This window comes from Manis javanica, chromosome 4 (assembly GCF_040802235.1).
Source record: "Manis javanica isolate MJ-LG chromosome 4, MJ_LKY, whole genome shotgun sequence".
Classification (NCBI taxonomy): Eukaryota; Metazoa; Chordata; class Mammalia; order Pholidota; family Manidae; genus Manis; species Manis javanica.
In genome coordinates, this window is record NC_133159.1 from 48,791,663 (window position 1) to 48,935,841 (window position 144,179).

Sequence of the window (144,179 nt, forward strand, 5' to 3'; positions counted from 1 at the left end):
TCCAGTCTTCCTCCCTTTTCTTGCATTGGAATGTGACCTTGGCCTCGTCTCTGAACCAGCCAGCCTCTGAGCAGGTGTAGCTTTATGGTTTAGGTTGAGAACTCCAGATACAAAAGCTTACACAAGTTTTAAGAATGAGCTGCGATAACTGCTAAAACAAGCTCTTGCTGGAGGAGCCACAAAGCCAGGAATAAATCTCCAGGCCATATAATCACAAGGGGCTTAATGCAAACCTCTGAAGGGAGGTTTATACAAATGTACATCCAATTTCTTCTTTAGAAAGGGCTGTTCCTTTCCAATGAATCAGTGTTTAACAGAGCTTGGCAAAGCATGAGCCTGTCGGCTGGAAGAAGATGAGGTTTTAAAACTCGACCTATTCTTTAAAGGAGAAAAACACCCTTAAGCTGCATTAACATGGTCTACTGTGAGCTGCAGGGATGGGAATTCTGTTATCAAGGCATCCTCTAGGCTGGCATTTCTTTTCCAGGCTGCGGCAGCCTCCGCTTGCTCACCCTTGCCTTGCTATCTGCCTCCTGCAGATGAGACTTTGTGTGTGCCTCCTCTGAGAGTGTCTGTGAGCAGGGCTCAGCTTTCTGGGCTTTAATTTTGAATGAGATGGAAAACACACTCAGCCCAGCCTCTGTCTTCTGTGGCTAAGTCAGGGGGCAAAGTTCATTTTCTGTTCCTGTCTCAGAGAAGAGATGGGCTGCAATGAGTGTAGGGGCGGGGGGACGTGGGGGGTGGTGCTGTAAAAGGGATTTTTAAGCACTGAAATCCCAGCTTTTTTTCAGTAGTATGTTACTGTTTCATTAGTATTTTTATAAATCTGAAATATGAGTCATTTGCATCTTGAGATAAAGGTCAAGACCCCCCTTTTTCAGTGTACATAGAAAGACAGATTGTTGGACAGTTTGCCATCCTGGCCATGTCTGTGTGTCCCACATTCCCAGGAAGCCTCAGGTTATGGTATCACAAAGCTTCTATTGCAAGAATAATTCTTCTCTGCTCTCCTGAATTAGTGGAATGTGAACGGAAAGTGGTGCAGGTAATGCCACACTCACTGGGATTGCTATCTGTAGATGCTCACACTAAAGGAAGTGGATGAATCAGAAATGACATATTTGAAGCCAGTACTATAGCTCTCAATGAAAACCTTATGGTGCCTACCCTTCTTTACCCACCAAAATTGTTTGTTTAGGAAAGATCCCCAAAGTTATCAGACAAGAGACGGGATTATTTGAGGGGCATAAGCTAAAAATATTTGAAATTATTTTATCACACAGTCATACTTTTCATAATTCCCTTTTCCTCTCCCCTCTTACACTGTTTTCTCTTTTCTCTTTTCTGTCTTTCCATCCCCACTTCACTCCTTTCCCCTTTTGGTCTTTCCTGTCCCCCACAAGTAAGTAACCTGACTCGGCCATCAGAGGCCAGCTGGCAGGGTTCTTGGAGAACCAGGTGTCTCAGGGAGGAGAGATGGGGGGAGAGGCCACAACCTGAACAAGGTACCCAGTTGCTTGTTATCACTCCAGAGGACTTCTGCATGGAAAGTGCTGCCAGAGCCATTGGGTGCCCCATTACCACTGGCTGCAGGACAAGAACAGTGTATGTGGTTCCTTGGGCAGTGACAACATCTCTGGGAGGATGGAGCTGTGGGGTGGTAGGCAGTCGTGAGGGGCACAGCTGGGGGGACCACAGCACACAGGTCACTGAACAGCAGTTCTGGGCCATCTTGTGTTGGTGTGTGCCTCTCCCAGCTATTCCAGTCAGGGGTAACTCAATGGTTTGTTCTGTGTTCATTAAGTTTTGGAACCATTGAAAAGTTTTACCACTGAAAAGTTTTAATCAGGGAAAGCTGATGTTCTGTAACCCTCTGTATTAGGGATGAGACAGTTGTGATTTCTGAGTCTGATTCCTTGGTGGTAAGGATGCTAAATGAAGGCAATAAAAACCTTGCATGTTATTGTTCATTCTTGGTTTGCTGAAGACTAACCTGTTACCATGAAGGAAGAAAATTATGGTGTCAGTACTTTACTCAGTAGATGCTCAACAAATATTTGATAGTCATTCATGTTCCATGGAAATGTGGTCTATATTTTTAAGTTCATTACAAAAGCCTAGTAATCCTATGATGCAGTATCTAAGGAGTCTTCTAAATGGTTCCACGTTAGAGCTCATTGGATGTTAGAACTGAAGGGACCTCTGACATGGGTGAGTAGTGACCTGCCCAATGACCACCAGTGAGTTTTTGGTGGAGGTAGAAATGGTTGCTTGATGTACTGGTGTCTTGCCTGAGGGTTTCAGCCCCAAGCAAGCTCACTATGGATTCAGTGAGACCAGGAAATTACAGTGGAATTTTTTTGGAATAAAAGGGTTTATACCTGGCTTTATTCTCTGGGTGGTAGGCTGAGTACTAGAATCCCATCTGCATCCAGCAATCTGCAGGTCTGTAATCCACCTCCGTCTCTGCCTCCTCCCAGAGCACTGGGCAGAGCTCTTCTTCTCATGACTCAGTCAATAATAGCTCATTGCCTACAGGTGTGGAAGCAGACGCTTAGCAGTAGGCCAGTTACATCATCAAGTAGTTCAGGGTGAGGTGAGGATCCACAACGGGGCAAATGCTCCCAGATAACATTTGCATAAAGCAGAAGATGGGGATCAATGGTGGGTATTTCAGCAACCCTGAAAGTCAACTCAAGTTGCTCTCTGACCTCATGTGTCTTTTAGTTACTCCCCATTACTGCATCGGGTATATTCTTCCTTGTTTCCATATCCCTTACTGCTGTCACCTCTCTGGCCCCACGGGGCACCGGAGGGAATGCCTCTCCATTTCAGATGCTAGGGCCCAGGTATGACTACATGTCCTTCTCTTTATGTCCTTAGCATAGCTGAAAAAATCCTGAGGGTGGGGGTTTAAATGAGATTTCACTAAAGGGGGCAGGTGGAGGACGGGCTTACCTCTTTCCTGATAGACCGCCATCATTAGAGCGCTCAGGCATACCTACAGGCCCCTGCGGCGTAATCCTCCATCTCACAACAACCTGGAGGCGCATTCAAGCCAGAGACTCAAATTTAAGAGCAGCTGTGGTGGTGGGCTGGGCGGGCTTTTCTTTCGAAACAATCAGCTTCTCCCTCTTTCTCTTCCACCCTGGTCCTGTGATTATTTCCTGCAGAGTTCGCTCCCTTTACACAAGAGGGCGCTGGAGCCCACGGTACTGCGCTCTTGGTTTGGAGACTAAGATCCAGCGAAAGGCAGAAAGGCGAGCTGGGTGGATCCCGCCTACAGGAGCCCTGCCAAGCTGGAGGTCCAGGTATTCTGTGTGTATCCCTAGCTGCAGCGACTCAGAGAGCTGGAAGCAAGGCTACAAAGCCCACCCGGGCAAACAGAGGTGCAGGGGTCTGGGCTCACCTCTGAGAGACACACTGGCCAGGTTGGAGGGTATCCTGCAGAAAGGGACTGCTTGCAAACCAGGCTGTATGAGAACCTGCTGAGGGGCCAGGGACCTTTCAGTCGGGAGAGAAGAGGATTGGGACGGGGTGATGGTGGGGCAGGGGAGTGATGGGAGCTGGCTCTGCATTTCTGAGGGCTTTTATTTGGAAGAGAGACTAGGTTTATTTTATATGGCCCTAGCGTCAGAACTGGGACCTATGAATAATATTTTTCAAGAAAGAGATTTCAGCTCAATAAATGAAAAACTGTACGTGTGGAAGACAACATGGCTAAAACAGAAAGAGTGTGGGCTGTGGAGGAAGCCTGGAGTTTGCTTTCTGGCAGGCCATTGCTAGCTCTGTGACTTGGACAAGTCACTTAACCTCTCTCAGCTTCAGTCCTCTTAGCTGTAAAATGGAGATTGTGGCATCTACCCTGAAGGGTTGTTTTGGAATCTATAACTTGAATAAAGTGCTCAGCACAGTGCCTAGCATTTTTTTAAGAGCTTAATTTAAAAAATGTCATAGGAGCTATCCTGGGATGCTTATTTTGTAAGAGGCAGTGTGCCGTATCTCCAGTCCATGATCTCAAAGCCCTAAACAGCCTAGAAGTAAGCATCCCTACTCTTATTTTATGAAAGAGGCAAGTGGAGTTCAGAGAAGGTAAGAGATTTGCCCAAAGTCTCAAGCCTGTGAAGTTGTGATGCTAAAATTCTAAGCCAGCTCTGTGTGTCTTCAGAGCTGCAGTCCTGCCAGGAGCCCGCGCTGCCTGCCTGTATCAATGTGGGGTCTTCACCCAGAGGGCCCCGGGGCCTGGAGAGCTGTTGGCGGGTTTATCTACCACACACAATGATGCAGGGGCACATATGTTGTTCTGGCACAGGCAAGGCGCCTTTTCCAATGTTGATCGAAGCACTGGATGAATAATAAAGGGAGCAGGATCCACAGAAGGGGCGAGAGAAGGCCAGAACTGCATCCATTCCCCCGCCCCCAACAGGGGCAGCAGAAGGTGCAGCTGGCGGGGCCCCGGAGTGGGGCTGCCAGCCCAGTCATCTTGCCGCTGGTTTTGTACAGCTTTCCTTCTCCATTCTTTCTCATTTTTGACACTTGTGATTATTACCAGTCCTGGTGCCGCTGACGCAGGGGGTGCAATGGTTACCATGGCATGCTTAGCACTGAGAGCAGACGTTTGGCAGGCTAGCCCCATGCATTCTAAATACACAAGGCGAAAGTTGGTGGAGAGCGTAATTGATTTGCTGGCTGCCGGAGCTGGGCCGGGGCACCATAACCATGTACTTTCTCTAACGTGGCACGCAGCCTCATGAGCTGACTCCTTGCAGGCCCCTCTGACCTCACACATTATCGATTCCCACCTGCTCTCTCCTCTTCTGCCGTGCTCAACACCTGCAGCCTCCCCAACCAGCTCTGGCCTGTCTCCCATTTCGGCCTTCACACCAGCTGTGGCCTCCATCTCGAGCCCCATCCTTTGCTGTGTGGGTGACACCTGCATGTCCCTCAGTTCTAGCTTGGACATTGCTCACGGGTGTGGCTTCATGAAGTCCAAGGTGGCAGGATCACACTGTGCCTATCCTATCATAGAACTTATGGTTATGCTGTGACTGATTGTTTATCCTCCCAATGGAAAGCTTCTGGAGTGCAGGAACCATTTTTACAGGAGTAATTTTTCACTATAACATGTAAAAAATCACATGAAATAAAACTTTCATCGTTTACCACTAGTATCACATTTCTTGCAAAACACCTCACAGTTGGTATGTCAGCAAGTGCCCATGTACTCCCTCCAAATGGGATTATTATTTCCTGTATACTAAGTACTTTCCTACCTCTGAGCCTGTTTGCTGCGTTGCCTCCATCAAGAAGCCTGATGTCCTTCTTTGATTCATCTGTTTTTTTCAAACCCTGTCCATCAATCAAGATAGATCTCAGTTGCAGTGTAATCTTCTCGGATACACCCTCCTGCAAGCAAATGTGATTGCTTCTTCACTATAAACCCTTCCCCAAGACCCCCACTTCTACTGCGTACTTAGCGCCACAACATATGTTTGCATCTCTTTTGGTAGCCCTCAATTTCCAAGATGAAGCCAAGTGTAGTGGAGACCCCTGGGCTCTGGCCTTAGACCCAAGTTTATGTTCTAAGTTTGCCATTTGCTCGTGGTATGTAAATTTGGGCATATTAAATGACCTCCCAGTTTCATTTCCACCTTTATTAAAATGGGTATAATCACTGGGTAGATGTGATTACATAAGACACGGTGTTGTTTAAATGAGATACTGAAGGGAAATATGTAGCTGAGGGCATGGAACACAGTAAGAGCTCACTAAATGGTTGCTATCATTAAGTCGCTATTCACATACATACATTTACCAGATGCCACCAAGCAGACTGTGCCCGCCTTGAGGCTGGGTGGCATAATACCTCTATACACCCTACAGCATGGTCCAAGCTCATAGCTCCTGTTATACCAACTGGATGAGCAGGGGAAACTTACCCACCCCTCGAGGTCCCCTCTCCTTACCTGTAAGTTGGCATTAGGAGATAATCGGGAGTGTTAAATATTTGAGTCCCTTTTAAAATGTGAGGCTCAAAAACAATTTGGGTCAACTTAAAAGGAATAATGTGAGAGGAAATGCATGGAGCAAAGGCACCTCCCGTTTCTGCTTCTCTCTGAAATTGCTGGGGCTGAGGCCTGTCTGTGGTTGACTATTGCTCTGGCAGCACAAGTGGTTGCTGTTTACCTTGCCCAGGAGCTCTGAGCCAGGTAAAGGAAGAGGCAGAGGGGGGAGAAGGGTGTGTTTGTGTCTGTGTGGGGGGGGTGGCGCATGTGTATTTGGGGAGGGGAATGGCAGATGGACAGAGGGCTCGCCAGGGACAAAATCACTGAGAATTTGCCTAGAGAAAAAAGAGACACTTTAGTTTTGACATTCTTTTCCAAACATCACAACTAGAAGTAAACAAACTACAAGTTTTATGATTGTGACCAAAATATCAAATCACTTAAGAAGAGCAAGAAGAGTTCTTACCAACTGGTTTGATGTGGGGTATCGACAAAAATGAGAATTTGTGGAGGTCACTGGGCTGAACCCAGCTGGGCGAGAGGGTAGGACTGAGAGGTGCCTTTCATTAGTCATAGCACAGTGCTTGGAGCCTTTTTTTCTGTCTTCATGAAAATTCTGTGATTTCTTTTTTACAACTCTGTTTCAAAAGAAATATAACTGGGGCTCATCTTTCTCAAATTATGAAGTTTAATTTTTATGTCATGTTTTCAGTAATTGCAATTCCACCTCTTTTGAAAGCTACACACAATCCCTCCCCATAACTCCATGTTCCCTTGATTCTATGCTTAGTACATAAACCTCAGATGTTTTCTAGCATGGTGTAGGTAGGAGATAGCTTGCTCCCCCTCTCTCACTTCAGTTCTTCCCATAAAAGGTGTGAATGCAGTCTGTCAGTTAGAGCCTTTCTATAAGGCAAAGCCTTCTTTAGCCCCCAGCATGGGGTAATGCCCCATGTCTGGAGGGCTAGGTTCTAAATCTGGATTTGTCAGTAATTTGTAACACTGGGTTTGTATTTTCTCCATTCTGGGCTTCAAGCTTTTCATCTGGAGAAAACCAGGGTTGGACATGGTCATTTTCATTGTCTATTCAGGTGATTGTGTGATTTTTCTTCTTTAGTCTGTTGATGTGATGAGTGCATCAGCATGATGCAATGGCATGAACTAATTGGTCTTTGGTTTTTGAACCAGCCTTGCATTTCCAGGATAAACCTCACACAGTATTACACTCTTAATATGTTGTTGGATTTGCTAGTGTTTTGTCAAGAAATTTTGAGTCTGTGTTCCTGAGGGCTATTGGTCTGTATATTTCTTTGCTTGTAGTCTTTGGTTTTGGCATCTGGATAATCTCAAACATGAATTGAATGGTGGAATACTCTGGAAGACTTTGTGTAGAATTGATATCATTCCTTCCTTAAAGATTTGGTAGAATGTTCTAGTAGGCTCCATCACTTTTAAAGTTTTTTGCATTCCAGGCAGCCTCAGGATAGCTGAGGGTCCCTCCTAGGGAAGGTTTGGAGGGGTGGCCCACCTCAGGACCTTTAGCATAGGAGGATCTCTTTTCTCCAAACCACGCACGAGGGTCCTTCTCCCTGTTCACTCCTGGTTATCATCCTGCCAACCTGCAGGCCAGTTTTCTGAAAGTGATCTCAACCCTTCCGGAGACTAAGTGGTGTAATAGAAAAAAGCTCGAACCCTTGGCTCTAGCGCTTACCGGTCATGTGACCTGGGGCCCACATTCCTGCGGCTCTCAGAGCCTCAGTTCTTGAATCTGCAAGTGAGCACGGTGAATTTTAGCTCACAAAGTTTTGTGAGACTGGAAGAGATGATACTTCAAAATGTCTGGAATGGCAGGTTTTCAATGAATACTAGCCTCCTTCCTGAGGAAATAGGAACACTCAGCCCCATTTTACTCAACTCATAGGACTTATCTGGGTAAAAGGCTTGTTTGCTTACCTGAGTCTGGGATAGAGCTTTTTTTCTTTTTTGAAAGGACTCAGAAATGCAAAGACAGAGCTTGATTTTTTTTTTTTACTGTCTGTTCAACAAGATGAATGAGTTTACCTTGAAAACAGTCACATTACAAAGTGATTGCTGGATGGGAACAATTTATTATAATGCTCCAATTCCGCTGCTTTTTTCCCAGTGGGAAGAATGCCCTCTTCAGTTACTGAGGCTCCAGAGCATGTTGCTTCCTAATGGAAACGGGAGAACAGACAGCTATTCAAATTCTAACTAGGGCCTAGAAGGATGGTTATTTTTGATTGGAAAAACAAAAGTCATGAGTCAGCTGCTTAGGAAAGGTCTCGCTGATGATATTAGTACATCAAGCAATTCCATCAGTCTGGGAAGCACATTTTCAAGAGGCAAGACTGGCCGGGCAGAAAGGACAGAATATTAATGAATCTGTCAGAGGGGAGGAAGTGCTGTTTCGGTTCTGGGCAGCAGAGGGAGCTGTTGTCTCCTAATCCTGAGATACAAGAACATGACCGGAAGGTGACCCTAGCAAAATTTGGGAGACACTTTGCTTCTTGGTGGCTATTGTAGAGTCCCATGATTTACTTAGGAAAATAGCATTTGGATGGCCCTTAGACTTCATTGGAAAGAACCAGAAGAGCAAAGGGTAGTTACAATACCAGCTAAACTTGCTAATACTTGTTATGAGCCAGGTACAGTTCTAAGTACTTTATGTATATTAACTTATTAAATTCTCACAACAGCAATACGAGGCAGATAACAATATTACTCAGCCCATTTTGAAGATAAGATAACTGAGGCAGAATAAAGTTAAGTGACTTTCCCAAGATCACACAGCTAACAATTAACTACTCTAAACCATTAATAACAACTTACATTTGTACTTTTGATCTTATTTAATCTTATGAACACGTCTATGAGGTAAGAACATTTTACTACTATTATTTTACTAGTGGAGAACCTGAGAGAGAGAAAGAGAAAACAGGAGAGAGAGAAAAAAAGGAGAAAGAGAGAGAGAGAGAATGAATGAATGAGGGAGAATGAACTTTGCAAACTTTTGGTCTGATGTGTTCCAAAGACACTTTCAGTGCTAACCTTCTAGGCTTCATATAATTGGCTGATAACACAAAGAAAGTGTCAGAGACCAGGATTCGGTCCCAAGTCTGACTCCAAGTCCAGAGCCTCTTACTAGTACAGTATTTCCTGCGGGCCTCCCTTCTCTGTACCAGGCTCTGTGGGGATGAGGGGCCAGGGGATGCAGAATGCTGGTCTCAGAGCCACAGGTGCCCTGTGCTGCACTGATCTCTCCTTTATTTGAGCTTCTCAGCCACTGGATCTGGAAAAAGGGGTGCAATTTTAGCTTTCTCACTTGGTGGCATTGACCTTGGGTCTTTCCGATCCATCTGGAGAAGTGTGCTTTCAGGAAATAAGACTGAAGGACAGAAGAAATATCATTTTCATGATTAAATGTGAGAGGGGGAAGGCAAGTCCTTGCCCCTCTTTCAGTGAAACAGGTATTTGGATCACACAATGGTGACTTTACGGGTCAAAGGTCTCTTTTAGGGCTGATGTTCTATGAAATCACAAGTTTAGGTAAAACCTTAACTCTGCTATTAAATCTTCATTTGATGACATGACATAGAAGCCTAAAAGCATAACTCTAATGCAAGTTTCTCAATCTCAGCACTATTGACATTTTGGGTGGAATAACTCCTGGTTGTAGGGGGTTATCCTGTGTATTGTGGGCTGTTGAACAGCATCCCTGGCCCCTGCTCACTAGATGCCTGCTCACTACAACTGCAAGATGTGACAAAAAGCTACACCCCCAATGGTGGGGATGCACACAGTGTGGTAGAGTAGGCTGATGATTTTGCACTAGCTGCTACGCCTTGAGCCCTGTCCTACACAGTCACATGCATTCTCATTTCATCTGCACAACCTATGAGTTTGCTATTGTTGACCCCAATTAATAGAAGAGGAAACTGAGGCAAAGGGAGGTTAAATAACTTGATCAAGGTCACACGGAGCTCATAAGCATATACTTCAATGCTTATACCATCTGCTTTCTTCAGTGTAGTCTAGAGAGCAAGTCTAAATGCATAGGTCACAGACTGGGGCTGGCCCATGGACTATGTGCTTAGGGTATGTGTTGAGATAAATATCAATACATATATTTATAGCCAGACTTTCTCAATGAAGGAAGAAATGCATGAATTTATACCCTGACACAACCTCCTTATCTTGTTGTAGGCAAATATTTTGTGGCAAGCAAAGAAATGAAAATGTCATCTAATTTTTGCACAGAACTTTAGCACAGACAAATTAGACTCCCTTCAGTATTGTTACCTGCTCCTTATAGATGTGCCTTTCCAGGCTTTTTCACTGAGAGGCACTATGAGACGAACTGTCACTTTCCAGTCAAGGATACCAAGGCTTGGATTATTACGTGATTTGTCCTTGTTACTAATATAATAACTTGGAAAACCAAAATGTGAGTCTAAGTTTCCTAAATCGTAGTTCATTGTTTTCTAAGACAACACTGTAGTTTGATCATATCGGTAAATACTGTCCTCCTCTGCCCAGCTCCATGTCACCGTGAGGACCTGAGAGGAGATTACCCTTACTTTGTGGGATACTCTCCAGTCATAACATGACCTGGTTATTGAGAGAAACAATATCACAATTCATTGGTCAATGTGCTTTCCATTCAGAAAGCAAAGTTCTCCTTTGATTCTCTGGTTTGGTGGAAAGAACCTGAGTTTTGGAATCACGCTTAGTTCCCTTATTTACAAATTACATGATTGTAGGCAAATGTTTAAACCCCTCTGACCCTCAGTTCCCTCATCGGTCAGATGGACATAATCTACCTGTTGGGTTAGTCACTGCAGTGGTCAAATTACGTGTGTACAGTGTGTTCACTGCCCAGATGCATGTGAAGTGAATGGCAGGAGCTAAGCCAGTATGATTTTTTCTCCTTCCTTCTATCTAATGTGAACTTTTTGATCCACTTCCAGATCTCTAAAATTGGTTTCTAACATAGTAACTAATGACAGTAGAAACTAATCTTTATCACTAATGCACAATCCATCTGGGAGAAAGCCATTCCTCCTTAAATCAGGACTAATCAATTGGGCCCCAAGACCCAGCCCTGTCCTACCATGAGCTTATAGGAACAGATGGAAAATGGGTGGGCAGATGGAAAAGCTCCATTTTCCAACAGGAATTATTTATTTGTGAAGTTGGAACTACTTAGAATGAATATTTTGAATTAGGAGGATGAAATATTGTAAGATTCACAACAGGGCCATGCAATTAACTACTACACTGCGACTACCACACTGTGAGGCAGAGAGGAGGAATAATAATGGGGCTTTAAAAGCATGGTCCAAACACTTCATCTATTTGTTTATGTGTCAGTGTCAATGACTCCCTTAAAGCTGTTCTGCTGATGGCATTATCCCTCATGCCCTTCCTAAGAAAAAGGCTGTTCTCATTGCAAGGTTCACTGTCTTTGTTTCATGTCATTATAGAACATGAACATTATAAAATACTTAGCTGCCATTTTATGAGACTCTTTAGCATTGGACACTGTATGTGATGTTTTCCATAGTTTATATCCAGCCTTTATGATGATTTGGCAGAATCGGTACTTTAAAGTCTATTTGACAAATAAAGAACCTGAAATTCAATGACATTAAGTGGCTCAACCAAGTCACACAACAGTATGTAAGAGTTTTTGCTGCCTCTGTTCTTGCGTCTTAGATTTTTCTTCCAAATGACCCCGGAACAATCAAAACATTCATTGGACCACATCACAGATCTTTGCCCTCTGTATGGCATCTTATGTGGGCATCAAAGGCCTTCAGGATCTGACCTTACCTTCTCAGGCTTTGCCTCCTACACGTTCAGGTGTATGTAACCTTAGGCCAGAGCAGAGAGGGAGTTCTTTTCTCAAGGGCTTTGCTCATCTTACTTGGCCTGCCCAGAAAACTCAGGCCTGCCTCTCAAGTACCCGAATCCCATCCCCATTTTGGCTAATTGCTTCCCCTCTGCAAGGACTCAGCTCAGCCATGAACATTCTAGGGAGCCTTCCCTCCCAAGAGTGATGTTCCCATCACTGGGCGGAGCCATGTGCCTCTGCCGTAGCTGAGCACTCCAGGTTTTCCTCTCGCATAGCCCTTGTAGTCTGTGTACTCAACAGCTGTAGTGTCTGCCTTCACTAAGAGGCTATGAGTCTTGTCTTATCCCTCTCTCTATGCCTGGAACCCAGCACAGCTCTAAGCACGGTGGGATGTTTGTGTTTGTGTTTGTTAAGCCAGTGAATGAATAAATGAATGGATGGACAGATAAGAAGGACAAATGCTTGCTGCTAAAGCAGCCAGGTTGTATGCCTGTACTACTCAGGATGGCCTTAGGCCAACACATTATTAAATTATCATATAGGAATAAGTTACTAATGCTTCATCAGGATCCTAGAGAGGGCTGAGGGAAACCATGTGTTAGCTGAGTGGTGTTTTAGAATGAGAAGGATTGAGCTAGGAGAGAGGTAGATAGATTTTCTGACCTGCTAAGTGCTGGGGAGAGAAGCTACCAATAAGACCAATTCCAGATAGGGGTCAGTGTTGGCAGCAAGGAAGCCCTAGGTAGTCAGCGGTATTTGGGGCAAAGGCATTATCTGAGAAATCTGGAAATATTTTGAGAAATCTATTGAAACTGTTACTGACCACCATAGGTGCTCAGTAAATAGCTATTAAATAAAAAAAAGCAAGAATTGTAAAGGGCTGAGCTCCTCTAATACCCTCCACTACTAGACTCTATAGGCAGCCCAGGAATGGAGTCATCACAGGCTTTGGAGCTGGAAAGGTCTGGGTTTAAGTCATGACACTACCTACCACTGAGCCTCAGCTCTTCATTCATAAAATGAAAGTAATTCCCACCTCTGAACTCAGGAGTATCAGGTGGGATCATAGTACCTGGCTCACAGCACGCATTCAATACTGAGAGTTCCCTTTTCCTTTCCGTGGGTTCAGCAAACCTTGGCACAAGGCATCAAGAAGCAAATCCCAAGTTGCCTGGGTGTGTGGGAACAGTTTCGTGCACCCTGTCAGTCTGGCTCTTGGAATGGGACAGACCTGCTGTTGGCAGCTGGATAATAAGCCAGGATAGAGCAGGACTGGCAAGGAATGGCCACTAGGAACTGTGCCAAGGGGAGGCAGGTGCTCATCTTTGTATCCAATTCCTCCTGCTCCTTTAGCAAAGGCATGGACTTCTCTGCGTCTCAGCATCCTCATCTGAAAAGATGCTCACAAAGCCTCACTCACCATTCTCCTTGCATTATACTCCATCACTGACCCATTCTTGTATTTTGTCTCAGAGGGTAGAGGGCATACATGGAAATATGTCCGAGACGATGCACAGGCCATCACAGCTGACCTGGCAAGAAATCAGCCCCTCCAGGACGTGGGGGAATAATGAGCCCCAACTGCTCCTTCCAGGGACAGAGTGTAGATTGGATCTCAGACTCTGGAAGCTCCCACTGTGCCCTGGACTTTGTTCTGGGTCTGCCTGAGAAACGGCAGGTATCTAATTAGACTTGTGGGGCTGTCACTTCATTCTTCATCAGTTCTGATTGTTGTCTTGTCTCTTCTCAGGGTGAGCCACACTCCTTCTCCCTGTAACTTTCCCTATTCCTCACCTGACTCTTGGATCCAAAGAGGTCTCCTACCAGCCTTTCTGTCCCTTCACTCTCTCTCCCACATGTTGTATATGAGGAAAGTGGTGCTGCGGTTGAGTAAGAAGTAGGAAGTATTGTTAACCAAGGTGAGTCTTGATAGCATATCTTGAGATTGAAAAGGTTTATTTGGGATGAGCTGTTTATTCAGAGGTACATACATATGAAGTTAAAATGGGAATGTGTGAGTCAGGGTTTAGGATATGAAAAGTTTTATACAGTAAGGGATATATGATTTTGATACTGCAGAATAAGAAAAGAATTCAACAATTAAAATTAAGTAAAAAGGACATTGAAAGAAGAGAAAATGTGTGCATGTGCAGATGCAAAAATTCACAGACAAGTATAATATCTTTAGGAAGCAGTGAGTTGTCCATGTGGCTGAATAAAGATTGAGAAATGGTGGTAAGGTAAGGGAGATGCACAGAGGTTAAGACAAAGGAATGTAGTGAGATGCTTATTTCTAGCAACATATTAGCCAAGCTACAGTTGATCTTGTTTAGTGGGTAATGGGATATTATTTAGTTATAATGCAGTTTTGTGATATGTTTCCTTTAATTCAATGTTTATTTGATATCCTCTATAGTCCAGGCCCTATTCAGGACCCTAACACTTTGGCAGCACAGGGCCTGGGACATACTGTATACTTTCTATATATTTGGTATAAGTGAGTGTGGCAGATGGCTTGTAAGACTTAAGGTATTGGAATGCCACTCAGGTATCTCATAGCAGCTTGTGTAGAACACTAATTCAAAAACCACTACAAAATGTTATTTGAAAATAAAAAGTACTTTGGTCAAATAAGTGGATTAAATAAGTACAAGAGGATTTCATTTTGTTTTGTTTTAATAGCTTTAATTTGGTATTTAGCCTTACCAAGGGGGAAAAGATACAGCCTATGGTGCTTCTCAAACTTTCTTGAACATGGAATACCTGTCTGGAGGAATTCCATTTGGTGTTAGCGTTTCAGAAAACGCATTTGAGAAACACAGAAATATAGGCATCAGAAAGTAAATAAAGAAGCAGAACAGTTGTAATCATTAAGAACATGGTGGAAGGCAGTGGAGAAGGCCCAGCTGCTGCTTAAAAGTTCCAGCCAAGAAGGAAAAGAGTTCTGACTTCAGTCCCGTTCTGCTGGGAAGAACTAGTCATGGAGCCATGACTAGATGCAAGGGGTACTGAGAAATGCAGCCTCTGCTGGACGGATGCTTGCCACCTTCAGCTTGGTGGACAGCTGGCTCTCTCTGCCACAGTGTTTGAAAGAAAGAGTCTGTGACTGAGTTGGAAAGAGAAAACTGTGTAAGTCTGGATATGCAACTTCACATTGCAGAGTTTCAAGGCTATTGCTGGGAATTAGGTATTTTTTTCCTACTTGTCAGGATTTATCTGTAAGCTTAGCCAAGGTTTACCATGCCAACAAACAATCCCAAATTATTAGTAGCTTTATTTTTGTTCATGCTCAAAGGTTTATTTCTATTTCTGTGTACATATATCTTTGTATATGTATATGTCCATGATGTTTTCCACTCTGCTACTTGTTATCTCTACTCCAGGTCCTAGACTACTCTCAGAGAGATTGCTCATTTGTGGTAGGAGAAAAAAAAAAACAAGGAAAAAATCACACACTGTCCTTTAAAGCTGTTGTTAGGAGTGACATGTTTCTTTTACCCAGCTTATTGGCCAAAGTGATTGGGGTCAAAAGGATGGGGTCCTCTCACCGGGAGGGGAGTTTCAGGTTGCAGGCCAAAACTGACATTAGTGAGGTGGGAAAGTATCCCTAGGGAGAGGACACAAATTTTGAAAAATACTTATTTTGAAAAATAATATAATATACCATGAAGGGTACCCAGAAGTCCAACCTTTAGGGTTAGGACACTGGAAGTTCCTGTGGAATTGACTACTGATTTCAGGGGCAGGTGACCCCTTCAGCTGTTGGCAGTTACACATCATTAAACTGGGGATTTAGATTCCAGTCTTGTGAATATCAGAGGTAACATCCTGTTCACCACAGGCTGCTGTCAGAACCCCTGGAATTCTGTGTCCAGTATTCTTTGGAGGACAGCCTCCAGGATACAGAGAGGATGCCAAATCCTGGCTTACGGAGGTGAGGGAGGAGTCTATACAACCTTCAGGGTATGTTGTGTGTGTGTTTGTGCATGTGTGTTGGGGAGGAGAATGGCAAATCTTGAAAAACTGTCAGGTGAAAAAGAAATTAGCCTGCATATGCTCTTCCCTTTCCTGGAAAGATCATTTCCTTTCACTCGCCTGGAAAAATCCAACTCAACCTGCCAGGGTGAGTGCAAGCGCCTTCTCCAGGACACGCTCACTGTTCCACTCAGGTGGACACATGTACTCCCTTTTCTATATCCTCCTTATTCTTGGAGGAAATTTAAGAAAATGCTTGCCACACACATACAACTATTGACTTATCTGCTATTATGGGTTGAATTGTATCCCTGCATAAAGGATACGTTGGAGCTCTAATCCCAGTACCTTGGAATATGACCTTATTTGGAACAAGGGTATTTACAGATGTAATCAAGTTAAAATGAGATCATTATGGTGGGCTTTAATATAATATGACTGGTGTCCTTATTAAAAGAAAGGAATGGGACTCAGAGACAGGCATGTACATGTGAAAACAAAGGCAGGATCTGAGCGACAGATCTGTAAGCCAAGGAACACCAAAGATGGCCAACGAACCCCAGGAAGCTAGGGAACAGGCATAGAACAGATCTTCCCTCACTGCCCAAGGAGCTAACCCTGCAGACACCTTGAGTTTGGACTTCTAGCCTCTAGAAGTATATTTGTGTTTTTTAGGCTACCCAGTTTGTAGTACTTGGTTAGAGCATTCCTAACAGGCTCATACACTTGCTTATATGTCTGTTCCCCCAATTTCCTCCCTTCTCTGGAGCTTCCCCCCTCCCCAACTTGAGTCAGTTCTGGAGGAGAAAAAGTTAACTTTCTTTTTTTGATCCCTGATGCCTAGGGGTTAGTGCAGTCACTGTTACAATGATTGATCAAACTTTACATTCGATTTGGCCTCAAGGGAGGGTAGAAAAGGGATTAAAAGAGAGATCAGGTTTAGAAGAACAAACGGGAGCTGTCTGGAGAGGAAAATATGACAAGTAGTGAGGACCCCATCCCTGAGGGTGTGAACATAGGGATTGCTGAAGGAAACTGTGCTTAGGGCTGGTTCTAGGAGAATGCTGAGAAATACCTTTGTTGCTTGGAATCTCCCACAGATTGGCCTATTCAGTATTTTGGAATTGCAGTGAGACTGAACTTGGATTAGGGTCCCCTCGTGGAACTGTCAGAGGTTGTGTGGGAAAGGGAAATGTGTGATTTGAGCAAGGGCTTGGCAAAACACGCCAACTGTGCTCCACCAGATTAAGTCGTTGTCAGAGCTCAATCTGCCCGTGAATTTGTCTGGAATCCAATCCCAGCAGTGCCATCTATGCTCAATTGTCCTTCCATCTAACCATTTACCCTCTGTCAACCCCCTCCTCTGGACACTCCCACTGCCTGTTAGGGTCCACCCATTGTCCAACTTGGATAAACTGAGCCCGAGGAGAGCTTGGAGAGCAAAGATGGGAGGTGGAGGGAGACCTTCCAACGTGCTGCCATTCAGGGCCAAAATGTGTCTGGAGAGTCCCCACCAAGCCTTCACACAGAAGATGGAGAGGGCCTATGGCTGAGCCAGAGCATATTGTGCCCCAGGCGTCTGATGGCTGCATAAGTAATATTGATGCCTTTTGTTTGGAAACTCTTTATGGAGGCTTCCCACTTCCCAACAGGCCATGCTCAATGCTGGGCCTCCCCCAAGCCACTTTGCCTTTTGCACGGTCCCGCGGCTAACTGTACTGGCAGATGAGGGTCCCTGAATGCTAATGAGGGGAACGGCTGGCATTCCTGAGGCACCCGGGCTACAGGAACCCCGCCTTTGTTGCTAAGGAGCTTTGGAACTGTAGCTGAAAGGCCCTTACAAGAGGGGGAAGCAAAGAGAGGGAGAGAAGAGAGGCGAGCATTTGTTTTCAGAGCTTCACAGTTCTCTGGCCAGCTCCAAAGCTGTCCAATTCTGATTCCAATTAGAATATCAAACCCTGTTATTGTTTCTCTTAATGATCCTGGGAAATTCCTCTAAAGAGTCAGCAAGCACTTAGCAAACTCTTTGGATGGCGTGATCTGTACAGTTGTACTTCTGCTTGTGTGACATACCACATCAAGAGTCCTTTATTCCAGTCCCCAGAGGGCGGTGATGAAGCTGGGACAACTAGGGGAGGGAAGAACGCTGCTGGGTTTCCCAAATGTTCATGTGGGGGGGGGGGTCCATTCAACAGATGTTTTCCAGGTACCCACCTGGTGGTGATCTGGGCTCTGTGCTTGGGATAAATACGAGGAAGACCTGGGCCCTGGCTTGGAGCGACTTCCAGACTTGGTGGGAAAACAGACCACCCATGCTCAAGAGAACCTGGTGGGTCATTTGCTCTGTGACTTGATGTTGTGCTCTGGGTTCTCCTGACTCAGCTGCTTACTAGCTGTTAGTTCTTAGACAAATAGATTTACCACCCTGAACCTCGGTTTCTCATCTGTACAATGGGCACAACAATGCCAGCCTAGTTGGGTTACTATGAGGAATAAGGGCAGGTGAGAGAATGACCAGGAACATGGATGACATGGTCTCTGCCCTCTAGATGATCAGTTATTCAACTGTTGGCTTAGAAGATGTCTGTACCTGGGAAAAGCACTTAACAATTTGGGCCACTAAATGGAGTAAATGGAAATGCTGTACAGAAATAAAAGAGAAAGCCAGTTTTCCTTTTTAGAACATGTCTATGTGCCAGGCATAGTGCTATACAATTTGCATCATTATCTCCTATAATATGAATCACTCTATGAGATAAGTAGTGAATTGCTTCGGGTCACACATTTGGGAAAGAGTCTTCCCAAAGGGTGAGGTCCAGCCTTCTGTCATGTCTTCTGTGTTCTTTCCATCTTTATAGGTTGATGCTTCTGGGCAGCTGGGGCAAACAGAGTTGACACCAAGTCTCTCCAGGGCTTACTAGGTTAACTGACCACCGAAGGCAGACATTCCTTCAGAAAGGTTCGGCTAGAGAAAGCTCAAGGCCACAGATACCAGACCTCCTCTACCCAGTGTTTATTAGAAGTTCACAATGACACAGCCACAGGGAATACATGAAACACTACTGATCTGAGAAAGACAGAAAGGAAACAGCTTTTCTACAAGCAAACCATAGAGAAACCCTAGCACAGAGGTCATAACGGTACTCTGAAGCATAATGGCCTCATGAGTGTTCCTGTTTTTGTCCAGCGATTTGTGCAAATCTTCCAAGTGAACACACACACACACACACACACACACACACACACACACTCACACACACACACACATGTCTTGGAATAAAGCAATGGAGGACTCAGGACAGGAAATGACCCAAGAGCAATGGGCACTGGTCTCTAGAAGGCAGATATATCTCAAAATTTGTTTTTGCTGCAGCAGTAGGCTTACTTCTCTATGCCAGCCGTTTCACATACATCCCTGTTCAAGCTTCCTGATGTTCAGCCGCTAAGGGAAGGGACATAAGAAAGGTCCATTTCTATGTGCAAGGGACTCTCCAAATGGCATGGCTTTCAGTGTTCGTAACACTCCTGCAAAAAATACAATAATTCCCATTTTACAGATGAATGAACTGAAGCTCAGGGAGATTAAACACTTGCCAAGACCACTACCTACCAGATGCCAGAGTTGGATTTGGCTGGTTTTAAATCCTGTTTGTTTTCTACTTCCTGTTGAAGGACAGTGGCAATGGTGGGTGACTGTGGATCCAGATCTGGCTGTGCTGCCCCCTTATAGAAGCATTCACTCATTGGGCTGTGTGCAGCTTGGGGGGGCACCTTTCATGTTGCACTCTGTGTCAATGGGGTCCCTCCAGGTGTGTGAGTTGGAAGCTGAAGCTGTCGATCATGAGCTCTACTAGATGTTGGACACAAAGAATCAGGCAAGAAAATCATTGCCCTCCAAGACCTTATGATTGAGTCTCAACTTCATGTTTAGGGCCTCCCTTTACCTAACACCCTCTCTGGCCCACTTCCACAGACAGATATAGGGTATAACAGGGCAGTCGTAGTAATCATGAGACCAGGGCTTTCGAGAGGTCCTATCCCTCTGGCCAGTTGTTAACAGGCACAACCCAACAGCTTTCTTACTCTTCACCCCTCCGAGCCTCTGTTTGTTCTTCTGAGAAATGGAGCTGTAAAAGCTGCCATGCTGAGCTGTCAGAATTTGGTGAAACAAAATATGTCAAGAGAATTTCCTGGCATATTGTAGCTGTCCAATGCATCTTGAATTGTTTGATCTATATTCTAATTTTCCTCATTTGGTATTTCGGTAGCATGATAAAGCCATGTGTGCCTGCTTACTTCTGTGACATAAAAGGCAGCTCTCAGGTCCGAGGGTTCTAGAATGTTAGAGACGTGGTCTGTCTGTCTCAAGAGACATTTTTTTTTTTCTGGGCAGCTCAAGGATCATAAAAACTAAAACAGGGCAGACTAGGAAGTCCTTAAAGATGATTTATGTTAGTATATTCAAATTCTTTTGTTCTTAAGGTTTTAGCTATAAGATTTCATGACACCCCACTATATAAAATAGATGAGAGGAAATGTTCAGAGACCTTTCTATTTGCTTTTTCCCTTGGCCTAACTCCTTCATCCTACCTCCCACACAGATCTGAAGATCCGGATCCAGGTCCCTCAGCATCAATGATGGTCCTGAGAACACACTGGTCTCTGAAGTCCTGGGCCAGTGTTTCTTCAACTAGCTCAAGCCATCTGTGTGGTGTGAGTGTGACGTGCATGTACGTGTGTGTTGTGTGGGAGGTGCAAAGTTGGTGGGTGGGGGGATGTTAAGGGTTGACAAACTGTGGGAGTTGGTGAAAAGTTTTGTTTGATTTTCCTGGCAGAGGCATCAAAGAAGATGTTACCTACATCCAGAACCCTTTGTTCCAGGAATCCCGCCTCAAAACTTGTATCCGATACTCTGGGAAAACTTCCCTGGAGACAGTGTACCATCATCTAGTTTGTATTAGAGAATATATTGGACTTGTTCAGAAAACCTCACTTGGAATTCTCCTTCTACTACTTAATATTATGGTAGTATGTTGTTAATGCTTTTATTTTTCTTGTAATGTGGAAATTCTTCCTAGAATAATGGCCAGAGGAAAGGCTGACTTATTCACCCCAAAACAATGTATTTAGGCCTATGCTGTGACAGGTATTTGGGGGCATTGACAACATCTAGCATGTTTTTTACTAAATGGAATTGCAAGGTTTACAAACACAGTTTAATCAGCAGTATAGAAAAAAATCATGTCCTATTAATAATAAGCTTTATTAGAATAGAAGGGAATTTTAAGAAATTGGGTTCTTGCCACCTTAGGAAAGAAAACCTGGTTTCCTTGAATGCCTTTGAGGTGCTTATGAGCAAGTGTCATAGCCAGAAACCAGGTCCAAGTCTGAAGCATCTGCAATAGCTCCATCGGCCTCAACTCTGACAGTGTCTCCACCACTACAGTCGGGGCTGGGGAGAAACACATGTCTGGGTAAAAAGGGATAAAAGAAACATCTGTTCTCACAATATGGGCTTGTTAAAGTTCCTTTAAGTACCGAAGCGCTGGCTCCAAGAGCATATTTTCTCCATCGTGGAATCTCCGCAAGGCTTGGTCGATTTTCCGAGGGCTCAGGGACAGGTTGTAAATGAGATTGTAGTTGTAAAGGAGGCGTTTGGCCCGTTCCTTCTCCAGGACTCCTGTGATTGGGTTGAGTGGGTGGGATGTTTTTAAACGAGGATGGAGATGATAAAAAGGAGAAAAATGTATTAGAATGACTTCTGAGTAAAAACAATATGCTAATGTTTTGAAACTTCAAGCTCCTTAAAAACCAAATGACATTCTAAAAATATATTTACAGTCCTGGCTATGCATCACTGATGTCAGGAGGAATTTGAGAGTGAATTTGGGGAGAGAGGATGGGGTCCAATCACATCGAAAGATAGATTCTAAAGCAATTTAAGCTTGTTCTGTGTAGCCATAAAACTTTAAAGGCCAATTTTGAAAAAGGTGAGGTGCCTGCTAAAAACAGTTCCTAAGCATTCTGGTTTACTTTTGTCTTATTGAAGGTTTCAAACATTTCTAAACATGCAGGTTTTAAGCAGCTCACTTTTATGCATTTCTGGAAATGTATTTTCTGTGACTCCCTCCAGCTTTCTGTGTGACGTGAGTAAATCATCTGACTTCTCACGGCTGAGTCTAAATCTGTGTAAAAGCCATGGTAGTGCTTATCACAAGATACACTCTGGAACCTCTCACTGTATTACTAATGCCAGTGTACTTTCCGCGTTAAGGTTAGCTAGATTCTGATGCTTGTGGGGAGAAGTTTAGGTGCAGAACACATCAATAACGTATTCATAAACCTCTAACTGTGAGCTCATATACACTAGATAACGTGTTTGGGAATATAGAAGATTTAGAGAAGTGGTCTGTTGCCTCAGGAAGATCCCAACCAGTTGGTGTGATAAGACAGCTTTCTTAAATATGTTAAATAGATCGTTTTGTGAAGACCTATGCTACAGGTGTCAAGAAAAGTTTGTAAATGTTGCTTCTCTATTCTCCTGTACTTGTGCAGACTGTAATAATGATTGTGAAATTCTTTCTCAAAGAATCCAGAGGCAAAGCCCTGGTCATTTTGTAGAAAGCCACTACCAGTTGATTACCACTGGGGTCTAGTGGATACCTGCCCTGTCTGGACAGGCTTCCAATTATTGCCCATATTTAAATGTGCCAGGACTGCTGAGCATGATGCTCCCCTCTGAACTAGTAATAGGTAGTGGGCTACAGACAGGTAGGTTCCTAATGTGATTCATTCCATTCAGTTCTCTTTGGTCCTGTCCTGTCCTGTCCCACCTCATCCTATCCCATCCCATCCCTGTTTGTTTATTGTCCAATCTATTCAGGCTTGTTTACTGACTATGTCTCCCATTAGAATGTTGGTACTTTCCTCTGCAGAAAAATCCTTGAGTTTGCCAATTGGATCCCTGCGGTTCTCTGACCTGGGTGGCTACTCTTATTATGGTCTAGGATGGATGCCTCAAGATAGTTACTCATACTCTGCTTCTGGAAATATGTCTTGGGCTTTGGAGTAAATGTCTCACTGGGGAAGACACTTTAACTTGCTGAACCTCAGTTTCCTCTCAACTTTCAAACAGGAATAACCAACTTGTATGAAAATCAATAAAGTAATAATTGCTTAGCACAGTGCCCAGAGCTACTAAGCACTCATTAATGCAGATATTATTATAGGGTACTTATGAGAGTTAGATATATAATCATTATAATAGACATGATTAAAATATACAAACTTTACACTTAAATTAAAAGTTAAAAATAATGTTAAAAGAATACATCTATGGTATGTGTGGGGAAATTTTTTTACCTTCTTCAAGCTTTACCATGGGTAGAGGGTTCCTAGTGTCAAACAAAAGTCCATTAACTGAAATTTGTATCTAATTTGCTATCATTAGGGGAGGCCCAGGACAACTGCATAAAATCACCCTTACAATTCATCTTGGTGCTGGAAAGTCTATTCTTGTCCCACCAGAACCAAAATGAAGGAAATAATAACAATCTCTGAACATTCATTTCATTTAATAGTTTATGAAGAACTTCCAAATCTCATTTGATGCTTTCTCAAAATTGGGAGGTAGATTTTTATTATTATCAGTACTATCTGACAGCTGAGGAAACAGGCTTGGAGAATATAAGTGGAGGGCTTCTAGGGCTCAGCAATTGGTGACATCTGAACCTGAATCTAAGTCTTCTGGTAAAAACCAAGAAACAAACCAACAAAGGATAAGCAAAACCTCCCGCTCTTTCTAGTGTTATGGGAGTTTGGTGAAGTGGGAAGTCCAGTAGAACTGGGTTTGAATTATGGCTTAACTTCCCACTGGCTGCTACTTTTTATCACTTTGAGCCAGGTTTCTTCTCTAAAAATAACATTAATCCCTTCAGCATGGGGTTGATGAGAGGCGCTAGTAGTGCACTGTATGTGATGTCCAGACCCCTGCAGGGAATGTCCTTGATGGCTCTCATTGCGTTCTGTCTCCCTGAACTCTGAAATATTCTCTAGCCTGTAGTTCACTGGGAAAATTCCGAATCTACCCAAACATTTATCCCAACCACTCTCTTCTTTCTTTCAAAAACATGACCAGTTATTCATCATCATTCCTTATTCTTTCTCCTCAAGGATATTTTCCTGACAACTTCCATTAGAGAATAAGCCCAGAGTAGGTTCCCAGAAACACTAATTTGATGATGGATGGTCTGCCTTCACCCTGGATGAAGAACGCCCTGGCCTACATATTTCTTCACACATAATAAAGAACAATGATTCATCAGTGGGCAAAAGAGGTATCATCTGCTCAGTGTCTAGAATGGGGCTGTGGTGGTTAGCTAAATACTGTGGCTAATAAACCAACAAAATGATCTCAGTTAATCCTCTTCCCTCATTAAAGATGGTTATAGATGTTCCCAGATCTGGCTGACACATTCCTTGGCTGGTGAGGAACTAATGAACTTCATAGAAACAGAGAAAACAGGCGTAAATAGTGAAGAGGCCATGAGAAAGGCATTTCAAATCTGCTGGAATCTGCCTCCAAAGTCAACAAAACTCCGTTTTTCCTCAGAACAGTTCAGCAGTATGAGAAAGGTCCCAGTCTTTGGAGAATCTCTTAGCAACTAAGTTCATGATCCATCATCCATCATCACAACTCAGCATTTGTTTCTTTAGAAATGTCTTCTCTGTACTGGATTTTTCTGTTTTGTTTAATTTTCATTTGCAATCCCAACATCACCCTCACAGTCTTGGTATGACTACCTGAAATTCATATTTCAGGAATTTTTTTTATCTCCTTTTCTCCAGTATCTTCCCTAAATTATCCACCCCAGCTTTCATTATGTTCTCTAGTTGGACCTTTGGTGGACACTGGGTAGAGAATAAGCCTCATCCTAGCCCTCAGGACTCATAATAGGGTCTCAACTTTACTGTCCAATGCAACATGGATCTGTAGTTCTGTCTTGCTCACTGTCTGCCCCTCCATACTCATTCTCCATTTCTAACCTTTGTAGAAGATAGTTTCAGCTCAGAATGCCCTACCCAGTTATCCAAAGTCTATCTCTCCTTAAGGCTCAGTTTAAGATCTCTCTTCCATGGAGTCCTCTCTCAGTACCCAGCTCACATTAGATGATGAGTTTGCTTTGATCTCTTCTCTTTATCCTTGGGACTCTTTAATTCCCACTTCTGTCTTCAATGATAACATTTTATTATATGCTGCCTTTACAAAAGGTGTTTTACCAGCACTGAACTAGTACCAGTTTCTGTCTTACCTAAAAGCTCCTTGAAGCCAGAGACCATGTCTCATCCTTTCTGGTTTCGCTGTTAGTCCAGCCTCTAGCACAGCGCTAGGCTCATAATGAATGTTTAATACGTGATCTTCTAATTCAGCTAGATGAATTTTTTTCTTAAAATTCTCACTTTTCCCTCTTTGGCATAGTTATTAGAAGTCCTTGGGTATGGTAGTTATACTTTATATGGTCTGGAATTAAGTTGCTTTGGAAGTTCAGAAAAAAAATGAAACAAACACAGACTCAGATGATGAAAAGACAGGCATTGCTACTGTTTTATGATTATTTCTTGAAAGTACCAGTGTGTACACTATTTTTTTATTGAGATATAATTGCCATATAATATTGTGGATGGTTAAGGTGTACAATGTGATGATCTGATAGACCTATACATTACAAAATGTTTACCACAATAAGCTTAGTTAACACATCCTTTACCTCATGCAATTACCATTTTGTTGTGGTGGTGGTGGAAGTGTGAACATTAAAGCTCTATTCTCACAGCAACTTTCAACTGTACAATACTGTCTTGCTAACTGGAATCACCATGCTGTAGGGTCAATCCCCATAACCTATAACTGAAAGTTTGTACCTTCAGACATCCCATTTCTCCTAGCAACTGCCATCCTACCTTCATTTCTGTGAGTTCCATGTTTCAGACCCCACATATAATATGCTAACTCTTCATGAACCACAGTATGTAATTAAGTACAACAGTTTCAGTTCATGTGCTTTTGTATCTGCTGCCTCTTTTCCATTCCCCAGGTCACACCTAGTTTTGGATTTCATCCTCTCCCTTGGACATTACACTAGCCTCTTTTTTCCTTTTCCTGCTTTCAATTTCTTCTTCATTCTGCACACAGCCATATCACAGATCTTTCTGAGCTGGAACTTCATCATACTACCCCCACTGCTTAGGAACTCTCGGCGCTACTCATTACCTTTGTGATAAATTCAGATTCTTTGGTCTGGCATCTAAGATCTTCCTAGATCTGGTCCCATCCTAAATTTCCACTTTTATCATTTAATATTTTCTTAATAACCTTTCTCTTCTCTCCAAACTGAGCTCCTTGTATTGAGCTTCACACGTAACATTTTGCTTGGCTAACTTGTGTCTCTGCCAGCGAGGGCCCTCTGTTGCATTCCTCTGAATACAAACCACACTTTAACTTCAGCAATCAACTTCACATTACCATCACCTTCCCTCATCACCCACTGGGAAGGAATTCTCCTTTCTCTGAATGCCTACATAGCACAGTCTAATGGTATTAGTACCATCCATCTTGGATTTAGTTATTTATTTATGTACATGTACGCATTTATTTGTTTACTGGAAAAAGAATGTTGGACAGAATTGTGCAAGATCCTGGGAATAAAAGAAAGGAATATAGTCTACTAGTGCAGTAAAAAAAATTTTTTTAAATTAAAAAAAAATACAACACATCAAATATGATAATAGAGGCCAGATAAAAGTTGGCCTAGATCCGTCTCGGGTAATCGTGGGAATCTCAGAGGAGTAGAAATTGCGTTCCAATAAAAGGTGTTTAGGCATTAATCTGCCAGATAGACAAATTGGAGAGTTGGCTGAGGTGGGGTAGATAGAGAGGCAAACAGCTCAGATGTAGGATTTAGGGTTTGAAAGGCATGGCTGCAAGAGAAAACAAGGCACATTTATTATGATAGGATTAGATACGCTAAGAGCATAACAATTGAAGGAAAAGAGACTGGTCAGGTGGACAGGGTCCAGCTTTTGCCTTGCTAAGGAGTTTGGATTTCACCCTGTTAGGAGACATGCTGAAGATTTCCATCAGACGAATTAAGAGGTGGGATTGTGGATTAGACTCAGGTAGTAGAATGGAGGAGGAGGCAAGACACAAAGTAAGTGCAGCCACCTGGTAGGAATTGGTATCTGACTCAGCTTGGGATTTCCTGATTGGGGTCTGCATTGTGCCAGGCATACTATTTATATGCAGTCTATGTTTGTTACAGATTGTGAAAGAATTGAAAGAAAGGAAGTGTCCATTTTTAGACTAGAACGCAATGGAAAGTTATATCAGCTATAAGCATCATACTTCACCTGTATTACTCAGATCACACAAGTAGAGGGCATTTTCTAGCTTCCTGAACCTGTCGATCCATGTCTCACATTCTTCAGACTCATTGTTCCTCAATGGACTCACGAAAGGCTGGGAGACTGGCCTGATCTTCAAAGCACCTAGGGGATCTTTGGGGGCTGAAGTCTCAGCAGGAGGGTTTTCTGGCTGCAGTTCCTTTTCTGGAGTTTTCTACCAAAACAACACAAACATCTCACTGGCCACATGTTCACCACCCAGAACTCCTCCAGTCTCTTGGCTGAAGATGAGGCCACACAACTAGAAAGATTTATTGCCAGGTCTGCTTTTGTAAAGCCAGGAGGATGAGTATCAAATTGTCAGTGCTGCATGACAGTATCTGCCAAGTCTTATGGATATAAAGTGCTATGTTGAGTGTTTCATTATTTTCTTTAAAGAGAAGCGTGAAAGCATGACTTTTATTCAGTTTGCATTCTGATTTCCACAAAGCAAAGTTTTTTGTAACTGGCTGAGACTTTTCATGATGTTTTCTGTTTTATTCTAGTGGGATCTGCAGGGAATGGGCTTCAGGCAATGCTTACAATTTCTTGGTAGGAAAACCTCTGGATCATGAGCATGAAGTTCTTGACAAAGAAAGATTGAAACCTAGTGATATTATCTCAGGCTTGTGGGCTCATTATAAAAGACCATAAAGCACTTCTAGCTCTGTCTGTCCTGTTCATTTAACAAACACAGTTGGGGTCCAGAGTGTAAGTGACTTACTAAGATCATATGGTGAATGGTAGATACAAAAGTAGAAAGAGGGTGTAAAGGTCATGTCTCTCTCATCTTGGTATCCCAACCCTATGTCCCATACAAAATAGAGATGTTTTTAGCATGAGACAAATGAGTCCTAGCAGTGTCATGTAAGACATTCTGTCACCCACCATATAGAGACAAGGGGCATCTATTGTTTGATCTGCCCATCCCCCTTTCTAGGAACTGCCCCTCCTGTTGATCCACATGATTGTAGAGAGAACTGCCTTGTACAAGTACATAGTGCAGGACTCGTCATCTAATGCAAAATGAGCTAAAAAACACTTTCCAGTGATTTTGGAGCCATCTTCAAGAGAATAAAGACAGAGATAGAAAAATAGATCATTTTGTGTGAGAGGTAGGAACTGAAGCAAGTTCTCCACTCTGTGTACTCGAAATGAGAAAAAGCTGGTCTGCTGAGAAGAGACAGACATAGGCATATACAGAGAAAGAGAGAGAGAGCAACAGAGAAAGACTGATAGTGGATATGAAGCTGACATCAGAGAGAAGAGAAAATATATAGGAAGTCATAATGTGTTCAAGTCCCTGATTTCAGTTCACTGTTATGTTTCTATTTTAGGTAGCACAATATGCTTCTCTATTCTTCCAATAAATTAAATTGATAAGGTTGGTTCTGTTAATTGCAATCCAAAGAATCTTAACTAATTGATGATAGAATTATATCTCTAATGCTTGTATACCATTTGTGCTTCCCCTAACTTCCAAATTCCTGATTTTCTCAAATTTTGTACCTTTGTCTCAAACTTCTCATAATAAGTTGTGTGAATCCCATAGCTCTAAAGAATAGTACTTGTAAGAAGGAACTAAGTTTTGAGTTTGTTAACAAACATAGATTAAGCTGCTGCTAGGGAATGTGAAGAATTGTTTTGTTTGAAGTAATAGGATGCTATATGAAATTGTACCCATATGGATGACCAGCAGCCAGTAAATTTTAAGAGACTAATATGAGAGAATTCTAATGTGAATTTTGGAAAAAGCTGGAATTTTTCAAAATGTTGTGATTCTTATACTTTACAGAGTTTTGAGCCTTTTTAGAAATCTGATGAAAGGTTTAGGTAATCCACCCACGTCAATGCACACTTGCATACAGCCTGGTGGATAATTTAGAGAGGTCAAAGAGGTCACTGGATCTGAAAAACTAATTTTAAATAATTTTATATTTCTTGAGATAGTTCAACACTCTATTTGACCACTAAACCCAGGGAAAGAGAGAATTTGTATGGACCTGAATTAGGTGCAACTAAGTATATAAATAAGTAAGTAACATACTCTACACTGTTTGGTCCCACTGTGTCAGGATGAATTCCAAGTTCCTTGCTTGGTACATGAGACCATTTTCTTATCTTCTTTTAATCCTATGTGTTCATTTTTCTCCAACCACATAAAACCAAAAAAAAAAAAAAATGAAGCTGTTTTGTGCCTTTATGCTTTATTTATCTGGTTCCCACTGTTGTAAAAGCCTTTCTTGTCACCTGTGCCTTGATTGGCTGGGCTCCTACTAATCCTTCAAGACCCAATTCATATTGCACTTCTTGTGGGAAGCTTTTCCCAGTAGCATAAGGCTGGGTGAGAGGCAACTGTTTGTAGCCCCTTTATCCATCACATCACTTATTATGGAATATGGTAGTTGTCTATTCAAATATGCCTCTCCTTTACCAGAGATCTGGAGATGGGGTTTGTGAGATAGTCATTTATGTATCTCTAACGTCTAGTTAGTGGTTGGCACTTAGTTGGTTCTCAAGACCAACTGAATGTTTACTGAATGAATAAGTGAATGAATGAATGATTTTCTTTGGACAGTAGGAAAGTTGCTTCACCAAACCTTGGCTTCAATTCCTCTTTCTAAAAAGTGGGACAATGAATGCTGCTTATACAGTAATGTGAGAAGAATCAATTATTGCAGAGATGCAGCAAAATCCTCAAACAAGAGGCAAAATAAAAGAGCAAAGTGTATTTTTTATGATCTTATTCACAACAGACTTAACACTCAAGAAGAAAAGCATTTGCTGTTGTTTCTTGCATGGCAAGAGGCTTGCCAAAATGGATACTATTTTCTAAAATATTTCGAAGTGTGAAGTGTATGAAGAGGCCTCCCGTCATTTTAAGATGAATTATGTTCTAATCCGGGCATTTGAAAAACAACAACAACTGAAAAATTCAGGCTGTTTTTCAATTCTGTCTGCATCTTCTCCTGGCTGAGTGCTGGGAATACTAAAAGGGATTTTAACTGCTTGCCAGACTTTTTTATTTTTTAAATCCAAGAGCCCATTACATTTAAAAATGTGATGTCTGGGGAAAAGGTCACCCTCAGTTTCTGGAAGCTGGATTTAAGATGTTAAATAGGTCTCATAACCATCCTTTATTTTGATGGCACTTGGATGGTTGGTCACAGGCTTGGGAAGGACATCTATACACATGCTACGAGTCTGATTTCTTGGGGCAGATGGCAAGTGGTGGTGAGAGGTCTCTGCATGCCCACCACCTAGGCAGGAACCAGCCCACATGTCTGAGGTCCTTCTGTCTCCCTTCTCTGCCAGAGATGAGTCTCAGAGTCAAAGACAGTCTGACACCAAGAAACTGAGGGGAAATAACAAACTCAGAGGGAGGGCCCCAAGCACCATGACAGAACAGACAGCAAAGGATTGGTGCGGCCCTTCCTCAGACGCTCTCCCGACATGCCTACCGTGTGTCCGGTTTTGCCTTGACATGTCTCAAGAACTTCAGGCTGCACTGGAGTCACAGAGGTTTCCTCTCCCTTCTTTCCTGGACAAGAAAGAAAACACGGAAGAGTTTAGTTTGGTCTCTTCATTCATTTTAACACACACACAGATACCCCCAGGCCAAGGAGACGTGAGGCCCTGTTGTGTGGTTGGTGCTGTCCTGGGTGATGGGATATGCTGGTGGAGAAGAAAGATCTGGTTTCTGCCTGAGGGAGCTCATAAGGGGGAGGTAGATGTTAAACAAGTATTCAACAGTTATTTAATCACATACTACCATAAACACCACAGCAACAAAAAAAGTAAAACTATTTAAACTCATTTTGGGGTGGGAGTGGGAGTGGTGCAGGATCAGAGAAAGCTGCTTGGAGGAACTGACACACTTAAAGGGAGGAACTGACACACTGAAGGAGGAATAGGAGTTCCTTGGCACAGGGGATGGAGCAGAGAGTTTCATATAAGCAAACGACAGCCTGTAGAACAGCCCTGAGCCATCAGGAGGGCTTTATACTTTGGGGAGTAGAAAGGAGCCTCTTTCCATGGTCCTGTCTCTTAACAAAGAAGCAGGCACTTCTGCCCCTCTTTCCACACAGGTGTGTCCCTGAAGGATCAGGTTAAACCTTTGTCTTCTCTTTCCTTTGTTGCTTTTAGTGGTCAGAGGCCCTGTATGGGACAGGGTTTAAACAGCATCTCTAACCCACCTGGCGGTGGGGGGAGGGGGGGTTCTACTGTCCAACTACTACTTCCTCAGGTTGTGGCCTTCATGAATAGAAGAAATTTTCTCAGGATGCAGGAAAAAACATGAAAACCTTCAGCTAAAATCCTCTAAGGCTTATTGTAGGTATCTTTCATTCATTCATGACTTCATTAGACTTGGTGTCTTACTTACTTATTTTACAAATCTGTGCAATGACCACACAGCACAGATTTCTGGGAGCTTCAGTTTAAATATTTAGTGCATAACTCAAATATGCTGTTAACAAATACATATTGTTTCAATTTCAATAAATATGAAAGAAAAAGTTGAGGGTGCAGTATAACATAGTGGTGGAGAATAGAGGCTCTGAAACCATATGCCTCGGGTTTGAGTTCTGTTGGGTAAATTACTTGTCCTCTTTGAGTCTCAGTTTCCACTTCTGTGAATTGGGGATAATGCACCTATAGGTTATGGTGAGGATTAAATGGACTATAAAATGTAAAGCAAATACCTGAGCAAGTGCTCAATAAATGTTAACTAGTAGTGTTGTCCATGTAAAGATGCTGATATAACTAAAGCCACATAAGAGATTTAAAGCCTTTTGTTAGACTTTTAACACTGCACCTGAGTCTTCTCCCTCAGTTTCTTGATAGAGAAGACAATATGATTTCATAATCTCTGAAGTTCCAGTATTAGAATAAGCATTTACTGCATGCTTTTTGACTAAATGGATGATCATGTACCTTAATTTAGAGTTTGGAAAATAAAGTCACTGAATATATAGTTCTGTTTCATTTCTTTTCAAGATCAGGGATCTTTCTCTGCATTTTTTTATCCCCCATACCTGACCCTGATCTATATAGTATAAAACCTAATAGATGCTCAATAAGGTTCATGATGGCAGTCTGTTAAGGCAGCCCATTCAAGGTAGATCTGATTTAATCTGCTGAAAATTTGGCATGAGAACCTATCATCATCTACTAGCATTGGCCCCTGCTTATTTCCACAATATGTGAAAGAGAAGCTTTTTATTTACTGCAGATGAAACAAGGTTCAAATTACTCTGAATCACAGAGTTTGAGAGTTAAAGGGATTCTAGAAGTAGTATATAGCATAAGGGCAAGATGTACTTTGGTGTCAGACTAATGCTAATCCTGATTCTTCCCTCTATCAAGTTACAAGTTTTCAGATTCAAATTTTGTCAGTTGTGAAAATGGAATGATATTAGCAGTTTGCATTAATATTGTGGAGATTAAAAAAATTACCTACAGGGAGGCGGAGCCAAGATGGCGGCGTGAGTAGGACAGTGGGAATCTCCTCCCAAAAACATATATATTTTTGAAAATACAACAAATACAACTAATCCTAAAAGAGAGACCAGAAGACACAGGACAACAGCCAGACTTCATCCACACGTGCAAGAGCCCAGTGCCTGGTGAAAGGGGTAAGATACAAGCCCTGGCCCGGCAGGACCCGAGCGCCCCTCACCCCAGCTCCCGGCGGGAGGAGAGTAGTTGGAGCGGGGAGGGAGAGGGAGCCCAGGACTGCTAAACACCCAGCCCTAGACATCCGCACCAGAGCACAGACACAGTGCATGCGTGGACGGCTGGAAACTAGGGAAACAGGGCAGCAAGACTTCTGAGCAGGTCCCAAAGCTGATGCCCCTGTGGCAAAGAAAAGTGAGTGCTTTTTGAAAGTCTTAAAGGGACAGGGATGCAACAGCTGGACGGAAACAACTCAGGTCACAGAACAGCAGCTGGAAATTCCACGGAAGCCAGGGAGCACTAACCCCCTGGGCAACAGCTCTGAAACCCCTCACAGAGGTAAACAGCCAAACAGCCCCCCGTCCATTACCCCTCCGGGACGCGGACATAGCAGAGAAGCAGCCTAAGGCAGGTCATGCCCTCAGCAAGGGACCTTCCTCCATACTGGCCCAATAAGACACAAAGACCCAGTCTGCACGCAATTGCCCAACACAAGCCACTAGAGGTCCCAGTTGTCCCAGTAAAGAAAGGCCAGTAGCAAGTGGAAAGTTTGGCTCTCCCAGCTGATAGTCAATAACACCTATCAACATGAAAAGGCAAAAAAATTTGATCCACACAAGACTAAGCCAGACAGCTTCGGCATCTGCTACATCTTCCCCTGAGAAGTAACCTGGGGAGATAGATGTAACCAGTCTTCCTGAAAAAGAATTCAAAACAAAAGTCATAACCATGCTGATGGACTTGCAGAGAAATATGCAAGAACTAAGGAAGGAGAATACAGAAATAAAACAAGCTCTGGAAGGACTTCAAAACACAATGGACAAGATGCAAGAGACCATTAATGGACTAGAAAACAGAGAACAGGAACACAGAGAAGCTGATGCAGAGACAGATAAAAGGATCTCCAGGAATGAAAGAATTCTAAGAGAGCTAAGTGACCAATCGAAAAGGAACAATATACGCAATATAGGGGTACCAGAAGAAGAAGAGAGAGGAAAAAGGGATAGAAAGTGTCTTTGAAGAAATAATTGTTGAAAACTTCCCCAAACTAGGGGAGGAAATGGCCTCTCAGACCACAGAGGTACACAGAACTCCCATGACAAGGGATACAAGGAGGGCAACACCAAGACACATAATAATTAAAATGGCAAAGATCAAAGACAAGGACAAAGTATTAAAGACAGCCAGAGAGAAAAAAAGGTCACCTACAAAGGAAAACCCATCAGGCTATCATCAGACTTCTCAACAGAAACCCTACAGGACAGAAGAGAATGGCATGATATACTTAATGCAATGAAACAGAAGGGCCTCGAACCAAGACTACTGTATCCAGCATGATTATCATTTAAATATGAAGGAGGGATTAAACAATTCCCAGACAAGCAAAAGTTGAGGGAATTTGCCTCCCACAAACCACCTCTACAGGGCATCTTACAGGGACTGCTCTAGATGGGAGCACTCCTAAAAAGAGCACAGAACAAAACACCCAATATATAAAGAAGGGAGGAGGAGGAATAAGAAGGGAGAGAAATAAAGAATCATCAGACCATTTATAATAGCTCAACAAGCGAGTTAAGTTAGACAGTAAGATAGTAAAGAAGCGAACCCTGAACCTTTGGTAACCACAAACTTAAAGCCTGCAATGGCAATAAGTACATACCTTTCAATAATCACCCTAAATATAAATGGACTGAATACACCAATCAAAAGACACAGAGAAATAGAATGGATAAAAAAGCAAGATCCATCCATATGCTGCTTACAAGAGACTCACCTCAAACCCAAAGACATGCAGAGACTTAAAGTTAAGGGATGGAAAAAGATATTCCATGCAAGCAACAGAGAGAAAAAAAGCAGGTGTTGCAATACTAGTATCAGACAAAACAGACTTCAAAATAAAGAAAGTAACAAAAGATAAAGAAGGACATTACATAATGATAAAGGGCTCAGTCCAACAAGAGGATATAACCATTATAAATATATATGCACCCAATATAGGAACACCAACATAACTGAAACAAATACTAACAGAACTTAAGGAGGAAATAGAATGCAATGCATTCATTCTGGGAGACATCAACACACCATTCACTCCAAAGCACAGATCCACCAGACAGAAAATAAGTAAGGACACAGAGGCACTGAACAACACACTAGAACAGATGGACCTAATAGACATCTACAGAACTCTACATCCAAAAGCAACAGGATACACATTCTTCTCAAGTGCACATGGAACATTCTCCAGAATAGACCACATACTAGACCACAAAAAGAGCCTCAGTAAATTCCAAAACATTGAAATCCTACCAACCAACTTTTCAGACCACAAAGGCATAAAACTAGAAATAAACTGTACAAAGAAAGCAAAAAGGCTCACAGACACATGGAGGCTTAACAACATGCTCCTAAATAATCAATGGATCAATGACCAAATCAAAATGGAGATCCAGCAATATATGGAAACAAATGACAACAACAACACAAAGCCCCAACTACTGTGGGATACAGCAAAAGCAGTCTTAAGAGGAAAGTATATAGCAATCCAGGCATATTTAAAGAAGGAAGAACAATCCCAAATGAATGGTCTAATGTCACAATTATCGAAATTGGAAAAAGAAGAACAAATGAGGCCAAAGGTCAGCAGAAGGAGAGACATAATAAAGATCAGAGAAGAAATAAATAAAATTGAGAAGAATAAAACAATAGCAAAAATCAATGAAACCAAGAGCTGGTTCTTCGAGAAAATAAACAAAATAGATAAGCCTCTAGCCAGACTTATTAAGAGGTAAAGAGAGTCAACACACATCAACGGAATCAGAAACAAGAAAGGAAAAATCATGACGGACCCCACAGAAATACAAAGAATTATTAGAGAGTACTATGAAAACTTATATGCTAACAAGCTGGGAAACCTAGGAGAAATAGACAACTTCCTAGAAAAATACAACCTTCCAAGACTGACCCAGAAAGAAACAGAAAATCTAAACAGACCAATTACCAGCAATGAAATTGAAGCAGTAATCAAAAAACTACCAAAGAACAAAAACCCCAGGCCAGATGGATTTACCTTGGAATTTTATCAGACATACAGGGAAGACATAACACCCATTCTCCTTAAAGTTTTCCAAAAAAATAGAAGAGGAGGGAATACTCCCAAACTCATTGTATGAAGCCAACATCACCCTAATACCAAAACCAGGCAAAGACCCCACCAAAAAAGAAAACTACAGACCAATATCCCTGATTAATGTAGATGCGAAAATACTGAACAAAATATTAGCAAACCGAATTCAAAAATACATCAAAAGGATCGTACACCATGACCAAGTGGGATTCATCCCAGGGATGCAAGGATGGTACAACATTCGAAAATCCATCAACATCATCCACCACATCAACAAAAAGAAAGACAAAAACCACATGATCACCTCCATAGATGCTGAAAAAGCATTTGACAGAATTCAACATCCATTCATGATAAAAACTCTCAGCAAAATGGGAATAGAGGGCAAGTACCTCAACATAATAAAGGCCATATATGATAAACCCACAGCCAACATTATACTGAACAGCGAGAAGCTGAAAGCTTTTCTTCTGTGATCGGGAACAAGACAGGGATGCCCACTCTCCCCACTGTTATTTAACATAGTACTGGAGGTCCTAGCCACAGCAATCAGACAAAACAAAGAAATACAAGGAATACAGATTGGTAAAGAAGAAGTTAAACTGTCACTATTTGCAGATGACATGACATTGTACATAAAAAACCCTAAAGACTCCACTCCAAAAGTGCTAGAACTGATATCGGAATACAGCAAAGTTGCAGGATACAAAATTAACACACAGAAATCTGTAGCTTTCCTATACACTAACAATGAACCAATAGAAAGAGAAATCAGGAAAACAATTCCATTCATAATTGCATCAAAAAGAATGAAATACCTAGGAATAAACCTAACCAAAGAAGTGAAAGACCTATACTCTGAAAACTACAAGTCACTCTTAAGAGAAATTAAAGGGGACACTAACAAATGGAAACTCATCCCATGCTAGTGGCTAGGAAGAATTAATATCGTCAAAATGGCCATCCTGCCCAAAGCAATATACAGATTTGATGCAATCCCTCTCAAATTACCAGCAACATTCTTCAATGAACTGGAACAAATAATTCAAAAATTCATATGGAAACACCAAAGACCCTGTATAGCCAAAGCAATCCTGAGAAAGAAGAATAAAGTAGGGGGGATCTCACTCTCCAACTTCAAGCTCTACTATAAAGCCATAGTAATCAAGACAATTTGGTACTGGCACAAGAACAGAGCCACAGACCAGTGGAACAGACTAGAGACTCCAGACATTAACCCAAACATATATGGCCAATTAATATTTGATAAAGGAGCCATGGACATACAATGGGGAAATTACGGTCTCTTCAACAGATGGTGCTGGCAAAACTGGACAGCTACATGTAGGAGAATGAAACTGGACCATTGTCTAACCCCATATACAAAATTCAAAATGGATCAAAGACCTGAATGTAAGTCATGAAACCATTAAACTCTTGGAAAAAAACATAGGCAAAAACCTCTTAGACATAAATATGAGTGACCTCTTCTTGAACATATCTCCCCGGGCAAGGAAAACAACAGCAAAAATGAACAAGTGGGACTATATTAAGCTGAAAAGCTTCTGTACAGCAAAAGACACCATCAATAGAACAAAAAGGAACCCTATAGCATAGGAGAATGTATTTGTAAATGACAGATCCAATACAGGTTTGACATCCAAAATATATAAAGAGCTCACATGCCTCAACAAACAAAAAACAAATAATCCAGTTAAAAAATGGGCAGAGGAACTGAACAGACAGTTCTCCAAAAAAGAAATACAGATGGCCAACAGACACATGAAAAGATGCTCCACATCACTAATTATCAGAGAAATGCAAATTAAAACTACAATGAGGTATCACCTCACACCAGTAAGGATGGCTGCCATCCAAAAGACAAACAACAACAAATGTTGGTGAGGCTGTGGAGAAAGGGGAACCCTCCTACACTGCTGGTGGGAATGTAAATTAGTTCAACCATTGTGGAAAGCAGTGTTTAGGTTCATCAAAATGCTCAAAACAGACTTACCATTTGACCCAGGAATTCCACCCCTAAGAATTTACCCTAAAAATGCAGCAATCAAGTTTGAAAAAGACAGATGCACCCCTATGTTTACTGCGGCACTATTTACAATAGCCAAGAATTGGAAGCAACCTAAATGTCCATTTGTAGATGAATGGATAAAGAAGATGTGATACATATACACAATGGAATATTAATCAGCCATAAGAAGAGGGCAAATCCTAGCATTTGCAGCAACATGGATGGAGCTGGAGGGTATTATGCTCAGTGAAATAAGCCAAGCGGAGAAAGAGAAATACCAGATGATTTCAGTCATCTGTGGAGTATAAGAAAAAAGGAAAAAATGAATGAACAAAATAGCAGCAGAATCACAGAACCCAAGAATGGACTAACAAGTACCAAAGGGAAAGGGACTTGGGAGGACGGGTGGGTAGGGAGGGATAAGGGGGGGGAAGAAGAAGAGGGGTATTAAGATTAGCATGCATAATGGGGGGGTGGGGGAAAGGGGAGGGCTGTACAACACAGAGAGGACAAGTAGTGATTCTACAACATTTTGCTATGCTGATGGACAGTGACTGTAAAGGAGTTTATAGGGGGGACCTGGTAAAGGGGAGAGCCTAGTAAACATAATATATAATATTCTTCATGTAAATGTAGATTAATGATAACAAAAAAAAAAGCAGTTCCTGTGTGGTGACCTCCAATGAGTTCTACACAATGGTACAAAGGGCATATCAAAGTATGGGCAAAGGGTCTGTTCGTGTTTATACAGAGGATTAAAGCCTAATTTGGCTACCCAAAAAATGAACTAAGGTACGATATGAAGAAGAAGTTCCAACATCAGCACTCTCTGGAACAGTCATACCAGAAGATGATCATTAAAAAACCTTAACAAAGATCCAGGCACTGCTACAGTTGTAGCTGCATTCGTCCCACCGGTTCCTGGACTTGCCATGGGAATGAAGAAGGAGATATCTAAGCTGGCCTGTGCATACAGTAAAACAACAAATTTGACTGGATCTATACTGTTGGAACTCAACCAGGAATTAGGAGAAGTGCAAGTTGTAGCGCTCCAGAATCGTACAACTACAGACTATCTACTGTTAAAAGAACATATAGGATGTGAACAGTTCCCAGGAATAAGTTGTTTTAATTTGTCTGATTTCTCTCAGACTGTTCAAGTTCAGTTGGACAATAACCATCATATAATAGATAAATTTTCACAAATGCCTAGGGTGCCTAACTGGTTTTCTTGGTTTCACTGGAGATGGCTGGTAATTATAGGTCTGCTTTGGTTATGTAACTGTATTCCCATTATGTTAATGTGTGTGCCCAATTTAATTAGTAGTTTAAAACCTATACATGCTTAAGTTACTCTACAAGAAGATATGTCAAAGAAATAATCAATCTTCCCATGTTTTCTTCCATCTGCTACTTCTATAGCTTTTCTTCTTCCTTCCTAATTACAACCCTTAAATAGAATTCATGCCTCATATCGAATTTACCAAGTATCATAGTTCTTCCAAGTGGTAAAGATACCTCAAGACAAATGCTAGGCATAGAAGCCACAGGGTATAAATCTACAAAGAAGTAAAAAGCCAACCTTTTCAAACAATAATGCTTCTCTCTCACTTACCAACTTTACATTTCCCTGTATGGCCCCGGAAGATGACTGGTTAGCCAGAGACGGGTAAGATTCCTCAAGGGAGGAACAACCTAAGACAGGCACAGTCACAGGGGCGCCATCAGGTGAGAAATTGGGGATCAACAGAGGTGAGGCTTAGAACCTCACCCCCCCGGTTTTGAGATAAATCTTCTCCATCCGTGGATGTTTTATTGCCCTTGTCTAGCTTGGATTAACACTTAGTCTAGAGGCACACACCTGATCATCTACATTTGCTCTCTTACAACACTAAACTATGTTTTCTACCTTTATCTTGCATCTACCTACCAGTTCAGCAATTTATTAGAAATAATAATAAGGGAGAAATGTGGGATTCACATATAAATCAAGTATAAATGTCAAACAAATATTCCTTTTTGACCTGATTGTTTATAGTTCATAATGCGTGATCAAAACCGAAAGTTTCTGTGATGACTTCCCTTGTATGGTTCACCATGTAAGAACTTATTCACTGTGTAAGAATTTGTTCACCATGCAAGAACTTGTTCATTATGCTTCAGAAGATTGGAGACTGACGAGAATTAGGCTTGGGGTGGATTAATGATTGTGCATTGAGCATTGAGTCCCCTATACAGAATTTTATTGTTGTTAACAACCATTTGATCAATAAATATGAGAGATGCCCTCTCAAAAAAAAAAAAAACCCATTGGCTTCTCTCTTGAATTGTAAAAAAAAAAAAAAGTTACCTACATAAAATACTTAAAGCAGGGAAAATGTTCAATACAAGATATTATTATTTGTTTGTATTATTATATGATCTTAAGCAAATCTAATTTCCACAGAAAAGAGAACTTAACATTAATGATATCTTCCAGGCATTTTTTTGGGCACAGATAACTTGCATTATCCCTTTTCATAAAAGATCTAGTATCTACATTTTTTCCTACTCCAGTTTCTCTCTACTGTCTGTACTTCTAAAAGTTTCATTAGGAGAAAATATATGCTCTTCTCTCTAGTCTCTTTTAAGCTTCTCTTTCTCCCACCTAATATGTATAAGCATATAAAAAGGTAATGGTTTGCACATGTAAAAATTGTTTGAGAAACCCAAGGCAGAGCAAATTTTTTTCTTTCTAGCACAGCGGGAAGGATAAATAATAACCATCTGTCTAGTCTGCCAGTTGAAGATTTGTATTAGAGGAAATAAGCCAAGCTGGCTTCTAGAGATTTCCAGGTGTTGGAAGGGCTAGGTTTCATAGGGCTTCCAGTGGGTTCTGATAGTTACACAAGTAGTTCTCCCATCCCCCCGACTAATGACTTGAAATAAGTGGTGTTCAATGCTGGCTGCTAATATACTCCCACCTGGGAGCTTTAAAAATTACAAATGCTGAGGTGTCACACCAGACCAATTAAATCAGAATCTCCAGGGGTGACAACCTGGCTCAGGACTTCTAAAGAATTCCCTAGGTAATTCTAAAGTGAAGCCCTGGTAGATAACAACGGATATAAATAAAGGCTTTTGGCCTTATTGGACCGACTGAATGAAGCTTTTGTGAGATGGAGACTAATACATGTTAAATTTCTCTATATGTCAGGCATTTCCCATATATTTTGTTACTTAATCTAAAGAATAACTCTGTGAGGTAGAAGTTACCTCCATTTGATAGGTAAGGACATTGAGGCAATGAAGGTTTCAGCTATGTGCTTAAGACAATAGAGACAGGGCTAGGTCTGGGATTCTAACTCATTTATTCATTCAACAAACATTTGTTCAGTGCTTACTATGATATAACAATGAGCAAGACAGAATCTCCTCATGAAATGTGCATTCCAGTGCCGAGGGCATACATAAAAAAAATGCCAAGTGGTGATCATTGGTGATAACAAAAATAAAGCCGATTATATGGGGTTAGAAAGTAATGGCAGTTGCTACTTTAGATAGGGAATTCACCAAAGGCCTCTCTGAAGTGACATTTAAATAAAGTCCCTGAGGGGAGAAACAAGGGAGAAAGCCATGTGTATGTCTAGGGAAAAGAGCATTCTAGGGAAATCTATCCCAAGGGCAAGAGCATCGAGGGAGGAGGAGTGTTTGATGCATTCAAACAGTAGCTGAGAAGAGAGCCTAACTGGCCCAGGATGAAAAGGGAAGTGAAGTGGGTTAAGTACTCATAGAACTAAAGGACCTCATGGAACATGCCTGTGACTACAGGTGATTTTTTTGGCATTCTCTGCATTTTTTTCTCTGATGATTATCCTTTTCTAGTGATGGCACCTGTAGTTTGCTTTGTGGGGCCACTTCTCCCCTGTCCCAGTGCCAAGGTTTGGTAAGAATCACCCACTGTTTCAACTCCAAGCTTGGACTCTGATTAACTAAAGAGAATCAACCTCTCCCAATCAGTCTTGGTTCAAAGATGGCCATAAAACTCAGTCTGAACCTCTGAGATGAAAGAAGAGATACTCTGCAGCTCCTTAGCTACTAAAGTGCTCTCCTTGGCAGGACCTACCCAAAGGAGAATGCTGTGAGGCTGTGATGACCAGCTACCAGAGCTATTTTGCTGTTGCAGAAGGAGCGCCTGGAGCAGATGTAGAGCCATGTAGAGCCTGATGATGATGCCAACACCAGTCAAAGCAGAGCACAGAGACAGAAAGAAATCAGACCCTTGATTCTGACACATGAATTGGATCAAACCATGACCAGAGTTCTTGCTGCTGGAAGACTTTTCAGTTACAGAAACACAATCTCTGTTCTCTAGACCAAGCTGGCTTCCCTCTCCCTTCAATATAGTTAGTGCTAACTAGGAATCTACTATTGATTTTTCCCCCTTAGTAACAAGGAGGTTAAACTTTCAGCCATTTTTCTGTTATCTTGAGTGATAGGTCTTTGAGATGAATGTTTGAGGAGATCAGTGAACTTCTGAGGTGACCATTATTCCCCCCTGATTTTTCCTTCATCAGCAGCCATGCTGTAGCCCTGCTCCTCCCTCTTGCACAGACTCCACAGTGCTAACATTCAAAACTGGGGCTATACTTCATTTTTGTGAAATATTACTGTAGATCTGAGACCATACCCTGTTTGGAGGGGTCTAAGATCTTTTGTATTTGTCTTTATGGGTGTTCATAGCATTTGTTCGATCTGTCATTTGAGGGTTTTTTAAATCACTTTTGGAAAATTTCTGACATAATTGCTTCAAATATTGCATTAACTCTATTCTTTAACTCCTGTCCTTCTGTACCTTTAATATAAGTGTGCTAGATATTGACACCATTTCCTATATGTTGCATAAACACCTTTTTTGTATATTCCATCCTCTTTTCTCATTCATGCTTCAATCTGGATATTTCCTACTGAACTATATTCCACTTCATCAATTTCTCTTCAGCCACACCCAATCTTCTGTGAAACTCATCTATTGAGATTTTAAAATTTAGTTTTTAGTTTTTGTGGTTTTCAGTTCTAGATATTCCATTTGATTCCAATTATTTGTTGGAAATTCTCCATCGTATCTATTTTCTTAAGCATATTAATTACAGTTATTTGAAAATCCATGTCCTGTTTTGTGTCATTCCTGATCATTTCTAATTAAATGCTGAACATTTTGTATAAATAATTCTAGAGATTTTATATGATGTTAACTTCTTCTACAAAAGGGTCTTCCTTCCCTGGCTGTTTTGGTAGTTCATTTTGAATTCTAAGTGATAGCATTCAAAGAGATACTATTTTGTATTTTATCTAGTCTTCAATCTTGCCGTGAGGTTTGGTCTGCTGTAAACTAGTCCATTCTAGTCCTTAGTCTAAGTCACAGATATTTAGTATTTATGTTATAATCATATATATATTAAAAAACTAGTTCATAAGATTTTTGTTATCCCAAATGAGAAAAGTTTATATAAGGCAGCATACATGAAAAGTGAATCATTTTAATCTGGTTATCATAGAATCTTTGAGTGAAAATGGACCCCAGGGATGAGAAAATTCACATTTCTATACACCCAAAATGAGTATTCATCTTTAATTTCTTATAAAACACTGTATTTCCTTTCATAACATACCCGTGGGGCTAGAGAACAGGCCAATAAAACTGCCTACTTAGTGCCTAAGAGCATTTAATCATTATAGCTGTAGCAATACAGAAATGCAAACATACCAAGACATTAACTTTCTCAGTGAGCAATAGGCTATCACAATAGTGTAACAACAGCACCACCACAATCCTGATGCTCCATAGAGTGCGGTTGTCAGACTCACAACCACCTATAAGATCAGTAGTCAGGTTTTCACTTCTTTCTTTTTTTGTGTGTCCATTTTAGAGAGGAGAAAAATGAATCAGAGAGAAAACACAAGTGTTTCAACATAAGCTGGTTACCTAGTTGCAAAAGTGAGACTTAAACCCATATTTTTAAACATATTTCTAAGCCATATGTTATGGGCTGATGGGTCCCACACAAATTCATAAGTTGAATTTGTACCTTAGAACCTTAGAACATTTAAAGAGGAGAATTTAGTTGAGGCGATTAAATGAGGCTATCAATCTGACTGGTGTCTTTATAAAGAGGAAGGTTGGACATAGAAAGAGCCACCAGGGATGTGTGCACACAGAGAAAAGGCCACGTTGAGGACACAGCGAGAAGGTGGCCATCTGCAAGCCAAGGGGAGAGGCCTCAGGAGAAGCCAAACCTGCTGACACTGTGATTTTGACCTTTCAGCCTCCAGAACTGTGAGAAAATAAATTCCTGTTGTTTATTTAAGCCACCCAGTCTGTGATATTTTGTTATGGCGGCCCTAGCAAACTGGTGTACTACATTACCATTGGAGATTAGAAAAAGATAGTGTTTGGTGTAAACATTCATTATCATTTTGTTATGTGTACTTGTTTTGTCTTTTCAACAAAACTGTGGGTTCTTTAAAGTTACAGACTACATCATGAAAACTCAAACCCTAAATTGATATTACCCTACTGTCTCTTAATGCATCCCTTCTATCTCTTTTCTGTATTGCCTGGGCTGGGAATCTATAATGGCATTTCCCACCACTCACTGGCTTTGCTCACTTGGCTTCAGTGAATTCAGGCTAATTTCCAGGATTGGGAAATACTTGGAGGGAGATTAGAATGTGGGCAGAGAAGAAGTACTCTCTTCTTGTTTTTGGAGTTGGTCAGTACCCATCCAGCATCAGGGAAGACCTCCTGCTGTAATGTTTTTTAACATTCTCAATACTAGTCCTGTGTAAAAACTCAGAAGTCAGATGAAAAGGCGCAAGACATCCCTTCAGTGGTGTCAGCACTGACCACATGCTTGCCTGCCACAGATCTAGGCATCACCATGTTCATAAAGGACTGAGCCTCAAACTGTGTGGAGCTCCAAGAACAAGGTACACAGCACTTCCTCCAATATCCTTTCTCCAGCTACTTGGCATATTCTTGGAGATGCTAGAACCAGCTGTGTATAGCACGAGCTCCTAGACACTGCTGCGGCATGTTTCTTCAGCCCTAAGTATAGTAGCTACTTCCCACAATTAGGACTCTCTGGGGTACCTCACCATCGTGGGTTAAAGTGTGTCCCTCAGCACAGGTGCTGCTGGTATCTGTTAATGTGACCTTACTTGGAAACAAAGTCTTTTTATAAGTTACAAGTTAAGATAATGTCATTCTGGGTTAGGGTGATCCCTAAAGCGAATAAACAGTGATGTGTTTTATATGAAAAAGGAGCAGGGGATTTAGATAAACACGAAAGAGACAGGGTGAAGAAGTCCATGTAAAAATAGAGGCAGAGATTGGAGCTGTGCAACTATAAACCAAGGAAGGCCTGGGGCCACCAGAAGCTGGAAAAAGCAAAGGAGTCTTTCCTAGAGCCTTCAGGAGCAAGACCCTACTGACACCTAGATTTCAGACTGCTAGTCTCCAGAACTGTGAGACAATAAATTTCTGTTATTTTAAGCCACCCAGTTTGTGGCACTTTGTTATAGCAGCTCTAAGATGAATCTTCTCACCTCCCTCCTTTTGCTCTGATACTTACATAACCCATCCCCTAGCCCGTTATAAGCTCTCTTTGTTTGAAATACCTATTAAGGTTTCTGTTTTTCTGCTGGCACGCAAACACCACCCTCCCGGCAAACTCCTAGTACTTTGTATTTCAATCGAAAGGGTAATCAGTAAACGACTGACGGATGTAGTAAATAAATAAATTGCAACAGTACATTAATACCGATGCATATTTCTTAACTTGTCATATTTAAAACTTGCTAATTACTGAATATTTTGTCAATTCATCTTTATAATTTCATTGACAAAATATCTGAGAAATCTTCCTGTGTCAGGCTAGCCATGTTGTTTTACAGCTACGTAATTTTATCAAATGGATGTACTGTAATACAATTAAATGGTCCCTGAAGGATTTTTTCATTGTCCATTTTGAAAAAATTTACAAAATAATTAATTTATTAAACACACACACACACACATATATATATACATTTTAGAGAGGTTTTTTTTTTTTTTTGATAGCAGGATAAGGACCTAGCTATGGAATTCTTAGATCTGGGGAACTGTGCAACTAAATTTTAATTCATAATATCAGTTTCTTCAAAAGTGTGCTGTATTCATCTTGAAGGGCTATCACTAAAGAATGTTTCATGATATAATTATCTTGGAGAATGATTCAACTGGCCTACAAGAATAGTCATTAAGGCAATTCTCACTCTGATTTTTTTCTTCATTGGTGAGTCATTTACATATATGGGAGCAATGAAATTAAACCCAGTAAGCAGACCATCGGAGCAAAGCAGCAGCATCAACAGTAGCTCTGGGAAATGGGAGGTCTTTTGAGGGAGAAAATAGCCAAACTTACCTGGAGGCAAATCAGATGACAAGTCAGAGGAAACTCTGCTCAACATCTTCACAAAATTCTGCCATCTGTGCAAGGAAAGGAAACATAATATTGATGATCAATATAGGAAGCTCTGGAAGAATGTGCAATAAAGCTAAAAGTTTATACTGATAGTGACATTGAAGAAGCTCTTTGATGCCTGTGTCATTCGGGGTACAATGCAGGGAACAAGCTACTTTGGGTGTCTCTAATAGAAAGGACTATCATATAAGAAATTTGGTGCTCACAAAATTATTGTAGGGGCTGGTAGAATGGAGCTTGGTGTTTACTGCTAGACTCAGAGTCAGGCCTCAGCAGAGGTAGTGTGGAGACCAGGGAACTGAAGGAAATCCTGGCTAATGTCTCAGTTGCCCCTGACCATGAGGTTGGCAACAGACAGTACAAAGCACATTTTTACCGCTGGAAAAATATGCCTGCCAGGATATGAAGTTGCTACTACTGCAGGAAAAAAAAGACTTATCACACCCCTGTCTTCATTCCCCACCCTTTCTGTCTTTCAAAGTTCATGCAATTTCATCTCTGTGATGGAACTTCAGTCAATTCCAGAACCTTGGTGTCAAGGGAGTTTTAGATTGGTTCTTTTTACCCTTCCCAAGTATGTTAAGTATTGCAACACAGGAAAGAACATAGAAGGGGATATAAACGGGTGCTAAATAGACAATATTTAGTGAAGTCCCCAAGCAGAAATTACCTTGAGCAATATGTGTGCATGTGACAATCAGGGAGTCATTTAAAGCTTACAAGTGCTTTAGGAATGCTTTGGTAGTAAAAATCACTTTTATTTGCTTTCCCAGCATCCATCCTACAATTATATATAAATATGTTCTTCTCTGAGATAATGGCCTCCAATCAATGTCCTTTACCGATCTCTAGCCAATGTCATGACTCACCTCATCTAGTTAGTCTCAATCTATTTATCACTTTCTGTGTCCACCTCCTTCCTTCCCTCCCTCTCTCCCACTCTCTGTGTCTCTGCATCTCTCATTTATTTGTGGTTCTGGTTCTCCTTGAAGTTCCATTTTCCCTTATTTTGTAACTCCACACAAAATATCCTTTCAAGATATCCTTTTAAAACACTTCTTTTTGTTTATGTAACAAATGGCAGTTCTGTTGCTGGCAAACAAACACAACTGGTGTCTCCTTCCCCACCAGAAGTCAAGCAAATATAAAGAATTGTGAGATATATGTCCTGGATTTTCAAGAAGTGTTCTAATGTCATGTGATTTTGTTCTTTTTAAATAAGTGACTCATTAGATATATATAACTAGTATTTTCTATGTATACTTCATAAAAATCTTCCTGTACATGGTAACAGAATCAGAAAAATGGCCTCCAGATCTTCATGTCACTCTGGGCACAAGAATAGACAAAGCATATGTGTCCAGAACCACAAGCCAGGTAGGCTGGTGACTATATCAGGTGTTGAAGGGCTAGGCAGGGAAAAGAAAGTTGGAGAAGTAGCATTCTCAGTAAATATTAATAATAATACAAAGATCTGATATTAGCACAGAACTGGAAATAAGCTGCAATAGAAGTATCTCCTGCCTTCTACATTTCCTGAAGTTCCCTCCCCTTAGGAAGGCCAGGCTTTTGCTTACAGCATCTTCTGACCCTTTGAAAAACAACAACAATGTGACAACAAAAACTCCAATTCATTGATATTTCCACATTGTAAAATATTTATTTTTTAGAGCTATTAAGAGTTACCAAATATGAGTTAAAGCCTCTGGACAAAATGGCACCAGGATCTCTCTTATCCCTTCTTGAATACTGCTCATAGAAGGGAGAGGAGATTGAGTATCCAGCAAGGACACTGACTGATTTAAATGGTGTATAGGACTTACATGACCAATGAATCCTTAAGATCCTTCTAATAAAGTATTTCCTTTCTTCCATATCCTTTACATTACCTTAGGACCTTCAAAGAGCCATTGACAACTTAAATGTGAGATGTGTTCTGGTCCCCATAACAGGCACCGTAATGTCAGTCACAGAAGCAGGTGCAAACTTCCAAAGCTGAGTCAGAGAGGCCATGACTGGAGGACAAGAGCTGAGAGCTTGATTCTAGATTCAGGCTGATCAAAATTCTAATTCTAACTTCAGCTGACTTTATTAAGTTAAAATGGCTTTTAGTGGGCATTCGGAGTCCTTGTGTACATTGTCTCATTTAACTGAGGCAACCATCCTAGGAGACATGTAAATGATGTGCCCAAGGACATAATGACTGACAGGGCAGCCCTGATTTAAACCCTGGCAGTCTGACTCCAAATCCTATATCCTTAACCTTGTACTACATGGCCTTACAATGAATGTAACATAACTTGATTTCAGTTATATATTTTTCCCTATGGAATTCCATGAATATGGCCCCATGTCTTCTGATATTTATTATTGCAGAAGTTTGAGGTCAGACTGATTTGGATCCATTTATAATTTTTTTGCTTTGTTTTTGTTTTATTTCACTTTTGGCCTGGACCCTTAAATAATTTTATTTGTCTCTGTAACAGAAAAGTTTTGTCAGGATAGTCCTGGATACATTTTTTCTTAATTCAGCTTAGATTACCGTGATCCCTTTCAATTTGTACACAAAGGTTATATTTTTTAATTTTTTCCCATTCTGCAAAGTTTTTCAGTTGTGACTTTAGTTTTTACTTTTGTCCAATTTTTCTAGCTTCTTACTCCTCAATACCAAGGCCTCTTTGGTCCAACCTCTACCCTTATTTTATTGTATCTACTATCCTCTTTCATTTTCTTCTCTGTTCTTTTTCTCTAGATTTTCTGGAAACTTCTCAAGTTTGACATTCTGTATTAGATTTTCTGTAGTGTTAATTTTCCTTTTTTATGGATTTCTGGTTACCTCTTTTTTTGTGAATAATATATTACTGGAACACAGCCAACACTTGTTATATGTTATTTATGGCTGATTTCAGGCTGTAGTGACATAGCTGAGTAGTTGCAACAGGGTGTAGACCTACAAAGGCTAAAACATTTACTATCTGGCCCTTCATAGGAAAGGATTATTGACCTAAAAACTCTACATAAATATCTTAGGATCATCAAGTATCTAGCAATAGCCAAATTTCTTTGATTGTCTCATACTTTTTCATTGAGATGTAATTTATATATAACATTAGTTTCAGATGTACAACATAATGATTCAATATATGTATATATTGCAAAATGATCGCAATAAGTCTAGTTAACACCATCACCACACATAGTTATAATCCTGATTACTTCTTAATTCTGCTGTAGATGTTTTGGTTTCCTTGAAACTGTCCATAGTTCACCAAGTTCTTTCCAATTTCTTCTGTTCACTTTAGTGACTTTTAAATTTCTTTTTAATAGCCTTTTAATCTAATTATGCTTATTACTTTCCAGTTCATTTCAACAGAGGACAGGGTTTCTTATATCCTATAGAGAATGTCAATGGTTTTCAAAATGTTTTCTAGTTTCTATAGTAAGTCATCTTCAGAAACATGTTGTTATTTGGAGTCTGTAGGGTTCTGATTCTCCTTCCATGTTCTGCAGTATTTTTAAAAATTAGGCCTCCGTATTGGGATTTTCTCTTTACCCAGTGTCAGGTGAGAAACTCTTCCCATTCAGCACAACCCAACAGATGAGATGTATAGATTTCCCTTGGCTCATTTAGCCCTGCGGTTGAGGGGTTGAGTGACAACTCCCACCAATGCCTGGTGCCCCTCAAGTGGGACAACCTCAGAGGTGGCATCTTCTCATCACGCCTGTTGGATATCAGACACTAAGTTGGTGTAGTAGTCGTAATCAATACACTCCTCGGCATATACGATTACCAGGGATCTCCTCCTGTCTGCTCCAACCTACACAACTTTATTTTTAGGAATTATGCTGCACCAGATGGAAACACCACCACCAGCGTTTCCCCTTCTTGCCTTCCTCACCCTCCCTTTCTGCTTTGTCATTCCTGGGAGTTGTGCTGTCTGCATAGGTACAGAAAAGCAGTATGTGGGTGAGTGTACATGTGTGTCATGAGTGGGGGAAGGAGCGGGTGGATGGTACTCAGGTGGCTGCAGAAAGAGGCACCTGCATTATCTTCTGGTTGGTTAAGACATGGGACCTCCACCTTAGGGGGAAAGCTGTGGCGAGGGGACAAAATACCTTCTGTGTTCTGCACTACTTACGGGTAGGCAGGGTAACACTTGGGTGTTAACTCATTGATATTCCCAGATTACATTTATTTATAGTTAGTGGACATTCCTTTTAGAATCTGACACTAGAGTGCCTATTAGTTTTTGATAGCATTATGGGTTTTGCCTCTTTATTTGTTCATTTAATTTTAATTTTAATCACAGGCTTTTAAGCAGGTGACATTTTATATAAAAAGTCTCATATATCAAAACAAATCAAAACAAAAGCAAAACAAAAATACACGAAACACACATAATGTGGGCTATCTCATAAAAACACCCTGGTAATCTTGATGAAGTTAATGACAGGGGACATATTTCTCTATAAGCTTCATGCAGGCTTAAATCAAAGGTGTGCTGGGCCTTAATTCCCAAGCCCATTACCTTCTTCCACCTTGTGAAATGCATGCTCCAGCCATAAGGAGCAGTGGACTTGCTATGCTTTTGTTTGCTTTTTTTGTCTTGGAACATACTGGTCCTTTTCTCTCTTAAACACTATTCTCCATCTATCATGTGATTAATTCCTACAGATCCTACCAAACTCATTGGAGACACAGTATGGAATAGTGCTAAAGAGCCAGCTCTGTTCAGACTGCTAGAACCATAGGTTATGTCCCATGGTTTGAGGAGTTTAATCAATGTAGCTTTTCCCTTGAGAATCCTGTAATATTCTACTCCAGCTGAACGGATACAAAATATGCTAGAAGAAGGAGGTAGAAAGGAGAATACGAGGAGACTGTTATCCTTTAGGGGGCTGTATAGTTTGCTCGGGTCTGCTGCTACAAAGTACCACGGATCGGGTGGTTTAATCAACAGTAATTTCTCGCAATTCTGTAGGCTAGCAGTGCAAGATCAAGGTGTTGGTAGATTTGTTTGACTTCTACTGAGGCTTCTGTCCTTGGCTTTTAGACAACTGCCTTCACGATGTGTCCTCACATAGTGTTTTGTCTGTGTAAATCCATCCTTGGTTCCCCTTTGTGTGTCCAAATTTCCTGTTCTTTTGAGGACACCAGGCAGATTGGATTAGAGTATACCCCAATGGCCTCATTTTAGTTTAATACTACTTAAAAGACCTTATCTCCAAATATAGTCATAGTCTGAAGTACTGGGGGTTAGGGTTTCAAATGAATTTGGAGAGATGTAATTCAGCTCATAAAAGGTGAAAAGATGCAAAGAAGCCCAACTTTTGGAATAGTTTACGTTAAGGTCTCGGAACCTCAGTTTACCATTTATGAAGTGGGTATAAAAAAACAACTCATGGGGTGGTGGGAGTATGAAATAGATCATGTAGAGCCTCTAGCCACATACGTGGGACATGTGAGGTGCACGTGCATTAATGTTCTCGAGTCAGAAAGTTATTTTGGTTATGTTACTTAACCCTGCTGATGGGATGCTGATTCAACTCCACCATCTTCCTGTGCTTTCATCTTCTTGATCATATTGCCTAAAGTTGTATTTTTCTTCCCTTCCAGTTAACTGTGAGAAACATAGCCCTTCCCTGATACATAGGCAATAACCTCAAATCTAGAGAAAAGTTTCCTCTTTCCTTTTGACAGATGAAAAAAATTAAGATTAAGAGAAACTGGTTACTTGCCAAATTCTCCAAGCCAGTGCACTTCACAGCCAGGATTTCTAGCTGGGTCCGCGTGACTCTGGAGCTCATGCTGTTTTCCTGCATGGATGGGGCTGAAGGGTTAGTGGAGGTGCTAAACCAGTGAGGAGAAGTTACCTTGAAACCCTGGGTTTCTTTGCATCATGCTTGCCTCTGGGGCTTAAAAGCCTCCTAACTTGTCTCTGTATCCCACACCTCTCCTGGGTTCTAGAGTAGAAGACAGGAGATATGGAGCTCCTCAAATCTAGAACTGTGTTCAGCACAAGCCCAAGGGTGGAGCCAGACATGGAACTCAGGCAGGTTGTCTGAAGCCCCTGTACCCAGCCACCATCCTATGAGCCTCTGAGTTTCATGGGACTTGTAGGAGAGTTGACATAGTATATTAAAAGCCTAGATCCTGAAGCTAGAGAGCCTGCATTCGACTTATCTTTATTGATCAATTCCTTTATCAGTTACATATTGGTGCTAGCCTCTCTGTGCCTCTGTGCTTTGTGTTTCCTCATCTGAAAAATAATAGTACCTATCTCATGGGGCACTTGCAAAGATTAAAATAGTTAATTTTATAAAGCATTTAGAACACTGCCTGGAATAGTAAGCACTAAATAATGTTGGCTGTTAATAATAATAACCTTATTACCAGTATTCTTATTCTTATTTGTATAATTCATACCCCATATGAATTATAGACTCCTAGAAGAGAAGATTGGAAACAATCAACTGTTAAAAGCCAGGTCCAGTTTCCAAGACTCAACCAATGGGTCTCTAATAGCTTACTGCCTAACAATTTTCCCATTTCTGTTAAAAAGTAATTGTTGAATCAGACACCTCATGTTTCCTTTATCTCCTAAAATCCTCTGGTTGTTCGTAGGATTATCAAACCAGTCCTTTCAACCTAATTGCACTCTCAATAATGGGCCAGATGTGTATGATAAGTCCTACTTGTGGCTGTGTCAATTGCTCCATTCTATTTACAAAGCTTCCACAGCAGCTTCATTTTATTTATCCCCTCCCCCAACACAATTTGGCTTGTGTGTCTGTGTTTTAAACTGGGTTTGAAGCATTTAATTTTGCCAATACAATTTTAGAGTATTAGTTTGCCTCCTATTCTCTCTCTGCCCTCCTTAATTACCATTTATTGCAAAGTCACACAAAAGCATTAAATGCTAATTCTGACTTCCATGTTTCTGGCCAAAAACAGGGATAATAATTTCCATCCAATACAACCTGAGCTCATTTTACATAAGGGTGATTCAGAGTAGAGATTTGAAATCATAATCAAGTCTTTCTCAAAATCGCCTTACCCTAGCAGTCATTCACTAATGTCTCTGCTAATGGTAGACAAATGGTAAAAAGCAAAATCTCGTTGTCAAAAAAAAATGAGCACAAAAACAACTTTGCAGCAGCATTCGTGAAATTGCTTCTCTCATCAGCTCTTGCAATGTGACAGTTTAAGAAGGGAACACAACTCATTTTATTTGGTTAGATGGGGCTAATCCCACATCACCATAATCCCTCCTGATGTTTTATTGATTCTAAAGGACATTTAATCAGGAAGCAGCTCAGCACTAGAATCCTGCTAATTAGCAAGCAGCCACATTCCAAATGGGTTTCCAATTGAACAGCAGATTAATGGACAATATGTACTAAAATAATGATTCGTGCATTCAGCTCCTAAAATGTGTGTCTAAATTGCATCTTTAATCTCTTAAGGAGATAGGTTTGCATACAAAGCCCATACAGAATGGATTTAATTGAACAGAAGCTTTAGCCAATGACTGGTTAAGGATGAAACAGGTTTACCACTTATAAAAGCAATTCTTCATTGGTTCTTATGTTCTTGAACATTCAAAGGTCAAAGACAGGTGAATAAAGAAATCGGTGGACTTCTCCAATATGCATATAAAACAAGGGAGAAGCACATAAAACAGTGGTAAATTGAGAATACTGATGTATACAAGTAGCCTAGCCTCATGTGCTCTCCATTCCCACTAATTCTCATTTTCTCTGATTCCTGGAATCCTGGTTCTGGACTCCAACTTTTAATCAAATACAGTATATACCAGGTTAATGTGAGTTGCAATACTTACATTTTCTCCCTTTATATTGGTGCCTTTTTGAGACTCCCAGTTTTAGCTTATTGATCTTCTACTAGGTTTTTAACACAATTTTCTTTTTTTTTTTCTGCTTAAACACCTCCCTCACCCTCACCTAACCAGTCCCCAAGGTTTTAGAGAAGGGAGACTCCCATATCTGGGTCTAGTGGAAATTTGCTGGCTAGGCTCAATCTTCTCTCATCACTTATTTATCAATTGATGTTTCCCATAACCTTTACCCTATATACTCAATGACAAGAGTAGTTAGTGCTTGGCATGTAGTAGGCACTTAATAAATGTGTTAAATGAATAAATAAATGAATCAATCAGATATTTACCATACACATACCAAGTGCCAAGTATTGGCCTACAAGATGTTGGGATATAATGTGAGGGAAACAGTCATTTTCCTTGCCAGCATGGAATTATAATCTAGACACTAAAATGAATCATGCAAATAAATAAATAATAACAAATAATGATAAGTTCTAGGAAAGAAAATGACTGAGTGTTAAGAGAGAGTACAACACAAGGAACTTGAGTTTGATGAAGTGGTTAGGGAAGGTCCTCTTCAATTTGACCATGAGATAGGCAAAATTCATGTATCTACATGCATCCCTGAGAGAGTATTTTGAGACTCTATTCATTCCCTAATTCAGTTCAGATCCATAAATATTTATTGAATGCTATTATGTGTTGGGGTGTGCTCTAGACACTTAGGATACATCAATGAATAAAACAAAGATTCTGCCTGCCCCATGACACTGAAGTCTATAGTCTACCAGAGACTGGCAGATAACAATAAACATCATATATCAGCAAATGACCTAATTCATTAGAAGCTGATACTTGTGTACTAGAAAGAAGAAGGAAAGCAGGTTAAGGGGGAAGAGGGTTGGGTGACTACAACTTTAAATAGAATGGTTAGTGTGGGCACTGACTAGGTGACATTTGAGCAAAAACTTAAAGGCAGAGTTAGTATGAAGATACCTTTGGCAGAGGAAACATTCAGAGGAGAGGTGCTAAGGTAGATATGTGCACGGTATATTTGAGGAAGACAAGGTACACAGTGTAACTGGAATAAAATGTTCAAACAAAGTTGTAGCTGGAGCTGGAGAAGTGGTGGAGGAGCTAATCAGGTAGAACCCTTTTTAAGGCTGATTATTTTCCCTGAGTGAAATGCAATGCTTATGCAGTATTATGAGCAGAGCATGTTTTAGGTTTTAAAAGATCACTGTAGCTGCTATGTTGAGGATAAATTAGGGACAAGGGAGAAGCAGAGTTCAGTTAGGAGGGTAGTACATTAATCCAGGAAAAAGAAATGGTAGCTTGGATGAGGTATAGCAAGTAACAACAGAGGCCATGAGAAGTGACCAGATTTTGGGCATATTCGGAAGGCAGAGTTCATTTACTCATGAATTACTGATGGATTGGATGTGAAATGAAAGAAAAAGAGAAAAGCCAAGAACTGCAGGTATGTTGTGTGTTCATTTTTTTCTTTTTAACAAACTAGAGATATAAACTTTTACTTCACAACTTTGTCATCATTTACTTTCTAGTAAGACATGTCCTGGGGACATAGTTCAAAATACTGGGAAAGCTAGATCCTGGGTGTCTTCCAGGCAGGAGCAAAGATGTGGTTGCTCCAGGGTTGAAGCACTCCTGGGGCTTTTGGGCAGTGTGGACCAGACACTGCTGTATTGTCCAACCCCAGTTTTACTTAGAGCCACCTTCTTTTGGGGGGCCATGAGTCCTCATTTCATGCCAGTTTTTTTTTTACCAGAGGCTTCCTGTACTTCCAAAAGAGTTCATGAACATAATACACCATATTTCAAAGACAGGTCCCCCAAGATGTGCTGCATGATGGAAAAATTTCCATTCCTGCTGTATCCATGGCAATAATGCATTTAGGGCATTCCCTGCTGTGAACGTGAACACTGGAAGGAAGATTGTGGCAAGTCTCCCTTCTGGGATCTTAGTGCAGACAGCAGCAAGGAAGGTCATGCCTGGGCCCAGTGCACCAAGTGATAGTCCATATCTTCCTATGGCAAATTTACACACCTTAACTGACCAAATTGGAGATAACGCCTGCAGGTAAGTACACTGCCACAAACAGCTCTTGACCCAGAATGGGCACTATGCTGAAGGAGAAGCTCCACAAATGATACATAGTAGCAGCTATGTGAAACAAGGAGAAAGGACTGAATGTTGACAGCAACACTGGAGAACAAAGGACCTTTGAAGCTGGGTTGGATGTGAAATATTTGATCATCCTCTGTAGAGAAGGTACTCTCCACAAACAATACAAAAACATTTGCAGCTATGATACTTTTTGGTTGGATTTCTCTTCCCTTGAATGACTAAAACATGTAAACTAACAAAAAAATCTGTCATAGTCTGCTAGCCTTAGGTAATTCCACCACTTGTTAATCTCCTTTCTGAAGTCTTCCTTTTGTGGTCTTATGCTATCCAACCAACCCATTTTTATATCATCAAAATAACTCTGGCTCCTGGATTCCAGTGATTCATATTGCCAAACAGCAGCTGACCCAAATGCATAGCCCCAACACTAAAAAACAAAGGTTTTACAAGAGTCCTTATGGGAGAGGGAGAAGGATAAAAGATTGTTTCTTTTACAGGAGGAATCAAAGCACTTCTCTTATATGCTTCTCTCTTTATTCCTGTGTCTGATCTTCGATATTCAACCTTCCTGGGTGCTTTTCTGAATCCACATTTTTGAAAATAAGAAAGTTAAACCTAGACCATTAGTTAATACGGTGTTAAGTGTCCCTTCATGGTTGCCAAAATGTTGTCAGACAATGCAGTCTGGGGAGATCTCCCTGCATGCTAGGTGAAACCTCAACTTGTGGAAGGGTTCTGACTGATCAAGAAAAGAATCCACGAGCAGCAGGTTGAGTAGGTACAAGCAAAGAGTAGTTTACAAGAGCGAAGTACACACTTGAGGAGGGAGTGTGGCTGTGCTCCAGAGGTGAGCAGCTTGTTGTGTGTTCATTTTAATTTAGTTCAAAATATTTTTTAATTTCCCATGTGGTTTCTTCTGTGACCATAGGTTATTTAGAAGTCTGTTGTTTTGTTTCATAATATCTGAAGATTTCCAGGATTTTTGCTTGTTTGTTTTTTAATTTCTAATTTAATTCTATTGTGGTCAGAGAACATATTTTATATTTCATCCTTTTAAGTTTACTGAGGCTTATGTTATGACTCAGAATATGATTTATCTTTTACATATTTCATGTACACTTAAAAAGAATCTGTATTCTGCTGTTGTATGGATTGTTTTGTAATTGCCACTTATATCAAGTTAGTTTATGATGTAGTCCACATCTTCTGTATTCATACTGATTTTCTACTTGCTCTACCAATTACTGACAGACAAGTGTTGAGTTCTCCAACTATAATTGTGAACTTATCCATTTTTCTTTTAAGTTATATGTCTTTGCTACATGTAACTTGAAGCTATGTTATTAAGGGCATGAACATTTAGGTTTGTTATGTCCTCTTGATGAATCAACTTTTTGGCATTATTCCTTCCTTTGAAATCTACTTTGTCTGACATTAATGTAACCACTACAGCTTTCATTTTATTAGAGTTAGTACAGTATGTCATTTGCTCTTCTTTGACTTTTAGTGTGTCTACAACTTTACATTTTAAATGACTTCATTGTAGATAGCATTTAGTTCAGTCTTTTTGTGCATTTGGATCATTAATACTTAATGTAATTATTGACAATGGTTGGGTCTAAATCTACTTGTCTTGATGTTTATTTTCTATTTATCTTATTTGTTTCTCATTTTCACTCCCTCTTATTTTATCTCTTTAAAATTATTTAAATGTGCTTATACTTCCATTTTATCTTCTTCATTAGCATTTTAACTCATTATATTCTTCCTTCAAATTATACTACTTCATTTAAAGAATAAGAACCTTACCAAGTTGGATATTGTGAGATGATTTTCCTGAATCTATTTAGATGATCATATTTTTCTTATTAATCTGTAAATAGAATGGTGAATTACCCTCAAGATCCTCAATTTCTATGTGCATATGGTATTAGGATATTTAAATACTTGGATCTATCTTAACAAACAAACAAGCAAAAATCTGCATACCCATATTTATTGCAGCATTGTTTATAATAGCCAAGACATGAAAGTAATCTAAGTGCCCATCAGTGGAACAAACTGCCCGCCACCCTCAGTGGCCACCAGAGCCAGGCAATAAAGGGGTATCTCCTGGGTGGCAGCTGTAAAAACCAGGGTACCAGATGTAAAAACTGTAGCATCAGACACATATAAGAGATCCCCTCCAAGAGATGTTGGTGCTCTGGAGCATGGCAGAGACAGAATAAAAAGATAGTGCCTACCTTCCTACATCTCAGGAAAGGTTTATAGTTAGCACTTAGATGTTGGCTTAATTAGAAGCCTGTTCCTTCGACTACAGCTATGATGATAAGCTAATATACCTCTTTCAAAGAAAATCAAGCTCCTGGTTCTGTTGCCTTTTGCTGCGACCTGTGGGTGCTGGCTGCTTAAGAATTCTATGTCTGTTGGTTACAGTCCTATGAGACCTGTGAGCATATGCCCCTCTTGCCTCCCAGCCCCAGGCAATGTAGAGGTATCTCCTGACAGCAGCATCAAAAATCAGGGCACCAGAGAAGGGTATAAACTCCTTTTGGAAGACGCTGATGAACTGGAGCATGGCAGAGAAAGAGTACAAAGACTGTGTCCACTGGCCTCCATTCCCTGAAAGCACATCATTAGGTCCTATTATTGTGCTACACCAGAAGCCTGCCCCTCAGGCCAAAGCTCCTAGACAAGCAAAGAGGCCTCTTTCTAAGAACAACTGGGGATATGTTTCAGTCTGATACTGTGCAGTGCCCTGGGAGTGTTAATCTGCTAAGAACTGAATCTCTAATTGTTACAGTCCTATGGGATCTAGGCATGAAAGCACCTCTGGCCTCCAAAACCAGGTGATCAAGGGTGACCCCTGGGTGGCGGCAAAAACTGGGTCATCATGTGTAAAAAGGGAACACCATATGTGTGTAGACGTTCCTTTCTAGGAGACACTGGTACTCTGGAGTGCAGCAGAGGGAGAGTGTGAAGATGGTGTCCACTGGTTGAAGTGAGGCTTAGGGGAAAATGAAAATATATCATCCCCAATGTGGTTTCCCTCTTATTTGCCTGATATGAAGGGGTCACTCCATCAGTTTCCTTCTTCTGGTATTTTAAAGGTGGGATTTCACTGTCTTATGACTTACACTGTTTCTAATGAGAAGTCTGTTGTAATTCTTTATTATTCTGTATGAAATTTCTTTTTCTCTTATTCTTTTAAGGTTTTTTTCTTTACCACTAGTTAAGCAATTTGAATATAATGAATCTTGGTATGGTCTACTTCAAATTTCTTATATTTGAGATTCATTGAGTTTTTTGAGTCCTTGTCTTTATATTCTCTCCAAGTTTGGAAAAACAATAGCTGTTGTTTTTTCAGCATTCCCTCCCCCTCTCCCCACCCATTTCTCTTTTCCCCTTATAGAACTACAATTTTCCATGCATTAGGCTGCTGATGCTGTCCACAATGCTCAGTGATGCTCTGTTAATTTTTTCTTTATTTTTTTCCACACTGAGTTTTATTTTAGTGTTTGTTTCTGTCTTCAAGTTCACTTATTTTTCTATTCTTCAATGTTAAATAGACTGTTACTCTCATGAGAGTATTTTTCTTTTAGATGTTTTATTTAAAAAATAAATGAATTTTAGAATAGTTTTAAATCCACAGAAAAATTTTAAACATTTATATATATATAGTGAAATTTCATATACCCCATACTCAGTTTTACTTTTTGTCAACATCTTGCATTAGTATGGTAGTTTTGTATAAGTAATGAACCAATATTAATGCATTATTGTCAACTAAAGTCTGTGCTTTATTCCAGCATTTTAGTTTTTACCTAATATTCTTTTTCTGTTCTGAATTCCATCCAGTTAGTTTTTATGTCTCCTTGTATTCTTTCTGGCTATAAAAATTTCTCATATTTTCCTTATTTTCAATGATTTTCAGTTCTGAGGAATGCTTGTCAGCTATTTTGTAGAATGTCTGTCTATTGTGATTTCTCTAAACTTTTCTTCATTATTACACTGAGGTTATTGGTTTTTATGGAGAAGACAATTGTACTATTCATTTCTAGAAGCTTTATTTGGGCTTTTTAAGAAAAATTTCCAGACCTCTCATTTTACTTATGATTTCCCTATACCTTCTTGAACATGTTAAGTGTACTTTGTAATTGTTCTTTTCATGTCCTTGTCCACTATTTCTATCATCTATGTTGTTTATGAATCTTCTTCTATTGATTGTTTTTCCTCCTAATAATGGATTATATGTTCCTTTTTTTCATGTCTAGTAATTTTTGTACGAATGCCAGAAATTGTGATTTAAAATTTTCGATTTTCTGATATATTTTTATTTCTTTAGAAATTTTAGGGCTTTGTTCATAAATGTAATTAAGTAATTTGGAAATAGTTTGATGATTTTAAAGCTATAGTAGGGCTTTTAAGATTTTTAAAATTTGTCTAGAATAATATGGCCTGCTACACATAGACTACTGAAGACTATACCCCATGCCACATATATTCACCTCTGATAGGTGGGAATATGACTATTCCCAACTCTGTGCAAGATCTAAAAGATTTTCCATCTCTTTATGTTGGTGTTTCTTTCTCTTACCTTGGGTAATTTTCTCAAATGGCTATATTAGCCTATTCATATGAAGACTAGAGGACAACTCTTTAGAAATCTCCAGGGATAATTTTATGGCCTCTCTTCTCTGCTACTCTGTATGGTATATTCTAGTCCTCTTGGCTTTCTTGAACTCCAAACTCAGTCTCTTTAACTCAAGGAGAATTCTGGGTTCTTTTTGGACTTCTCCTTCTTGTTCAGCAAGCTGAACTTACTTCATTTATTTTTCTCCTTTCAGGAATCAGTACGCTGTGCTACCTGGTATCAAATGTCTAAAAACCATTGTTTCATATATTTTGTCCAGTTTTTTAGTTGTTTAAGATAGAATGGTAAATCTATTGTGGATAGTCTATAATGGCTGAAGGTGAAATTTCCTGCTTTGTTTTTCTATGGCCAAGAAGACCCTTTGATCTTAATATAAACAAACATTTCTTTATCTCCAACTGATAGAATTGATTGCTTCACATGTAGAACTTCTAGTCTAAAGACAGATTTCTGTTTGGTATTCTAATAGAGGACTATGTGAATAAAAAGTCAGCTTACTTTATTTCACTTTGATAACCCAAATCTTGATGGTTAAGCAATGTTTCCAGGAGGCTCAAAGTCAGATATAATCCATGCTTCCCACATATAGCCCTGACCTGCAAATAAGAGAGGAGTTGAAGTTTCATTATAATGATTTGAATTTCCCTCCCATAATTTGAAACTATATAATTTTGACAAAGGAGCACAATGTACCATTAGGATATCATTCAGGACAAGAACGTCCAACTTAATGCTATCATAAAGATCAAATTTTTATTCAGTTGACACAGATACATAGTTTATTTTTCAGAATCCACTGAACTTTGAAATGCTGATCTACCAGTTTGTCAGCCATCAAATGGGTGGTCAAGGCCTAGAAATTATATATTCTTATTTTTTGGGTAGATTGCAAAATATTTTTTACATCTACTTTGATTTACAAAACAAGTTTGTTATTTTAGCATGATTAATATTGTGCATTTTATGTATGAGGAAACAAAGAAGTAGATTAAGTGACTTCCTCAGTGTCACATAGTTAATAAATGATGGGATTAAATCTAGAAATCAGATGCTCAATAAATATCTGTGGTATGAATGAATTAAATTCATTGTTATTTCCCAAGTACTTAATATTTTCTGAGTCTAGCTGATAAACAAATTCAGTTCTCAGGTTGGTGGGTGGGTGATACTTAGATTCAACTGTGTCATACTTTTATGGGTATGATAGAATGTGCTGTATGTTCAGCATAATACTTAAACACAGACTTTGGAATGAAACATAACTTATTTTGAACACCAGATCTGCTGTCCATGATGGTTGACCTTCAGACATTATTTAACCTTTCTGTGCCCAATTACTTAATCTACTAAATAAGACTAGTATTTTTCACTTCCCAGGATTCTGTGAAGATTACATGAGAAAATAAACTCGTTAGAATAATAGCTTTTGATAGACATTTGATGAATATTTGTTAAAATGAAGAAAAGAATGAAGGGAGGGGAGGGGAAGAAGGGAGAGAGAAGAAAGAAGAGAGGAAAGGAAAGGCCAGATGGGGGAAGGGAAAAGAGAGAGAGAGGAAGGAAGGACAGAAGGACGGACAGAAGGAAGGAGGTCAAAGAAAGAAGGAAACAAATATCTGGTTTAGTGTTTGTACTAAATGGTAGCTATTTTATTATTATTTTGAGTGGAAGTTCAGTATAGAGACTATATTAAGCATGTCTTTTTATTCTTATGCTCAGACATTGAGGGCCCTTGTTGACTCTGGGGTGATTGCCTCTCTCAGGGATAGCCAAGTCCTAGAGATAGTGAAGGACTTCCTTCCAAGGATACCTTTCTTTCATATGCAAACCAATTACTTCCTTTACTGGGGCTTTCATACTTGGGCCACTGTTTGCTCTAATCACCCCAGGCCAAGTAACTACCAGACAACTAGGGACAGTCCCTATGCCCCAGAGCCCACTGAAATTATTCAAACGACCTAATCCTAAACCTGTTTACCCTGCTTTACCCATTCCATAATGAAGGCTTTTGCCCACAATTCCTCCTCATCCCCTGTGCCTCCTGACCAACCCTGGTGTTTCCCCACGTGGCCTGTGAGGCATCCTGTGCCCCCTCCTCTTGGGAACTGTGAGTAACAAACTATCTGTTTAATGGCAATCATCTCTGATGTGTTGTTCTGATCATACCTGAATGATAAATAAAACCTAGATTTTAAAACAGTGACAAAAAGCTCCTCTTTATTTATCATTATGGAAAGGGACAAAACAAATCTGGGTTTGAAACATGCATATGTTACTTACTAGGTATAGAGGAGTAATATCAGGGAAGTTTAACAGAGGGAAAGAGATCGACTTGAAACACAAAAAAGTGAATACATTAGAGTTCGCTAGAACAATAAGGGTTTGGGGAGAATTCCAGGCAGAAGACATTGTACACATTATTTGGGTATAAATAATGGGTGAGAAAGAGCATGGTGCTTTTTAGAAAAGCACATGAGATGCATGGTGTGTGTATCTCAATATTATTCACTCTACTATAATTCTCTACACTTTCCATGCTGGGCAGTGATTGTCTGTTTATTAGAGCTTCTTTGCAAGACAGTAGCTTACTGAGGGCTGGAACTGTGTTTCATTCATTTCCCTATCACTATTGCTTCACATGGTTTTTGAAAAAAATGAGGATCAATAATTTTGAATTTATGAATATATGGATGAACAAGGAAGAGAATGAATGAGTTGAAGGCACTGAAGAGTGGAGTATGAATGGGCTGAAGTTGGCACAAAATAAACTTAGAGAGGTAGAAGTTAATCATATTATACCATTTCACTCCAAAAAGAAGAATTATCCTCATGACTAGAACATATTAATGTATTTTTAAACATCAATATTAAGGGGTTATTCTAAAAACAACTCATATACTTCTGGCAACATTTGAGTTTTGCTCTAGGCTAAAATGAACAGCAGTTTAGAAATAGTACATCAGGGTTCCTAGAAGTAATTGATTGATAGCTGCTAAGAACTGATTGCTGACAGTTGTTAGGAGAGCCCTAGAAACATCTACCATAAAATCTTGGCAATTTATTGTTATTCAGAATTATTAAAATCCATTCAAGCAGGAAAATTCACAATGATGACCCTTGTTCAGTAAGAAAAAGTTTGATTATATACAGTTTCTTCTGTATTTATTAAGGAAATAATCTAAGGTAAATAAAATATCTATTTTGTTTAGAAAATGACATAGGAAATAAATATTCACTTCCCCAAATGCTCCTTGAACAAGTGGTGCACAGATGCTCTGTCATCTTCCTCTCTTCCCACTTGTGGCTCCATTTGCATTTGACCCCTTCACTCTATTTAAACTGCTTACCAAGTCACTAGAAACCTCACAGTTTTAAATTTAGTGAATGCTTTTCAGTCCCAATTACAGATAGTCTCTTCGCAGCATGTGACAAGGCTGACCACAACATCCTTCCATAAATCCCTACTCTTGGCTTTCCTGGGCATGCCCATGTCTCTCCTGATTATTTTTAGTCTCCTTCTTTGGCTTTCGTATACCTACCCCTTCATAATGAGTGCCCTCCTCAACCTTCCCTTCTCACTTTCCCTTTATGTCCTTGGGTACCCCTAACTTCTCCCCTGGCTTCAACTCCATATTGAAGACTCTTAAATCATGTTTAGCTTTAATCTCTCAACCCAGGTCAACATGTGCAAAAGTGAACTCATTATTCCTTCCTCTAGCCCTCCAAACTACTCCTTTTCTGTTTCTTATGTCAGAGAATGGTGTCATCCACCAAGCTGCCAAGGCCAGAATCTCGGGAGTCATTTTTGATTCTTCCTAATTCAGGGTTCACATCTAATTAGTCATCAACACCTACTTTTTTTTAATCTCTTTATATGTCCATTTCTTCTGTTACTGCCTGAGTTTAAACCCTCATAATTTCTTGCTTGAATTCTTAAAACAGCCTTCTGGGTCTCTCTGCCTCTAATTCTCCACATCCTATTACAATGCTCTTTTCAAATTTCAAATTTGATCTTATCATTCACTTGTTTAATAGCTTTCAATGATTCCTTTGGGCATTCAGGATAAAGTTCACACTCCCTAGAAAGACCCTTCATAAACTGGTTCCTACTTTCCATTCTAACATCAACTTGAACAGCATCTCCCACTGTCCCTGGCCATCACACATCCACTATGTTCTGCCATATGAATGATTTACAGTTCCCTGAATTAGCCATGCTCTCTCTCATTTCAGTGCCCTTTCACATTGCTTTTACCTAGAACACCTTTCCCATTCCTTCCTCTGACTTTCCCCCTAATCCTTTTGTAAACGATCCTGCCTTCTAAGATTTAGTACTTGCATCATCTTCTCTGGAGGGGGCACCTTGGTGTTCCTTTTCTGTGTTCAGAGTTGCTGCCTTCACTGCATCTGTCATACAGAATTGTGACATGTTTAAAATATCATCCTTCTCCTGAGCTCCTGGTGAACTTGAGACCTGAAATCATAATAGTCTGTTGTCCTCAGTGCCTTATCTTAGTGCCCAGAATACATTGTGTGATTAACATGTAGCAAGAAATAGAATGTTCTATTGATTAGAAAGATGACTATTACATTGGAAGAAGGGAGTGATTCGAAGTTAGTAGGAATCATTTTATTGTTTTCAGAAGAGAGTGTACTGATGTAGAAATACTAAATACAAAAGGAATCCTGACAAACTTCAGAAGAATGTGAATTCCCTCTCTCGATGATAATGAAGTAGTTACATGAAGATGAAGCAAAGAGTAATTAGAGATGAGCAAACTATGCTCTATAACTCCTCCTGGGTGGAAGGTCTAGGAATGGTTTGGGAGGGGTTTGTGATGGAGAGTAGAAAGAGGATAAGTTGAAGAGGTGAAGAGCACAGATTTAGTATAAAAGGATTAACCTGAGAGGGAGCTTTTTAGGTTCTACAGACCTATTGAATCTATGCCTGACTTGGGTAGTGTGGATTCACATGTGAATCCATGTTGCCTCAGAAGTTCTGCCAGAAGCCATCATTTCGCATCAGAAATGTGCTAGAGGAACAGGATGAATGAGTCCACAGAATGAGGATGATAGATACTTGATATATTTTTATACTGTTTGAAAATGGCCAATATTCCATTGGTTTGAGTGACGTAACCCATAGATCATCCTTCAAGACTGCAATTTATTTATCTAAGAAGTGACAGATGATATGTGAACCCTCTGGAATGTTGGCTGTGAGGATGTGCTTCTACCCCCTGTCCATACAGGGCACACAGATTTCTTAAGGTGGTCTGTAATTCTCTCTCCTGCATTCCAGGGAGAGTAAGAGTTACTGGTCAAAAAGAAAACCCTTCCAGTAAGGATGGCCTTTTCCAGTCCACTCTGAGGTCCTGTATCCCAGAGTAAGAATGTTGGGGGATAACTGCTACTGCTTCCTGTATCCCATATCCCTTGGGCCGCAATTTGTTTCACGTCCTAGGGAAACAGAATTCTATTTTATATGCCTCCCAGAACTGTAATATACTCTGAGTGAGTTCCAGATGTCTTAAGAGATGCCAGATGGCTCATGAGAGGCAGACCAGATTTAAGGAAAATGTGCCCCATTTATTTGGATGTGAACCACAAATTTAAGCTTTCAGGGCAGCTGTCGGGAGAAGAACATTTGAGGCTTCAATGTGGCCATCATTTGACCCCAGGAAAGATCCTCTTTCCTTAGGCTGTTTTGAAATGATAATTTTACCCAACACTGATTTTGTTTTTATTAGGGAGAAGGAAATTAATATCTACTGAGTATATCAGATAGTGTGCTAAGTGCCTTTACATACTTATCTTGTTTAATCCTCACACTAGACACAAGAGGTAGGTATTTTGAACCTAGTTTTTCTAGATGAAAAGTCTGAGACTCAAAGAGTTTAAGCAAATTTATTTTGATTTTCCAGAAATTTATGTTCCATTCTCTATGTATCACCTGAGAACATTAAGATTTCACTGATGGTGTAATGTAGTTCCCAATCTAACAAAGAATTGCTGCTTCTTAGTCTATTTCTACCAACCTTGTGGACATAATAAGGGCCATTTATGATGTGTGGAATCTCCAGTAGTGTTTTCTCTTTGCATGCATATGTAATATTTACACACACATGCACACTATCATAAGCTCAGCTTTTGCATTGTTGCTTGATTGTATAAATGAGAGCATAGGGAAAGCTGCTTCTATCCCAGAAAAAGAACCCACTTTCAGCATATCCTGTCCTTGTTTCCTTGTTCTTTTAAATTCTTAGATTCTTCATTCAAACCCATTTACCTAGATGAAAGGCATGTTCCAATATTTCCTATAGGACATTTTTTTTTGTCTGTATTTTCCAATTTCTCCTACTCCTCTAAAATTCTAACTCTTACTGGATTCAGTAGAATCTTTCTGATGTCTTCTGCCTAATGGAGTTCCAATTCTGGCTCTTAGTTTCAGTACTCTTCTGTACTGAATCCTGGATCTGCAACTTGCCTGAGTGATTCAGCTGGCCTCTCTGAGATTCAGTTTTTTACATTTATTAAATGGGTATTGTAACATCTACCTTTGACTTTGTAGTTATTTGTAAGTGTTAAATGATATAAGTAAAGCATTCAGTGTAGTGCTTGGCACTTAGTAAGAACTCGATAAAGCTCAGTGGTGGTGAGTTGTTAATGGAATTGTAGTAATAGTGCTCATTATTATTTTGCCTGTATCCAAGGTAGTCTCATGACTGAGGTTTGTTTGGTTTAAGACATCACATGAGTTAATACGGTTCTGGATCATCTTCTATTAAACACATCTGCTCTGTTAATTAATGCTCCCAAAAATCATGTTAATCTCTATCAGCAATAAATCACATCACTCCCTAAATTTGGTGTTCCTAAGGAATGGGCTTACCACATGCTGACTTCACTGGAAGCTGCTATAGGGTGTGAGAAATGAACATTTGGCCTTGGAAAAATATTTGTTTTCCATTATGAAATGTTCTTTGGATATTGTTATATTCTTTATTGATAACATAAAACACAGCCCAGTGTAAGTACTTCCTGGACCATTTCTGCACATTTCACAATTCCTTTTCTCTTTTGATTTTCTCCTCTCAGGCATATTATGTAATGTAATCTACATGCAGAACAGAGGGTAGCCATGCCTTCTCACTATTGACCCCATGTCCCAAGGGTAGCCTTTTAGAGATGAATAAATCTGAAACCTAATTTTGGTTACCTTGGGCGGTGGCAGGCAGCCAGAAAATGAGTGATCTTCTTTTCGAAGACTCAGGCTGAGGGTCTCTATGTTGAGTTTGCCATTGGTTTCCCTTAGTGCCATCTTCAAGCTCTCCACCAGGCTCTTGCTCTCTTCTGACTGTGAGCTGGAGTCCCGCGAGGCAGTGTTGATTGGAGAGGCAGGTGAAAGGCTGTGAAGAGATGATGCACCCAAAAGTGCTGAGTGTTTTCATACTCCTGATGCACGCTGTGCAACCAGAGAACCCACCCGGTGAGGGCTTCGAGATCGTGGTCACCAGGTCATGGGACTGAGTGTGGAGATTTCATAGGCTAACTCAAATCTGTCCCACTCTAGAGAGCACTACAATCTTTTCTCCAGGAGGCACCAAGCAATTTGACTACAAAGTAGACCAACATTCATAACCCACTAGAACTTTTTTTCAGGTTGAGAGACAAAATTGAAAGTGATCACAGTAGTTTTCTTTACCTGCTTTTTATCTTACTTTTCTTGAGTCCAGGTAATTACTGATGGCCAATCAAATTTCCAAACTGTTTATTGCCACAAAGCAAAACAGATCCTGGCAGACCCCTGTAATCAGTAAACCTACATTATAGAAGGAAATCAAACCGGGTGAACTGCCTGGATTATCCTTGACTGTGCTGTTTGAATCTGGAAAACCCAGAAAGTTTTGGAGTAATTCTTCACTTGCCATTGGGCATGGAAGTGTACATAACTATTAAGATGCCTTATTTAACCGACTATTGTTATTTTAAGTAATAGATAAAAAACTTCAGGGTGATAAAGTGTTATAGTCACTTCCTTTCTGAAGCTAGTTTGAGATGCTTACTCATTTGACATTCCAGTGTATATGTCTTTCCAGACACAGCTGCACAAACTTCTCTACAGTGAACCTTTTCCTAATTTCCACTGCCTTAAGTGCCACTTTCCTAGAGGGACATTCTATGACAACCTCTACTCATGATAATCAGTTTCCTTTCAGGTGTGCTGGTAAATCTTTAACAACCAGCTCTCCAGGATAAAGCTCTAATTTGTACCATTACTAATTTTATGGTGTAAATAACTCCCACTGTGGCAGATTTCAGGCTACCAATATGATGTCACTGAATGAGACATTGGGAACTAATGTTCACAGTTGGCCCCCGTGGTGCTCCAGCACCCTCCACTCCCACTCTGTTTGATAAACTCTTTCATAGTTCCTTGTTCTTTTCCTTAATAAGTTCCCGTCCAGTTGCAATCACATATTTATTTCATTGTTCAAGTCTGACACCTAGTTGCTGTCCCCTAAGATGTGGGTCAGGTTGATTTTTTTTTCCTTACTATTTCCTGGGGATCTTGTACAATTCTTGGAATCTTGGAATTATTTTTTTATATGTATTTAATTTTCCTAAAGTTCATAATGTATCTTCTTTATGCTGTGTGACTTACTTAAGCTTTGGCCCAAAATGATACCATTCTGAACTACTTGATCTGCTAATATTTTCCCAAAGCTTGGTGCAGGAAAGGAGGAGCTATTTGTCTTTGAGTCGGTCACCTTGCTTTCGAACCCTCCTTCCCTTGTTCTAGGAGTGCTCCAATTCAAGAGTCTGTCTCTCACTCCAGCAGAAGAAAATACCAGCTCTTTGCTTTACAGCCTCTCTTTGCTGTGAGAATACATGACCCAGGCCTTGCCAATCAGATCTCTCTCTCCCAGATTTGAATCAGAAGTTTTCCTTCCTCTTTCCTTTTCTTGTAACAGCAGTTCCTGGGGGTAGGAATGCATGAGGCGTTGTCCCCCTGCTTAGTCCGCTGCGTACTCTGAAACCCATTTGCTGCAGCTGGTGGGGCTTCTTAGAAAATCTGCTGCAGTCTATTTCATCTGGTCCAGCCTATGTAATAAGAGCTGTTGTCACTCCTGCTGCCATTGGTGATACTGGAGGCTTTTTCAGCATCACAAGCTGCCTCATGAAAGGCTCTACCTAACAGAAAGTGGAAGGGCGTTTTCCTGAGCTGTCCATTAATTAACAAAGAGCCTGGATTCACTATAGGCCATCAGTCCTGCTTTTCCACAAACACATTGTCTGGTTTGTATAAAGCAGTGCCTTCTCTGATGAGTTCAAAATGTTAGTTCTTTATACACCTTTTTCACAGAGTAGATATTTAGATGTTCCTGTAAATGGATAATCGATGGTACCAACTACACTCAACTAACATTTTCTGAGGATCTCCCACGTGCCAAGAACTATACTAGAACCCTGCTAGACAACTAGTTGGCCAGGACAGATACTATTCCTAACCTCAAATGTCAAATAAGTAATTCCAAGTACAATGACTACTGTGAAGGGAAAGGGCTTTGGGACTATAGGGCAAAAAGATATAATCTGGTCTAGTGCTCAGGAAAGGCTTCCTGTTCAGGACTCATAAGACTCCTATCTGCCAAAGAGAGTCTAATGCAATCTGTTACCTCAGGGCCCCCACCTCACAATCTGTATTATATGAAGTGTGGTTGCTAATTATTAAAAATTTCTAGTGCTCTATGGCTCTCAGTAGGACAGTTGCTCCCAGAGCGATGTTTGACTGGTGCACCCAAATGGCAGGATACTTTCTTTGGACCATGAGTCCTTGAGGGAGAGACTGGGCCTTGCCCACCTCTGAATTCACTGTGTCCACTGGAGTGTGTTTAGCAAGCAGCCAGTATTCCATGAATGTTTGTGGAATGAAGTATCATAGTCAAAAGGCACACTGTAGAAAGGAAACAAGTCTAACACTTGGCCCAGGGACATTTGTATAGGAAACCCTACCTTTTTCCTAGAGTAAAGAAACAAACTACAATGCCATGGCTCTAACCACTATGTCACATTATTTGTAACCCAAAAGACTGTCCTCTGGTAGGACAGCTTAAAAATCATAACAAATGCTGTTATAGAACTTACTATGTATCAGGCACTGTTTTAAGAATTTTGTATATATGAACTCTGTTATTTTTATAAATCTACAAAGTGAAGGGAAGTCTATTATAGTTTTCATTTTGCAGGTGGAGAATGGAAGCAGAGAGTAAGTGACTAGCCCAGGGTTACAGAGCCACAACATGGCAGAAACAGGAATTGAGCCCAGGCTTCTGGCAATGGGCAAACCACTGCACCTTGTCATTTTTTTTAGAGAAATAGAGGTTGCCTTGCTTTATGGTGCCTTATCTCTAGTGATGCTGCTTGCATCCTATTTTTACTTTGACTCATTTCTTTCCCTTGAGATTAAGTGAAGGGATTATTGATTCCTGCACCTTAAACCTTTCTTTGTTAGTGTCTGTAATCCAGGAATTCAATTGACTGACTTATTTCTGGAATCACACCTTATAGACTGCATCTCTGTTGCAGTACATAGTCATTCCTTATTTCATAATGAGTTTTTCCATTTTCACATTGCAACCTCATAAAAAAGATATATACTTGGTGTTAAGAAACACAGGCAATTGCTACAAAGAACTTTTTTTTGCTGTCCTGCATATAAGAGAAAGATAACCTTAAGTATGAGCCAAGTGTTGGTAAAGAGCAAATTGATTCTGCACTGGGTGAGCTTTTTGAGTGAATGGCCTCCAAGGTCCCTGCCAGCTCTAGAAGTCCAGGGGCACTATGCCCACAAAGGGGAGAAAGTACCTTTGGTTGTGATTGCCACCATCCTGAGTTTTCCATAGGTTGTTGTCCATAACTCTTTTGCTTTGCTGTGGTTCATCCAAGGCTGCAACTTTTAAAAACCAAAGTAGCTTTCCATAATTCACCTGAAATTAAATATACAACAGAACATCCTCACTTAATTAAAATGTAAGGGAGAAAGGCCTGCTGAGATAGAATGTATTTGCAAATTTTTTACCACTCAAGTTTTAAAACAGCTTTAAAAGTATAGTATGATAATTATAAGAGCATTTTTAAACCATGTATTTCTATTGTTTTCCCTTCTGAACATATTATATTCTGGTACAACTTCCTGCTTGTCTTGTGGTTGGGTAGGGGCCAGGAGACCGGTTCTGGCCAAAGAGCTGTGAGCAGAGGTCACATGTGCTACTTCTGGGTTGAGGATTAAACAGCTGACCTGAGACCCTCCAGTGCCCTCTTTTTTCCCCACTTTGCCATAATGCCCAAATATATTCCAGAATGGCTGCTTCCTCAGCCTGGGTTTTGGATCATAAGATAATGACAGTACTGAGAAGAGCACAATCAATATGGAGATGTAAATAAAAAATAAGCTTTGCTGTTTTAAGTCACTGAGACTTGGGAGCTCATTGTTACTATAGCATAACCTAGCTTCTCTGTCTCTCACACATATCTCTTATATATATATCATATATAGTATATATGCTCATATTTGATATGTTCATCTGATGTATTCAGATTATTTGAGGACAAGGCATTATTAAGCTAAGTGAAAAATCTCAAGGTTTATTTTTACATAGGAAAGGACTGACTGAATGTCTTTATTTCCTTTGCTGGCCTGGATGACATCCTATAGCCTCTGGGGGGCCCACATCTCCAAGGCAGTGGGGGAGGGAAGCTTGATAAGGTCCTCATATAAACTAGGCCTCAGGCCAGAGAATTTGACTTAACTGAAGATTCATAGACGTTGTACTAATAAGTTGACATAGTCTTCCTAAATATTTCTCATAAATATATAGCTGATCCTATTTGGTCAGTTTAGATGGACAAGAGAGAGAACTAACATTTATTTGAGTACCTACTAAACACTAAGCATGAGACCGGGTAATATGCAGTTATTATATTACCAAATCCTCAGGCTATTCTTGTGGTTTTGGCCTGGTTTTCTATCAACATATGTTTACTAATGATCTGCGCATTGCTATTACTTCCTTCTATTTAAAGATATTTTCCTCTAGCTCCCTGAATTTGGTTATACTGGGACCTCCTTTTGTATTCACCCACACGTGTGAGCTTGCAAAGTGCAGTGCTCAGAGAGAGAACCCTGGCCTTGTCACTGGGCAGCCTTTTTCTCTGCTTGGATCTGCCATAAATTCTCAGGGCATCCTAAACAAGTTCCTTAACCTGTCTGGGTCTCAGTTTCCTAATCAGTAAAATGATGTGAGATGCCTCCCATCTCTGATTCTCTGGGAACTGTCATGATGCATCTCAATCAAGTTCTTCATTTTTCCTACGAGCCTACAGAGTCCATTCTAAATGGACTCACGTGCGCCCTTTATCTTAAATCTGTAACTATCCCAGTAATGTTAAGAACAAACATTGAAAGTTGGGACAGGAAAGTCCTTTAAAGTGAAATTATACAGGGCTAAGAGAACTTTATCTATTTTGTTTTTTGGTCTATTTTGACTAGGAATTTCCACATATGAATATAAATGAGTTTTGTATCTGAGAGATCAATAGTTTCAAGAAAGAAACTACTGAATAGAATTAACCTTTTAATTCTATTATGGGGTGGGTACAAGTAAAAGAAGCAAACAGCACATCACACAAGATGGCCATACCGTTTCAGGTGAGCCCCTCATAGAAAACCTTTGGCAAAGGATCTTGACTGTTGTTGACTGTAGAGGGACTTCATGCCTCAAGAAGAGGCGGCTCAGCTGAGATTGGAGGAGAAATCCTGAAGAGATAGGATCCAGGATCTTCAGCTCTTTCTGAAGCTTGTCCAATAAGCTGGAACTCAAAGGGTGTGACTTGAGTTCTTTTCTGATCAGGGCAAAAAGAAAAGTGTCTTCTCTTGTTCCACTTGGTCTCGGGCCAATATCCTAACATGACAACACAACCAACAAAAGATTAATACTCTCTCAACTAACATGGCCGACAGCCAACGGAAGGAAGCAGAAGCCTGGTGGAGCTGGGATCAGAGCATATACTTCCAGGCCTAGCTTAGAACAGGGCAAGTTGGTAATACCTGAAGGTAAATAGTTAAGCTGGGCATCTTCATTAATTTACAGTGCCTCAGGACCTTTTCTTTCATGAAAAGAAAAGGAGCAAATCGTTTTGGAGTACCTATTCTGTTAGAGGTCTCAAAGTAGTCATTCATCTGTCTTTTACAAAATAACCTTTGTGATTATATGAGAATTTAGAATAAGCAGTTTCAGAGATCCATTGGATCTGGGGGAAGGACGGTGGAAGGAAGATAAGTTCATTTGAGACATTTAAGGTTTGCTGGTGAACTCCCCTGGGAGCTTCCTGGAATGCTGATTGGACATATGGAATCTGGTGTCCACCAGTTCATCCTCAGACTGTGTTATAATCTGCTCCACATTAAATTATGCAGTAAATTAGTACCCCTTTATCCACAACAGGGGGAAAACAATTCAACAACTCTTAGTTTATCTGCTCCACATTAAATTATGCAGTAAATTAGTACTCCTTTATCCACAACAGAAAACAATTCAACAACTCTTAGTAAACACACCTCAGGTTGGTCAGAGTCACCCCTTGTCATCTGTTCCAAGGACCGGTCTCTAAGTTTTCTCCTGGGAAGGCCATGGATATAGGACAGGGACTGGTCTCCAGTTGGTACAGAGCTGCAATGGACATTTGCCTGGTCGGGAAGCTTAAAGAAACAAGGACAAATAGTAGTAAGGATCAGAAGTGGAGAGAAGAAGAGAAACAGGAAAAAAGGGAGAATATGAGTAAGCCAACCAATTTCTTTTTTTAAATTGAATTACAGTTGACCTATATTATATTCGTTTCAGATGTACAGCACAGTGATTCAACCTGACCAGTATTTTAAAACACATTCACAGTTCCAAATGACTTCAGCCTATGTAGTCATTGAGTCTCCAAAGACAAGATCTTGCCTCAACATCAATTTCAGCATTATGTAATGAACACATTTGACAAATATATTAACAATTAGATACTGTTTCATTTGTGCAAGAAGGTGTCTGTGACAAAGGGAAAATAGGTAGAATATAAGGTGTTTATAGGCAAATGTAGGGTTCTTATTAGCAATAAGGTATCCTCAGGCTGTTTTAACTAGCAGATTCAGGAAGGGAAGAAAAGGCAATCATGAGCTTTGTTAAGAATGAAACATAGGAGATTAAAAAGCACAGAATATTACATCCCAAGTGCAATGCTATTAAAGATTGTAGTAGAATAAATGATGGAATAAGGGTCAATGATACAATCCTATAACATTGGGGTCATATCCAAGAAATCATTGCCAGATTCAATGTGAAGATGTCCCATTTTTCATTCATTCTGAGAGATCTATAGTTTAAGATCTTATGTTTAAGACATAGATCCATTTTAAGTTAATTTTTATATATGGTGATAGGTAAGTGTCCAGTTGCCTGCTTTTACATGTGAATATCTAGTTTTCCCAGTAAGATTTGTTGAAAAGAACATCTTTCCCCCATTGAATCTTCTTGGCATACTTGTCAGAAAATCATTTGACCATATATATGAGGGTTTATTTTTGGACTATTTGGAATATTCTATTCCATTGGTCTTTATGTCTGTTTTTATGTCAGTACCATACTATTTTGATTATTGTAGCTTTGTAATTAGTTTTGAAATCAGAAAGTGCAAGTCTCCAACTTTGTTCTTCTTTTTCAGGATTGTTTTGGATATTCAGGGTCCCTTGAGATTCCATATGAATTTTAGGATGGGTTTTTATATTTTTGCAAAAAACATCATTGGAATTTTGATAGAGATTGATGATGTTAACTTTTTCTATACAAGAACAAAGCACACCTTTGTACTGTTCAAATCTACTCTTGTGTCTTTCAGGAATGTCTTATATTTTTTCTCATAAAGGTTTAGACATTTCTTATTAATTTTATATTGAATACTTTTATTTATTTATTTAACTTAGTAATGTATTTATTTGCTATTATAAATATTGCCTTCCATTTTATCTTTGAACTAGTTTTTGTTTATATATACACAGGCCTTTGATTTGTGTATATTGATTATATAGCTCTGTTTCACCAAATTCTGTTATTGACTTAGTAGTTCCTTCATTAGCAGATTTGAGATTTTATATGTATAATCTTCACATCTGAAAACAGTTTTTCCTCTTCCTAATTATCATGCCTGTAATTGCTTTCTCTTGTTTAATTACATTGACTGATACTTCCAATATAATATTAAAAGCCAGTGGAGATAATAGGCGCTTTGACTTCGTCCAGACTCTAATGTGGAAGCCTCTAGATTCTAATGTGGAAGCCATTAAATAAGATGTTGGCTTTGGGTTCCTTATACAGAGAGAGGGGAATTTGGAAACAAAAATAAGCAGGCAAATTCTTATTTTCAGGGAGCTTACAGACTCATGGGAGGAGATGGATAAGGATACAGTCTATTTTAATCAGTCTAACAATATCTGCTATAGAGGTGTGCACATGTTAATTTAGAAGTACATTAAGAGAGGCACTTGCCTCAGTCTTGGTGATCAGACAATAATGCATCTTGGTAGAACTGACATCTAGGTCAAGACCCTAGGGTAATTAGGAGTTAAATAAAGATGGAGGGAAGAGAATTTCACACAAAAGGAATAGCATGGGCAAAGGATAGAAGAAAAAAAGGAGTAAAACTCTTTTTGTGAAATAGAAGTTCACTTTAGTAAAAAGTGGCGGTGGGAGGGAAGTAGATAGCAGACAGAGTTGAGTTGGAATAGTAAGTTCAGGAGCTTGAATTCTGCCAGGGAAATGGGGATTAAACAATGGTTTTAAATGTTTTCAGCAGGGGTTCCATTTGATCAGTAGTTTTGAAGTCCTTCTTAAAAAGGTAGCATCTATATCCCTGTCCCACTGGGGCTGTGCTTTGCCATGTAGCTTACTTTGGCCAGGGGGATGTTAGTGATTATGACACAAGCAAAAACTTAAAATGTGCTTGTGGTGAGGAATGCAGTTGGGTTTTTCTTTTGAAATGTTTCCATTACCATGAGGAGAACTTGCCTTGAGGAGTCCCCTGGATTCAGAACAATAATGAAAACACAAAGCAGACCTGAACAAATCTCTGGAGTCTGGAGCCACGTCCAGGCAAGTCCAACTGAAATAAGCAAAAGCTGTCTTAGTTTATGCCTGCAGATGTGAGCATATATGATTATTGTCACAAACCTCTGAGTCTTGGGGTGATTTGTCACACAGTAATAGTATTACAATAGCTGACAGAGAAGAAAGCATAGAAAAGTTGAATTTTCCCACTGAGATGTAATGATGGTCTGAGTAAGATAACCACAGAGGAAACAGAGATAAGAGGGCATTTTTGAGAGACATAAAGGAGGCAGTATTTAAAGGGCTCCGTGATTAGTTGGATATCAGAGTCAGGGAGAGAGAGGAGGAAAGCATGCCCATGTTTCCTGCTGGTGGAGCTGGGAGAGTTGTGGCACCACTCTGTGAGATACAGGCCACAGGAAGAAGAGCAGGATCCAGTGTTCGGCTTTGAACATGTTGAATCTAAGCTGCCAATGCACAGTTGTGGATAAAATGCAAGTTCCTGTGGCCAGGATTCTCAGCTGGCCCTGGTGACTAGTTCACTGCACACCTGTGGGCAATACATGGCTGTTGACTCTATAAAAAGAGCTCTGCCCAGTGCTCTGGGCGCGACACTGTGGCAGGGCTGCAAGGCTGCAGGAGAGCAGAGCAGAGGCTGGAGTGGTGGCAGCACAGAGGACAGAGGCCCAGAGGACGGCTGTGCGGGATGACTGTGCAGAGAAGCCCGGAGGACAGCTGTGTGGACAGAGGGGCCCAGAGGCAGAGACTGGCTTGCTGCATGCAGACTTGCTCTGAGTTAATGGGATTCTAGTGACCGACCTGCCACCTGGAAATAAAGTTGGGTATAGCCCTTTCTCCCTAAAGAGCATTCTGCTGTCAATTTTCTTTGGTCACATTCAATCCATAGCGAACTTGCCTGGGGCTGAAACCCATTGGCAAGACAACAGCAATGTAAAAATGTCCTTGACATCTGTTTATTCATCTACAAAGTGTGGATAATGTCATGTGCATCTACCTACCTCAAATGGCTATTGTAGAGAACAAACAAGATAAATCATGCAAAAGGGTATTGAAAAGAACACACTGTCAATCAACTGTGATAATTATTAAAATTAAAGCACTAACACTTTCATTTTTATGCTGCCAGATGCAAAAGGCACACTCTAATTTTATTTTTGAAGCTACACTACTCAGTTTGTTGCTAGTCACACATCCTTTTTTATTTTCTGAGAGAAGGCAGGGCCTATGCTTCTGAGAAACAATATAGACAATATATGTATATATATATTTTCAAAGACACATAAGGAACAGAATTTGGAGACTAATGATCCTAGCTGGCAGTGAGAAGAGCCAGGTTTTTCCTTGTGAGACCTTGAACTAATCATTTAAGCTTTCTGGGCTTCTCATCCTTCATCTGTGAAATGAAGGGTTGTACTTGTTGATTTCTAAGTTATCTCACTGTTCTCACACACAAGGAATGGCGGATTCTCCCAACATTTTTCAATTTTACTTATCTCCGACTAATGATACTCTTTAAACTGGATCTGTAATTTCGAAGAGTTTCACACTTGCCTGTCCTCACCCACATTAACTCAGTCTTTATCAGCAACTTCTCTTTTGGAGCAAATTCAGCTGGTCCAGATTGCCTGTTACGTCCCAGGCAGGAAGGCTTTATTTTCATCTATGTGTGAGGGGATAAGAATCTAGAAGGAGCTCTGATTGGTTTGCTCCTTTCATTGCGGCAGGATTCCATCTACCACTTACTCAAGGTGGTAATGAGGGTCTCTGTACCAGGCAACTGGGGCTGCCATCTGGCAGGCCTGCACCATATACTCGGCAGACAGAACCAATTAGTCAGGCCCCACACCTCCTACAAGGCCTTGCTGTATCTGGTGGCTCGGTGTGAGCCCTGCTGAGCCTCCCACAAGATACGCTGAGTTCTGGGAGGGAAAGGGAAAATCATCTTCCTCGGGCATTACAGAGCTAGCAAAGAATCCAGTTCACAGAGGTCCAAAAAGAGCTTACCCAAAGAACATTCCGCCATTATAATGGCTAATGCAGAATCTATGCCAGGAAACAAACAACAAATTTCCACTTACAAGAAAAAACAAACTGGAAGTACCTTAAATGCCCATCAATAAGGGATCAATTAAATGAGCCGTGGTGTATCTATATAAAGGAATGAATACAGTTTGGTGACTAGGGGCTTAGTACTTGGGCTTCCTCTGTGGCTCTGCCACTTCTCAGTTTTATGATCCGGGCAAGTCACTTGACCTTTCTCTTTCTCAGGTCCTTCATCTGTGAACCGAAGGTCATAAGAACTCCTACCTCACTGGGTGCTTGGGAGTAGTAAGCTTGGTAGTAAGTTAACATGTATAAAAAGTTTAAAATAGTGCCTGGCACTTAGTAAATGGTATCAAGTGTTAGTTCTAACTATGACTCCTATCATAGAGCCATTAAAGGTGATGCTTAGGATGAATTTCTTGAAGCCAGGAGGAAAATTCTTCATATGAAGTGATATTCAAACAAGATGACAAAGAATATACACATAATGATTCTCATTCTATATCTACACAGGGAAGAAAGAAGAGGAAGAAATACACCATTTTTCTTTGGTTTTGTTTTATTGTCTTCTTATTTATATTGTCCTTTTATTTTATAATTAGAAAGTTCAATACATTTTTTAAGAAGAAAAGAAAATAGAAGAGAGGAGTAGACAAGAAAAGAGAAAAAAAAAAGAAAAGGGAAAAAGACCTAGGTAAACATTTTATCTGATCACTTATGAATCACTTTAGCTCTTCCAACTCTTAGTTCTATCATCCATACAGTAATAACAGAAATGACAGTGGCACCTACCTCACAGGGTTAATTCCAATGAGCAAGTTGTAAAATTTATGTGAAAGCAATTAGTAAATAATAAAGTGTTTTATAACTATAATATTATTACCAAGGGCATCCTTGGGGAACAACAACAAATACATTAATGCCAGAGTCAAAGTTAGGTAATAACTCGGAGGTCTTTACAGTTTATAATAGATTATTTCACCTCTGCAGAGGCATTAAGTCTTGCTCCAGCTAAGCCTGAAATTCAATGATTCATTATGGGACAGCTAAAAGAACACAGTGACTGGGGATTAGGAGGCCCAAATCCCAGGGTAGACTGTGCCACTGACATTTTGGGCAAGGCACTTTTATTCCTGGACCCATGGTCAACCAGACCTTTCTGAGTATGGTCTGAGGTCCATTGGTGGACTATTAACCACTCCAAATTATAATCTTTGCAGAGTTCTTATGAGCAAAAGATCACAAATCCACAGGCTTTTATTTTCCCACATAACTGAAGACTAGCTAGAATTTGAGTGATTTAGTAAGGGCTATTAAAATTATAAACTAAAAATAGTTATGTGAGAGTTGACTGCAGACTCTAATTCAGTATTCCACTAAAATATCTGGGTGTCACTTAATCCTTGGCAGCATAGCAAAACTCCTACTCATCTGTTGAATTGCAATTTCAGCAATTTTTAGAAAATGGTATTTTGTTATCAATGAATCATTAGTTTTGTCTTGATTTGGATCCAGTTTTAAATTGCTGCTATTCTTGCTTTTTCATTACAAATTACTAATCATTTAGATTCATCATTATCAAGTTAGGTTGTTGTGGATTGTTTGGTCAGTTCTTAACATTGTGCAGTGATAGATATTTCTATCAAGATAGTTTTGGGCTAATAATTTCTTGATATCTAGGCACAGTTGCATTGGACTTTGAAAATAATTGATCTTTTCCTGTAATGTTAAAGTAGACAAGTCCTCCCCCTCCAACACACCCCGAATTTGCATGTACAGTAACACTTGTCACCGCATGGTTATCACTGAGTGAGCCACAGACACAGAGTAGGCTGACCCATTCAACTGGTGGTCAACAAAGATGTAATATACAAAATGACCTCGCAGTTCATTTTCAGATTGAAAAAAATTGATTCTATTTCCATTTTATGCAAGATATATTTATCACCATTAGTACAAGCGTGTGTTGTTGTGACTCAATGTTTCCAACCTAACTGAATGTTCCTAGTCTTACCAAGAAAAGCTCTGGTATGTGCCACTCACTTTGTTATCCCAGAATCTGCTGCTGCGTGCTTCTGTTAGAACCTTCTGGTTGTGTTGCGGTTTCTGGTTGTTTTCTGGGTGCTTGCCTTCTGCAACATCAGGGTCATGATTGACTTGATGTTCAGTGGGATTAATAGGAGCTGAGGGGTCTGTGTTCATCTGCTTCGCATTACCAGTCACCGATTTCTGGGGCACTGCTTGAATTTCTGCCTCCACGTTCTCATTCTCCTTACTGGAAAGAAACAGTTTTGCACTTTGTTACTTACAGGGCAGCGTGGCATGCACTAGGCTGGCATAAGAAACAAAAGGTGTTAGTCTGGTGCTGCGAACAGCAGTAACTCAGCAGGGTGGAATGAAGAAGTAAATGTTGGTTATTTGTCTATGGATCATTTACCATAGAGGGGCCATGTTATCAGCTTCTTAGGCTTGATTTTTCCTTATCCTCTCCTTTATTCTCATAAAGATAACCTATCTGTCTGCTCCAAAACCCTTACAGTCAGTAATGGCAGGGTCAGAAATGAACCCTAAAGGTCATCACACATCTTACAAGTCTAACAGGTATTTTCATTGTTTGCAATGAGAGAAAGAAGACAGTCAAGGCAGTTTGCCAGCTCCAGTTCTGCTCTGTGTCTCTCCTCAGTTGTCCCCCCTGGAGGCATCTTTGTCTCTCAGCAGTCCTCCATTTGAGTTGAATATTAATTAGAGGAAAGGAAAAAAAAATGTAGGCATGATTTGAAGAAATGCAAATAATAGAACAAAATTGAAATTATTCAACCTTGTTTAGTAACTAAAGACTTACAAGTCAAAACAATTACAAAGCACCACTTTAAATATAGAAAACTTCTTTGAAAATAAGAACTCAAATGCTAATGACCACAAAGATATTTATAATTAATATAGTGGGTAACCTGACAAAAACTATTAAGAGTCAGGAAGTTGAAACTCTTTAAAACTAATAAGTCAGTTTTTCAGAATATGTATCATGGAAAAATGTAGAAGAAGGAAAGTTAAAAACTCTAAATATTTATTAGTGGGTGGATATGTTGAATAATTCATTTTATGTTCATATGATAGAATATATACAGCCATTAAAATAGGAGTAATTTTAATGACACAACAAAATGTCCATTTGTACAAGTAAATGAAAAATACAAATATCTCAATGATGTAAAATGCACATATGTAATATATGTGTTTTTGTGTGACAGTACATAGTATATCTAAAAGGGAATATGACAAATAATTAGTATGGCTGAGTAGTAGAACTCAGGATATTACATTATATTATATCATACTGTATCTTATAAACTATTATTCTGAATTTTTTTCATGAGAAAATATTATTTTATAATCAGTAAAAATACATGTCTTGTGCCTAGAAGGAATTGTATAAATTCTAGAGTATATACATGGTTCTGTGAGAAGGATCCATTTTAAAGATGTCATGTTATCTGAGCATAAAGCAATGGCTCTAGTAATTGTTGATTTGAATAAGTGCAAACCACAGGCCATGATGGAGATGCATGTATGTTTTGTATAGCGATCCTCTTGGTGTGGCATCATAAGAAAAGAAAGCCTAGGAAAGAACTCCAGGGACATCTGCATTTAGAGAGGGAGGAAGAGCCCTAAAAGGAGATTAGAAGAAATTCTCTGCAAGGGAGGAGGGAGACGGGGACTGTGGAAAGTAAAGAGGAAGTTTCCAGAGAGAGGGCATAGCCAAGAGTCAGGTGCTCCTGAGAAAGGTAAGCTCTGAAAAGAGTCCACTGAATTAAGCCATAAGGACCCCACCAGGAATCTTGAAATGGGGAGCTTCCGTGAGGTAGTGGAGATGGATGCTAGATTGTGGGTTGATGGAAGGAGGGGACAAGAAACTGAAGACAAGGAATATAAAAACTCTGTCACAAAGTTTAGCTTCAAGAGGGAAGAATAATGGGGTTAGGGGTGGAGTAAATGTGGGTTTCAGGTAGGGCTTTGTGACTGTCCTGTTGAAGGAGTGTAGGGACGTTAACACATTTACATGCCAATGGTGAAGAGGCAAGCAAGCCAAAGAAAAGCAGGGGGTATCACTGATGAAACAGGATGAGCCCTAACAAGTGAGATGGTGTCTCTGGGAGAACAGAGGTAGAGGTGACACCTCAGGGTAGGGGAGTAGGGAGACAGGTGAGGATGTAGGCAAACTTATTTATACCTTTAGTGACAGCATATTGATCAAATTGCTTGAATTTTCTGTGATGTACATGACATGGTTACCTTTGGCTGTCAAGGGGGAAGTGCTGGGGTAGGAAGTCTGAATTAAGGGCAGATGACTTGAAATTGTTACTATGAACAGTGGAAAAGAGTAGATCAGAAAAAGAAGACAGATTGGCTGGGCGCACCTGAGGGGCCAGTGAAGGCTGGAGACCACCAGTTTGTGGTGTCAGTCTGAAAGGGCACATGCTCTTCCCTAGGACTGCCCAGGAGTCCTTATGGAGATGCACAGAAGGCAGACAGTAGGCTCATTGGCTGGGGCTTTGCTAGACAGCACAGTGGAGTGACTGTACAGCAAAGTGCGAATACTAGGAGAGTATATATTTAACAGGTCATTCTTACAATAACAGAAAACAAAACATATGGTCAAGAAATTTAATTTCATTTGGTTGGCCAGAAGTCACACAGATAATTAAGTTAACAACTAGTATAAACTTGCTTCTAGAAGTTGGAGAGATAGCTTCTAGATAGTGGGTACCTTTTCCAGGAGGTGTAGAGCCCAGAAGGGAATGCCAGGGGGCATCTGGGATACTGGTACCACTCTGTTTGTTTGATCTGGGTGTCTGTTGTATGGGTATATCTTGCTGGTAAAAATTTAGTGAGAGTGCAGAAGACTCCAGGAAGGGACTAGCAGTTACCAAAGGGGAGGGGTAGGGGAGGGCTGGTGGGGTGGGAGGGATAAGGGCATTGAGGGTTATTACCATTAGTACGCATGGTGTGGCGGGGGGGGTGGTGGTCACGGGGAAGACAGTGTAGCACAGAGAAGACAAGTAGTGACTGTGGCATCTTACTACACTGATGGACAGTGGGGTATTGGGGCAACTTGATAATATGGGTGAACGTAGTAACCACAATATCTTTCATGTGAAACCTTCTTAAGATTGTATATCCATATGTTAATAAAAAAAATTAGAGTCTACTTATGACATGTGCACTTTTATGTATGTGTATGCGTGTGTGTGTATTTCTATAACATGATAAAAAAATTAGAATTTACATAAATAATAAGAAACAGACCTAATTAGCATACAAATAAATGTCAAGTGAATGTTACAAAGAATCAGTACTCTGAAGTTCCTAAGGAAGACAAATAACTATGGTCTGTAATGGTTGCAAAAAATAATGGTATTGCTGAGCATTTAACTATATGACAGTCACATTATAGCCATATACATGTGCTGGTTTATTTCAACGTCACATCAACCATGACTATAGGTGCGTGCTTACCTTATTCTCAATTTAAGGGGGGGAATTAAGGCTCAGAGAGTTTATGTGATTTGTCCAAGTCTACATGGCTTTTCAGGAGTGGAGCTATAATTTAATCCTAAATCTACCTGATGGCACCTAAGTTCCTCCTGTCAGTAGAGTCAGGAGGATCCATGGAAGTTTGGGATTATGTGAGAAGCAGAAAGTAGAGGAGGGGCAGCCAAAGCACAAAGTGCAGGTTTCAGGGCTTGGGGCAGAGTTAGCTCTGTGGATGAAGACAAGTGCAATCATCTCTGCTTTGATCACCTTTAAAATCCTCCTGTGGGCAGTCTCAGGACAGAATTGCCTGAGAAATGTGGAATAAATCTGCTTGCTGTTGAAACAGCCATAGTAGATGTAAAACCAAAAATAACCTGTTAAATCTGTTCCAAGTAAAAGCTGGGTTTTTTTTTAATACATAGCACTTTAAAATTATCATAAAAATGACTCCCCAGCTGAGAAACAGCATGTGTCTGTTGTTAGCACAAACAATTTGTCAACACACATTGGTTGTTATGCTGTTCACAAACTCACAGATCTTTCTTCTAGGCTTGTGTGCCTATACTACCTGCAGTCCCAGAAATAGAAATTTGCCATTTCAAAAGAAGGAAAGACATATCAATACTATCTTGGAAGCAAGACACAGCTAGCCTCCTTATAAATACTTCTGACCTGAGCTGCTGCTCCCAGGGATGCTGTGAAGTTCAGTGTCATTTGGGAACTATAACAATTCCAAAGGATTACTGTATTGCTGGATGATAAAAAAAGGAGCAAACTTTCCAACTGTTCTCTGTCTCACACTGGGCTTTTCCTGCAAACCAGTCCTTTAATGCCACCCTCTACTAGAGCTCAGAGTCTCAGGGTTGGAAAGAAACATTATTGCAAGGGCATCTAGTAGCATTGGCTGCTCAAAGCTCTGTAGAGAGCCCCCGTTGGCCCCACCTCCCAAGTAACTCCAGCTCACCAGATCTCACATTTGATTTGCATTATACCCCTGCTGAGAACATCAAATCTCAAGCGGAGGACCCAGGGGGCTCAGCTAAAGGTCACCAGATGCTATCTTAAAGGTCTGCCAGCCTTGGTAGCAACTCAGTGCCACCAATTTCCAACTGTGCACCATCTAGCAGGCCCCAGCCCTCTGGAGAAGACAGCCCAGAGAGTGCCAGTGCAGGGAATGGGGACCTAATTTCAGTAAATGAAAGCATGCCCTTATTTGGAAGTAATAACAGATAATCAAACAACCAGACTTTCCTTTTTTAAAAAGACAACAACAAAATTAAAAAAACTAAAATGGGACTGGGGAGGGCAGAGCAGCTGAAAATCTCACCAAACTCCATGGGGAAGCTGAAATGTGAAGCCTGTGCTAATGCAGCAAATGTTGTTGTGAGGAAGTGTGAGGGTTTTTCTTTTTTTCCGTCCCTTATGCCATGAAGCCATACCATGTATTATAGAGATTGGGCTTCAGAAGAGTGTAAAGGTAATCTTACTTCAAAACCGATGCCCAGATCATTTCTTCATCATTGTCATTATGTGAGCTAACATGTTCTAAAGGCTTGTGTGTTAGCTACCACATGTAAATTCACATAAATTCTTTCACGTTATCCTAATAATCCTGGAAAGTGATATTATTCCACTGTACAGAAAAGAAAGCTGATGATCAAAGAGGATAAATAAATTGCCCACAGTCACCTTGCTGGTAAGTTAGATCTGGGATTCATCCCCAGGTCTGTATGGCTCAAAGCATATGCTCCTTCCTCTGTATTACACCTCAGTTTTACACACACAATACACCAGATGTCTATGTTAAACAACAGCATTTTGATTCTCTTTTAAAATGTTAATACAAAGTGATTCTATAGAATCATACTATGCTGATGGACAGTGACTGTAATGGGACTTGATAATGGGGGGAATCTAGTAACCACAATGTTGCTTAATATAATTGTATATTAATGATACCAACAACAAAAAAATTAAATGAGAGAAAAAAAAAAGTAACATATATAAAGGCTGTTTCACCAGCCAGACCTAAAATTCCTCTACAGAGCATTCAAGTGGCCCTCAGTCAACTTTGGTTTGTAACCTTCCCAGGGACAAAGAAATTAATTACATCCCCAAAGTATCCCATTTCGTTCTTCACAACAATGGAGCAAATTCTGACATCAGTGAAAATAACCAGTTTATATTTCATGGCATTTGTACCACACTATTTCACAGAATAAAATGATTTCCCAAATTAGAGTCATTTTGGCTGCAAAATTAGCAACCAGTTCAATCAGCAATTATTCTTTGGTATGATGTATTTTTAGCTTATAGAAAATGATATCCCACCCGACCTACTTTTCTACAACCTTCTTTCTTTACTTGTATGCAATTCTACAGAATTAGGTATATATTTACACCATGGATGTTTTCTTCTGTCTGACTTGTCTTTTAGCTATGCATTACTACCTTCTTAGTTGAGGTTGTAGTGGGGATTCAATCTACTCATTGTATTCAAATTTATAAAAACAGTATGGTAACTAAAAAGTAATGTAAAAAGGTATGTGCTCATGGAGGAGTTTCAAACCAAATCTGCTTAAGGGGGATGGAAATGACTCTGTGAAGGAATTGACATGTAGAGCTCAGTTGGAAGAGAAAATAAGAAGTGGAAAAATATTCCAGGTAGGATGAAGGGCTTGTTCTTTGAGAAAATGACATGATTCCTAACCTTTGAACCTCAGATAACCTGAGGTGGGTCATATCCATGCAGGATGCTGGGTAATAAAACACATATTTGGATCACTCTGAACTCATTAAATTGGAATTTCTGAAAACAGGACAAAAAAATTTCTGTTCTCAGCAAACATCTCAGATGAATCCTACGTACACTAAAGTTTGGGAAACAACAGTGTAAAGAATGAAAAAGGAAGGTTTTTCTCCATAATTGTGTAAAATTTGCCCATAATTTCAGGCAGTAGAGTATGATGACTAAGGATGGTGGACTACTTGTCCCAAAGACCTGATTTTGAATCTCAGCCCTGAAACATAACTTGTTGTTTGACTTGGGCACATTACTTCACATCTCTGATTTTCAGGTTTTCATCTGTGAGATTACAAAAATAATACTTAACAATGTCAGATATATAAAACATTTAGCACCAAGCCTGGCTTTCAGTCAGCCCTTGACAAATGGTCACTTTACGTTAGTCATAAGTTAAAGTGCTATCCTCTTTATGAACGCCACCTTCATCACCCAAGTACAGGAAGAATGCCCTTATCTTTGGACCCACAAAACCTTACTGACAAGCAACATTAAAGTCCAAAATAGAGAAGTTTTTTAGTATATAGAAACTGAGGAAAACATATTTAAATAGATAAAAAGGGAGATTGTATAATTATCTGACCATCTTATTTACTAATAACAATAAATACAAGTTTTAGAAGTCACCCACTTTAAAAAAGCAAAGCAGATTACTTAGTATTAAAAATCTGCCCTAAAACAGCACACTTCTTCAGAATCACTTTCCTTAATTTTATAGAAAAGACCAAAACATTGTTGCATTGTGATGTCCTCAGATATACTCAGGAAATCCTCAGATTGTGCTACTTTTAAATCTTTACACCAACCTATCTCAGCTTGAAATTTAATGTCCTTTGCACTTGCATTCTCCCATTTTGCTTTTGCAAGTCTAAGCAAAGTAATTGTACAACTGCCTAGCTTCTTCACCAATTACGCAGAACGTTAAGGCACAGTTTCTGAGCCAGGTCTTCTATCCATTCTCTAAGAGGGCTCAGCACAAACCGTTCTTCCTCTCTGTGCCACCCTCTGCATATCTACATGTTCTATGGAAATGTGGAGCAATAATTATAGCTAAGTTATTTTGTTTTATTAGGTTGAACTAAATCAGGGATATGTAATAAGATCAAGGGTTTTAAAAGTGTACTATAGGGAAGGAGGGGAGGGGTGAATAGATGGAGTACAGGATCTTTGGTGCAGTGAAACGCCTCTGTATGATACTATAATGGTGGGTACGTCACATTATACATTTGTCCTAACTCAAAGAATGCACTCCACTGAGTGACCCCTAAGTTGAACTATAGACTTTGGGAGATAATAGGTCAATGAGGGTTCATCATTTCTAACAAATGTGCTGCTCCGCTGGGGAATGCTGATAATGGAGGAGACTGTGCATGTGTGGGGCAGGGGTATACTTTGTATCCCTGTACCTTCCTCTCAATTTTGCTGTGAATCTAAAACTGGTTCAAAAACTAAAATAATAAAAAAATGTACTATACAAATATAAACCTGTGCTTTCTCAAAATTGAAGGGGCTAAACTAAATGCGCAAGGTATTCTATTATCTCTTTATAGAAAATTTCCACATACATATACGGGAACTTTTGTTTTGCTTTTAAATGAAACAAGTATTGTACAGTTTTATAATCTTTTTCAAAAATTCCCATTTGACAATTTAATGCTGACACATTTACACATCAATACTTATCCCTCTGAAAGAACATTTTAAGTGTCTAAATAATATTTCATTGCATGGCTATTCAGGAGTTTATTTAACTAGCTATATATTGTTGAACATTTTCTGTTCCCAGATTTTTACTACTTTACATGTTGCTGCTCTGCTGGACACATTCTTTTGCTACTAGTTCCTTACCTTCTCCTCTACCCCAGAAACTGACTGGGGCAGTCAGCTCCCATGTCCTCCGATTCTGGCTGGCTTTGGCTGATAGGTTGCCCTGGCAAGAGATGTCTCTCTCCCTGCAAGGTTACCTCAAGCTAGTTGTATCTCTTGCCCAAAGATCATTACTTTGCTTAGTATGGCTTCACCTACAGAATGCTCGCTCCTCCCAAACATTCCCCTCTTCTCATCTCTGCAGACCTAGGGCTGGTAACAACCTGGCAACTGCTAGCCTGTGATTCCTGTGTTTTGTTTAACAGCTCTCTTACTCTTGTAATCAAACCCTCCTTGAAGCATCCAGATATGAGTTAGGTAATCTGTTTCCTACTGGACCCAGGCTTGTACCTTCTTTTGTAAATGTTTTAAAGGAAAGCATTATATTGATCCATAACTGTTTCCATAGAACTGATTCATAGATGGAAATTCTATGCTGAAGTACATGAACTTTCAAGGCTTTTGATAAGTATACTTAAAAACCAATAACATGAGTACTCTTTTTTCTATATGCTTCTCAAGCTTGGGTATGTCCATCACAAAAGTATTTTTAATTTGATTGGCTGAAAATAATCTCTCATTGTTGTTTAAATTTCTTTTATTACCACTCAGGTTGAATTATCACCACTTCCAAATCACACACAGATCTAGTGCTCATTTTTATTTCTTCTTTTATGAATTCCCTGACTAGATCTTTTACCAGTTTTTGAAACTGGACTGCTCATCATTTTCCTATTGATTTGTACGAGTTTTTTATACATTGAGAGGATTAATTTTTTCCTGTCATATATGTTGGAAATAATATTTTGTTTTTGCCTTTTATTTTTATTCCATTCCTTGAAATACAGAATCTCAGTAGTAAAGTAACAACTTTTACCTCATAGTCTCAATATCTAGGATCAATGGGCACTTAATATATATAACATTGGCTTGACATTCACTCACATAATGTCATATACTCCTAAAGTTTTGTGCCTGTGTCTTGTGCTAGAGGCACACCTACGTCCAGAACAGTATTGCGTGCTTCCTTATGCTCCTCACAGTGCCTAAAATGATGTTAATCATCATCAACTTCCTGTCAGAGGTTAATGAAGAAACAGTTTAATGCAGCAGAAAAAGCATATGAGAAGCATGATTTTAGCATATTATTTCATTACTTCACATTTATGAAAATGGAGATAACAGTGTGTGCTCTGATAATCTATTTTAAGGAGAGATTGGGTTCAAGGATATTAAAGTATTGTGTAGCTTATAGAGCAATAAAAGCATTAAACAAATATAAGGTATTCTTATCACTTATTTCTTTAAAAAAATGAGTAAGTAGGGTACTTAAACTTTAAATCACAGAGTTTATCCAGGCTTGATATAGGGACAATAGTCATTGCTACCGTCTCCTGCCTGGATTGCCATAATGACTTCCTAAATGGTCTCTTTCTGCTCATGTCTCTTCCAGTTTATCCTCCATGCAGCGGCCAGAGCCATCTTTTAGAAAGCATAAACCCCACTGTGTCCACTGCACTCAATTTCCCAATGGCTCCCATTCTATATAGAAGAAATCCAAAGTTCCTACCTTGGCCATGTGCCCGTGATCTCAGCCCTGCTGGCCTCTCTGACCTCATTTCCTATCTTCTCCCCTTGTTGACTCTGCTACACCAATACTGGCTTCCTCACTGCTCCTAATACCCACCAAGAGGCTTTCTATTGGCTCTTCTTCCTGCTTGGATTGCTCTTTCCTCAGCTATTTGTGTGATTTACTCAGTGTAATTCTGCAGAGGCATGAGGACACCTATGTTGTCACTTGGTACAGGCTGGACCTCAGGGGCAGGAAAGTAGCAGCTACATGGTTGCCCTGAATTCTGGGCACTATGCTCTTAGAAAATGATGCTTCTTTTAAGAAGGAAGTATAACATGGCCTTGTATAAAAATTCTGCTTGGGTGCCAGGTGATCAATTTAGTTACTGTTTGTGGCAGTTGCTAGGAAAGCCAGATGCCCAATATCTGGAGAACTTCGGGCCTGTGGGAAGTTTTAGCCTTTTCTGGGCAGGAGAAGGAAGAAGAAACTACTAATTCTGTGGAAAGTTGCAATGTGAGCCATGCCCACTGGGATGAGGTAGAGCCAGACTCAGCAGCTCACTGCTGCCTAACTGGATAGTTCTGGCTCTTGTCTCCAAACAGTCTCATTCCAAATGTCACTTGCTCAGAGAGGCCTTCTGGGAACATCCTTGTGACTCGATATATACCCTCGTGATCCTCCTCTGTGTTTCCTCATTGCACTCTCCTCCCTTGAACCTTCATGGTTAACCTGTTTTTTGTTATGTGTCTCCCACCACTAGAACTTTGGGTACATGGCTATATACCCAAGGCATGGCACTCAGTAGGTGCTCAACTAATGCTGGTAGAAAGGATGTTGGTGGGATTTCATATATGCATTGATTTCTAAAACCATTAACATTAAGACTTTAAAAAAGTTCAACTAAGTAAAAAATAATGTATTAATATGAAGAGCTTCACGGGATTAAAAAAATGACAGACTATGGGCTCCAGAAAAGTCATATGGGAAAATAATAGAACTTTATAATTTTTGGCTTTAAATATCAATGTACATTTATTATAAACATTTGCTATCCTTTCCCATAAAAACTTGCAGTCAGCTTCCCCTGTGCTTAACAATGTTATGCCAACACAATGTAACTATGGAATGAAGTGCCTTGGGTCATTGATTCTTGGCATTGGAAGGAACTGTAGAGGCCAGCTTTATTCACTGGAAGCATCTCGGCTCACAGGAGTTTCTTGAAATGGACCCAATTCCTCTTTTATTTAACAACTCAATCTTCAGATTCTATAAATGTTCTCCCAGGCCATATTTTACACCTTGGATCTCCCATAATGCCAGACGTTTAGTGTGTCAGGGCCCCTCCTAAAATGTGGCACCCAGAATGAAGCACAGTACTGCACTGGTGACATGTCCAGTTCTGAATACAATGGGCCTCCCATACCCTCTGCTGACACTGAGCTCAAACACAAGTGTAATGGGGCAAACATTTCATTTTATCTTCTACTCCGCTCTCTACTAATATCACACCCTTCTGGTCACCAAATGTGTGGTTTTCCCACACCAAGCAGTTCTCTGACACCAGTCCTACAATTCATTTCAGTACTGACACTATTACATGGCATTAGCACAGATGCCACAGGTTAGGGTCTGAGTCCCACAAGACGGCCCCACAGCCCTTCAGATGTCAATCACAAGTCCAGGTTGTTACTTGTGTTTCTGAACAGCTATAAATCAGAATTCTTATCCCCTCCTCAGGTTTGATTAATACTAGAGTGGCTCAGAGAATTCAGGAAAACTGTTTATTTACTATGTTATTGGTTTATTATAGAAGGATATAACTCAGGAAAGCCAGATAGAAGAAATACAGAGTGCAAGGTATGTGGGAAGGTACACTGCCCTACCAGCACATAGATGTATTCAGCGTCTGGAAACTCTCTGAACACCATACTTTTGGGATTTTTAGGGAGGCTTCATCATGCAGTTATAATCAGTTATTATATGATCAGTTAATTATAGTCAATTATTATCTCAATCTCCAGCCCCTTTCCAATTCCTAGAGAATGGGGGGCTAGGGCTGGAAGTTCTGAACTTCTAGTCATGGCTTGCTTTTTCAGGTGACCAGCCTCATCCTGAAGCTCTCTGGGAGCCCACCAAAAATATCCTTGTTCATACAAAAGACACTCCATTACCCAGGAAATTCCAAGGGATTTAGGAGCTTCATGTCAGGAACTAGGGTCAAAGCCCAAATATTATAACAAAAGATGCTCTCAGGGTTCTCATATCTGATGAAACTACAAAGGTTTTAGAAGCTCTATGCCAGAACCTGGGAGCAGAGACCAATATATATATTTTCTATTATTTCATAACAATTAAAACCCAAACATTTATTCTATGTAATCATTTACACATACTCTTATCTAAAGACAAACTTTGCACATATCTCTAAGATTTCATCTTGTTAGTTTTAGTTCATTTTTCTTCCAAGGCTTCCCAGTATTCTACTATCTACATATTTACTGAAGTGATTTGTCTGTTTTCCCTCAGTTGTGGATTAAAAAATATTGACTAAGAACAAGTCACATGCAAATCATCTCAAATTCTGCCTCCAACACACAGGGTTTACATCAACTGTACAGTCATAAGCATGTTGGTATATCACCTATTTTATTAATACAATCCAGTCTAGAATTCTTTGGCTTACTTTAAGACTTTGTGAGCAAGATGTACTTAATGAGTCACTGAAATTAACAAATACTATATCTGTATCATTCCTTCCATTTGGACTGCAGTAACCTTATCAATAAAGAGAAGGGGACCAGTTTGACATAATGTTTTTAGTCAAAATGTACCAACCCTTTGTGACCTTCACCTTCATGTTTTGTTTTCACTATTAGTATATTTAATTCTTTGGCCTGTAATTTTGCCCAAGATTGTCCATAGCCTCAAGTTCTTTGATTTTATTACCCATTTGTATCTCCTTTTAGATGCATCAATATTTGTCTCCTGTTATCTGGCATATCTTCTTCTTGATGAGCTATCAAAGATTACTCTACAGGGTTTCATGGTAACATCTGCCTTAACATTTTAGCAAGGGGGACTACACCAAACTATAAAGTTTCTGTACGGCAAAGGACACCATCAACAGAACAAAAAGGCATCCTACAGTATGGGAGAATATATTTGTAAATGACATATCCAACAAGGGGTTAACCTCCAAAATACATGAAGAACTGACACGCCTCAACACCCAAAAAGCAAATAACCCAATTAACAAATGGGCAGAGCATATGAAGGGACAGTTCTCCAAAGAAGAAATTCAGATGGCCAACAGACACATGAAAAGATGCTCCACATCACTAATCATCAGGGAAATGCAAATTAAAACCACAATGAGATATCACCTCACACCAGTAAGGATGGCCAGCATCTAAAAGACTAAGAACAACAAATGCTGGCGAGGATGCAGAGAAAGGGGAACCCTCCTACACTGCTGGTGGGAATGTAAGCTAGTTTAACCATTGTGGAAAGTGATATGGAGGTTCCTCAAAAAACTAAAAATAGAAATACCATTTGACCCAGGAATCCCACTCCTTGGAATTTACCCAAATAATACAACTTCTCAGATTCAAAAAGACATATGCACCCCTGTATTTATCACAGCACTTTTTATAATAGCCAAGATGTGGAAGCAACCTAAGTGTTCATCAGTAGATGAATGGATAAACAAGAGGTGATACATATACACAATGGAATACTATTCAGCCATAAGAAAGAAACAAATCTTACAATTTGCAACAACATGGATGGAGCTGGAGGACATTATGCTCACTGACTTCCAAATATATTATAATAGTCATGCACAGTAATGGTTTTTTAAAAAATCCACTCCTTCCTCATTCATAATGCTAAATGTGTTTTTTTCTAGATTAAAGTTGTTATTTATCTGCCTTACTACATTGTTATATAAAAACTCTTTAGATTAAAAAAATTTTTAGCAATATAGGCCTTTAGACTTAGGTTTAAAGCAACAAAAGTATTTCTAGATCTCTGCTTTTTTTGGCACTGTGGTCCTCTGATTCATTTATTAGGCTTTTAGTATGTACAGACTTTGTGCTCAGTGCTGAGGGTATAGTTGTGCCTATAGAATTTACAGTCAAATGGGGGAGACTGAAATGCACAGGAAATCTTCACAGAGTGTAATAACCCCTAAGGGTGCTATGGGAGCCCACAGGGGCTGGTGCTGCTGGCCCCTAATTAGATTTGCATTTTAGAAAGATGACTCTGGCTGTACTTGAGAACTGGACTTCTCCAACTAGTACGGTTGCATAGGAGTCGACTGGGAATTGACTAAAATACAGATTTTGACTCACTCTGTCTGGAGGGGGCCTGAGATTCTGCATTTCTAACAGGCTTCCAGGTAAGGTTGTTGCTTGTGGTACATAAAAAACACTTTGAGAGGTGAGGCTTTAGACAGTGGATTAGAGAATGAGATTAACCTCAGCGAGCTGAGTTGGAAGACTGGTGTAGTGATCTAGAAGGAAAACAATGCCAGCACAACAAGGGAACACTTGTTTCATTCTCTGAAGCCTGTAGATGGATCTCTGTGAAAAATAGGTAAACTAAGTAGGTATTGAGTATTTTCTTTCATCTGCCAATAATTGCACAGTTAAGGAAAGAGGGAGGAAGCTTCATTCCAGTCTTAGTTCCTAATAACCAGCCTCGATTGAAGCCCACTGAGGCCTCAGTGTGTCATCTCATCTGTAATATGGGACAGTGGCTGTTATGGACTGAACTATGCCCCTCTAAAATTCACACACTTAAGTCCTCACCCCCTCACCTTGGAATGTGACCTTATTTGGCCACAAGGTGATTGCAGATGTAGTTAGTTGAGGTTTTACTTAGGGGACTGTGGGCCCCTAATCCAGCTGACTGGTGTCCTTAGAGAAAGGGGATTCTGTACAAAAACACACATACCAGGAGAAAGCCAGGTGGAGCTTAGTCAGGCTGACCCAGGCCAAGGCACTACCGGAAGCCAGGACAGAGGCCTGGAACAGATAGGTCCTTTCTGGGCCACCTTCGGCAGGGGCATGGCACTACCAACACTTGATCTCAGCCTTTCAGCTGCCAGAACCGTGAGACAATACACTTCTCTTGGTCTAAGCCACTTAGTTTATGGTCTTTGGTACAGCAGCCCTAGCAAATCGTACACTGATACACTATTCTATCTTCTCCACATACCCTATAGGAAATCTAAATTAAACATGGTTAATATAGGAACATTTCTGCTTTTCCATCCATTATTAATTTGTGATTTTTCTTTTCAATTCGGATGATCCTTTAAGACTTTTTTCTCTTTTGGCTTTTACTTATGTTTCTTCTGTCGATTTTTTGCTAATCGGCTCAACAGATTCACTGCAAAGGAAGTACCCTGTTGAGGCCTCTGCTGGTTCAATAGGTCTCTGGTTGGACCCCAGTTCTTTATTTTTAAGGACTTTCCAGATGGTTCTGATGACAACCAGGTTTGGTGAACACTGCTTTCTGCACCAATGTACAGGTAGGCCTTTTTGTTTGTCTATTTGTTTGTCTGCGGGTTTCTGAAATACAGGAAAAAGCTACGGAAATAATCTTAGGAGGAAAGGCAGCTATTGACTGGCTACTGTTTATGAAATGACTACTTGGCGAAACGCAGGTTTAACAGCTTTTTCTTCTCTTGTGAACCATCAAAATTCTGGAAGGAAGAGCTGGTCATACCCTCTGTACTGAACATCTAGAGAATTTTAGAAATGTCTGAGTGTGCTTCCTCAAATATGACTGCGATGAGTTTGGGAGAGAAGAAAAACCTTTTAGTTATGCTCTGAGAAGCCCCTGCTTAGGCAAATATTGACTGTGAACAAGAGTAAGTGAAAATCTTATAATTTATGATTCATTATTAATCTCACTCCTTTAATTCATCACAAATTGACTAACAACCTACCTCCTTCCCCGCCCTCCCCAAATTACTACATGTGGTAGATCACAGACCTGATGAGAAGCAGCAGCAATTCTCCATTAATATTTATAAATGTCTCGATGCTTATAATTCCCATCTATTTGGAAAATCAGCCCAAGTAATTAAGGAGTAAGGGGAATTATGAAGATGAAAAATATCGGGAAAACAGTGCACATGGAAGTTATCAACATTATTTTGCTTCTACTGTTACATTTTAATGACTTAATTTTCCATGGATAGCATTTTTTAAATGTAAATTTCTAGATTAAAAAAAATAAAAGCCCCAAACTTCATTATCACCCAAGCCAAACAGAAATTTTTCAAACAATAGACTTACATCTTTGGCTTTTCCACAAGGTACTGAAAGTGTTTACTTCCGATGATTTTCACCACCACCTCGGACATTGCATCTGACCCACCCGGAGTCTTCCAAACTGAAGACATAACTTCTCAAAATCCCTTCAAATCCCTGGGGTTGGAAAATAAGTAAATCTCTTACTTTTGATTTTCCTAGGCAACTGCAGTGTTCCTCTCCATAAAAACAACAATAGCAGGACCAAGTACTTACCTACATCATCGCACTTAACACACCTAGTAAAGGTATGAGTAAAATACTCTTAATTGCTATTATTATTCTTGTTTTACAGTTGAGGGAACAGGCATGATGTAGTTATATAATGACTCAAGCTCACATAACAGTAATAGCAGAGTTAGAAATCCCACCCAAGAGGTCTGTAAAACTGGACTACCGAGCCATTCAGTGCCTCTACCTTCCTAGTATCAGACACGATTCTTGTGAGGTCAGAGGAAGCCGGACTTTAGCAGGACAGATGAAGATCTTATATTCAGTTCTGATGCTCAGTTTCCCCTTTTGTGAAACTGGGATAATTCCAGCTCTACTTGGGGTTTAGAGTGAATCTGAGCAGTATATCTGGGAAAAAGGGATTTTTATTACAGCTGATCTGTTTCTGCAATAATTCAGTGAATCTGAAATTGAGATCCTGTCCTAGATAAGCACTGGGTGTTTACATAAGTCTGCTGCCAAGGGAAACTTATAAGTTCTCTAAGCCTGGCCCCTGGCTGACCGACCACTCCCTTTCAAAGCCTCTCAGAAATTGAACGGTCTTTAGAAATTATTTTAATCCAATTGCTCCATTTACAGATGGGGAAACAGGCTCAGAGAGGGTGTGTTATTTGACCAAGGTCACACAGCAAGGGAGAACAATTCTGTTACCAGGACTTAGGTCTGAGGGAGACCAGCGTTCTAGGTCCCTAGCTTCACTTAGTCTGTAGTCAGCAGTAAGACTTGCTCTGCCAGGGTTGCCCCATCCACTGGGACCCTCAACCTCTTGGAAACTGACTTGAAACTTCAAGGACCAGAACTGGTGACTGGGGGTGGGTGGGAGGGAGTCCCTTCCCCGCCCTGCAGCGGCGCATCAGCGCTGAGCCCAATCTCAGAAGAGACCAGAGGGGCGGCCTTACCGCTGAGGGCGTCTCCCCACCCAGGCAGCTCAAGGGTGCGCAGTCCGTGCTCTCGTCAGGAACCCGACCCGCGGCGGCCTGCGGGGACCGGAGAGGGGCGCGGTATTGGGGCCCGAGCCTCGGCCAATCACGGAGCCCGGCCCGCGGGCGGAGGCTGTCCCGGCCCGGGGTCGCTAAGGACGCAGGTTGTTGCTGGGCGGGAGACGAGGTTTCCAGCCACCCGCGGGAGGTCTGCTCAGCAGGTGCCCGGGGTGTGGCCGCTGACAGGCGGAGTCTGGGTGTTCTCAAGCCTGGGCTTGGGAGCTTCCTCAAAGATGTGAGCGTCCGTCCCGACGCCATTCACCTGTGCGCTCACGCTTGTCCCGTTCTTTCCCTGAAGCTTCATTTTTCTTTATGCAGTTTGCACATAGTTGGGAATCTTACACTTGTCGGTTCAAATCCGGACTTCTCCACTGTATAGCTTTGGATAAATCCCTTCTTTTTCTTGAGATAAAGTTTCCTCATCCGTAGAAGAGGGAACAGTAATAACACAGACCTCGACGTAAGTTGGTGATGAACTTAAATAAGAATATTTAAAAAAAAATTTGAGTGGTATCCATATACTGGATTCCTTATTTGAGTCAGATAATTACTACCTTATAAGTTAACAATTACCAATAAGATAATATGTATACTTTAAAGATTAAAAAAAGAAGGCTTGTGGGGTATTGAGAAATTACTCGAGGCCCCAAGGAGTCAATTGACAGAGCCAAGATTTTAATATATTCCTACATATCCTACATTTTCAGGCATTTTTATTATGCTAAAAGACTTCGGCACTTTGAATTGACTCCAAAATGGTGTTATTAGTTTCAGCTGTGGCAGCCTCCATATCCCTGTCTCCTGCCCTCTGGCAGTTCTGGGTTGGTGGCTTCCTGTATCACCTACTGGCCATGTAGCCAGAGGTGGATGATGACTTAGCTCCCGCCTCGGGCTCACTCTCTAATGGGCAGTGAGTGGAAGGTCCAGCGTCTCAAAGAGCACCCATCAGCCATTCAAAGTTGTCCATGGTTTTAAAGTCTTCCATGGCCTGGTGTGGGAAAGTTGGGGTTCCTATGGCCAGGATCCTCACTGAACCTAAACCACTTGATGATGTAACTGGCCTGTTGCTCTGCTAATGCTTCCACACCTGTAGGCAATAACCTAATATTGCACTGTATAAGGGGCTCAGCCCTGTGCTCTGGGCGGAGGTAGAGACGCTAATGTTCCACTTACAAGCCGGGTAATAAACCCTTTCGCTGTAAAAAGTTCTACTGTCATTTCTTTGGTCACACTGAATCCATAGTGAACTTGCCCAGGGCTGAAACCCTTTGGCAAGACACCTGGCCTCAAGCTAGATTTCTGTCTCTACCTCCCACAACTCCTCCCAGGCTTTCTATATTCCCTCACCCAACCAGTCTGCTCACTGGCCTGAATCAGGCTTACCTTTTTCTGCCTATGTGCCTTTGTTCATTTGGTTCTGTCTTTCTACAGTAACCTCCTATTTGCTCATTGTGTCAGCCTGTTATCCATTTTTTAAGTTCCATCTCAAATGATCAAAGGTATGCACCCGGGAATCAGATATTCGGGGTTCAAATCCTAGCTCTGCTAGCTTAATGTGATCTTGGGCAAGTCACTTGACATCTTTATGCCTTGGTTTCCTCTTCTATAAAATGACAAATTTTTTTGCGTGTGAAGATTAATTGAGTTGTATAAGTAAGACACTTAGAACAATGCCTGACACACAGCGATATAAATGTTTGCTGTCATCATTGTTATAATGACTTGTCAAGAAGCCAAACCAGATCCCAGAAGCTGAAAATGATTTTTCCATTCGCTGTATAATTTGTGACTTCTCTCTTATGAGTGTATCTTCCTTTGCCTGATAGTATGAACGTTTGTTTGCATCAATTGTTATACCTTCCTGGACTATGTTTGTGGTAGGCTGAATAGTGGTCCCCCAAACATCCATGTCCGAATCTCTGAATCTATTAGTGTTGTCTTCTGTGGCAAAATGGCAGGTGTGATTAAGTTACAGATCTTGAGATGGGGAGATTGTGCTGTATTATCTAGGTGGGTTTTAAATGTAATCACAAGTATCCTTAGAAGAGGAAGGCAGAGGGATATTTCACTACAAAAGAGGAAGTAAGAGATGTGACTGTGGAACCCAGAGGTTAGAGTCACGTGAAGAAGGGGTTTGAGCCAAGAAATGCATATGGCTTCCAGCAGCTAGAAAAGACAATGAAACAGATCCTCCTCTAGAGCATCCAGAGGGAGCCGTACTCTGCTGACCCCTGGACTTTAGCCCACTGAAACTGATTTTGGGCATCTGACCTCCAAAACTTAAGCAAATCAATTTGTGTTGTTATGAACCACTAAGTTTGGGATGATTTATTACATCAGCAATAGGAAACTAATACAGTACTATTGAGGGACCCACTTCTTAGGCTGATTACACTCTATGGCTTAACTAGGCCAAACAGAGTTCTTACTGGTGACCAGTATAGAGATACTGGAGGAAAAAGAGGTCTTCTATCTCTTGCAGTTACTAACCTGTGAAGAAAAGGTGTTGAGGTTTTTGGCAGTTATTTCTAACAACACATACTGCCTTTCTTTTTTAATTTAAGTATTGATAATATACAATCTTATGTTGGTTGCAAATGTACATCACAGTGATTCAACAGTCCCTGTGATGAGCCTATATAGTGATTGCAAATTATTGTGCCCCGTTACCCCCACCACCTCTGCCCCAACCCCTCCCTCTTCATAACCACTAGTTACTGCCCCATGTCTATGTGACTACTACTGTTTTGTTCCTTCTGTTTTGCTTTGTTTTTATATTCCACATATAGGTGAAACCATATAGTATTTGTCTTTCTCCACCTGGCTTATTTCTCTGAGCATAATACCCTCTAGATCCATCCATGTTGTTGCAAATGACAGGATTTCTTTTCTTTTAATGGCTGAATAATATTCCATTGCACATGCACCACATCTTCTTTATATATTCATCTACTGATGGACACTTAGGTTCCTTCCATATCTTGATGATTGCAAATAGTGCAGTGATAAAGATAGGAGTGAATATATTCTTTTGGATTGGGGATTCTCTTCTATTTGGGTAAATTCCTAAGAGTGAAATTACTGGATCCACATATTGCCTTTTTCAGTGAAAGAGGAGGAAGACAGATCAGAACAAGAAATGGAGCCAGTGTGAGGAAAGGGATGAGCAAGCCTGAAGCTATTCTAGAATGGGAGTGAAAATTTCCCTTTAGCATAAGATATTTTGAGACAGGCTTCATTAATCTTTTAATCTTTACCCAAAGAGTCCTAACTAATATGGGGACTGTTTTTTTATTAAGGTCATTGATATACCATGTTATGAAGGTTTCACACGAGCAACATTGTGATTTCAACATTCACCCATATTATCAGTTTCTCCCCCACACCCCATTGCAGTCACTATCCATCAGCACAGTAAGAAGCTACAGAGTCATTATTGTCTTCTCTGTGCTATACTGCCTTCCCCGTGCCCCACACCCATATTATGTGTGCTAATAATGCCCTTTAATCCTCTTCTCCCTCCCTCCACACCCATCCTATTATTATGTACCCTTCCCTTTGGTAACCACTAGTCCCTTATTGGAGTCTGTGAGTCCACTGTTGTTTTGTTCCTTCAGTTTTGTTTTGTTGTTATACTTAATATGGAGACTTTTAAACCTCAGGTTGCTAGGGTTTATATGTGAGGTGCAGTTAACTGATTGAATTACATTTTTAAGTTTCACTGTTTAACTCTGTGATAAAGCTTGAAAGAATAAATAAATTTTGATCAAATAAAATATTCAACTAAAGACTATCTTTTGACTTTATTTTGACTTAAAGTTTTTATAAATGCCTACTTGAAACATAATGACTTGGGAGGGAGGCTTTCTACTGTGCAGCTCTTCTATCAGTTTGCAGGTATTTGACATGGTTTTCAGATGCATGGGTACCTTCTTCTTTTCCATTTCCTAGCCAAGTGACCTTGAACAAACAATTTAACTCTTTTATCTTTAAGGTGGAGATAAACAATAATTACCCTGAAAATTGCTATCAGGAAGGGAGATATAATATTCTTAGATAGGTAATAGGCTTCCAATAAGTTGTATTCTTGTTTATAACAACAGCATGTAGCATTTAGTGAATATCTATTATGTACCAGATACTGTGCTAAAGTTTTTCTTTCAATATCCCATTATCTTCACAATACTCTTATGAAATAAGGACTTAATGTCCCCACTTTAGAGATGAGGAACCTGAGGCTTAGAAAAGATAACTTGATTAAGGGAATGTAACTAGGGAGTTGGAGCTGCAGTAAAAATCCAGGTGTATCTGACTCTAGAAGTAGCATTTACAGCTGCTACTTTGCATGTCATCTATGGATGTTAGTTAGTCAAGGTTATTATTAATTTTAATCTCTTCACTGGTATAATTTTAAGGCTCTAGGTCTCTTAGAGAATGCAGTTTCTATGACAGAAGTCTTAAGAAAGAGTAGGCTTTTCTTATCTGGGATTTTGTATTTCACACTCTGCTTTATGAAATGACATAACCAGGCAACATCTCTCTAGTGGTTTATATTAAACAAGGCAAAACAAAAAGCTATGCAATAACTGTCTCCATAAGATTAAATACTGTGGTTAAAACTGCTTTCCTTGAATTCAACAGCTTTAGATTATGAGTCGCCAGAGAAAGCTTCCAGAGAAACATCTCCATCCAAGAGTCAGCTCTCTTTTTCCCCAAAGAAAGATGGATAGCTATAATAAGGGAACCAAAGAATGCCCTCTCTTAAAATTTCATGATTTTACATTTACCATCAAACAGAGTAAAGAAGAGGAAAAACAAATTGTTTCCAATGTTTTGCATTTCCTCATATAAGTCAAAGCAGAATGAGTTTATACATGCAAAGTAATAAAACACCACTCTTTTGAACAGTTTAATCATAGATCTCTAAAAATGAGGCATCGTGCATTCAAGTCTCTGTCCAAAAAGAGAAGGGGCAATACTGACGTTAGGCTGAGCTGTATTGCAAAGAATATGGTGCATTGTACTTTTTTCCCCCTAAGAAACATATAGGACCCAAGCCAGTGATCCTTATAACTAACGGGAGACTTCAGGTAAACTGCTGAGCAAGGCAGGCTGATTTTAGAACAGAATGCAGATATGGCCAAGTTTCTTTCCTCTTTCAAATGCTTTCGTGGCTCTGGAAAAACAAGATCATACAGCATATTGTTTAGACGGGCAAACTTTAGGCCCTATATTAGTTTACCAGGGTTGCCATAACAAAGTTCTAGGACGTGGGTGGATTAAAACACAGAAATTGATTGCCTCACAGTTCTGGAGGAAAGAAGTCCAGAAAGGTGTCAGCAGGCTTGGTGCCTTCTGAGGGTAGTGAGGGAGAACCTATTCCTCGCTTGCACCCTTGCTTCTGGTGCTTTACTGACAATATTTGTTGTTTCTTGGCTTGTAGACTTCTGCCTTCATGTCCATGTGGCCTTCCCCTTCTGTGTGTGTCTGTGCCCACTCACCACCAATATGACCTTCTTTTTAGCTAATTACCTCGCAATCACCCTGTTTCCATATGAAGTCAGATTCTGAGATACAGGGGGTTAGGATTTAAGCATATGAATTTTGGGGGAATAAATTTGTGGTCCACTGCATGTTTGTGCCCTATCCCCCATTCATATGTTGAGTCCCTAATCCCCAATGTGATGGTATTTGAGGTGGGGCCTTTGGGAGGCAACTAGGTTTGGATGAGGTCATGAGAGTGGGGCCAGAGCTCTTTCTGTCCAGCCTGTAAGGATCCCCAAAGAGGCACAGCTCTGCAAAGCAGGAGGAGGGCTCTCTCTGGGGAGGGAATTGCCTGGCACCTTGACGATGGACTTCCCACCCTCAGAACCATGAGAAATAAATGGTTGTTTATGCCACTCAGTCTATAGTATTTTGGTTATAGCAACCCCAACTGGCTAAGACACAATTCAACCCCACAACAATCCTTATTTGCGTGGGTCCAAAACCTGGCTCTGCACGTAGTGTGGTGTTACTTCAGGCAAGCTCCTTTGCCTTTCGGTAATTTTATTTCTTCATGGATCATGCCAGTACCTATGTGTATGTGGAAAGCTTGTCATGTTCAGCCTTACCTCCTCGGGATAATGAACACGCTCTTATTATGGCCCTCTGGTTCAGTTCTCATTCACTTCCCAATTCCATCACCTGCCTCTTTCTCTCCCTTAATTAACTGAAGCTGCACCAAATTACCTGCAGTTCTTTAAACCTTCCATTGAGTTTTAACCCTATGGCCTTTGTTGTTGTTTCTAATTTTCAAGGTAAAGTCAAATGTTACCAGCCCTATGAAGCTCTCTGTTCTCAATGTCCTTAGGCAGGTAAATCTGTTCTCTTCTGAAAACAGCAGTTTCAATACCTACCATGCCAACAGTAATTCCTGATTTAATCTTTCTCCCCTGCTCAATTTCTGGTAAAACCATTTATGGTAAATAGCATGTTTTATTTGTCATATGACCAGTTCTGAGTACAGTGCTAATATATAGTATGTGATCATACATATATTTTAAATACATGAAAGAAAGTAAAAGTAATTTGGATAATTTGTAATAGCATAGTGATCATAATTATGATAAGTAAACACATTTTAACAAAAGACAGCAGTTTCTTTTGAAGGCTTACCCTGTGCCAGTCATTGGGTGAGGCACTTTATGTGTGGTATCTCATTTAATTTCAATAATGATTCTGTAAGAAACATATTATTTTCTTTCTTCTACTTAGAAGGAATCTTGTCTCAGAGTGCTGGATTGGACAGGCGTAAATAGCAAAAACTCCACTACAGCCATCTCTAGCAATGGGAGGGTTTTTCTCTTGAAACCAGAGTGCAGATAAGAACTCAGGCCTCCGGAACAGTTAGGGACATGGAGGAGACTTTTCTTTTCCTAATCCTGTCTCTGCTCCTTTCTGTGCTTGAGCCTCATCTATTCTTTTCTCTAGTATACATCAGTGTTTCCTGATCCCCCAGCCACAGGAAAGAAAGTCACCCATCAGAACTCAGGAGTTTCCATCATTTTCACCAGACCAGAGAACGTGGAATTTCTTAGTCCCATTTACTAGGGACAAAATTACCATTGACCTAATTAGGGTTAGGGGACATATCTGAGCCAATGAATTGGAAGAAAGGAGATAATAGCAGAATCATGAATTGTTGGAGGAGCCCTTAGCTGTTGAGAAGAGAGAATATCCAGAAAGTTACATTGTACAAGAATCTGGTGAAAGTTAATCTAATAGAAGGTTGAATGGCTTGCCCAAGGTTTGCAGAAAATAAGTGGTAGACAATGATTCAAACTCACAGCTCTCTGATTCTAAGGCATTGTATCTTCTCCTATGGAGCACAGCTTTTTAAAACTTCAGTAAGAATAAAAGAGGCCTGGGAAAATATGGTTGTAATAAGAGGTTGTAACGGAAAGTCCATTTTGGTCCGCCCTGTTCTGAATTGTTAGGAACCTTACATGCTGTTGAGTCTTAGTATCTTTAAGCCACAAAATCAAGGTTGACAGGAACCTCACAAGATATCATGTCTAACCACTCCTCTACCTCGTCCTATGGAGCCTGGATATTCTTTGGAATAGTCTCACCCACTGATTCTGAAGGCTGATAAGAGGCTGTATGGTCAAACAATTAAGAGCACTGACTCTGAGGCCAGAAGGCTTGGTTTTAAATCCCAACTCTGCCACTTACTATTGTGTGTCTTTGGGCAATGGGCCTAGCAATTCTGTTTAGTGTCCTAATCTATAAAAGGAGTATAATAACAATAACTATATTGTTCTTCTTTTCTTCATATGTGCATAAACATTGCACATATGATAAGTGCAATGTTTAGTGTGCACTTATCATATGTGGGCCTTCTTTGAAGTTGATGATCTTCATCATTAACACATTTATCATCATCATAATTCTATGAGGTAGAAATTAATTTCCTTCTTTGAAGGAAACTGAGGCAGAGGAAATTAGTGGTAAGGTTGGGATTTAAACACCTGCAGTCTGGCTACAGAGCACTATCCACCATGCTATGCCATCTCCCGGCTGTTCTTGGGAAGAGTAAGTGATAAAATGTAAGTAAAACTCTCAGCACAGGTCCCAGCACACCCTACATTCTCAATAAGCATCAATGCAGCTGCTGCTACACTCATTGCAGTTCCAGTCTTCTTACTACCAGCCACCAAGCCTGAGTGCCATAAACTCCTCAGTTCCTAAATGCCTGTGGGGAAAGAGGGAAGCTGGCTATATTTCATAATACAGCTTCATGGCCTACAAGAGGGACTTGTGTAGATATAGTATTTTTCAATGCCCAATATACCCACCCACTAGTAGACATAGCCTGATTAGAATAAAGTTTCCTCTTTTTTGGGGGAGAGGTAACAGAGAGGCTGAGAGAAGGAATCCTTTCTGATATCACCTCTAAAATGGCCCATTTTGATTTTATGATAAGACTTAATATGTTAGTATCACTCATATATCTATATTTATTAAATATTTATTGGGCATAATTTTAAAGCATTGAGTTGAGTTGTTGAGGGTACAATGATGAATCAAATTTGAATGACTCCTCTCAAGATTACCGATAAGAAAGATAAAATATACTCATGAATAATCATAATACAGGACTGAAAGGATTAATACTGTTAAAATGTCCATACTACCCTAAACAGTCTATAGATTCAATCTCTATCAACATTCCAATGGAGTTTTTCATAGAAGTAGAACAAACAGTCCTAAAATTTGTATGGAACCACAGAAGACCCTGATAGCCAAAGTGATTGAGAAAGAAGAACAAAGCTGGAGGCATCACACTCACTGATTTCAAGCTATATTACAAAACAACAGTAATCAAAACAATGTGGTATTGGCATTAAAAACAGACACATCGATCAGTGGAACAAAATAGAGCCCAGAAATAAACCCACACATAGGTGGTCATTTAATTTATGACAAAGAAGCCACAAATATACAATAAGGAAAGGACAGTTTCTTCAATAAATGGTGTTGGGAGAACTGGACAGCTACATGCAAAAGAATGAAACTAGACTACTATATTACATCATACACACAAAAATCAATTCAAAATGGTTTAAAAGCTTGAATGTAAGGCCTGAAACCATAAAACTCCTAGAAGAAAATGTATATAGTAAGCTCCTTGATATCAGTCTTGGCAAAGATTTTTTGGATTTGACACCAAAAGCAAAGGGAACAAAAGCAAAATAAACAAGTGGGACAACATCAAACTAAAAAGTTCTATATAGCAAAGAAAACTATTGAAAGATGAAAAGGCAACCTATAGAATAGGACAAAATATTTGCAAATTGTAAATCTGGTAAGGGTTTAATATCCAAAATACATACAGAACTCATATAACTAATAGCAAAACAGAAACAATTCAATTAAAGATAGAGAATTTGAATAGACATTTTCCAAAGAAAACATACAGATGGCTAGGTACATGAAAAGGTGCTCAACACCTTTAATCATCAGGAAAGTACAGATCAAAACCACAGTGAGATATCACCTCACTGCTATTAAAATAAAAAAAGACAGTAAATATTTGGGAGGATGTAGAGAAAAGGGAACCCTTGCACGCTGTTAGTGGGAATGTAAATTGGTGCAGCCACTAAGGAAAACAGTATAAAGCCTTCTCAAAAAATTAAAAATAGAAGTACCATATGATCCAGCAATTCTACTTCTGGATATTAGCCAAACAAAATTAAAACACTAACTTTAAGAGATACATGCATCTTCATGTTCATTGCAGCATTATTTACAATAGCCAAATATGGAAACAACCTAAGTGTCTATCAATGGATGAATGGATAAAGAAAACATGATACACACACACACACACACACACACACACACACACATACATGCATGCACAGACACACACTGGAATTATTAAAAGAAGAAAATCTTGCCATTTGCAGCAAAATAGATGGAACTTGAGGACATTGTGTTGAGTAAGCAGACAGAAAAAGACAAGTACTGTATGATCTTACTTATATGTGGAATTCTAAATAAAAAATAGAAGTTACAGATACAGAGAACTTATTGGTGGTTGCCCGAGGTGCAGGGGAGTGTGAGGTGGGTAAAATGAATGAAGGTGGTCAAAAGGCACAAACTTCAAGTTACAAGAAAACTAAATCCTGAGGATGAAATGTATAGCATGGTGACTATAGTTAATAATACTGTATTGTATATTTGAAAGTTGCTAAGAGAGTAGATCTTAAAAGTTCGCGTCACAAGAAAACAAATTTTGTTAACTATCTGTGACGATGGATATTAACAAAGCTGATTGAAATAATCATTTCACTATATATGTGAATCATTTCATATTGAATCATTATGTTGTACACCTGAAACTATTATAATGTTATTTGTAAAAAAAAATCATAATGGAAGATACAAAGTAAGGATTAACAAAAAATAAACATGAAAATTTGAAGGAAAGAGAAATTGCTTCAGAATAGTAGGATTAGGAACAATTTCATGGAAGAGTTAGCATATAAATTGGGCCTTTTAAAGATAGGCAGTAATTTGACATGTGGAAAAGGAAGAAGCAATATGCTAAGCAGAGTGAATAACACAGAGATTTTTTTAAAAGCAAAAATTGTGAGATGTGGTTGATGACCAGTGTCTAGCTTCACTTGGAGAATGGCAGAAGGCAAAATTGGGAAGGTAGATTTGGGAGTAGAGGACCTTGAGTATCAGGTTAAAATACATATTTTTTAATACAATTTTTTATTAAGGTATTATTGATATACAGTCTTATGAAGGTTTCACATGAAAAACAATGTGGTTACTACATTCACCCATATTATTGAGTCCCCACCACATACCCCACTGCAGTCACTGTCCGTCAGTGTAGTAAGATGCTACAGAGTCACTACTTGTCTTCTCTGTGCTACACTGTCTTCCCCATGATGCCCCCCACACCATGTGTACTAATCATAATGCCCCTCAATCCCCTTCTCCCTCCCTCCCCACCCGCCTGTCCCCACCCCTCCCCTTTGGTAACCACTAGTCCCTTCTTGGAGTTTGTGAGTCTGCTGCTGTTTTGTTCCTTCAGTTTTGTCTCATTGTTATATTCCACAAATGAGGGAAATTATTTGGTACTTGTCTTTCTCTGCCTGGCTCATTTCACTGAGCATAATACCCTCCAGCTCCATCCATGTATACATAAGTTATTTTTGATTAGGATAGAGAGATATGTATGTCATTTTACAGTAGGAATGAAATTACCTCACCCACACTGTTAGAGAATCCAAGTTATGCTGCATTAAGGGTCAACACCTAAATCTCAGTGATTTAAGAAAACAAACATTTATTTTCATTTATGCAAATTCTGCTGTGGATTTGGGCAGTTCTCCAGGACAATTATCCTCCATGTGTTGGCTCAGCAATCTGGTTTCTGTGGACCCTACAACACCTCCATTTCAACACATGCTGTGGCAAAAGAAGAAGTTTTAAGAAGGTTACCCACCTGGAAGTAAGTATTGTTCTAGAAGCCACATGTGCACTGCATCTGCTTACAGCTCATTGGCCAGACAAGGAACCTGATGTTACCCTATAAAAAAAAGGGGGACTGTCTACCACAGCCACACGTGCAGAAAAATTACTATGATTCAGAACAATATTGTGTCTACAAACAAAATAGAGATATGTACAATTGCTAATATACTATTAACATAACATTACCCATCTGTTGCATTTACCACTTTCGAATGAAGGAAATGTTTATGGTTTACCCACCCACAGCACATAATGAAAGAGAGAGATCTACTTATTTCTGTAATTTGCCTGTTATTATCTCTAAAGTAGCATAAATTGGTGTACATTGTGTGTGATGTAGGCACTGCCAACACACAGCTGACACCTTGTTTAGCTTCAGCTGAAAGCTGCAATCTAGCCAGTATAGAGCACAGCTTCCAAAGGAGCACCCCCTTGTCAGAATATGAGAGAAACCTACCCTTAAAGAACCAAGAACACTTACATAGTGTGTATATACACACAGTGGCCTACATGTGATATTAATATGCTACTCGGTCGCAAAATATCTGCCTTTTACATAAAGTGGAATACAGAGCTAGTATGATTAAATCACAAGTACCTGAGCTTTGGAGTCAGAGAGGTAAGTTAGAAGCCTAACTCTGAACTAATTGCTCTGTGTCCTTGAGCCTCTGTTTCTTCATTTAAAAATGACATTGCAATTGGTGAAGAGAAAAAAAGTAAGAATGCTTGATATCTTGATCTGAGTGATGGGTACATGAGTGTATACGTATGTCAAAATTCATTGAGCTACATACTAAGACTTGTGCATTTTATTGTATGTACCTCAGTAAAAAATTTAAAAATTCAAATATTATCAAGGACTATAAAAAATGACACTGGTAGTAACAGACTTGTTGAAAAATGTATTAATGATAAGAGCTAAAATTAATTGAGAGCCTGGTATGAGTTAAGCATTTTACATGTGATATTATATCATATCTATCTGTCTGTCCATCTGTATCTATTATATCTATCATTTACCTACTTACATACCTACCTATGATTCATATGTATGTATGTACGTATGTATATATGTATGTATGTATCTATCTATTCTATTATCAACATATATAAAGACACTGATTCAGTTCATATTTAGTGGGAGGGGGTATTCTAGCTTGAGTCTAAGCTGGGATTAAATGCATCTGACTTACTGAACTGGTGAGTTAGGCCCTGGTATTGGGTATGCATGAGCAATTTTTCCAGGAGTGGAGAGGAGTTGTTGAAGGAGAATAACTTGGTTTTATGTGGGTATCTAGGACTGAGCTTGAAATAAGATGGACATTACATTGTTTGTCTAGTATGTAGGTATCCCACTCATATACCTAAGTCACGTATAGCTAGAAGCAGATGATAGAGGAGATGATGTAAGGAGATTCTGAGATTCAGGGATCAAAGCACACCTGTTTGGTGAGCAGGTGACAAAGTATAACAGAAAAGAGAAAAGACAGCATATTCCTTCCTACTTTGATAAGAACATTGTGAGAGTCAGAATGCAGCTCTGCTAGAGTCTCTTGAAGGTGTGATACTCTGAACACTCTGGACCACAGCATCCTGGGCAGGTAATCAACATTCTCCTGGAGGGCATCTGTGGGGTGATGGAAGTTTTTACTCAGAATATTCAGAATCTCCCATTGGCCTTATTCTATTTACATATTAATCGATGTTTATCACTGAGAACCTCTGGTTGATCCAGGGCAAGAGGTGGAGAGAAATTGGCCATTCTCTCCACCCCTCTGTTCCTGGTACCTAATTGGTCTGGTGCCAGTCAGTCACCATGGCCCGACCTATGGAGTTCTCCTGGAAGGGGCAGGAGGGGAAGGGGAGCATGCGCCATGGCTAGAGGGGAAGGAATGAAGCCAGGCCTGGCTAGTGAATCTGAGCAAGCTGTGAGTAATAAAAATGGTTTCTCCCAACCTTCCCTTCCCCTTGTCCTCCTTCTGTTTCACTGGATTAATAGCTACTTTGTCTCAGGAGGCGAGTTATACTCCTAGAGCTATAGCACCCTCATCTATGACAGTGGCAAGATTCTGCTGTCCTCAAGTGGCTTCCTGGCCTGTTGCCATATCCTCAAGGGTAAAAAAAAATAAACAAAAGTAAAATGTTGGTGTGTGGGTTAAAATGCATGAAATAACCATTGGGATCCTTTGAAATTTGCAGGAAACTGTATCTTTAATATTAGACTCATGAAATCTAACCTACCATCTGACCAGAAGGAGCTCAGAAGATCCTGTATCAAAGAATGAAAGAAGGATAAAGTGTTGCCCCAATCCTCAAGTGAATGTTGTGTTTCTTGGTGGGGACAGTACTAGCATTCTAGATGGAACATTCTTCCTTGTGAAAGACTTTCCAGAACATTGCACAACATTTAGCAACCCTAACCTTGAGCACTAGATTCCAGGAGTGCATCTCATTCAAGGTGGCAATCAAAATAAAGGCTTCTCTCCATTTTAAATGCTCTTTGTGGGCATGCTACTTGCTTGGGTTGAAAATCATGGATCTAATGGGAACCCTGCAGCCTTAGAACAAGTATTTCTGTGGGAACCCACAGAGCCTGTGTAGAATGGGAACTGTCTGTGTCTGTGTATACTCGGTACATCGTGACTGAGGTTTTCTCTTGCTTCCTTTGCTCAGTGTTCTGGGCATCCGCCAGAGAAGACTCCACTCGACATCCCAGGGGCTTGTCCAGGACAATGAGTCTGCCAAGGTCAGCCTGGTAATATCCTGAGGAACCAATTCTAGTTGCTCAACACCAACTTCTTGGCCTCTGTTGTCAGAAGAGTAGAATCTTCTCTGTATTGCTCTAGAACTGGCATGGATTTTGGAAATAAAAGTAAAATGAGAGTCAAAATATCAGTTCTGTTAATAGTTTGGTGGATATTACAGATCGGGGCTCTTTGGCAAAAATTAATTTGGGAACTTTTTTACCTCTTAGGCCACAACTCATACAAGAGCCTTATAGATTCTGGCTGGCATATTGTGTCTGTATGCATGTGTGTGTGGGGGGGAGGTGTTGGATGGGGAAAGTGAGATGATTGAGGCAGGAGACAAAGATGTCTATCAGGATCATTTGCGCCTTACACTGAAAAACTCATCTGCCTCCTGAAATTCCAGCAGCAAAACTGCCAGTTCTAATATGTACCACTAGGTGACAGTAAAACAGAAATGTCTGTAAAGAAAGCAAAACTCCCTTCAGAATTATAATAAGTTTTATAGAGCAAGACAACTGCAGTTGTAAAACATTATGGTGTATCAATTGGCATATTTGCTGATCAAATCTTTACAAGGTTCGAATAGGCTCATAAATACTAGGTTCTCTAGTTTGGCCTGTTCATGCTTCATGCTTCTGTTTAAGACATTTTGGAGGGCTGGAAATTCAGCAAACAGTTGAAATATCAAAGCAGTATGCCACTGACAATTTGTTTTCCTGTGATTGAGGGAAAATATATATGTCTCGATTAGAAGCACTACCCAAACAAGCAGAATCTGCTATATTCAAAGATGAGCTCATTTCTCATGCAAAGCACAGCCCAGGCGGGAGTGAACCGACAGCTAAATTGTTCTGCTACTTGGTATTTGGTAAATGAGCTCCAATTCCCTTCCAATTCCCATAAGAGTCTTATTATACAGGGATGTTTCCATTTTTTTTATAAGTGGTTACTAGCTGATGATGAAATCAGGCTTTATGATAAATGCATAAAATCATAGGGCACAAGGTGATATCAAAACACCTCCTTCATTAGAGTGTTGTTGTCATGTGAATGGTTGAAAAAAAGAGTGAACTGGTTTATAATTCAGTATTTGACAATGAGGAAACTGAGGCCTAGTTATTAAGCAACTTGCCCAAAGACACATGACTAATACGTGATTTAACCAGACGATGAAACCAGATTTCCCCTAAGTCACTGGATGGGCTGTGAAACTGATTTTATGGACTCCTTCAAGAGTTTTTGGCTAACAAAGCTATTTGAGCAGCTAAGCCTCTCTCCTCTTTGTGTGTGTAGATGAGACACTGACTGTTTTAAAAAACAGGGTGAAATTCCTTGGAAAGGTCACTTTCTTCATATGGTGGCTTCTTATATTATTAGATAAGGATCTTGTCTCTGCCCAGTCGGTTCCCACAGATTCTGCCTTAGGAAATATCTTCCAGTTTCTTCAAAGCTACTGCATACATGTCCTCTTTAATGCCATTTTATCTTCAAATATAAGCTGTTCAAGTGATGAAATCAGAGCTAGGGAAAGTGGATAACTTTTTATGCATTTAGAATGTAGAAAAGCTGGATTTACACCCAGACCTAACTTCCTCAGATGTTCACGGCATTTCCATTCCCCAAAAGTGAATGGGACTCAGACAACAGGGAGCACTTAGTCAGTTTGTCAGTGGCAGACCTGAGTGATAGAATCTGGGACTTCAGCCTTTACTTAGATGAGAACTGTCCTTTGTGCATCGGTAATGAGAAAAGAAGGTAAGAGCTCATTTTCATGCAGCCAGAGTAATTTCAGGAGGCCCAGACTTCCCATTTGTTGTGTTTACAATCAGAAATGCATTCATTTGGCAACTGCCTGGGACCCATGTGAATAGCTGCTAACTTGTGGTGTTAGCTAGTTCACAGGTTTTGTGCTCCTCCTGATTTGAGCTTCTGCAGATCAGGATTGGGAAATGCAGATCTTGCAATCCATTGTTTGCATGTTAAAGTGCCTTCTCCCACTCTCCCACTCCTAAGTTATTCCCCTCCTAAGCCCTCTTGCTGTGCATTTGTCAAGGAAATTTGCAATTTTTAATCAAGAGACAACAATTGATGTCAGAGAAAGCTATGCACCAAAATTCATTGAAAAAATATATTGGAAACACTCAAAAAACGGGAATGACTTATTTGCTCTTATAACAAGCACAACATTAAAAAAAATCAATAAGAACAACAAATGGTGATAATGTCTTCCCTGACTCATAGGGATATTTGAGTAAAATGATGTAATTGATGGGAAACACTTTAGAAAATAAAAGCCCCATGCAGCACAAGACATTACAATTATTATACGATTGTGCTTAAGCACAGCTAAAAGTGAGCCTTATCTCCCTCAGGACTAGATGTCATTGATAAACTGTTTGTATAATTCCCAGAGTGCAAAGTGTGTCTGCAGGGCTCCAGCCCTTGTACCTGTCGTTATGATCTCTCCATCAGACTGTCAACAGATGTGACCAAGGTAAGTCACAGTCTCCTGGGCCTTTGTTCCCACATCTTTGAGATGCAGGTTCCTATTATTAGTAACAGCTACCATCTACAGAGCAATTCTATGTCCAAGACAGAAAGCATCTTGGGTTTTTTATTTAAATGCTTACCAAGGTCCTATGAAGTGCCTTCTTTTATAGCTGAATAAAATGAAGCAGAGAGCAGTGACTATCTAAGCATAGATAACACAGCCAGAATATTGTGAGGTGTCTATGGGGACCTACAGATCTTAACTTCAGGTACACTGTGTGTGGTGGATTGCATAGATTTGACTCTATAGCACGCTTTCCTCCATTCTCCCTTCCTTGAACAATCGCCCTTCTGCCAGAATATATTCCACAGTCTGCTGAGAGGGCTGTTAATCCCATGCACCCTTCCATTCAGCACAGGGTAAAAGTGTGACCAGCCCAGCTAGCCACAATAACTCACTCTAGTCCCATGAACTGACTCAAGGGATGGGTACAGGATGAGCGCCTGTCCAATCAGAATCCCTGGGATTTATATGGATGAAAGTGGAGAGGGAGACTTAGTTCTCTGTAGGATTGCCAGCCAGGATGAGATAAGAAGACTCAAGCAGACTGTTTACAGCAGGAGAGAATGAAGCCAACAGCGTGCCAAAGGCAAGTGACAGAGAGCATTCAGCACGCATGGTCTGAAGCCCCTATACACCCAGCAGTGCAGGAGGCCAGATCCACCCCACCCTTTCTAGTCATCAGAGTTGACAAATAAGGTTTTATGAAAAGAGACATTATTATTTTAGAGAAGTGTAAGTTCATAAAATAGTTGAGAGGGGAGTACCAAGGTTTTCTGCATCCTTCTGCCCTCACACATACACAGCCTCCCCCATTATCCCCTAAACAGAGTGGTGTTTTTTGTTACAACTGGTAAACCTGCATTGATACATCATAATCACCCCAAGTCCACAGTTTACACTGGGGTTCACTCTCTGTGTTGTATATTCTTAAGAGTTTAGACAAATGTATAGTGACATGTATGCACCATTAGAGTATCATACAGACTGTTTTCACTGCCTTAAAATTCCTCTGTGCTCCCTCCACCTGTTTACCTGTCCCCAGCAATCCCTGGCAACCACTGATTCTTTTACTGTCTCCATAGTACCTTTCACCTTGTCAGGAATGTCATATAGTTGGAGTCATAGTTTGTAGCTTTTTCAGATTGGCTTCTTTCAGTTAGCAATATGCATTTAAGTTTCCTCCATATGTTTTCATGGCAAAATAGCACATTTCTTTTCAGGACTGAATCATATTCCATTGTATGGATGTACTACAGTTTATTCATCCATTGAACCTACTGAAGGACATCTTGGTTGCATACAAGTTTTGGCAATTATGCATAAAGCGGCTATAAACATCCAAGTGCAGGTTTTTGAGTGGGCATAGTTTTCAATAAATACCAGTTTAGAGATAATTTGAGTTAGATTCTTTGGCACTTGCAACCAAAAAGTTCTGATTAACATAATACACAACAAAGTAGGTTTATATATGTTGTCTTCCTTGGTTCTGACAATCCTGTGCCCAGTAGTCCTAAGAATGGCTTTTTCTCAAAGAAATAAAAGAAAGAACTAGAAAAACTAGTGGAACACTAGTTATTTAAACTCAGTGTTTGTGTCTCTGAAGACCTTTCTTTCTCTATACTATCCTGCTAGATACAGAGGATGGAACTAGACATGCTAATGAGTTTTGATTTTACTGTAACCACAAAAGCAGGTAATCAATCATATTAGAATAATCTCTTATTTATTCTGCATCATTCCAAAAAACTTAACAAATATTTTTCTAGGTGTTAAGTCACATACATATAAAAGCTCCAAACTTATTTTAATAGTATCTTTATTTAAATTTAAAATGTGTTTTACACTTTCATTCTTTCTTGATGACAGAACTCTAATCATAAACGTACTTTCTGCTTGATAATCTGGATCATGACTTCTCCTGTCATACCAGACAACACACTTTAAAGTGTTGCTTATTGAATTATCATTTCAGTTAGATCTCAAGGTCCATGAGGGTAGAAAGCATGCTGTCTACCTGATATGAACTTGAATAATTACAATGCAATTTAATTACTAACACTTTAGAAGCTACTGAAATATGCAAGATTGGCCTTTCACTTAGCCCCACATGGCTAAGGTTTTGTCTTTCTGTCTGCTTTTTAGTTTCTCATATTTCTGCTTCTTTTTCAAGATTTCAGCTCTTCATAGCATCTTATGATTGTGTGCTTTATTAAGCAGTATTTAGAAACACAGGTTTCTAGTATCTGATAGGCCCTAGTGCTGTCCTTAGTATTTGTGTGACTTTGAACACACTGCTTAACATTTTTCACCTCTGCTCTCCTCCTCTGAAAAATGGTAATCTATAAGCACCCCCAAAATAGGTGATGAGGATTAATTGAGATAAGGCGATAAAAATCACCCAGTAGGTGAACAACAAATATGTTTTTAATGAGATTTTTCAGAAGAGGCAGGTGAAAGCTTGAGTCCTGTTTCATTGGAAGACACACGTAGGGGAATGAAGATGTTACACTCAAGGGCTTTCAGTGTGGTCTTGACACTAGAGGTGTCAGCTCAGCCTGAGGACAAGGCCTGGTTGAGAAACAGGATGTCTTTCTGAATGATGGAAGGAACACAATTTACTGTGAAAACAAAGGAAAGTATTCTTCAGTGAGTAATGAAATAAGTGCATATGTATAAACAGTATTTTAGGGCCCCTCTCTCTGTGCCTGCATGTGCAAACCCTGAAAACACTCCTAGAGAGCCAATTCCAAACAACTTCGTAGAAAATGTAGTTGTTGCTGTGTCTTACCACTTTTTCTTTTCCTGTGTAACGTCTTTACTATTCATCGAAGATCAGGAAAGAAAAATATAAGGAAAACAGTTGGGGAAGTGGGAGGTCCTTAGGCCATGCTACTTACTTAGCTTTTCAAAGCATGTATTTAAATAGATAACTACTGGCTATTGTGTTAACAGTAAAAGTTGACAGTTAACAGTAAAAGGAAACTATTGTGTTAACAGTAAAAGGTGGTCTGGAAGTTACATAGACAGGGATTCAAATCCTTGCTTCTGTCTTCACTAGCTTTGTGACTTTGCATAGTTGTCTTACCTCTAAGCTCCTTATATTCATCTATATAATGCATCTAAAAATATCCACTTGGCATGATTGAAGAAAAACCCAGAGCTTGGAATATAGGATTAGTTAACCGTGGCAGTTGTAGAGTTTTTTGTACAAATACAGGTTATTGTCAGTGAATCAGATGGCGGTAGAGCATGGGGCCACCCAAAGTGTACCATACCTATCTATACTGCCTGGTCAGCCTCTCTCTCCCTCTCTTCCTTTCCCCCCATCTTTTGCTTACCTTGTATATTTCTTTCTTACCTTATCTGCCTTTATCGAACATTTCTTGATCACTTAATGATGTTCCTACAATTGAGTAATGAAAACTTGTTTACAAAGTACTCTCCTATACATTCATTTGGTTTTTATACATTTTTCACTTTACAAAGTACATTACATGTGTTTTGTTTTATTTCAGTACATGTATTTATCTATAATGTATATTCAGAAAAATGCACAAATCGCAAGTGATCAATTAATTATTACAAAGTACATGAACCTATGACTAGCACCAAGGTCAAGGAAAAGAGCATTTCCGGGATACCCAAATCCCCCAAGTGCCTCTTCCTAATCAAAGGTAATATTCTGACTTCTAACATCTTGTATGAGTTTTGCCTCTTTTTGGACTTTATTAAATGGAACCCTATATTATATACTGTTTTATGTGTAGTTTATTTCTCTCAATTTTGTGTGTGAGATGCATCCACGTTGTTGATTTGAATATAGCATTAGTTTGTTCTTTCTTATTGCTCCACAGTATTTTTAAAAAATTCATTCTACTGTTAGTGGACATTTGGGTTATTTCTGGTTTGGGGATGCTGCAAATTCTTGTGTTCATCTGTTGGTGTACACGTTAAACAGAAATACCTTTCAGTGGCTCTAAATCTAGGGGCCAAATGGCTGGGGCATAGAGTGTGAATCTTTAGCTTTATTAGATAGTGCTTAAAGGTTTTCTAGAGTAGTTTAACCAATTTATTCTCTTACTAGCAGAGAATGAAAGTTCTGTTAGCTCCATATACTCACCAACTATTGGGATTGTCAGAATTTTTATTTATGTACATTCCATTTGGTGTGTATTGGTATAATTTAGTTCAATTTTCATTTCCCTAATGTCTAATAAAGCTGAGTACCTTTTCACATGATTATTGGCCATTTGGATGTGTTCTTTTGGTGAAATGCTTATTCAGGTTTTCTGCCTTTTTCTTCTTAATCTTCAGGCTGCTGCTTCTTTTTTATTTTTTAAATTCTAGATATGAATTCTTTGTTGTATATATGTGTTGCAATATATTCTCCTATTCTGTGGTTTCACTTTTGACTCTCTAAATGCTATCTTTTAGCATATGAAAGTCCTTAATTTTTATAGTTTGATTTGTAATTTTTTCTTTTATGTTGTTGATTTTGTGTCCTCTTCATTGACTCTTTACCTACCCTTAGGTCATAAAGATATTTTCTTTTGTTTTTTTTCCTAGAAGATTTAATGTACTACTTTTTTACATTTAGAGCTATATTTCATTGGAATTAGTTTTTATTTGTTTTTAGGAAGGGATCAAGGTTTACTTTTTCCGTAATTTCTAATTGAGCCAGTATCATTTATGGCAATTTCCATTATTTCCTGACTGCACTGCAGAGAATTATCTGTCCAAATCAAGTGACCATATATGGATAGGTTTATTTTTGAACATTCTCTTGTGTTCTATTGATTCGTTTGTCTATATGTGCATCACCACTACAGTATCTTAATCAATGTAGATTTAAACAAGTTTTAATATTTTAAACAAGTTTTGATATTTAGAAGATATTTGAAAATCTTTCAGTTTTTTTTTTCAAGATGATCTTGGCTATTCTTAGCCTTCTACATTTCAACATCAATATTAAAATAAGCTGATCATTTTTCACAAAAACAATTAATCCCACTGGAGATACTGAATAGGATAGTACTGAACCAATACTATACCTCTGAACCATTGGGGAGGAAATTAACATTTTTATAGTATGAGTTTTCCAATACATAAGTATGTTCATCCCTCCATTTATTTTGCTTTTCTTTCATTGCTCTCAATAATGTCTCATAATTACGAGCGAAGATGTCTTGTACATCTTTTGTTAAATTTTTTGAAATGTTAATTTTTGTTAAAAATTTTCTCCAAGTATTTCATGTCTTTGATGCAATTGTAAATGATATTATTTTTAAAATTATTTTATTTTGGCATTTTTAAAGGATAGTATTTATCCAATTAAGAAAGTTCACTCTATTCCAAGTTTGCTATGAATTATTAGCATCAAAGGTGCTCAGTTTTGTCAAACTCCTTTATCTATTGAGATTATTACATTGTTTTGTTCTTTATTCTGTTAATGTACTGAGCTATGTGGATTGAAATTTGAGTGCTCACCCAACCAGGAGTTTTCTTTCTGAAATAAACCCTATTTGGCTTTTGTATGATCATTTTTCTATAATGCTGGATGGACTTGTTGGTATTTTATTTAAAATTTTTATATGTCCTTAAAATAGATTTCTCTGATATTTTCCTTTTTACATTCTTGTCAGGTTGTTGAAACAAAGTTATGCTAGTCTCATAAATTTAGTTTCTCCTTTTTCTCTTATATGGAAAAATTTGTGCACAATTGATATTTCCTCCTTAATAAATGGAAAAATTAACTAGTGAGGTTGTCTGAGCCTAGAGACTTCTACATTTGCTGGCATGTTTTAATTGGAGATTTAATTTTTTAGATAACTGTATTTCATTCAAGTATTCTGTTTATTTTTGTGGCTGAGCAAACTTTGCTTTTTTTTTTAGAAATATGGCTATTTTATTTAAATTTTAAAATGTATTGGCATAAAGTTATTTATAATATACTTCTTTCTTTATAAAAATATTTGTAGGATATGTTGTGACAGGCTCTCTTTTTTACTTTGTTCCTCATCTTGATTTTTTTTTAGTTGTTCTATTTTTTTTTTAGTATTTTTATTAAGGTATCATTGATATACAATCTTATGCTCAGGTTTCACATGAGCAAGATTGTGGTTACTACATTGCCCTCTATTATCAAGTCCCCACCACATACCCCATGACAGTCACTGCCCATCAGCATAGTAAGATACTATAGAGTCACTACTTGTCTTCTCTGTGCTATACTGCCTTCCCCATTTCCAGCCCCCCTACATTATGTGTGCTAATCATAATATCCCTTAATCCCCTTTTCCCTTCCTTCCCACCCATCCTCCCCAGTCCCTTTCCCCTTGGTAACTGTTAGTCCATTCTTGGGTTCTGTGAGTCTGCTGCTGTTTTGTCCCTCCAGTTTTTGCTTTGTTGTTATACTCCACAGATGAGTGAAATCATTTGGTACTTGTCTTTCTCCACCTGGCTTATTTCACTGAGCATAATACCCTCTAGCTCTATCTATGTTGTTGTAAATGGTAGGATTTGTTTTCTTCTTATAGCTGAATAATATTCCATTCCACCTCTTCTTTATCCATTCATCTACTGATGGACACTTAGGTTGCTTCCACGTCTCGGCTATTGTAAATAGTGCTGTGATAAACATAAGGGTACATATGTCTTTATGAATCTGGGATTGATAGGCTCTTTTTTATACCTGGTTACCACATCTCTTTCTTTTTCTATTTCTCTGTCTCCCTCTCCCCACTCCCCACACCTTCTTGCTGAATCTTGCTAGGCATTCATTCATTTTATTATAATAATCACTTTTGGTTTGTTCATTTCCTCTAATATATTTTTTCCATTTTATTATTTTCTGCTTTTTTTCATTTCCTTCTACTTTTTGAACTAATTATTTAAAATGTTGTGTTTGGACCTTCTAGAATTTCCTTTCTAATACATACATTCAAAGCTATCCGTTTTTCTCTAACCATGTACTTCAGAAGTGTCCTGCAAATTTTGGTATGTTTTTATGATAATTTAGTACAAAATGTTTTCTAATTTCCATTGTGATTTATTTTTTAACACAAGTGCCATTTAGAAACATTTTTCATAATAATTAGTTTCAGGGATTTTCTTTAGATTTTTGTTAATGACTTCTAGCTGTAAACCACTGTGTTCAGAGGGCATTTTCTCTGTCTTCAATTATTTGCAAGTTGTTGAGACTTGCTTTATGGTCTAGCATATGGTCAATTTTGATTAATGTTTTGTGTATACTTGAAAATAACTGTTCTGTTACTGCTGGCTTCCACTTGCAGTGTCCTATATCTGTCAATTAGTCCCAGAGTGTTATTTGTGTTATTCAGATCTACTTTTTTCTTACTGATATTTTTGTTGGTATATATTGGCTATTGAGAGAGGCATGTTACTATTACTGACTATTTGTTATTGCTATATACTGTGGACTATTTTTCCCTTTACTGATGTCAATTTATATTTCATACATTGGTGAAGCTGTGCAATTGAGTTCATATTAATAAATGCTCAATCTTTTTTTTATCCTGTGAAATGTCCTTTTTTATTTCTACGAATGTGTCTTGCCTTCTCTGATATTAGTATGGTTATACTAAGTTTTCTTTCGTTTAAATTAGTATTTGTATGGTATATACTTGTGGCGAAGCTATTGTTGCCCTGCTCATAAACCCTCAGCATGCACTTTTCTAGGACATGACCAAGCATCCACTGAGTCCTTCTGAAGGCACCTTGACTTGCTGCCTGACAGTTTTTTTTAACTGACTTTTGGGGCAGATAAGAAGTAGGGGGAATTAGTAGGCCTCTAGGCATAATTTACCACCAATTAGGTATGGGGGTTTAGGGATAAATACCCCAGTTTCCTCACCCCTCAGCTGAGGCAACAGTGATATAAATTTGATACCATTTCTCAGCAGTGCACAGCAGAATTCAGTTATAATTGCCCCCAAAATTAAACTGTTCATTAATGCACCCAGTATCCCTTCCTTTCCCTGCCTTATTCTCACACTGCCCTATGTCCTAAAACTAAACAATTTGTCAGGGTCTGCTTCTGTGGAAATCCAGCCTAAGAAACTATCCTTTTACTTACAGTTTGTCTGTGTTTCTATATTAAAGTGTGTATTTATATTTAATATATATACTAATATATATTACTATTTTATATTAGTATACTAAATATAAATATATTAGTATATATATTATTAGTATATATATACTAATATATATTAGTATGCATATATTAGTAAATAAATATAATGTATTAGTATATATATTAAACATATATTTATATTTAAAGGAGTATATTATTGTGTTTTGTTTTATTCAGTCTGATAACCTTTGTCTTTTATTGAAATATGCAGTCCACTTAATGTGCATACTGGTATAATTGTGGGTTCCATTTTCTCTACCATGTCTATATTTATTATTTCCCATCTATTAACTTGTCATATGTTCATTTACCATACTTTCAGTAGGAATCCTAGAAACTACAACAAACATCGTTAACTAATTATAGTTTAGTATGAATTAGATCTTTTATCACTTCCCAGACATTTCTAGGATTTAGAATACCTCTATTCCCTTTATTATCTTTCTGAATTTTTGTTATGAATGTCAAGCAAAGATATACATTTTAGAGTTCACAAGACATTATTATTTTTTTGTACAAACAATATTTAGTTTTATATACTTATGTACCTTTACCAATTGCCCATAATTCTTCCTTTCATTTTGATTTTGTTGTCTGGGACCATTTTCCTACTGCCTGAAGAACTACTTTTAGCATTTCTTTAGTGTGATTCTATTGACAACAAATGTCCCCAGGGTTTTTTGTTTGTTTGCCTGCATGGAAATATTTTTATTTTCTTTTGCTTTTTTCTTCTTTTCATAAATAACATAGCTTTTATTGAGGAATAATTTACATACATTCAAAAGTACAAATCTCAAGTGTTCAGCTTGATGAATTTTTACATGTACTACCCAAATCACGGTTTTGAACATGTAAAGGATCCCAGAAACCTCTCTCAGCCTCCCTTCCAGACAGTAATCTTCCTACAGAAGTAACTACAATATTGTTTTCTCCCATCATAAGTTAGTTCTGTCTGTTCTCGAACTTCACATAAATGGAATCATACAATATATACTTTTGTTTCTGGCTTCTTTCACTCAGCATTAGGTCTGTGGCATGAGCTATCTTTTATAAAGTATAATAGTAGCTCATTCATTTCCTTTTTTATTGCCTGTAGTATCCTATTGTATAAATATACCACAACTCATTTATCCATTCTTGATGAACACTTGATTTTTCATTTTAGTTATTAATAATAATTCCATGATGAACATTATGGTATGTGTTACCTTTATGTAGGACATAAACAGATTTTTCTGTTGAATACATACCATTTTTCATTGGTTTAAGTTTTGGGAGTTGATAGTTATTTCCTTTAAGCACTTTAGATAATGTTTTTATAGTTCTTTATCTTCTAAAGTTTCTACTTAAAAGTCAGCCTTTAGGTCTTTTTATTGCTCCTTTGAAGATAAATGTGTTTTTTCTTCTGATTGCTTTTAAAATGTTTTGGTTTTTGGATTTCAGTAGTAAAACTTAAACTAAATAAAATTATGATATGCCTAGGTGTGGTTTTCTTTGTATATATCCTGCTTTAATCTGTAACTTGATGTCTTTTGTCAACTTTTGATAATTTTCAGCTCTTAGCTTTTACATACTGCTTTTGACCCTTTTTCTATCTTCTTCTTTTACGTGATTCCAGTTATGTACATGATAGACTTTTTAATCATCTCTCATATGTTCTCATGATATTTGCTGAATTTTCCATCTTTTTTGCTCTCCTGTGTTATCTTGAATAGTTTCTATTGACCTGACTCCTGATTCACTATAATGGCCATATTGAATTCTTAATTTGAATTATATTTTTTAGTTATATAAATTTTATTTGATGTGTGATAGGTCTTAGTTATCTGATTACATTCTCCATCTTGTCATCTATTTTTAAAAACATGTTACTAATAATTATTTTAAAGTTTACGTTTGGTGATTCCCCAAACCAGATAATCTCTGGTTCTTTTCCTATTGTCTGTGATTTAGTCCTGCTTGTAATTGATATGTCTGGTAGGTTTAAATGAATGCCTGACATTGCATATAGGAGTTTATAGAATCTCTCACTGATGTCACTTTCCTGCAGACTGAATTCACCATATCCTCAAGATGCTAAATAGGGCACAGATTTTGCGAATATAGCCTGGGATTAAGATGGCTTGAATCTGGGTCACAAATTTGGTAACTTTCCATTTTCCCCTGGTTCATCCCACATCTGGGGAGTAGCCTCCAGGGGCATTACTTATTTGATTCCTTATATCGTATCAGCTAAGATATCTTTGGCTGCTGCAAGTAAAAATTAAAAAAGTAGCTTAAACATAGTAAATTCATCATCTTAGATAATGAGAAGTCCAGAGATAGGGTCCTTCTTTGACTGTTAATTAATACTTATCCTGCCATTGATCTAGTTTGGCTTTGTTCTCATGTTCCTTATGCAGTTTCTGCCATTGCAGGAGTCATATGTAGCTGATACTATCATGAGGTAGGAAAGTGAAGCTTGTCTTTACATAGAGCCCTAAGTAAGAGTGAATAAACCATTTTCTAGAGGCCTGCTTCCACTAAAGACCTTCCCTTATCTATCTCTTTGGCCAGACTTTTTTTTTCGCATGCTTATTCCTAAACCAGATTTTGTCAGGGGCCATGCAATGACTGTATTTGACCTAGATTAATGAAGATGAACTACTTTGGCCTGGGGAGGTGTCCTTTCTTTGAGCAGATAGCCTGAGGGAGAATGAGCACCTAAACAAAACTAAGCCCTGATTAACAAAGAAGAAGAGAATAATAGGTATCTGTCATGAGGAGAGATAGCTGAAGCATCCAGCAATCTGATGAGAAGGAAATTATTGTTATCTATCCAGTTTTAATTATGAGAATTCTGTGCTTCAGAGAGTTTAAATACCCAGTACAAGATCAAGTATTTGGTGGCAGAATCTCTATTCAAACAAATGTCCTCTGATTCCAAATTCTGTGCTCTTTTTAATGTTTATCAGTCTTCTAATGAAGACATAAGTTTCCTTTTTATAACCATCCTTACAAGATGTTCACATATACAAATTGAGGTAGACAGCACCATTTTTTCCTTATCTTTCCAGACCTCAGCAGAAGCATCCCACATGGTTAATCAGGATGAGAATTCAGTGTGGAAAGTATTAATCCCTTATAGATCTAAGATAGCCTAAAACTTTAATTCATATATTTATGTGGCCATTCCTCGATAAATAATGGATGTAAGCCATCCAGGGCCTAAGCATTGTAAGGTGTTGCTAGAGAAGCTGAAACCACAAGGGACTAATTAGATTTTTCACTTCCTTTATCGTATATGATTTGTGTCCACTCCCTGCTGCCATTCATAATTTTGAATTCCATTCTACTTATAATGTTCCCTCTCAGCTCCATCTGAATGATTTTTCCAAGAATCGGTGTCTTTCAGAAGTACCCTTCAAGTGATCGATTAGCAGTCCCGACAGTTTGGTAAACTGGGAGCACATTGGCCATTTCCATTCCTCTGCTCTGCATTGGAGGTGAGCAGCCAAGAAGCCCTGCCTTCAGAAGAGCTGGGGAACAGACCGCCTCATGACAAAGTAGCTGGAACAGCCACAATTGCAGCCCTTGAGAGCAACTCACGCCAGAGGGTCAGAGGAGCAACATTTTATGTTCTTTTGTAGAATAAACTGAATATTTTTATAAGAAACAAATCTTCCATCTATGATCCTGCTCCCATTAGTGGGTCAAGGCAAGAGCAAACCAGAGAGGCTTACTTTACTTAGGAGACATTCAGTATAAATACTATATTCCCTTGTGTGACGTTCTTGTTCTGTTAGTCTTAATACGTGAAAACAAAGATGACTTTGTCAAAGTTTTGATGTGCCCAAAGACCATCTTTCTTGTAACATGGTGTTCCTTTTCGGCTGAGTGTCAAGAAGAATCAGAAAGTCTGCATCAACACAGCATGTATTTTCCCTCCACTAAACTACCATACAATCTGTAACTGCTAACCCCACAAGTTTGAAAGTTTACCTTAACATTTGTGGGAAGCAGATGGTTTCTATACACTGCCAACCTGTTGTTACCAAAGCATTTTCTAAGAATTGTTTTCCAACCACAGTCGTTAGCATAATTAACCTTTCTGTGGATTGAATAAATAAGAAAACGTTCACCAGTCTGCCTGAAAGCCAAATGTACCATTCAAAATTTTGACTCAGAGTAAGCTCTGGGACACACATAAAACCACACACAGCCTGATGAATGATCCACTTTTGGTGTGTTTTCTGGTGGCCACTATTCTTGCCCCCGTCTCCTCCTCCATGCCATAGTGCACCCTCTCCTTCTACTCATGTGTTCATTACCTGTTTCTATCTGCAGGCATTTGTCTTGTTGGGTCCTGACATATTTTTCTTAACAGAGCTGTAACTAGGCAAGAAGTTTTTCAGGTGTAAAAGAATATGGCCTCTGGCTGGAGACCTTATGATTAGTGCTCCGCCGCTTGTTTCCCTACTGGCTTCATCCAGCCTTTTTACATACCTTTGGATTTCCTGCCTCCATCCCCTTTCCAGTCTTGGCCTTTGCTTTCTGCTATTAGGCTCTTGTTGATTTCCCTCTCTCTCTGGTTTTTAGTCCATTGTTTCCTCTAACTTTTTAAAAAACTTTTATTTGGAAACAATGATAGATTCAGAGGAAGTCGCAAAAAAAAAAAAAAAAAAAACTTACAGAGAGGATCCTGTGTGAACCTTTTATCTAGTTTTCCCCAGTGGCTACATCTTATATAACTGTAACACAATATTTAAACCAGAAAATTGACATTCATACAATCCACAGAGTTTCTGAAGCTTACAGCAGTTTTAGATGTACTCATTTGTATGTGCATTCTGTCTTCTGCCTGACCTCACAGTGGTTCAGAGTCAGATTCAATAAACATTGATTAAAGGTGCATATGAGACATTGTCATATAACTCACATAAGCTTGTTCAGCTGATCTTCACATCAACCCCTTCAAGAGGTGAATGCATTATTCTTTTTATCCATGATGAATTCAAGCAAACTTCTAAGAAGTTCGGTGACATTCCCAAGGCCACCTAGGAAATGGCCTGACTCCGAGTCCAGTGTTCACAGTGCCTCCTGCCTGGTCCTTCAGCCTCTGCTGCACCACGGCCTCTGCTTTCATGCACTCTGTTCAATTCACTGCCTGAGGCAGACCTCGGCTTTGTAGGGCCCCCTTCTAGCCTTCTTGACTACTGGTCCACAACCTGGCTTCACTCCTGACCAGCGTTTTTCTGATTCTGACATCAGGTGGGTGGTCAGAATATCCAATGACCCATGGCAGTATTTATAATTGTGTCTTCAGTATTGGGAACAATTTATGAAATTGCTCTTCCACACATAGCATTTGTTCATCCCCCCAGCATAGTGAGGTAGGTAGGGCTGATATCACTATTCCAATTTTATGGATGAGCTCATTGAGACTAAACTGATAAAGTCAAAAAGCCAGAAGTGGAACTTAGAATAGAACTCAGGTCTTCTGGCTTCTGGTGAAAGTTCTCCACACTGTTTCAAGTCAAAGCATTGGGGGGAGGTTTTTCCCTACGAGATGATAAGTACGACTTACCACCTACAGAGTGACAAGTCATGGAGTGCATTATTGAGCAACTACTTGGTGTCATGAACTATGCTAGGCTTCTTCTGTATGTTGCCTCATTTTTTTTTCTCACAACAGGCCTGTGAGTTAACCATTATTACTACCCACATTTTATAGATAAGAACACAGGCTCAGACAGCATAAGTGCCTTTGCATCAGACACAGAGTTAGCAAGGGGCGAAACCAGGATTGGAGCCTAAGGCTGTCTGACTCCTTACCTGAACTTGCAACCTGTGCCAAAGGTTAATTCTTTCAAGGACACAAATAATTACCTCCAGACACAAAAACAAAACAGAAACATTCAGACTGTGTGATCTCGGGTAGAGATTGCAAACTGTATTAACCTTTTGAACCACTTACATAAAAATCTGCATTTCTAGCTTTTCATCATCGTTTGACACAATCCATCGGCAGTAGATTCTTGGTCTAGCCCTGAGTCTGTGCTCTCTACTTTGCCAGGTTCCTTGCTAGCATCTTTCCTCAGGCACCTGCGCAGCCCTGCAGGCTTGGAGTTGGTGGCTCCCTAGGCAGTGCACCAAGGGAATGTGATCTGGGGTCAAAGTGGTGGGTTTGAAATCACATAAATCACAGTTCCAATATTTCCTGTGAGTCTTTGGCAGTCCTTTGACATTTCCTCCCATTTAGATATAGAGTTCACATTTTCTTCTCTTGAATTTGTATGAGTTTATGACTGCTTTGGCCAATAGGATCTGGGAGAAGTGGCCATGTGACTTTCACGGTTAGGTCATAAACGTCATGCAGTTTCCGCCTTGTTCACTGGCACACTCTCTTTTAGAATGAACCTGACACACCATCATGCTGGAAAGGCCACTCTGGTCTAAGGCCTACTCTATTCATGGTAATCATTCCACAATGGGTACAGACATCAAATCATCACATTGTGCACTTTAAATATGTACAATTATATTTGTCAATTATTCATCAATAAGGTTAAAAAAAAGTCCCAACTGAGTCTAGTCTTCTAGGAATGAAGCCACCTTTAATCTTCCAAACCTGCCCATCTGGCAGGTGAATACCAGGTAAATGCTATGTGGAATGGAAGAATGATATAGCTGAGCTCTGCTCAAATACTGAACTGCAAAATCATGAAATTCAATAATGGTTTTAGCTTTAAGCTTTGGAGTAGTTTGTTTTTTTTTAGCAATAAATGAGTCAAAGTACTCTGCTCCATTTCAGTCATGGATAAAATAGAATTTAGAATAGTCTATGTCCTGTCCTCTTCTTACAGGTGAAAGTGGGAGAAGAAAATGAAAGAATGGATTTAACAACATAATGTAAATTACCAAGTGCTATTCAAATGAGGTTATTATGATGATGGTAAAGACTAAGGCTTTATGACAGTCTGTAAGTTTTCTTTCAAGGGGGATATAAGACTGCAGTACAAAAGGGAGGAGCTAACAGGCTGAATTCCTTATCAAGTACTTGTGTAAGAATTTTAATAAGTCACATGTCTTAGTGATATGCTCCTACATGCTGTGGCACTTTCAGTATGTGGTATCCCCACCAAATAACCTTTTTGTGTCTGTAGGAATGAAGGAACTAGGGACAGGGCTTGAATGAAATGTTGCAACTTCCAGCTCTATTGGGACATTAAAATAATCAGAATTAGGGTTTGATGGAAAGTCAGCCAAGAAGATTTTACTGGACAATGAGCTAGTGTTGGGAAGAGAAATCAGGTCACTGCAGGACTGAGTGCAGAGAAAACTGGGAGAATACTTTTACCCAGTTGATTGACCAAAGGTCCATACACAATACTGTTTTCTTTTTCTTTTTATGCAACAGATTCCCATAGAGCACTTTTGGCTGTGACAGGTGGCTATGACAGGCTGACAAGGTCCTGTTCAAGTCTTTCCCTTTGCTTCCTCCTACGACTAGTGGCATTTCCATAGGTTGTAATTTGGCCTGGGACGTTTCCCCTAACAGATGTTCCTCTGTCCCGTTAACTCTTAATCGTTCTGATTTCAGCTCAAACATCAACTCATCAGCCTTAACCTGATCCCACAAATTCATTTTCTGTAATGAATTGTATGGCTCTCTATGTGTTTACTTCACCATATTTATCACAGTGGCATTCATATATGGAGAAGGGGAAAATAGTCTCACACTAATTCAGATACATGTATTATGTCATTTTTCTTAAGTATAGTTACTACATTTTCTATAATGGATTTCATCCTTCCAAGGAGTGATAAACCTGCTGGCTTAGCAGGAAAACTCAACTTTAATTGACTAATCACAGTATATCAGTTGCTGCCAGTGTAGTCTTGGGCATTAAACAGCCACTACTAGCTTGAATGCCCAGTTGTTCTAAATCTTCCTCTACTCCACACTTGAGATGGTGTCCAAGTGCCTGGAGGAGCAGGTCAAAGTGACTTTGTAGCTCTGGGGAGAAGGGAGCTCTCTGGCCAAGAGCTCATTCTTGGCTGGTCTCTATATATTATATAGTGTACACTGTATGCTCTGTGAAGTATACTACATAAAGAATTTGTTCTTTTTTTTTTTTTTCAAATAAAAGAGTGGTTAAGAGTTTTACTTTGGAGTCAAACTGATTTTATAATTTTAATTCTAAACTCTACTCTGCCATGTATTAATAGTATTCTTTGACCAGACACTTCACCACCTAAGCCTCAGTTTCTTTATCTCTTTAATAGAGACATCAGAAGCTATCACTGGCTTTGATTAAGTACTTAGTGCAGTTCCAAATACATAATTAGTTCCCTTTCCTTTGTTTCTTTTTAGCTGCTTCTAGTTGCTAAGATTCTTCTTTGTAGTTCCATCGTGGGTGTCCTTGGACCCAAATTGCTAATCTCTAATCTTTCCCATTTCCCACCAAAAATTAGCATTCCTGGGTTCCATTTACTCAAGGTCCTTCTAGAAGGTACAGTGGGGTTTGGAGAATGCCATGCTTATTCTTTCAGAAGCAGCATGTTGCTAATGAAATGAGCAAAAGTCTTGAAATCAAGGATTTAGTATTTGCAGGATTTCATGTAAGCCTCTCACATCCAGGCAACTTCAAATCAAGCCAGCCTATCAGAACACACTTTATGAAAGGAGATACAAATGTATGCTAATGGAAATGGAACGTTTGCTGTCTGTCATTCTAAATCAAATTAACTTGTCTAGCTTAGATGGATACTCCCTTGACTTATTCAATATATAGCTTCTGATGTGTATTCCAAAATATCTGATTCCAGATGTTTCTGATTTGCTGGTTGTGGTATGAACATTTGGTACCTTTCTCTAAGGTGCACAGCAGTTTCCTTAAAGGCAGGTAATTTATTTCAGTCCCTTTGGGAATAGTTTGGGAAAAATAACATTCAATATTTCTCTCCATATCTGATGTGCCCAAGGAGCTTGCGATTTCCTTACTTCCTATAGCCAAAGAAGGGAGAGGCTTTTAAATGATGGTCATATTATGATAAACACAAACTTGCTATGGAATGTTTCTTTAGAGGGGACAATCTCTTTTTCAAAAGAGACTGTTGAGCACATGGATATCTTCTATTTATTTTTCTAGATTCTGGGCAAGATCAAGGACATGAAGGCCATCATAGAAAGGGCAGGCCCTGTTGAATAGGCCATAGAATTTCTGGGCAGATTGTTATGCAGTTAAGATTTGCTGTTAATAATCCCTGAAATAGGTCTCAATGTGTAGAGATTCAGAACTACATCATGAAGCATGAGCTACAAGAAGCACTTTTTGGGTAATGCATGTGAATGTAACCCATAGCTTTTTGTTTTTTACAGTTTGAAATGTTTTTCCTTATGTCCAGAGCCTCATAAACCTAGTTAACTCTCATCCATCTTTTAAGACCTGAGTTTTGCTCCTTCTCTGAAAAACCTTGCCTGAGCCATCTAAGCAAAAAGTAGCTACTCTACTTGTTGTGGCTGGGTACAGAGTATGTATACTGTACTTTGGCACTAATTGCTTTGATTATAGGATGGCCATGCAACATTTGTTTACATTGGTTTTCCCTACTATATTGTGAGATTTTTCCAGATAAATGCCTTCCTGATTCTCCTAAGATTTAGAGGAAGAACTTAATAAATAGTTGGATAAATAATAGTTTGCAAGACTTTTGATGAAACAAAAATAGCAGAAAAGTCTTAAAAGACTTTGGAGAAGAGAAGGGGAACTTAAACCATATTTACTGAATGTGCAATATATATGTCACTTAACATGAAGAATTATTTGTTTCTTACAGCACCCTTTAGGAAAAAAGTATTATTTTAAAGAACAGAAACTAAAGCTCAGAAAGTATAATAAATATATCAAAGTCACACTACCAAGAATGGATGAATTCAGATTTTGATTTGAAATCTGTGTGATCCCAAAGCCATAGTTTTCCTTATATTATTCTTTTCTACTTGTCAGAGAGACTGAACTCACAGTTTGCCTGTGCTCTCAGTGAGCAGGCTTTCTGGAAATCTGATTTGTTTTACTTTATCTTGTCAGAAGAGAATGCTAATCCACCTTTCGAACAGGCCTGTCTCTACCCAGTGACTTCTTGACTTCCTGGGCATGTCTAAGATAAAATATTATCAGACTGTGGAGAGCCCAGGAACTTAAGCAGGCTTTGGTTACTGGTGGGTGAAGGGACCGGGCTTAAATCACATAATTTTTTCAAAGCTTTATTGAGGCAAAGCTGGTATACAAAAAACCCCACATAATATTGGAAGTGTATATTTTGGTAAACATCCATTAAAAAACATATAAGTATATATATAATTGTATGTAAAGTATAATATTACTTTATTATTTATATTTATTTTATTATATATTATATTAATTTTATGAATATAGTATATATAATATACAATATTATTATATAATATATAAAAATATATATATATATATATATGTCCATGAAAAAAAACCACCACAATCAAGATAATGAAATATCTGTTACTTCTTAACTCCCCTATTTCCTCATGCCCCTAAGTAAAAAGTTGAAGTGGTCCAAAGTGGTCTCCTGTCTCCTGACTTGTTCCTTATCTTAGGGGAATGCATTCAATCTTTTACTATTAGTATGGTTGTAGCTTCTGTAGATATGGTTCATCAGATTGAAGATATACATTGAAGACCAGATGAAAGATGGTATAAATATGTATCTTAAGCCATGTAGCAAATCCTTAATTATTAAGTATCTAGCTGGAGTTCTTCTCATCATATGCAAACAAATCATATGGATGTTAACATTTATCTATTTTTATTCTACATAAAATAAAATTCATTACTGGTTGTACTGTTTTGTGAATTTTGATAAACGCATAAGGTAATGCAACCACTCCTAAAATCATGATAGAGCTTCATCTCTCTCTCTCTCTCTCTCTGACAAAAATTCTCTCATGCAGTTTCTTTCTAGACAAGCCCAGCAGCCTCCTCCCAACTTTGACAACCATTGATTTGTTCTCCATTCCTATAGTTTCACCTTTTCCTGAATATTGTATGCATGAATTTGCAAAGTATGCAGAATTTTGGGACAGGGCTTCTTTTTCTAGTAAAATGCATTTAAGATTTGTTGGTGCTTCGTGTATCAATAGCTTGGGAGCACTTTTGCCCACAACCTTCCTGAAAGGAAAAGAAAATAAGTTGTTGGGAATGTAGTATATTTATTAAATGAAAATAGAACCAGATACAAAAGTGGTGAAGTGGGGAGGCTACTATTTGTTTTGCTGTGGTACAGAAGTTACACTTTTTCAGTATGTAAAAATCAAAGCCAACTGAACTCTCTGGGCTAATTAATAGGTGACAATATCCTTCGATCACACAATCAGGAATGACCTGTATCATGTCCAAGTCTTTATTATTCCTTCTATCTACATCTCATAGTCACTCTGCTTATTTTGCAAACCCAGCAGTAATTCATTAAGTTCTTGCTTGGTGAAGTAGGGCTTGATTAGATAGCACTGTTGTATGTGTTCTCTATATGGTAGTGAGAGTGAGAGAGTCAAATAGAAACAGGATAGGAGGGGTTAGATTTAGTGAATGGATTTCTGCTTTCCTCCCCAATGAGGGATACAGTTTATACTCAGGCTGCAGTTAGACACTCCAACAGAACAGGCAGTATGGGACAAGAGCAGCATGAGGCCCAGAAGAAAAGTTTAAACAATGACAGGGAAAAAGGGTAGATATAGTAGATCTCATTTACTTAGCCATTTTGCTCTAAAGGTTTTCTGCAACTCTCTGGGGAAGTTGAATAGGACGTAAATATCAAGTTCCCCTTGTACTGTGTGTACAGTTGCATGTAAATTATGTTTTTGTCAACCATATTACAAACTGTATCATCTTATTTCATGAAGCAGATTCAACTCTCAGCTAATGCTGTGGTGGCCTATATAAGGAGCTGAGTTAAAAAAAAGAAAAAAAGAAAACCCAACAACTCTTGATATTTCTGAAGACTAGCAGGTGCATTTCAGGAGAAGCTCTTGCAATCGCAGGACCTTATAGCTGACCCATAGCTCGAAAGCTTTGAGGGCAGGATAGTTGGCGTTAGCGGGGAGTGGGGAGTTCTGGGGATAGGATGGGAGATAGACACTGACACTTTGTAGGGCATCTTGGAGAGTAAAGTTCCCTTCCTCTAGACAGCAGGGAGCAAATTACTGGGCAAAAGAAGCCCAAACTTAACAACAAAATCTGTCAGGCACTCATTCACAGCAAATGTCAGTCTCCAGACACCAACTGCTAATGTGTTAGAAAACGCTGATTAGGGATTACTGAAGCTGCCTATAAACTTTCTATTACTATTATTTAAGAAAGTCTAAAATGAGCTGATTCTAATTCTACTGGCATTTTATGTTTTTCTTATAGGTTTCAAACTTGTGAATGTCAGCATTTACAAAATTTACATGAGCAATGCATTTGTAATAAATGCATTATAAAAGAAGGGGCTGAGTATTTAACCAATGTAAGCATCAACTTCAGATCATATAACTGCATTCATTTTGGAATCGATTTGTATTATGTACATAAAAATGATATACCTCTAAATTGGGTAAGTTCCATGAGGGTAGAATTTTAATTTCATTTTGTTGGTTGATATGAACCAAGCACCCAGCAAAGTTTTGTGCATACAATAAACTCTCAAAAAATCTTGAAGTAGACAACAGCAAATACTATATATATATATATATATATATATATATATATATATATATATATATATATATATATATATATATATACACACACACACACACACACACACACACACACACACACAAACCAGAGAGTTTGCTCCTATTGGGCAAGAAACTTGACTCTGAAATTCCTAGAAGCTAAAATGAAAGTGAAATTGTACTTAGTTATATAAACCTATATTGTCAAAGAAGAGAAAGGATACCAACTTATTAAGGGGAAATTAAGCTTCTTTAGGGCTAAGAGCTCTACAAAAGAAATTCCCAATATAGCAATTCACAAGAAGCAGTGGTGAGTTCTTAGTGTTAGTTTTCATAGCAACTCTCGGTAAAAGTCGAGAGCATATGGTAAACTTTAACATATCACATACAGTTATGAATGGGTTTAGAAAATATCCTTTCTTCTATAAGATGGGAGGAGGTGGAAGCAGACAACAAGGAGCCATACACATAGTATTATATCACTAGGTAGTTCTCCACCAATTTTTCTTAAGATCAACCCATCCAAACTAAGTCATTATAAAGCTAACCAAGGATAACAGTTCTACATACATAATATTGTGATACATAATATTATATCACTAGGTGGATAAAACTCCTGTTGCTAAAAGAATTTGGTTTCTCAGAAACAGAAAATGTTTCCCATTTGTCTTTTTAGCCATTTCCTGATCAATCTTCTTTTAATAATTTATTCACTCAAAATCATTTATTAACCACTTTCTATGCCTCAGTTGCTGTGATAGATGCTGAGGATACAAGATAAATTCAACGTAGTCCTGATCTTAGGGAGTTCTGAATCTGGAGAAAAGCAAGTCAGTTGGCCATTATGGAGAATAGTTATGAGTAAGGTCTCTATGGTGGTGTGGGATCACAGAGGAGAAGCATCTAAATTAAGCCAGAGTCATAGTAGGCTTCCCAGAAGAGGAGATTATGGAGTTCATTTTTAAAGATGTGTTTGAGTATCCGTATGAACAAGAGAAAGAAAACACCCTATGTGGAGGAATGGCCTGCAGACTGGGAAACTGCAGTTCCTGGCTGGGGTAGAGGATGCTGTAGAGTGAGATGTTCTGGGGATTAAGGAGGAAGGCAAAGGAGTAAGAATAAAAGTGATGAAGGGCTTTATGGATTAAGGTAAGAACTTTGAACTCTATCCTGACCGCTATGGGCAGCAATGATCATTGGAAAATGGGATCTTAGTGATTGTAAGGCACTTCTTTTAATTTAATGATCAATAGTTTTAATCTTGGTCAAAGAGGGGTTTTAATGTTCTTTTGATTCTGAGAGGCAACCAGTAACAATTCTTTTCATGCCAGTTAAAGAATTCTTCCCCTCTGGTGCATCCTGGGACTAGAATATTTCGTGGGTCCATCCTCAATCTTTTATAGAAAAAAAAGTCTCAGAGAAAGAAAGTGGCTTGATCAAGGACATCCAGCTACCAAGTAACAAAACCAGGATTCCAACTTTGTTAGAGAAAAACTGTAATATGTCAAAAAGAACAGAAACATGAGTCAGAAGATATGAGTTCAATTCATATCTTGTTCCAATTCTGGAACAAGTTTGTAACCTTAAGAAAGCCATATAAGGTTTCTGAGCTCAGTGCCCTCATTATAAAATTGAGTTAATAATGACTGCCTAAAAATACAGTTTTTATGTTGAAATAATGTGAAATGGCCCCAGCCTGGGTGCTTACTCAGTATTTGCTGATTCTGAAGTCTGAGCTCTCTGATTTCTGCTTTGAAGCTGTTTTCCTACCTGTGTTGGAGGGTGGTGTCTGTGATGGCTTGCTCTCTGCTCTTCCTTTTAGTCTGGAGTATCCCTGTGCCTTCTAGACTCAAGCGCCATATCCAAACAGATGCTTCAAGTTGGGGCAACTTGTGTCTGTAGAGAGTTCCTGAAAAGTCTCAGGGTAACAGACCCTGGCAGAAACATGTTGTATTCATCGAAACCTCTGGATAAGAACATTTCAAAGTTTAGCCCAGCCAGGATCTGCCAGTGCATCTGCAGACTGAGGCCTGAAATCATCCGGAACCTGAACACTGCTTATTAATAAGCAAAGGGCTAAGAGAAAGTGCTGGCGGGGTGGTGGAGGGCGGCTGTGCCTCAAACACAGACATGGAGGCAGAGGCATATTTTTGAAATCAATTTTGTTTAAAACCAACCCATCCAAACTAAGTCATTATAAAGCTAACCAAGGACAATGGCTCTATCAATCAAATCCTTTGCCTTCACAGTTGAGTGAAATCTTTTTCTTCCCCTTATAACCAAAACTGGGAGGGCAGTTTAATTTCCCAGTTAGAGTCAAAAGAGTCTTTTCTTGACCCCTTGTTCTTCGTCTCCACTGAATAACTCACTCCATTTTAATGTTATGCGTTATTATTTATATTGCTGTTTCGGAAAATTATTCCCAGAGGAGGAAGAGTATAATGAAAAGGTATCAGGCCTCTTATTTGAAGAACTAATCAGATTTTAGGAAGACACTCTGTAGGGTCAACAACAGTGAGCAGGAAGCTCAAATGATCTTGCCCTGTGGGTATGGAAGTCCACGTTCAGCAGAGAATGAATTTTCTGGGCTGTAGGGGCAGGGCGGTGGAGGGGCAGGAGAAGGCGGTGGAGGACCCTATTATGAAGCAGCAGGAGTGCTACCAGGCCCATGTGAAGAATATTCCCTTTTGAAAAACTGAAATACTATCCTAAAAGCTGCAGTGTATTGATGTTTCAGTCTCATTCCAGGAAGAAAGGAAGCTACTGTGGAAGAGGTCTGCCTCAGACAGGATAACTGCATCTCAGCCAAGGTAAGTTGATTATGGCTAATAATTACATGTGACTTACTGTATTTAACAAAGCCCAAAGTACACACTAAAATACTCAGAGACCAAGTCTGATTCAGTCACATATTCAGATCCTAACTATAATGGCCAGAAAAACTGACAAGGAAGTAAGGGTTTTCCAGGTATTGCTATGAGTATTTAAGGAGTGTCACAATGGAGATGAACAAAGCTTTCTGGAAAAATACCTTATATTTAGGACTTTAGAGGCTCTAAGGAAACCGTTAATCTAGAGCCTTCCTGTTGTAACTGAAGAACCAGTTTCTTCATGTATGATGGTGTATGATTTGCTAAAAGTCACAGAGGTGGTTAGGACCAGGTGACAGACTAAGACACCCCGACCTCTGAATTTCAGTACCAGCCTCTTTCTTAATTGCATTCTTAAGGAATTCCTTAGCGATTCTGTTTTAGTGAGGAATACAAATTTGAGGGCTAGGGTAGAGGAGGAATGTAATAGTTGTTGAACAGTGATTGATACTTGGAGTGGTGCTTGAGGCCTCTTAAATTTAACATCACATTTAATCCACAATTATCTTGTGACGTCAGTATTATGCTCACTCTACAGTTGCAGAAACTGAGGCTTAGAAGCTAAACTGGAGTTGATCTTGGGGTCAGTTAGGTTCCCAAATTACCACAAACCACTACTTAACACTTATGTAGTATGAATTTATCAAACTATATATTCACTGGGTTGGAATTGAAAATAGAGGTAACCAACTGCCGCCTTCAATTCAATGTAAGATTTTTCTCTACAGAATTCCTGACAGATGTTCACAAGTTTCTATTTTCGTACCTCTAGTCATGTAGAACTCTCTCCTTCACAAGACATTCAATCCTTGTTGATATATGGTAAAAAATATTGCCTATATTTACTTCTCAGTTTACCCTTTTAACTCATATCCCCTAGATTATCCTCTGATATTCCATTCTGCATGATATATGCAATCACTCATTTATTAATTAAAACATTTATTGAGAATGCATTACGTGCCAGGCACTGTGCTCTGTTCTGAGAGTACAATGATGAATAAAGCAAATCCCCTGTTTTCATGATTTTTGCACTGTTTAAGCAAGGATTTGGGTGTAATCCATATTTGAGCAACTGAAAGAGAAGAACATTAATAACAGAACACATAGAGTTAAAAAAAAAATAACCCAGGTTCTAAAATGTGGCTTATTCAACCCTCTAATGAAATGTTTATGTAGAAGGCAACTGACATGCCTTTGATGATCACTTAGAAAATGAAATATGGGAAGAATCTTTTCTCTGAGAAAGGAATGAAGAAATTTGCTTAAGCATCTAAATGGCTCCTCAGAGATCTGGCTGAGTTACGGCTGGTGACACAGAGGAATCCCCAGCAAACAGGGCTGGATGTTCAGCCAAATGCAGACTGCACTGTATGCTGGACTTTCCACTGTGTGTCCAAATATTGACCCCAGACCTTGGTGTGAATGGGGCCATGGTCTGCTCCTGAAGTGGCAACTGCTTATATGGACTCTCTGAGGACTCAGGTGGAAAATTCAATTTAATCATAACAGATATGAAGCATGCCTGGGGAAGGCTTGGAGGGAGGCTGCTGGGAAAAACCTTCACCAAGGCCAGATTGAACAATCACTAAGAACCTATTGTATGAAGGAACTTCACACAGTTATCTCAGGTAATCCTCACTACAGTTCTGAGGAAAGAACCATTCTTCCTCTTTTCTAGATGAAGTAGACCAGTCTCCCAGAGGTTAAGTCTTTTATCATGTTCAGAACTAATATGCAAGGAGCCAGGACTCCCACCCATGTATGAAATTCTATGCATTTTGCATTATACCATGCTGTTCTCCTCACATTTCTGTGAAAGCGACGGACAGTTTCCTTGAGTTGAGATTCAAAAAGAGGCAGTTTGAAGCTAGAGAAGTTTAAGGTTCAGAGCCCTTCATTTGCACGGGACCCATTCAAGGTTTTAGAAAGGTCTTTAACAAGAAGGTCATATGTTTCTGTAAACTTTACCACATTGAGATATTTCTATATTCTTTTTCTTAAAGAGAGCTTCCAAATTATTTGGCTCCATAAAACTTATGCTAAAGCCCTATTTAGAAAATCGTTTTCTATTCAATGAATATTTCTTGAATGCCTAATACATGCCAGGCACTGTCTAGGTGCTGGAAATACAGCAATGAGCAATCCAAAACAGAGATCCCTGTCCTCACGGAGCTAATAGCCTACAGACTGTGTGTAGTGGCAGGGTTCTGGAAGGAAAGGCATGCCACACTTAAACAGGATAATTTGAAGAAAGTTAATAAAGGGACTATTTGCCATGGTGTAGTTGGGTACAGATAAATCACAAAGAATAGTGCAATGCTCTCTGGTTAGTAAAAGCACAGGAAAGCACTAGCTGATGGACTTAATAACCTTGAGGCAGATACCTGGGTAAAGAGAACTGCCTGATAGAGGATGAGACCTTTGGTTGATGGCAACTAACCAGTCCTAATAGGAGAGAGCAGGACAATAAACACTCAGCCTCACTTTGTTCTTGCCCTCTGACTTCCTGTTGGCACTCTCCACTGATGAAACACAAGTAGAAGTTGGAGAATGGGATAGCCTAGTAATATATTCATTCAGGTTAGCCTCCTGGATCACATTGTGCTGAAAGTGTGGAGCTTGGATCTGGAGGAGAAACAGATGGTATCCAACACATCATATGCGTTCAGTTCAACCCTTAGAACTCTGGTAAGAACATGGTTTAGGGGAAATAGAATGAAAATTCTCTAGCATTGATATTGCTCCTGAAAATATTGCTACTACTACGAGCAAGAGAAAACATTTATTGAAAGCATTCTCTGTTACAGATGTGAGCCAAGAGTTTGGACCATCTGATACCATATAAGCTCTTTCCTTGAAACAATTTTCTGAAGGGCTCTGTAAGTGGGTCTTTTGCCAACTCTGAAGAATTTTCCACCAATATAGGAAAAGTTAAACTTCCTGAGGGACCCTTTCATATATATATATTCATATATATATTCTGTTTTATATAGAGGATCTATGGAGAAAAAAAAGAAAAACCATTGGGTAACTGTATGTATGAAGAATTCACATTCAATCAGCCGTAGTGAGGATAATAAAAAATTGAGAAGCACTAATTACTGAATCCAAATGGATAGTCTTTTGCAAATGCCTTAGTAACCCCCCATTTTCTCTAAGATTGGGTACTTGGTAAAGGTCCATTGGACCTAAGAGGCAGAGTGTGAAACACACAAGTCATGAGTAGTTCCATTTCTTTCCTAAAACATTTTTAAGCTGAAAGGCTATTCCCACAGAGAATCAACAGGGACTGGCCCATTTATGAGAATGAATTAATTTGTCCACCTCAGAGACATGTTTCAAATCATTCACACCCCTGAGATTGGATATGTAAATGAGCTCTTTCAGAGTTCCTCAAAGGTATCCAAAGTAAAATCGGGACAGTTCACACATTTCAACAAAGTTAACAGCTACTTTCTTCACACCCATGACATTAGACATACTTTAACCATCCAGAAATTCTAATCTTTGTTGGAGTAAATGAGATGCCTAATAGTATCAGGGAAATGTAGGCTCCAAATTACAGGTTCATTCATTTTGAATGAAAGAATCTGTAAGCTGTCAATTATGCTTACAAATGTTCATTGAATGCCTCACTTGACAGAGGAGAAAACTGATCTTGGAAAGGAAAATGACTTGTTCAAGGTTGCAACATGAGTTAGTGGCAGAACTGTGATCAGTGGTCTTTGTGTCCTGTCTCCAACCCTTATGGTCCTTACAGTTACATCATACTGGCTTTCAGAGACATAGACAAGGAGATGAGCAGTCTGAGGGTCCCTGAACATTCCTCAGCCTGTGGAAGAAAAGACATCGATCACTTCTATGATACTCCAGAGGAAGAAATCCAGTGTTAAAGAATTCAGTTGGAGAAAAAGTATAGGAGAAAAGAAAGCTCCCCAAATACTCTCATCTGCTTATATTAAAGAAGGGGATTGAACCTGTGCAATCTGCTTTGACATCACCAGGTTTTTAGTTTCATAGAATGTGGGCAGGAATAAAATTCAGTTCTGGGACTTTCTATAGTATGGGCAAATGATCTTACCTGAAAGATGTTAAGAAGTTTAAGCAGTAGAGCACACTTTACAACACTATTACATTAAATGAGAAATGTATATATTGTATCAAGATTCTAACTATTGCTGGACAAATTAATTCTTCAAGGGCCATTCAACCAGCCTACATAATCGATGCTTTACTCATTTTCCTGAGCAGGCATGGAAAAGTTAAAAGACAGCTGTGTCCAGACTCCTTGCTTTCCCAAGACTCCACTATGTGTCTTTAGCCTTGGATAAAACAAGAAAATTTAGCTGCGCCCCCTCTTACTTTTATTTGTCTATGGCTACTAACCATGGATTAAAGCATATAAATAAGACAAAGTCAGGAAAAGTGTTGCTATCAATAGGGAAATATGACCCATGGTAGGTATATAATGAATCCAGTGTGAGTGACTTGTTGAATAAGACTACAAAAAGGTAATATGGTCTTGTCTTTTTATACATTTACAATGAAAACAAATATCCCCTGGAAATCTATGAACACTGATGATGCACCATCATGGATCCTTTGAGGGTTGCCAGGATACCCTATATGACCACAAAAATTTAGCTATGCCCAACCTAGGCCTTAAACTCATAACATTCTGAAAGTTCATCTTTTAGCTACAGAGTTATAGTTTTCAATATTTATATTTACTGCATTGAGGAAGCATGCTATGACAAAGATTAGGAAGGCTTAC

At 39.4% G+C, this 144,179-nt stretch overlaps 1 protein-coding gene, 1 long non-coding RNA gene and 1 pseudogene across 3 annotated transcripts; 1 reads left to right on the top strand and 2 right to left on the bottom strand.

The window, feature by feature from the left end:
• The first annotated feature begins 19,774 nt into the window (after positions 1-19,774).
• On the top strand, positions 19,775-20,899 carry LOC140848903 (uncharacterized). Its single transcript, XR_012130185.1, has 3 exons — positions 19,775-20,306; positions 20,457-20,568; positions 20,691-20,899. It is a non-coding gene; the product is annotated as an uncharacterized lncRNA (long non-coding RNA).
• A 214-nt stretch (positions 20,900-21,113) lies between these two features.
• C4H1orf87 (chromosome 4 C1orf87 homolog) lies at positions 21,114-98,889 on the bottom strand. Of its 2 annotated transcripts, XM_017677237.3 has the most exons (12): positions 98,719-98,889; positions 97,574-97,705; positions 81,532-81,763; positions 74,898-75,038; positions 73,981-74,241; positions 72,146-72,267; positions 68,496-68,685; positions 61,775-61,872; positions 46,571-46,635; positions 30,756-30,835; positions 27,262-27,469; positions 21,114-21,535 (listed from the first exon to the last, which is right to left on the bottom strand). In XM_017677237.3, exons 2-12 carry the CDS (start codon positions 97,678-97,680, stop codon positions 21,375-21,377), a joined length of 1,665 nt encoding a protein of 554 aa, XP_017532726.3. In that variant the 5' UTR covers positions 97,681-97,705; positions 98,719-98,889; the 3' UTR covers positions 21,114-21,374. The 2 variants fall into 2 exon arrangements, with proteins under 2 accessions (XP_017532726.3, XP_036880176.2); XM_037024281.2 differs by lacking the exon at positions 97,574-97,705 and having other exon boundaries at positions 21,115-21,535.
• On the bottom strand, positions 56,197-56,752 carry LOC108407702 (presenilin-associated rhomboid-like protein, mitochondrial pseudogene; annotated as a pseudogene).
• Positions 98,890-144,179: the final 45,290 nt, after the last annotated feature.

Excerpts from the sequence above, each read along its gene's own strand:
- C4H1orf87 (XM_017677237.3), bottom strand. The coding sequence starts at position 97,680 with ATGTCTTCAGTTTGGAAGACTCCGGGTGGGTCAGATGCAATGTCCGAG. Across the intron at positions 68,686-72,145 it reads GGTGGCAATCACAACCAAAG|CCTTTCACCTGCCTCTCCAA; the intron begins GTACTTTCTCCC and ends ATCTCTTCACAG. Across the intron at positions 61,873-68,495 it reads GCTGCCTGCCACCGCCCAAG|GTCAGGGCTATATGTGGGAA; the intron begins GTAACCAAAATT and ends TCTTATTTGCAG.